Genomic DNA, 144,179 nt, shown 5'->3' with positions numbered 1-144,179 from the left:
TTCTAGGGTTCATTTTAAATGTATTGTTTCTTGATCTAAGTTGTACCTTTCAAGAAGCAGAAGATAATTGTGCCTTCTACTTCTTTCATAACTGTTGAACCCCGCCAGTGCTTAGCATGCAAAGGCACTCAACAGCTGGTGTGCTGAGAGTCTTACCATGGCAGGCTTGGGATGCCAACACCTTCTGGACGGTCAGTGGTAAAGTCCCTTGGATGCCTCCTGTGGTCTGGAGTAGCTAATGCATAAACACATCTATTAATGGGAAAGCCAGTGTAACAGTGGAGCCTTCTGTGTGCAGTGCCTCTGTGTGGAACCCCAAAATAAGAGTAAAGCTTACCTCCACTTGTTCTCGAATAAACTCCTACAAAGAGAAAAGGATAACAGACATGAATCTGTTGCTATGTTATAACTGCCCTTTGATAGTTTACAAAATATCCCAATTTCCTTCTTTAAAAATATGTCTCTTGACGAAAAGAGCTCCGGCAATACAGCACTTAGATACAAATAATGTATTTGTTGTAGGGCACTTTGAACATGAAATACCAAGACAACTGAAAGAACTCTTACTGAGTAGAGAATATATTTAGCCACTGAAGCTTTCTCCAGAGATAGCTCATCAACTCATGAGGATATGTAACTGGCAGCCTAATGACTTGACTAAATATCAGGGAGCTTTCTCACTACGAGGTTGTCTGTTTGCATTTATTATCTTGGCTAGAACACGTTTAATATGGCACATAAACAGAATACACAACAGTCACCCACACAACTGTGCACTCAGTGTAACACGTGCTTCAATATCAGAAACACAAGTAGTTAGTTCTCACAGGCATTTTTTTTGTGTGCAATAAGTCCCTACAGGTCAAAAAGCTTACTCTTTGAGGCATTTTGCTGGGAAATTTCTTCTCCTTTGCATATCTCTGTCCCTAGGGTAGCCTTTGCAGTAAGAATATCCCTGCAGATGTTTATGTTTATGGAAGGACTAAAGAAATTTAAAGCAGACACTATTTCATGTTACTAATTTGTTTAACCTCTGGAGGTTAAAAACTGTTTTGCGATATGGCACATTTAATAATTTCTTTATAAGAAAACACAGGATTTCTTTACTCCTAGAAATGTATAAATTAGCTTCCTGGGAATCCTCTGGTGGTCCAGTGGTTAGGACTCAGTGCTTTCACTGCTGGGGCCTGGGTTCAATCCCTGGTTGGGGAAATAGGACCCCACAAGCCAAGTGGTACAGCGAAAAAAAAAAAATTAGCTTCCCAAGATTATAACACGATAGATTCTTTTTAAACCAGACTCAGAAAATTCTCTTGCATCTCTCATTTAGACACTAGGACACCATACTTATAAATGAGCAGTTACCAAGAACTAGGAGGGTAGATATTATGTGTTTTTTAAAAGCCATGCATTTTCCCAAATAAATCTAAATGGATGTCTCATTATACCTGACCCACTAACAAAATTTAGTGTGGTTACAGATCAAATCCTAACTTCTTTGCTATTCTCTCTTTTGCTTATCTATCTGGGAGTTGTAAAATATTAGTCTGTAAGCCTGGGGAAGGGGAAATGGATCTTACTCTCTGTTCATTTCATATTTCAGGGGTTCAATTAATGCTAGATAATTTGAATAATATTTAAAAGGCACATTCATTAAGCTGGAGGGTAGAACTTTATAGAAAGATGTTTTAGTTTGATCTTTCAACTGCTAGGATCCAAGTAACTACCTCTTCTTCAAGATGCCAGAACATTTCCAGCTTCTTTCAGAATCAACAAAATCTCTCCTGATCAGCCTGACTTAACATAATCAAGATTTGCTGAAACCATAAGCCCTGTTTCAGTCTGAGGTAAACTTCTTACCAGTCGTCTTTGAAGTCACTTTAGGGAAAGTTTTTATTATAATTTTCTCGTTAAATACTTAAGGATTGAATTACAGTAAAAGATTCGAGCAGATCCTATCTCTTGGATTTAAGACAGTTTGGAAGAGAAGCCTTGGAGAAAATAAGCTGTGGAGGGAGAAAGGGGCCCCTGCTGAAAGCCGGGCAGAGGTGGTCTGATCAAAGGGCGATTCTGGGAAGGCTCAAGTCAAGGTGATCCCACAGCTGGCCCGTCAGCTGGCCTCTCAAATGTCTTCTCACGCTTAGCTGACACACCTGCTCAAGTCTCTCCTGTCCAACAAGAAACAAAAATCTTTCCTCCACGGGTGTCCTGCCCCGTACTTCCTGACACCCCTCATCTTCTGCTGTTGCCCCATCTCTTCTGTGTGTAGCCAGAGTCCTTAGGAGAGCGGCCTCCATAGCTCCCCCTCCGCTCACTCCTGCCCACCCTTAAGAACGGGTTCCTCAAGGCAGGCAGTGTCCCCTGAAGCCAAATCCAACCCTCAGGCCTTACTCTCTGGCCACTGTTGACCATTCCCTTCTTGCTGAAAACTTCTCTTGGCGGTGGCAATATTACTTTTCCCTGATTTTCCTCCTCCTTCTCTCACCAAATATTTTCAGTCATCCTTTATGGGCTCTTCTTTTTAGCACTAGCATTCCAGACTGTTGCCAAAACGTATACACCCTGAATGCTGGTGTTCCACAGGCACTTTGCTCTCTTTTTCTACTTCATATTCTCCTGGAACAATCTCGCGTCCTTTAGATGCTTTTCCAGTTTTTGATAGTATCAAAATGTAAACAGTTGACCATCACAGGAGTTGAACAATGCAGGAGTTAGGAGCACCAGCTCCCTTCACGGGAGAAAATCCTTGTATCACCTTACAGTCAGCCCTCCAGAGACGCACCTCCACATCTGGGAACTCAACCAACCGCAGATCCTGCAGTAGGGTAGGGTATATTTTTCTAAAAGAATTTGTGTATCTGTGGACCTGCACAGTTCAAACCCATGCTGTTCAAGGGCCATATCACTCTATAGTGTTAACTCCCAAACAGATACTACAGCCCAAATTATTTCCCAGGTGCTGGGTCTGGCCTGTCTATCCAGAGCACATCTTCATCTGGAGGCTCATGGTCTAACTTCTCAGCCAAGGGTACTCTCCTCCTCCATTTCCTTTTTCTGTCAAAAGCGCCATTCCTCCAGTCAACCAAGTGAGAACCCTCAGAATCATTACCTATCTTTTCTCCTCTTTCTCTTTTACATTCTCTTGATCACCAGGTCCTCTCGATGCTGCCTTCCAGGTTATGTTCCATATATGTCTCTCTTCCCCATTCCCATTGCTGCTGGCTTAAGTCAAAGCTTCATCCTGTCTTACGGGCACCAGGGCACTAGCCCCTCAGCTGCTCGCCACCTCAAATCTCCCCTATATCCACCTATCCCACAGTTCATCCACCAAATCTATCTTCTACCTTTTGTTTTCAGATGTTACTACAGTAATTCGGGTATGTGGAAAAAAATGATAGACTGAGTTGATGTGGATTTGCTTGTGTTCCAAACTGAAAGAGCTAAAGAAGCAATTAAGAAATCACAATGAATAAAAAAAGGACACCATGAAAAAAGGACAGGTGGGAGAAGGGGGCTGGAAGATAAAAGGTGGTGATTTTATGTATAGCTTAGGAAGAGAACAGAAGAGCAAATTACTGTTAAACTGAGTTACGTATGCAAGTTAAAATTCCCCTTCTAAACCAGGAGAGGGGAAAACAAGAGAAATAAAGGAGACTTTAATAGAAAACAAGAAAGAAAAGACAACAAATACAAAATAAATCATGATTGTTTTAAAAAAAATTAAGTATTTAAAGTGCAATGCTAAAGTATACTTTACTCTTCTTCACTGGCTGCCTACAGGATAAAATGCAAACTATTTAGCTGAATATGCTAAATTCCTTGATGAGTTGGCCTTGACCACCTATCTAGGCTCATCTAGGCCCACCACTATCCTGTGTATATCTTAATACAAGCCATGTGTATTGGTAGCTCCTTAAGCACAGGATCTGCTTCAAGTCTCTGATATCTGTCTAGAATGGCCTCCACTCTTCTATACTTGGCAGGCTCCCACTGTTCTACAAGACTTTTCCTAAAACAAATAAAAAAAGGCTTTTCTTCTGACAGTTTCCTTGACCTCCACTCTCCTGGGCACAGTAAATATTCTGTATTGCCATAACACTTTTGAACATGCCTCTGCTGGCCAAATTTCACTGCAGTATAATTTAAATATCCTTCCTCACCTTGAGCTAATTCATCTTTGAATCTCTGGAACCTGGCAGACAGCAGGTATTTCATAAATGCTTGTTGAATAAAAGATGAATATAGAGAATTTCTAAACAAAGGAGGAGGTTATTAGCAAGCAGCCGTTTTCTCGGCATCTGCAGCTGTGTCTTACCTCCACAATGCCCTTGGTCACAGTAGATCTTCCTCTTCGAAGTTCATTGGCTTCTCTTTCTACAAAACAGAGTGGTACTTTTCCTATGAGGACCAGTGAATCACTGGTGTCTGGAAATACAATTTCAAGGCCCAGATCTTCCAGATTTTTGTGGTAACACCTAAAGAGAACCTCAAATGTAAAACAGCTACTTCATTCACATTTCAGTCCTGGTTCCAAATACTTGATAGTTTCTCAAAAGCTGCCATGAGCTTTAAAACTTGCACTGTTTTCCTCACATTTGTGGTTGTTTGGGATTTTATTATCAAATTTCCTTTTTGAATTATAGTAACCTTTATTTTTTCCCCTCTTTTCCACTGAATCAATTTGCTTCTGTGTCTTATTCCTGAATTTTTATTCTCCGCTGAGGGATTGCTAACTACTCCTTGCTGGCACTTAAAGAAGTTTGGCACAAATAAAAGGGCTGAGAATGTTTTGAATCAGCACTAAAGCAGGAGGTAATTAACAGCCCCAGGAACTGAGAAGTTCTGATTAACGGGATGTAAACAAATGGATCTGCCTCTAATATAAATTATGCCCCAGAGAAAAAGATTTATTGGCAGTCTCATATTCCCCATATTAAATAAATTTAGAGACAATTCTCTCCTTTTCATTTCCAATAATCTATGCCGCTCCAAAGTAGGAAAATACCCTACCTTATGACTCATTATATGATCTGCCCCTTCCTTGGGGCCTGGGGTTTCACTTTCTTCCCAGTATGATTATGGTGATGAAAACTAAGAATCTAGACTGCACCAAGGCAAAGCAGAATAGAAGCAATTACTGCAGTAACTTCACTTTGAGAAACAGCACAACATAAATACTGGCTGTTCCAAGGAATGGTAAGAGTACTCTAAGCCAACTTCTGGAAAGAATTATCAGGGAAACTGTATCCTTTACTCAACAGCTGTGATATAGTGGAAAGAACAGCATTTGGAGTCAGACAACCTGCCTCTGAGTGCCTGCTCCATCACTTAATATTTGCTATGACCTTGAACAAGTCATGTAAACCTCATCTGAGAAAAGGAACAATAGTCACGTCTATACCTCACAGGATTATTGTGAGGGTGCACCTCAGCTACATCACATCCTCAGGGTGGTACTAACCGTAAGAGTCTCCTTTGTTCCTCTGTCACTGTTATCTCTAGTGGAGGACTTACGATGGAAGACAGTAATTTTTTTCGACCAAAGCCTTGTGGCTGTTGTTTCTCATAGGAATCTATTGGGAGAAAGATGAATAGGTTAAGAGCAAGAAGCTGAAGTCTTCCAGATTCAGATAAAAATGAAGATACAGTCATGGGATTATTATAGTGCTTAGCAGCATGTTCAATGATCGGTTTTAGGCTCTGAATTTCCATTATTAAAGTCAAACTAGTAAATATCTAGTTTGTCTACTCATTTTAGCACTATTTTCTTAAATAAGAAATATAAGACTTAAATCTTACATTCAAATGAACAATGCAAGTGATCCGGTAGGCAGTCAACAAATGTGGTTTCAATAACAGAGGCTGACTAATATTGGGGAAGATCCCCTGGAGGAGGACATGGCAACCCACTCTAGTATTCTTGCCTGGAGAATCTTGTGGTTAAAGGAGCCTGGCAAGCTACAGCACATAGGGTTGAAAAGACTTGGACACGACTGAGCAACTAAGCACAGCACAGCACACACAACCCAAGGCTCAAGGCGCCTCCTTTCCTCCAGGAGGACTGCCCAGACCCTGATGAGAATTACTACTATTCTCAAATGGTCCAGGGCCTATAGCAAGTGAGTTTTTCTAACACTGCTTTTACTGTATCTTTCCCAACTCTTAGGTCTTCATTTTCTAAGGAAAAGTGAAAAGTGACATCATTGCCATTCTAGTCCATGAAATACCTCCCGAGTCTTCACCCATTTGGTTTTTTTATTACTTGACCACAGGAGTAACAATTTCCTGGGTATTTTACATCATCTTGGGGACACACAGCCTCATGATGAGAAAAATGGGTAGCAAAAATTACAAAGCACATATTGACTTTGGAAGAATACGTAACAAATTAGTGATGCAGGTTGCCTCTGGGGAGAGAAACTAGGTGCGATGAAGGACAAGGGTAGAAAAGAAACCTTATTTTATTCCCTTTGTGTACCTTTCAGACTGGAACCTGTTCAATTATACTACCTATTCAAAAACAAATTAAATTTTAAAATAGAAACAAAATATATTGGGCCTTCTGAGCTGCTGCTGGTCTCTGCGTAATGAACTGTGAAGATAAACCACAATCACATTGGCATGTGGAGGGGCATATCTTTGTGCTGAATGCCGTAATAAAGTAGCCTAATTTTCAGGGCTGATGGTTAAGTATATGGCAAATATGCCTTTGACCATGTAAGTAAGATCTGCAGGTTTGATTTAATAAAGTGAACTACTACATTCTCTTAATTGTAAAAGCCACTCCAACAGGCTTCAGCTTCATTTTTTTATAGCTTTTTTTTTTCTTTTTTTTTAAACGTACAATTCATCTTTTTCACCACAGTCACCATTAGGCAAACTCTTTCAGGTCCATTAATTCTGCTGGGGAGTCTCGAATCTTTCCTGGGCCTCAGCAGATCCTTACCAATGATCAGCTGCTCCAGTCGGACGCGCTCGTGGGCAGCGTGCTGGTCCACCAAGACTAGCAGGTTTCCACCTAGAAGACCAGCAAGCACCACTGGGTTTCAAATTCTCAGGTCAGGATTAAAATAATCATGTTGTGTTGAGGGAGGAAAGGTTAATTCAAACTATTTAACAACGTGAGCATAAGAGAAGCATACAAACTATGTAGTAACAACTGCTGCTTTTATTTCCTAACAAGTATTGTGGGAAAAACTAAAACAAATGTATCTCTGATGAGAAACTCTTTGGTTCTTTAGTATTTCATTTCTAAAATATGTGTGAATTTAATGTTTAAACACTGACTTTGCTCTTTTAATTCAAATTTGATACAATGAAAGATCATTAAACTACATATTTTTTAATCAGCTGACCTTGATTTGCAAGCTACTCCAGAACCTATGAAGAGTGTAATTCTACTACATTTTAGATCAGAGTCAGCAATTTCTTTTCTGTGAAAGGCTAGACAATAAATATTTTAGGCTTTTGGGACACGTGGTTTCTGACACAACTATTCAAATATTCATTCTGAACCAAAGCGGCCACAGACGATCTGTGAATGTTGTAGCTGTGATGCAATAAATGTTATAGACCCTGAAATATTAACCTCATAGAATTTTTTTAAATTTATTTATTTTAATTGGAGGATAATTACTTTACAATATTGTGATGGCCTCTGCCATACATCAACATGAATTGGCCATAGAATTAAAATTGGCCAACTAGTTAAAAATGTAGTACCCCTGAAACTAATGTTAACACCGTAAATTAACTACATGTCAATTAAAAAAGAAACAAAAAACCATTCTTATCACCCTGGATGTTACAGAAACAACGGTCTGGATCTGGCCCCCAGGTCACAGTGTGCCTTGCTTTAGACTCAGGCTTCACAAACTTTGAAGAGTAGACAAGTCACCTGGGGATCTTACTAAGAGGCAGATTCTGATTCAGTAGGTTAGGAATGGGACATGAGATTGGGCAAGTCTAGCAAACTCCCATGTGATGTCATTTACTGACCTTGATTTTTAAGTAACTAGGCTTTACACTCTCAAGTGCAACAGAGGAAACAGATTGTCCTGACCCCAAATCCAAACCTACAGGGAAATCCTTTTCTCACTGACAGGAGGACTGATCTCGATGACATTAGTACATCATTTTACCTCGTAATTTTATTACTTTTAGCCAAAGGGCTGACACTTATTGTTCCTGATTATACTGAAATAAGAGTTCTCCTCTTGAATTTGATCAAACGAGATAATGCCTGTTTTTCCTGTTTCTACTAATAAGATAAAAAAAAAACAAAACTGTTTCTATGACACCATGAAATTCATGGCATAAGAGCTTCAGACTTAAAAAAAAAAAGATTATGTAATTTTTCTGACAGCATTTTCCACCACATAACAGGCCCCCAAATGCTGAATTTTAAGCTCCTTTGAGGATAGGAGGAATTGCAGCTGGTTGTGATGAATACTGAACATCCTGTATTGGGCAAAACAATGGAATAAATAATAAATTATGAGGGAGTAACCTCAAACTCAAAACTACAACCAGTGTAAATTACCAAAAGTCAAGAACTCTAAGAAATCAATCTGGAGGGCAGACTTACAGTCTACCAAATGTTCATGACATTCTCCACTCCTTGAATGGAGCAAAATATACGAAAAGTAATTTACTCGTGTCAGAGCTATGGTTTTGATATTTAAACATAATAGAAGCTTCGTAAGGACAGGATTTTTGTGTTATATTCCCAGCATGTACAACAGCACCAAGCACATCACAGGCACTCAATAACTATTTATAGAATAAATGAGTGAATCCTTATTCTTTAGAGTATCATAATTATAGGCAAAAACATGCAATAAAAATGCCATTATATGGCATTAATTTCACTATAATTTACAACAATTCTATGTCCATTACAAAGATTAGTGAAAATATTAAAATAAACTTAAGACAATTATAGGAATAGGTTGCTTTTGGTATTCATGAGCAATAAAAACTCATTTTGACTTAAAAAATTTTTTTAAATCTAATACATACTCCCTGATGGAAGCCAATCAACATAGTAACAACCTGGAATTGCAAGAGACATTTAAATATCTGGAGATTTGGTGGCTATACCCATCTCAGATGCCACTGTAAAGATTTTGGTATTAAACAACAAAGAATTTCAGGTAATCAAATATTTAGAAAAAAATCTATTTACTTTCTAGAAATAGTAAGACTACTAGATTTTGACATTTACTAATTCTACATTTATGATAATTATGATAATTTTTGGTTACTTTACCCCTATGATCTATGATGATATTTATCAAATAAATTTATACTGTAACAAAAGAGAACATTTTGAAAAGCAAAGAGAATGAACCACTTTCAAACTTCAGAAGCTCTCTCCTGCAGGCCTACCTATCAGATGCTAACTCCTGCAGGGGTGCTCAGGACTCTCAGGCCTTTTCCAGAACCTGACAGGATCTAGCATTCCTTGTAAATAGCTCAAAGTGCTCCCAGTTAAAAAAAAAAAAAAAAAAAGCTTTCACTCTCCCTAGTCTCTCTTCCATGTCACAGATTTCGGAGTCTCTGCTAGAGGTGTAATATCCAACCACATTTCTGATACATTCTTGAACATTTCAAAGGTATTTCAGACCAAACTCACGATTTTCACCCTCCTTGCCTGCTTCTTCTTCAGCCTGGTCCTGTAGCGTCATCCAGCTACAGAGGTCAGAAAACCAGGAGTCTTCTTTGATATCCCTTCCCTATGTCCAATCCATCACCGAGTCTACTGACTCATCTCCTAAATATCTTTCTCTCCAGGCTACCTCCCCATCATTTCTTAGATACTGCAACGTCCTCCTAACACTCTCTCTGCAGCTACCAGGTCTCCGCCTCCATACCTGCTCCACACTCCACACTATAGCCAGAGCAGTGTTTTCAAAATGCAAATGTGGGGACTTCCCTGGTGGCCCAGTGGTTAAGAATCCACCTGCCAATACAGGGGACAGGGGTTCGATCCCTGGTCGGGGAATAAGATCCCACATGCCATGGGGCAACTAACCCTGCGAGTCCCAACAAGAAAAGTCTGTTCATGGCAATGAAAACCCAGCACAGCTGGGAAAAAAAAAAAAAAAGCGAATGTGATGTGACACACGCCACTGTGAAAACAAACAATAAAAAATAAAGCAAAAAGCCTTCAATTGTTTCCTATTGGAACTGGGATGGAGACAGCACCTGTAAATGGCCTTTAAGATCTGGCTGTGACCTACATATCTAGCCCCTCTCCTTGCTCTCACACAAGGAAGGGCCTGCCTTCCTCTCACTGAAGGAGAGGGAAGCACGAATTGCATGTTATTCCCTCTGCCCAGAATACTTCTCCCTCCCTTCCTTCCCTAGTTAACTTATACTTCAGATCTCTCTTTACCAACAGAACCTTCTCTGACCTCCTCACTAAATCAAATCTCCTAATACAGGTTCTCACAGCATCTTGTTTCTCTCCTCCATAACACTAGAGTTAAAATGTTAATGTGTGTTTAACTATCTGTTCCTCTTGCACGTAGATTGTGTCCCACCATTGTACCTCTAGCAGAGTCCCTCACATGCAGTAGGTACTCAATCAATATCTGTTGAATGAGTTAATGTTTTTATTTACAAATTATTGTTTTATTAAAGCAGGTCACCAAGAGATTATATGTTAACTCTTCATAAACCTAACAGAGTTCATCATATAAACTTTCTATTATTATAAAGCAATCGTATTAAAACATTATTAAAAATTTAGAGAATATAAAATATTTTAAAGAGTAAAAGATGAAATTTCCCCTTTGCCCATTTCTATTCTCACTCCCAAGGTAACCATTCTTAATAATTTAACATGTATCATATATATACACACACACACACATCTATGTGTATGTACATAAAACTACAGGTACTTTAAAACTATTGTTTCATGATATATTTTCATAATTTAGATTGGTTTTCCCTAATCTGGCCAAATCACTGAAACTATCATGTATAAAAAATAACCTTAAAAGGAGACTGTCAGAAGACCAGCTGGTCACTAAGACTAACCCCATTCTTACCTGCCTCACCATTCTCTTCAGTCTTAGTGCTCATTAAACAGGCAATAAACTTGTTATCCACTTGCTGGAGAACCTGCCATACATTCAAGTAAGTGGAACAGTACTAAATATAAGTTAACAATGGCTTATCTACATAGAGAGAGACAAAATCGCACTTAAAGTTGTTTGCATTATAACATTCATATCTAAGACTGAGGAGAGGTGCGGATGAACCTGCAGGAGTTCAAGGTTCATCATTAGGAAGGATAAAGAATAGACATGTAGAGCAACTAGAAGACAAAAGGAAAGACTACAAGGGAACAGACTGAAGCAACTCATAGGGTTGTGTTAATAAAACTTCAGAGTAGACTTGAAATGTTCCCAACAGAAGGACTCTTAATAACAGGTAATGTGACCAGGGAATTATTAATATGACCAGAGACTGCTAACAAATAGAGCTGAAAAAAAATTTGCAAAATGTATGCAAAAAATGTATACAAAAAGTGGAAACCATTTTTGTAGGAGCTGGTACATTAAGGCAGTAAGTTAACAGCCACTGGTGGCTGCAGACCTTGGTAGCTCCCCTCTACCTAGATTGGTCTCAGCTTCTAATTCGTTTCCCTACTGAAAATAAGAAGATGAGGACAGCCTGAGTGGTGTAGAGAGAGGGCAAACTAGAAAAAGGGTCCCTTGTGTTAACTTCTCAATCTGGGATCTCCTAAGCCATGTCATTTGTAGCCTCATACAATAGAGGGCCATTTTAAAAGGGGCATCATTGCACATTTAAGGACAATGTCTCTACATTACTTAAGTAAGTGTTAGTTGCTCAGTTGTGTCCAACTTTGCAACCTATGGATTGTAGCCCACCAGGCTCCTCTGTCCATGGAATTCTCCAGGCATGAATATTGGAGTGGGTTGCTATTCCCTTCTCCAGGGAATCCTCCAAACCCAGGGATGAAACCCAGGTCTCCTGCATTGCAGGCAGATTATTTACTGTCTGAGCCACCAGAAAGCCCAAAGTTATGTCAACCACATTACTTAGTTGACTTATAAATTATTGTCAGTATAGAAAGTCAATATATAATCCTTGAAACTGTGTGCCTGAATCCATAATTCATCACTCCAAACTTGCTCACCCCACTAAGGATACTTTTTTTTTTTTGTAATTGATGGCATCACCGACTCAAGGGACATGAGTTTCGGCAAACTGTATGACACAGAAAAGGACAGGGAAGCCTGGCATGCTGTAGTCCATGGGGTTGCAGAGTCGAACATGACTTAGCAACTGAACAATAGCAATTATAATTAGCCCTTTGCTTTTTCTTCTGATGATAAAAGTTTCAGTAAGATTAAAAAGAACACATGTGCCTTGATCAGGGTGGTCTACAGCATTAAGTAAATCCAATTTCACATGAGTTAGCCTAGCTTAGGCTATATATATATATAATATATATATATAAATGAGATTTCAAAGGCAACATTTTACCTGCATTGAGTGAATCATTTCTTTGGTGAAACGATAAGGATACAAGATGTTGTGAATTTTAACTGCTAGGCTCTCAGCTTGGCCACTGCTTACGTCAACAGCAACCTAGAAAAACCCAGAACAAATGTCATTTACGTTGTAATCTTTTATGTCTGCAGAACTGTTTTACCAAAGATCTCAAAGTGCTTTAATAACATTCATTTTCACAGAACCTATTAGAGGTGGGTTGAATTCAGGGAACTTAAAAAATTCAAAGGGCTCTATGAATTTTTACTCTTGAATAATAATTTTTGTTTATATACAAAATTACTGACAAAAACCCAATTCTTTCAGAATAACAATTTGCCTGTGCTTCATAAGCATGTCCTTAAAGACATCTTAACCGATGAATTAGTAACAAATGCTCATCCACTCTCCACCCTCATTGCAACACACAGAGCGCCTGTGTGATCACCCACTGAGGAGGATGCACGCTCAGGTCCAGTGATGAAGATCCAGGTCCAGAGCAGAAGAGTCACTGCTTTGTCTAATGACAACAGTTTTTATTACCATCACCCTAAATACCTGGCCAAAGCTGCAAGTCAGGGTTTCTGAGAGCGGTAAACACATTCACTATTCACACACTGATGACACAGGTCTAAAGTATCATCCAAAGTGACCAAGCTTTCAAACTGCTATGAATTCTGATTCTTCCTCTCTACGTTAAATATTAATTTCCAAATACATTATTTGGAAACATGCTCACTTTCCCTTCATAATTACAAATCAATAGTCATTCATGCCCACCCCCAATTTAAATGAAATTCAAATTTTAAAATAACATGCAAAGAATAAATGCTGCAGACCTACCTCTGGATAACGGGCAAATATTGGATTGTCCCATTCTGAGAACAAAGACTGAAGCGATTCAGGACCAAAGGCATCGTCCCCAGTAGCTAGAGCAAAAGGGGACAAGTAAAGTTGGCATCAACAGCCTCAGGGAAGAGGGTGCATGGTGTCTCACGCTTGGTGCGGTGCGGCCTCAAGACCAAAGATCAGACACCGTGTTCCCATATTCTGCACATGTGAAGTGTTGGCTGTATCTCTAAATTGTTTTTATCTGTTATTTCTTACACTAGGGTTGACAACTGTTCTTCTGGCATTATAGCTTTTTCTATAAACTATTTTCAAGAGATATTTCAGAATATAAGTCCACAAGAAACTGGTTCAAATTAGTAGCCCCACTTTTTTATGTAAAAATATACCTTATCTATTTTCAGAAACAACGAAAAGTAAAATGATAAATGCAGGGGTTTTTTTTGAAGATAAGAATTTTGCTTATATAAAACTACTGCAATATGGAGTCAACACCAATCTTTAAAAATAAGAAACATTTTTCTCAATCACAAGACACCACAGACTGTGCCTAATCAACCAGCATTGACCTCGTCTGGAAAAGTAATTTCTGATCTAAATGCATGCACTGAATTAACTTAGTTCTGCTGTGAAACAGGACCACAGGGAATTCCTGGTTCCAGGAAGGCACAGCTGGCACTGATCAAGCTCAACAACACAGCCCTGCTTTGTTTTCCTTGAGCTGGGTGGCACAGTATGTACTAGGTGTTCTGGCAATCTCTGCTAATGCCCCTACCTCTGTTATTCTGTCTCATCACAGTCCTCTCTTCCCGAGCTCTAGGAAGGAAAGGAAGAACAAGGTCGCTTCTAAAGGGATGACACCTGTACTGAGATCCTAAATATAAAAAAGAAAAAAACTAGACATTTGAACTCAAAATATACACTATTAAAATAATAGTTTCATAAAATCTCTTTCTGTACAAAATGAATTAAGACATAAGGCAGACTAGTAAACACTAGATTGAGTCAGCAGTTTTTTTAATGAAATTATTCTGCTAATTTAGGAATCTGCCCTAGTGCTTAGTCCTATTACCCATCTATACCAGACAGAATGAAGACCTAGAAAAGATCCCCAACGGACATACTCTTTTTCGCAATACGTGTCTACTGTAACATTTACCTCATCCTAGTAATACGTTTGGATGGTTGTCCTCCCTAATAGTCTGTGGACCACTGAAAGCAAAGCCAGTCAATATGCAATGCAGCAGCTCCAAGCATGGTGTGGATCACAAATGAGTGAATAAATAAAGAGATGAATGAATGAAAAGTTTTCAGTTTAAATTCCAATGTAAGATGTCACCCAAATTCTGCCCTCCTCTCTGAGAATGATCAGTTTGAGTTTTAGAGACAATGTTGAATTTGATAGTTTCAAACAGGAGTAAAACATGATGAAACTATTATTTCAAAAAGACAAATCTGTTGGACAAAAAAATGGAAAGAGATTAACTAAGAATAATAACAGTGTGAGGTGAAATAAAGTTGTGTCATTGTCAATAGAAAGGACAGAGTTGAAGACATTTTAAAGAAAAATAACTACCAGGGCTGGAGACCTGACAACCACTCCTTAAAATTACCTTTGTAGAGCCTTTCTTCTGTGCAGTTAAATCTACCTCTTAACAGTTCATCTCATGTAACCTTTTACATGAGGTTCAACCATGTCCTAAATGTCCTGCTACACACCAGCCATTCACAGAATGGTAGATTGAGCAACTTCACTTTCGCTTTTCACTCTCATGCATTGGAGAAGGAAACGGCAACCCACTCCAGTGTTCTTGCCTGGAGAATCCCAGGGACGGGGGAGCCTGGTGGGCTGCCGTCTATGGGGTCGCACAGAGTCGGACACGACTGAAGCGACTTAGCAGCAGCAGCAGCAGCATCAGCCAACCCTCACCCACCTCTGTATGGAGGGTGCTTAGAAGCCATTTTTCTTCCAACTAGCTCCTAGATCCCAAATACTTAGTTTTTCATTATGAATCTCTGACTTAACATGACTCTCAAAGGTTCACTACATGACATGCTAATCCAGAAATTAAGTAGGTTGAAGCATTTTAGACATGTAGATTTATTTAACAGGAACAGATGTTCATGTTCAATATGGTCAGCCAAGATTCCCCCCTTTTGTTTTAGAAACAACCATCTCAGTTTAATAATATCCAGTTATTTTTTGTCACCATATCAGAAGCAATTGTATTTCAGAAAGATGAGGTGCCAGGGCCTTAGATTTACCTTTGATTAGCATCCAGTATAAATCAGGACACAAAACTACATACGCTGAAAAACACGAGTCTTTAAGAGCCACGTGATAGTCTCAGGAGCAGTATTAAGAAAAGGGTTTTTTTCTATTTAATTCTTTGAAAGTTACTACAATGATTACTTTTTTTCACAAGGGAAAATAACTGGAAACCACTGAAAAATAAAAGTCTTATTTAACCTTAAATGAATCAGAGCCTCCTGCTAGAGATATTTATCCTAGGGAGAAATGATAAGTTAATTTGGAACTACCTTCATACAATTTACATTCTTTTGCAACATTCAAGACTTAATACAGATGAACATTTAATGTTTGCCCTTCTGATGCAAAACCAAGATTACTGCCAGATGGAAATCAGTTTTACCATCTCCCAACATCTGGCTCTCAACATGCTGCCAAAACAATGTCACTTTTAATGTTGACTGAGACCTGGGAATTCAGAGTCCTAGCCTAGGCTCTGATGTGGCCTTGTGGTCTGATCTAAAAGCCACATTATTGTTTTCCTGAATAACGGCCACTTATACAGACCAAGATTATTAGCATATACATTATAATAAAGTACATTTGAAAAGTATGATTATAAAAATACACACTTAACCTACCTTCCAAAAAATTTATGGTCAAGTCCTTTTTTAAAAAAAAAACTTTATAAATATATGACTGTACTGAGCCATAGATTTTACTGGGAAATCTAGGATGACTACAAGAATCATTCTAGTCCTTTACCTGGGAGAGGTGCAGAGAACAACTTCCAGAAAAATACCACACTGGCATTGCAGGTGCTTTTAAAGACAAACTTCTTAGAGTTGCGTGTTTGGGAGAGAGGGCAAAGTGGGAAGGGAAACACTGTGAAGTGAAAGTCACTCAGTCGTGTCCAACTCTTTGAGACCCCATGGACTGTGCATGGAATTCTCTGGCCAGAATATTGGAGCGGGTAACCTTTCCCTTCTCCAGGAGATCTTCCCAACCCAGGGATCAAACCCAGGTCTCCTGCATTGCAGGCAGATTCTTTACCAGCTGAGCCACAAGGGAAGCCCAGGAATACCGAGTGGGTAGCCTATCCCTTCTCCAGAGGATCTTTCGAACCCAGGAATCGAACTGGGGTCTCCTGCATTGCAGGCAGATTCTTTACCAGCTGAGCTACCAGGGAAGTCCCCAGGGAAACACTGTAGCTCTTCTCAACTATCAATAGCACCATTTTCATTAAACACTGTCTCATCCTCTTGTACACACATACACCCATAGATAAATATACTTGCAGTTCCATTCTATATCATTCTTTCATTGTAATTTTATGTTTAAATAATATTGAACCTAGAGAGTTTTCATATATAATAAAACACATTTTATAATTAAACTTAAAAATGTTCTATCTGCTGATAAAATCTCTTTGAATAATATCTTACTCCTCAGCCATTATTTCCACCTTCAAAAGCATTCATGCCAGTGAATGCCATATACTTACCGTTCTCCAGTAGCACATCCACAGCCATAGTTGTCAGGTCTTTAGTACAAGCAGCCCGAACATCCTCAGTAGGAGCAGTGAATGTGCTAAGTCCTGTTAGTTTGTTGATGTAAACCATTCTTCCCAGAGTTACATCAAAATGCTGCTGCCAATCCAAAGAACATATGTTGGACCCTTCATTTTCAGAACAAGTTCTTGCTATGGCTATGGATTCCTCACTCTGAAAACAAGTTCCATTTTGGTCAGCTGTGGAATCTTCCACGCGACTCATTAACATTCTACTCATAGAGAAAGGACTTCCAATCTGTTGTTTTGAAGCTATAAGAACATCTGAATCCTTACTGATAACTGTAGCATGGTCATAGGGCAGAACCAAAGGATTTCCTGGTATCTTCTCAGTGGTATTGTTGTTAGAATATGTTTCACTGTCTTTACTGAAGAGATTACTTTGTGTGACAGAGTCTGACATTGGGATGTTGTCACTTTCTGTTTTTTTATGCTCATTTTTAAATAACTTACAAGAATCTAGGGTTAACCCACTGGACAAGTCACCATCTTTCCTACTGGAATCTAATTGTGGCAATTCATTAAAATGACTTACATCCATCCTTTGAGTCTCTCTTTCGGAATCCTTCAATCTGGATAATTTAGAAGCTAGTGATTCAGGTGACTTCTCAACATCCAAAAATTTACTGTTAAAATGAGGTAACTCCTGTAGAGTTACAGTGCTTTCTGTTAAGCAAAGCATCTGTTGTTCCAAACAATGATCTTCCTTGGAGAATGGAAACTTTTCTGAAGAAAACATGTGATTTACTGGTTGACAACTACTATTGGAATCATTATATTTCATAGTAGTGATTTCACAGATGTCAGAGTTGTCTAAGTGGTTTTTGTCTTTCCATGGAATGTCAGCTTCAACTTGAGGACTGAGATTGGTAGTGATTTCTAAAGTATTATTTTCCTCCACTTCAGTATTGAGAGGATTTTTAACCTTCCCATATTGCCTCTTAAACTTCTCTAAAGATCCTAGTTGTGAACTTAAGCTTAGCTTCTTATGAGGTATGGGTTTGGCAGGACCAATCAACTTGTCGGTTTTCTTACTACCATCTGAAACATGTCTACCCCAAGAGAAAGAGGATGTGTCGAGTAATAAGCCACCTGTGTGTGATTTTTTACTACTTTCCTGAAAAATAGCAAAATTTTTATAAGCTGCTGTATGTTTGTTCTCTAGCTCATAACTTCGATCTGTGCTGCACAGACTTTTGTTGGGCAGTTGAGCAAATTCTTTACTTAAAGTGCTGGTTAAATCTTTGCTGTTTAGAATCTCAACTGAATGGTGTGTTCTATTTCTAAATGTTTCTTTGGCACTCACAGGACCAGGTTGAGCATAACTTTTAAATAAATGTTCTGTTTCAGTTGATTTAGTTTGCTCACTCTGTACCACATGAGTTATGAAGCCAGTGGAACATAATTTAACTTGTCCATAACAAAAAACATTTATTCTTCCACAAGCACTAGGTTTTTTTCTTTTCTCTTCCTCTCTCTGAGCACTAGGTTCTCCTGATAATGCCGTCTCAAAAGACAGAGGTTGGTATTTCATTTCAGTAGCATCTTTATATCTCTCTGGTTGATTCTGAATTCTGTTATTTTCCAGGATGTTGGCAGCCATGCTATTAACAGTAGTACTTACTTTTTGTATTTCTAGATCTTCTCCACTCCCCTCAAAGTGATATAATGTCTGAAAAGGGCTTCCACACATTTCTGAACTGGTTCCACAAGGATTTTCTGAAGAGTTATGTTCCAAGCAAGATTTTTTATGTTTCTTATTTTCTCCTGATTCTGATGCTCCAGCTGTCTCTTGTTCTAAGTTCCTTGACTGTGAGCAAGCACTGTCTTCATTTTGCAAAGATGACTCTGCCATTTTACAATGGGCTGGCCCATCGGATTTGTAAGTGTACAAAAATGAATCATTTGTCTTTTTTCTGATAGCTTCCGAATCCCTAGAATTTTGTGTGCTTATGTTTTCTACAGGAGCTTTTCTTTTCACAGCTTTTGATTGCAAATTGAACATCTCATAGGAATCCAAAATATTGTTACATGCTTCTTGGAAACTGACCTGGCCACACTTCTCATCAGAGGACACTTGCTTCTGAAGACTGGCACTAAATAAATTAAAATCATTATCTTCACTAAATTCCTTAATGTCTTCACTTGATAATTCCACAAATAATTTTTCTTTCTTTAAAAACATTTTTACTCCTTCCTGAATGCAAACCAAAAGAGTATCCCAGTTCTGAAACTCAATCAGGGTTTTTGCTGGCTCCAGGCACACGTCATACTCACAGAACTGGCACTGCACATTGATTACATAGATCCCATGAAGTTCCGGGTTAGACCTAGGCCGAGGACTTGAATTCATTTGCCTACTGGCAGAACCACTCTTTGGTTTGCATATAATACTTTCTTTCCTTAATAAAAAGTCAATGAGCTTATGCAACTTTGTCCTTAAAACTAACCTCTTGTTCACAAACAAAAACTGCATATTCTTATTATAATGTGCTTCAGAGCTGATAAAGCCAGTAAGCTCAAACTCCTTATATTTAAAATTTATTTCTCTTAACTTTTGGGACTTACCCAGTCCATAAATTTGACAAAATCGGGAACATATGTCTTTCGTTTTAGGGAGTTGAAGAACCATGGAACCAGAAACATCATTTCTCAAAGAGAAAGAAATGGAAGGGTGCATGAGTGACAGAGCTTCTATCCTCTGCCTAACCTTCTCAAACTCCAGTCTAGGATCCATGCATTTCCTCCTAACAGGTAATTGATAAAACAGATTATATACAGTGACTGTAGTCCCGGTACTTGGTCGAGTTAAGGCAGCTTCACAAGCTTTCAGGGCTTTCCCATTCTGAAACAGTTTCACAAATGTTTTCATCGACTTGTTTTTCTTGGATGAAATTTCCACAGCACTGGCCATATCTGCTATACTGGCCAATGCCTCCCCCCGGAAACCATAAAACCTTGGGTTCTCCAAGTCTTGTACGGAGTTGCATTTACTGGTGAAATAACGATTTCCCACCTTGTCTACATCATCACTCGCCATCCCAAATCCATTGTCTATCACTTGAACTTGGAAGGTTTCCAGGTTCACCCTGACAGCCACACATTTTGCTTTGGCATCAATACTGTTGAGGGCAAGCTCCTCAACACATTGGCCTAAGGAGCATACAGCCAAACCAGAACGCAATTTAGCTTGTACTTCAGCTGACAAGCGTTTGATCATGGCAGGTAGAAAGCTGGTGAGAATGCCAGGCAGCGGTTCCCTTTTCTGACTGGAAATAATTGCCTACAGGAGGAAAACAAAACACACACACACACACAATTAAAGCTTCAGAGTTACACGGCATCAACCATTTCTCTCAAGCATTATAAAGAAATATTTGAGATAAATGAAATCTCTTATTAACAAAACAAAAATTATACTTCTGATCTCTAGGAAGATCAAACAGCTCAGATTTGGCACAGCAGATTTAATATCCAAAACAGCATTCATAATTTCATAATTTTTACTGCTCCTAAATCCCAAATGCCCTAAGTGAAATCATCATCACACTTGAAGTTGACCCCTAAAGTGTTCAAACTGCCAATCACTTCACCAAAAACAGATGCCTAATTTCCACTAAGAAACATTAGCTAGAAATCATTCATGAAAAAAATGTCCAAGCTAGTTTCATAACATTTATCCATTGCACAATAACCATGACTTTTAGAAAAAAATTACAATGAAGTGTTAAAGACACTGTACTAATTAGGGTGAAGGAAGAGGAGGAAATGAAATCAAATTATATCAAAGAGCGATAATTATTATAATAATTACCATTGGTTAAATATAGTTATCTCAGGGGAAAGAGACTAATAATGGGGAAGGGTACGGCAGGAAAATTCCTTTGCCTTTTAAGCCTTTATCATTTGATTTTTAAATCTTGTACATGTATTACTAAGTTTTCAGAAGGCCCTTACCTATTACTACTTATGATTTATTATTCTGTATTAATACTCTTTTGGTCTTTACAGATGGCTCCAAACTACCTTAGCAATAATAATGATGGCAAGGGGATCTTTAAACGAGACTTTTTCTTGCAGCTAAAAATGACAGTTCAATGAAAGGTCCCCTCCCTTCATAGCTGAGAGCAGCATGGGCTGGACCGTCTCACGAGTGGTAAGGCTTGTTTATCAAACTTGGGGAAAATCAGAGCTGTAATTGCAGATCTGATGGTTTCTAAGATAATGTACTTTGCAGCCGGCAAAAAATGAGAGGTCAAGGTTTGGTATCTATTCCTACTGGTACCCAAAACTCAACGATTTCCGATTTCCTGATTACGGGGCTTTCGGGGATCCTGTGACAAGTGGGACGGTTTGATCCGGGTTCAGAGCTGAGAAAGCTTGCAGGAAGAGCAGGGTCGAGTCCGCCAAGCACCCCACCCCACCCGCCGCGGCCGCAAGAGTCAAGCTCCACCCCCGCGCCCTCCCAGCTGGCAACCGGAAACCCAGGCCCGGCCCGCCCAGGTTCGGGCGCCCGGCCGAAGGTAGGCCGGAAGACGTCCTAGGCCCCTCGCGCGGCGGGTCCGTAAGGCTGGCCCGCAGCGGTCGCCAAGGCGCTTCGAGTGGTAGACGAGCTCCCAGAATCGTCCTCTGGGCGCGTGCTTTTCACCCCAAGTCACCTGGAATCGTACCTCCCCAACCCCCTGATACCAACCGCCTCGGCCGCTGGGCACGCGCTCTTTGGCTGGTGAGGCTCGTACACGTGAGGCTCGTGCACGCGCGAGCCCGCGAGCATGCGCTTCTGAGGCGCCGCGCGGAGGACGCAGTCCAGTCCGTGACACCCCGATGCGCATGCGCTCCAGGTGTCGCCGGCTTGGAAACCTGTGTCCCCAGGTCTCTTCTTACTGGTACCCCGAAGTTTCCAGTCTTTATCCCGTTTTATCATGGCGTGAAAAGCTGTTTCTAGCAATTTTTACTCGTTTTTCCCTTTTCTCATTTCTGTTGTGTGCGTACTACCATTTAATTCAACAGAGGCTTCCTAGGTGCTGCAGTAGTAAACAATTCGCTTGCCAATTCAGGAGATGAAGGTTTGATCCCTGGGTAGGGAAGAGCCCCTGGAGGAGGACATGGCAACCTACTCCAGTATCCTTGCCTAGAAAATCCCATAGACAGAGAAGCCTGAGGGGCTGCAGTCCATGGGGTTGCAAAGAGGCATGACTAACCACGGTATTTTATTTGCTTATCTGTCTGCTCACTAGAATGTGGATATTTATCTATTTTTATTTGCTGCTGTATCCCCATGGCAAGAACAGTGCCTGGCTTATGTTAGGCACTCAAATATTAATCGAGAGCTTTCCTTCTTAAAGATTATAGTTATTTCCAAGCTGGAAAAGATGAAGAATCTATATAGCTCTATTCATAATTTATAGGTGAAAACAAGAAGACTCTCTTCACTGACTTTTTTTGGTATTTTTCTAATGGAATGAGAGTGGACCCCTAAGGGCATTGTGAGATTAGTTCAGTTCAGTCGGGTCCAGCTCTTTGCGACCCCATGAACCACAGCACGCCAGGCCTCCCTGTCCATCACCAACTCCCGGAGTTCACTCAGATTCCCGTTCATCAAGTCAGTGATGCCATCCAGCCATCTCATCCTCTGTCGTCCCCTTCTCCTCCTGCCCCCAATCCCTCCCAGCATCAGAGAATTTTCCAGTGAGTCAACTCTTCGCATGAGGTGGCCAAAATTACTGGAGTTTCAGCTTTAGCATCATTCCTTCCAAAGAAATCCCTGGGCTGATCTCCTTCAGAATGGACTGGTTGGATCTGCTTGCAGTCCAAGGGACTCTCAAGAGTCTTCTCCAACACCACAGTTCAAACGCATCAATTCTTCGGCGCTCAGCTTCTTTCACAGTCCAACTATCACATCCATACATGACTACTGGAAAAACCATAGCTTTGACTAGACGGACCTTAGTCGGCAAAGTAATGTCTCTGCTTTTGAATATGCTATCTAGTTTGGTCATAACTTTTCTTCCAAGGAGTAAGCGTCTTTTAATTTCATGGCTGCAGTACCATTTGCAGTGATTTTGGAGCCCCCAAAAATAAAGTCTGACACTGTTTCCACTGTTTCCCCATCAATTTGCCAAGAAGTGATGGGACCGGATGCCATGACCTTCGTTTTCTGAATGTTGAGCTTTAAGCCAACTTTTTCACTCTTCTCTTTCACTTTCATCAAGAGGCTCTTTAGTTCTTTACTTTCTGTGATAAGGGTGGTGTCACCTGCATATCTGAGATTATTGATATTTCTCCCAGAAATCTTGATTCCAGTTTGTGCTTCCTCCAGCCCAGCGTTTCTCATGATGTACTCAGCATATACATCATGGAGAAAAGGAAAGATATACTCATTTGAACACAGAGTTTCAAAGAATAGCAAGGAGAAATAAGAAAGCCTTCATCTTTAAGAAAGCCTTTCCTGCTTAAATAAGCAGGGGGACAATATACAGCCTTGACGTACTCCTTTTCCTATTTGGAACTAGTCTCTTGTTCCAGGTCCAGTTCTAACTGTTGCTTCCTGACCTGCATATAGGTTTCTCAAGAGGCAGGTCAGGTGGTCTGGTATTCCCATCTCTTTCAGAATTTTCCACAGTTTATTGTGATCCACACAGTCAAAGGCTTTGGCATAATCAGTAAAGCAGAAATAGATCTTTTTCTGGAACTCTCTTGCTTTTTCTATGATCCAGCGGATGTTGGCAATTTGATCTCTGGTTTCTTTGCCTTTTCTAAATTCAGCTTGAACATCTGGAAGTTCACTATTCATGTATTGCTGAAGCCTGGCTTGGAGAATTTTGAGCATTACTTTACTAGCATGTGAGATGAGTACAATTGTACTGTAGTTTAAGCATTCTTTGGCATTGCCTTCCTTTGGGTTTGGAATGAAAACTGACCTTTTCTAGTCCTGTGGCCACTGCTGAGTTTTCCAAATTTGCTGGCATATTGAGTGCAGCACTTTCACAGCATCATCTTTTAGGAGTTGAAATAGCTCAACTGGAATTCCATCATCTCCACTAGCTTTGTTTGTAGTGATGCTTCCTAAGGCCCACTTGACTTCATATTCCTGGGTGTCTGGCTTTAGGTGAGTGATCACACCATCGTGATTATCTGGGTCGTGAAGATTTTTTTTGTATAGTTCTTCTGTGTATTCTTGCCACCTCTTCTTAATATCTTCTGCTTTTGCTAGGTCCATACCATTTCTGTCCTTTATTGAGCCCATCTTTCCATGAAAAGTTCCCTTGGTATCTGCAATTTTCTTGAAGAGATCTCTAGTCTTTCCCATTCTTTTGTTTTCCTCTATTTCTTTGCATTGATCACTGAGGAAGGCTTTCTTATCTCTCCTTGCTATTCTTTGAAACTCTGCATTCAAATGAATATATCTTTCCTTTTCTCCTTTGCTTTTTGCTTCTCTTCTTTTCACAGCTATTTGTAAGGCCTCCTCAGACAGCCATTTTGCTTTTTTGCGTTTCTTTTTCTTGGGGATGGTCTTGAACGCTGTCTCCTGTACAGTATCACGAACCTCTGTAAATAGTTCTTCAGGCACTCTGTCTATCAGATCTAGTCCCTTAAATCTATTTGTCCCTTCGCTGTATAATTGTAAGGGATTTGATTTAGGTCATACCTGAATGGACCAACCTAGATAGCATATTCAAAAGCAGAGATAATACTTTGCCAACAAAGGTCCATCTAGTCAAGGCTATGGTTTTTCCAGTGGTCATGTATGGATGTGAGAGTTGGACTGTGAAGAAAGGTGAGTGCCAAAGAATTGATGCTTTTGAACTGTGGTGAAGAAGTTCAAATTGATGCTTTTGAACTTCTGTGGAGAAGACTCTTGAGAGTCCCTTGGACTGCAAGGAGATCCAACCAGTCCATTCTAAAGGAGATCAGTCCTGGATGTTCTTTGGAAGGACTGATGCTAAAGCTGAAATTCCAATACTTTGGCCACCTCATGTGAAGAATTGACTCATTGGAAAGACTCTGATGCTGGGAGGGATTGGGGGCAGGAGGAGAAGGGGACAACAGAGGATGAGATGGCCGGATGGCATCACTGACTTGACAGACCTGAGTTTGAGTGAACTCTGGGAGTTGGTGTGGACAGGAAGGCCTGGCGTGCTGTGATTCATGGGGTTGCAAAGAGTCAGACACGACTGAGCGACTGAATTGAACTGAACTGAATGGTCTAGTAGTTTTCCCCACTTTCTTCAATTCAAGTCTGAATTTGACATTAAGGAGTTCATGATCTGAGCCACAGTCAGCTCCTGGTCTTGTTTTTGCTGACTGTATAGAGCTTCTCCATCTTTGGCTGCAAAGAATATAATCAATCTGATTTTGGTGTTGGCCATCTGGTGATGTCCATGTGTAGAGTCTTCTTTTATGTTGTTGGGAGGGTGTTTGCTATGACCAGTGCGTTCTCTTGGCAAAACTCCATTGGCCTTTGCCCTGCTTCATTCTGTTTTCCAAGGCCAAATTGCCTGTTACTCCAGGTGTTTCTTGACTTCCTACTTTTGCATTCCAGTCCCCTATAATGAAAAGGACATCTTTCATTCATGGGGTGTTAGTTCTAAAAGGTCTTGTAGGTCTTCACAGAACCATTCAACTGCAGTTTCTTCAGCATTACTGGTCATTTACACAGCATTACTGTGTGATTAAGTGTTTTGGAAATTGATGACCAACCTTCAGTTGTTTCTTAGTCTTGTTTTCATTGGGTATTTTTATTTTAAAAAATTTGTATTTATTTTTTGCTGTACTTGCTTTCTCTAGTTGCAGTGAGTTGGGGGTACTCTCTAGTTTGAGGTGCACAGGCTTCTCATTGTGGTGGCTTCTCTTGGGGTGGAGCACAGGCTCTAGAGTGAGGGCTCAGTGGTTGGGCTGTGAGAGGTGAGATCTTCCTGGAGCAGGGATCAAACCTGTGTCCCCTGCACTAGCAAGTGGACTTCCAACCTCTGGCTCACCAGGGAAGTCCAAAACCTTTTATTTTTAAAGATTGGAATTTATGACCAACATGTCAAACCCAGTAAGCATTTGATATATACTTTTTTAATGGCTGACAAAACCAAATCAGGAGATAGATAATCTAAGTCTGATGAAGGAAAATGCTTACTGCTTGAATTAGTTCATTCCAATCCCGAAGAAAGGCAATGCCAAAGAATGCTCAAACTACCGCACAATTGCACTCATCCCACACATTAGTAATGTTCAAAATTCTCCAAGCCAGGCTTCAGCAATACGTGAACCGTGAACTTCCAGATGTTCAAGCTGGTTTTAGAAAAGGCAGAGGAACCAGAGATCTGGATCATGGAAAAAGCAAGAGGTTCCAGAAAAACATCTATTTCTGCTTTATTGACTATGCCAAAGCCTTTGACTGTGTGGATCACAATAAACTGTGGAAAATTCTGAAAGAGATGGGCATACCAGACCACCTGACCTGCCTCTTGAGAAACCTATATGCAGGTCAGGAAGCAACAGTTAGAACTGGACATGGAACAACAGACTGGTTCCAAATAGGAAAAGGAGTACGTCAAGGCTGTCTATTGTCACCCTGCTTATTTAACTTCTATGCAGAGTACATCATGAGAAACGCTGGGCTGGAAGAAGCACAAGCTGGAATCAAGATTGCTGGGAGAAATATCAAGAACCTCAGATATGCAGATGACACCACCCTTATAGCAGAAAGTAAAGAGGAACTAAAAAGCCTCTTGATGAAAGTGAAAGTGGAGAGTGAGAAAGTTGGCTTAAAGCTCAACATTCAGAAAATGAAGATCATGGCATCTGGTTCCATCGCTTCATGGGAAATAGATGGGGAAACATTGGAAACAGGTATCAGGCTTTATTTTGGGGGGCTCCAAAATCACTGCAGATGGTGACTGCAGCCATGAAATTAAAAGACACTTACTCCTTGGAAGAAAAGTTATGACCAATCTAGATAGCATATTCAAAAGCAGAGACATTACTTTGCCAACAAGGTCCGTCTAGTCAAGGCTATGGTTTTTCCAGTAGTCATGTATGGATGAGAGAGTTGGACTGTGAAGAAAGCTGAGCGCCGAAGAATTGATGCTTTTGAACTGTGGTGTTGGAGAAGACTCTTGAGAGTCCCTTGGACTGCAAGGAGATCCAACCAGTCCATTCTGAAGGAGATCAGCCTTGGGATTTCTTTGGAAGGAATGATGCTGAAGATGAAACTCTAGTAACTTTGGCCACCTCATGTGAAGAGTTGACTCATTGGAAAAGACTCTGATGCTGGGAGGGACTGGGGGCAGGAGAAGAAGGGGACGACAGAAGATGAGATGGCTTGATGGCATCACTGACTCGATGGACGTAAACTCCGGGAGTTGGTGATGGACGGGGAGGCCTGGCGTGCTGTGATTCATGGGGTCGCAAAGAGTCGGACACGACTGAGCGAATGAACTGAACTGAACTGAATTAGTTTGCTAAGGCTGCCATAACAAAATACCAGACTAGACAGCTTAAACAATAGAAATGTATCTTGTCCCAGTTCTGGAGGCTAGAAATCTGAAAGTCAAAGTGTTGAAATGATGAATGATGATAAGTCCTCTTTCCTTGACTGGTAAATTGCTATCTTCTTCCTCTATCTTCACAAGTTCTTTCCTCTGTGCACACACACACCTGTGTCTAAATTTCCTCTTCTTATAAGGACACTAGGGTGTATTGGATTAGGGCCAACACTAATGACCCCATTTAACCTTAATTACCTCTATTATGTCCCTCTCTCAAATGTAGTTGCGTACTGAGGTACTGAGAGGACTTCTACATGTGAATTTGGCAGGGGTGAGGGGGTAACATAATTTAACACATAGCATCAGTTTATGTGAATTCCTTACCTGGAGGACAGAAATGACAGTAGAAACTCCAGAAAACGTAAAATAATTAGTCCAAGATATCATTTGTGTATGTGCTGTGCTCAGTCATGTCTCTTTGTGACTCCATGAACTGTAATAACCCACCAGGCTCCTCTGTCCTTGAGATTCTCCAGGCAAGAATACTGGAGAGGGTTGCCTTTTCCCCCTCCAGGGGATCTTCCCAACCTAGGGTTTCCTGCATTGGTAGGTGGGTTCTTTACTATCGAGCCAACAGGGAAACCCAGATATCATTTGAACAGTTAACAAATGGAACTTTAGGATTTTTGTTCTTTTTAAAAATATTTATTTTTATTTATTTATTTGGCTGCACAAGGTCTTAGTTGTGGCATGTGGGATCTAGTTCCCCAACCAGGGATCAAACCCAGGGCCCCAGCATTGAGAGCTCACAGTCTTAGCCACTGGACACCAGGGGAGTCCCAGGATTTTTGTTCTTATGAGGTACAATTTCCTGAAGAAAATTTCATGGAAACTATTAAAAAGAAATGATGAAAAGTAACTGCTTTTTCTTTCAGACTTCCTTAAGTTACCTCCAAATTCTCTTCCCAAAGATGTTCACAGAGTAAATGCCTCTTATTTTGCCCAAAATGAAGTTCATCAAAAAGAAAATAAGTTATCTTACACAGAAAGTTCTGTTTTTATTGGTTAGAATTGCATATAGTTGTAATTCTTTCATCACACATATAATACACAGTAACCATCAAGTAACGATGCTAAAATAACTTATTGACAAATTCTAATATTGAACACAGAATAGTTCTATCTCTATTAACAATAAAAAACAAAACCGCTAAGTATCTTGGAAAATTTAAATGCAGACCATTATTTCACAATTTGGAAGTCTGCGTAGTCCAGCTTTACGATGACCTTCTCATTGTGGAAGCTTGCTCTGTCGATGTGTGACTTGGGACTTCCTTTTGTCTCAAGCCATTCCTGCATATGACGTACTTTGGAGGTAGGCCCTTGCAATCGTCCTTGCACTGTGCCCTGGTCAGTGTTCTGGACCCAGCCTACTAATCCAAGCTTTTTACCCTCAGCCTAAGGGAAAGAAAAAGACAAGAAAGAGAAATCCAGTGAGACTGAACAAAACAAAGCGAGACGACAATCTCTTGCCAGAACCTTGGCCTACAATCAAGCCACTGAAACTAATTTGATATTGTCCAGCACAGTCAAAACAGAACTACAGCAAGGAGAATCTCACTGCTGATCTTAACATGAAGTGTTGACCACTTGACTCCATTTCTTTCTTCTACCCTATAAAACCCAGGCACCAGAATTTTTCACTGTTTAGTCAATTTGATTAAGTACTTAAAGATTTAAGACCAAATCAGATGTTTTCAAAATGATTCTCTAAGGCTGATTGTTGTTAGGATACTGGACTATATCTTGTTCATTTTCCTTCTCCTAATCAAGAATCTAATGAATATATTAAATAGAAAAAAGCATAAAGTTATCTGATCCTTCTGTTTCTCTTTAGCCAAGACCATACCTAAACAAACCCAGATGATTAAGTATCCATTATATCTTTAAAGATCATTAGGGAGTATTTCACAATTTCCTGGGCAAATCATTCCATTGTTTTCACTGTAGAGAAACTGTCTAATCCAAGGTCTTTACCTTGCATTCAAAGCCCACTTTCTCTCATCCTCTGACAGAAGGAAAAAGTTGCTGGTGATCAGCCTCTGAACACCTACATTTCATAAGACCACGTTAACTATTGTTTTCACTTGACTTTCTTCTGTCTAAATAATCACAAGGCCTTTAATGCTGAATAAGCTTAGGAAAAACATCTAATCATTGTAACCACTCTTTTCTTAGACATTTTACTGTTCTTTCCTATAAAGCATTAACTGTGAAATAACTGAAAATTGGGGGAAAGTAGTAATGTTTCAGAGGCAATTTTATTTTTGTAAAATTTCCAACTAAGGATTTATAAAAGTTATTGCTTGTTACATTCTATCTAAATAGAAGGAGTTGGATTACAAAAGAAAATGGGAGTTAACATGACTGCATGTCCAAATGCTGGACTAGTGATCTAGTAAATATGGGAAATTGCTGGAGTTGGCCAAAGAAAATGTTATGCAGAGCAAAAGTATGTTTGATGAGGAACTGAAGTATTCATCAAATCAGTTATGTTCAAAGCAAAGACATGTTTGCATAATGAACAAAAGAGACTTTGGTCAAATAACAGTTTAAAGGATAGGGAGGAAATTAAGGAATGAAGAAAAATAAGAGATATCTACAGCATGATTAAGGGTTGCAGACTGAAGCATTAAAAAAGAATACAGAAAATGGATTTGAATAAGACTCCATATCCCACTGACTTTGTGCAACAACTGCACCCTCTCCTACTTCATATTAACCCAGGAGAGTGGGCCGTGTCTAGTTCATAGTTACCTTATATGGTAACTTGCTATAAGAATGATTGTGTTGAGGCTTTGAGCAGGTTATAATAGTTCAATACATTTTTAACTGCAGCGTGATTTATCTGAACTCCTGAGAGTAAACAAAACACTCCCAACTTTGACAGGTGTTGAGAATGGAGATTTCCTATGGGTTTTATCTGGGCACTGGATTCTGTTATTTTTAAATGGTAACACAATATTGCTGAGTCATGTTCAGCTTTGACTATATATCTAAACAAGCAAGTAGCGTTCTCTCCTAAGAAAATTCCAAAAAGCTGATTCTCCCTCATAACCATATTTCCTCTTGAACAGTCATCTGGAAACATTTTAAGGATTATAATCACCAATTCTAGTCTCAATCTAAAAAAAGGTTATCCTCAAACCAATAACCTAGACCTTCCACATTAAGAAACTAGAAAGAGAGGAGCAAACTGAACTCAAATCAAGCAAAAAAGGGAAATAATAAAGATTACAGCAGGAGTTAATAAATAAAACAGAGACAAAGAAAGTTCTCTGGTGGTACAGTGGTTAAGAATCTGCCTTGCAATGCGGGTTTGATCCTTGGTAGGGGAACTAATTTCCTACATGCCCCAGAGCGACTAAAACACATGACCTCCCAAACCCCAACTAGGGAGTCGTTGCTCAACAACAAAAGATCTGCAGGACTCAACGAAGATCCTGTTAGCCACAACTAAAAGACCCACCACAGCCAAATAAATATTTGAAAATTGTTTTTCTGTATTATCTCTTTTTACACTGAGGGTTGGGAGGTGCTATAACGATGGGCTCTCCTGCCATCTGCTCCTTTTCCCTCAACAACTTTAATTAATCTTCATTAATTTTTAATCCATTTATTAAGCCACAGGAACTTACCCTACATGAAAGTGAAAGTTGCTCAGTTGCGTCTGACTCTTTGTGACTCCATGGACTATATAGTCCATGGAATTCTCCAGGACTGGAGAATTCTCCAGGCCAGAATACTGGAGTGGGTAGCCTTTCCCTTCTCCAGGGGATCTTCCTAACCCAGGGATCAAACCCAGGTCTCCCGCATTGCAGGTGGATTCTTTACCAGCTGAGACACAAGGGAAGCCCAAAAATGCTCAACTGAGTAGCCTATCTCTTTTCCAGGGGATCTTCCCGACCCAAGAATCGAACCGGGGTTTCCTGCATTGCAGGTGGATTGTTTACCAACTGAGCTATCAGGGAAGCCTACCCTACATAACTGGAGGCAAAGCTATCTGGAACATAGCTCTTGCTATGACTTTCAGTAATTCTTTTCTTCCAACAGGCACTTCATATATGAGCAGGGAACAGGGGGAACTAATTTGCAAATCATTGGAAAAAGAGGTAGTGGCACTTAACATTCACATTTCAAAGATTCAGGTTTGAACTTTAAAGTGGCTTTGGCAAGTTCTGCAGTCTTAACTCATTATCTTTGGGGTTGGAGATACACTGGGAAGGCAATAGCCTGATATTCCCCTATAGAAGACAGAAGGCAAACTAAGATTTCATCTTTGTCATTAGGGAAGATTGATGAAAGTGAAAGAGGAGAGTGAGAAAGTTGGCTTAAAGCTCAACATTCAGAAAACGAAGATCATGGCATCTGGTCCCATCACTTCATGGGAAATAGATGGGGAAACAGTGGAAACAGTGTCAGACTTTATTTTGGGGGGCTCCAAAATCAATGCAGATGGTGATTGCAGCCATGAAATTAAAAGACGCTTACTCCTTGGAAGGAAAGTTATGACCAATCTAGATAGCATATTCAAAAGCAGAGACATTACTTTGCCAACAAAGGTCCGTCTAGTCAAGGCTATGGTTTTTCCAGTGGTCATGTATGGATGAGAGAGTTGGACTGTGAAGAAAGCTGAGTGCAGAAGAATTGATGCTTTTGAACTGTGGTGTTGGAGAAGACTCTTGAGAGTCCCTTGGACTGCAAGGAGATGCAACCAGTCCATTCTAAAGGAGATCAGTCCTGGGTGTTCTTTGGAAGGACGGATGCTAAAGCTGAAACGCCAATACTTTGGCCACCTCATGTGAAGAGTTGACTCATTGGAAAAGACTCTGATGCTGGGAGGGATTGGGGGCAGGAGGAGAAGGTGACAACAGAGGATGAGATGGCTGGATGGCATCACTGACTTGATGAACGGGAATCTGAGTGAACTCCGGGAGTTGGTGATGGACAGGGAGGCCTGGCATGCTGTGATTCATGGGGTCGCAAAGAGTCAGACATGACTGAGTGACTGAACGGAACTGAACTGAACTGAACTGAACTGAGTGAAGTTAAGGCAGAGGCTGTCAATAGTCTGTTCATCCCCTCAATTACTGATATGTCATAGTAATACCAGGCTCCATGTTCAGTGTTACTATTACTTACCCTGGAATGAATAAAGTATTTTCATTAGAAAAGCTTCACCTGGAAAAAGTGTTGTTGCTTAGTCCCCAAGTCGTGTCTGACTCTTTGTGACACCTTGGACTGTAGCCCTCCAGGCTCCTCTGTCCATGGCATTTCCCTGACAAGAATATTGGAGTGGGTTGCCATTTCCTTCTCCAAGGGATCCCCAAGGGATCTTTCTGACCTAGAGATAGATAGAACCCACGTCTCTTGCATTGGCAGGAGATTCTTTACCACTGAACCACCTGGGAAGGCCTCCCCTGGAAAAGGTACTTGTTCTTTAAAACCTAAAATGAGCAAAATTAAGGAATTAAGTAGGGGAATGGGAGAGGGTTCAAGAGAATAAAAGGTCTGAAGAAAATGCAACAGCTACAGATGAAGTAGTTACATAAATTACATAGTTATTTAAATGTCATCTCTTTGATCAGTGTTAACTTTCCTGTAAGAATTGTGATTTGTTTTGATGATGCCCCAATAGGGAGAACTGGGAAAGCCCTTTCTCTTTGTAAAAGAGAAGCTCATCCATATGTGTGTTGGTACTCAATACCACTGTTAGACCAATAATAACAGCAGACAAAGCTTCCAGTAGGGATTCCCAGGTGACTCAGTGGTAAAAGAATCCACCTGCCAATGCAAGAGACCTGGGTGGAGAAGATCCCCTGGAGGAGGAAATGCCAACCCACTCTAGTATTCTGGCTGGGAAAATCCCATGGACGGAAGAGCCTGGCGGGCTATATAGTCCATGGAGCTGCAGATTCGGACACGACTGAGCATGCACACACACACACAGAAAAGCTTCCATTTGCGTTGTGGTTTACCCATTGCAAAACATTTTCATACCTATTCTTCCACAAACCACCTCTTTGCCATTCAGCTACCAAAGAGCCAGCTTCTCCAAAGCATATTTTTCGGGAATATGTCTCTTGTTTCCATGCTGATAACGTAGGTAGGGCCACATACCTGAGTGTACTTGCGGAAAAACACTCCTTGCACCTTTCCAAAAATTTCATAATCCACTGATATCAGGGTATCCCCTTCTGCCATGCTCATGCTCAAACCTGTCAGAGACCAGGATAGCAGAAAAGTAAAGGACTCATTATCCTATTCCAGGGCCCCCAATCATTAGGCAGAAAGGGTCATCACACCTATAACCCCTACATCCTTAACCACTGCGACCTCTCCCTGACCTTAAGGTGCCCGTACTTTGGATACGTGTAAGGGCGGGTGTCTGAAGTAACAGGAAGACACCTGCAAGGGAGCTTCGGGTCGCGATTGCCCACAGAGGCCTCTTTTGGGGCAATTACCTGCATATCCAATTACCTCCCTACACCCATCCCCGGTCCCGCTCCCTCTCCATCCTTCCCTCTTCCCACAGACCTGCCTTCCACGCGGCCAGTACCTCCTCCTAGTAAATTTTATGCCTAATCGAACTCACAGGCACGCCCCGGGTCCCTGTCCCAGGCTCAACCTCCTTGTCGTCCTCCCAAGCGTTAGGGACTACCCGGCAGACCACCAGGCCAACAGTCACCCCTCAGCCGCGTAACCGCCGCGCCCGGAAGCTTAGAAGGCGGCTCCTCCTTCGCCGCCTCTCCTGTCCATCACCTGCACCGGCCAATCACGCACGGCGCGCTCGGCCCAGAGCCCGCCTAGAGGGTGGGATTTCGGGAGGCGCGTGTCTAGGAGCGCCCGAGCCCCGGGCTTGGGGAGCATCTGTCCAGGGTCTCGGCCATGAGTCTACAGACCGAGTTCTCATCCTACCTTGGTCACTAAGCGCGCCTCACTTTTTTTTTTTTTTTAAGTTTCTCCTGGGGAGAAGGACGAAGACGAAGAAACATTTGAGATAAATCCAATCATTCTGTAAATAATTACTGAGAGCCTCTGTGCCAGGCACAGTTCTAGGTCCTTGACACGCGTTAACGAAAAGAAAGGATCCCTGGATTGGAGGAGCTTAAATTCTGGAGACAGAGACAGACGGCAAACACTAAACATCATAAACAAAACAAAAAAATCATAAAATTTTTCTGCCCTTTTCCTCAGTTCTCCTCCAATTCTGGGTCATGCCTAACTTTGGAATTGGTAGCAGTAGCGACGAGTATAGGAGGTCGCACACAAGGTTATTTCTCCCACTGTGATTCTGGAAGCTGCCCACCAGAGTCTACCCTACTAAGTCAGTCTACCTTACTAAGAAAACTCTAAACAATGCTTATCTAAAGCAACCAATCACAAACACAAACAAAATAACCCAGGGCTCCAGAATCACAACTGAATCAGTCAACCTAAGCCAAGTGACCCAGAGAAGGCAATGGCAACCCACTCCAGTACCCTTGCCTGGAGAATCCCATGGACGGAGGAGCCTGCTGGGCTACAGTCCATGGGGCCGCTAAGAGTCAGACAGGACTGAGCGACTTCACTTTCACTTTTCACTTTCATGCATTGGAGAAGGAACTGGCAACCCACTCCAGTGTTCTTGCCTGGAGAGTCCCAGGGCTGCTGTCTATAGGGTTGCACAGAGTTGGACACGACTGACACAACTTAGCAGCAGCAGCAAGCCAAGTGACCAAGTTGCATGAATTTCTTTAGGGAGAAGGGAACTGTCTAGGGGAGTTGTGGGTGTTGATTGTTAAAAGTAGGGTCATCTCGTGTGTATCAGTCACTCAGTCATGTCTGACTCTTTGTGACCCCATGGATGGTAGCCCACCAGGATCCTCTGCCCATGGAATTCTCCAGGCAAGAATACTGGAGTAGGTTGTCATTTCCTTCTCCAGGGGATCTTCCCCACCCAGGGTCGAACCCAGGACTCCTGCATTGGAGGCAGACTTTTTACTGTCTGAGCCACAAGGGAAGCCCAAAGGTCACCTTGCAGGCATTTATATCCAGATATCCTATGATTAAGAATGCATATGGGGCTTCCTTGGTGGGACAGTGGATAAGACTGTGCCTGCCAGCGCAGGGGACTTGGGTTTGATCCCTGGTCCAGGAAGATCTCACGTGCCTCAGAGCAACCAACTCCATGTGCCATAACTACTGAGTCCATGCTCTACAGCCTGAGAGCCACAACTACTGAGCCTACGTGCTGTAACTGCTGAAGGTCAAGTGCCTAGAGCCTGTGCTCTGCGACAAGGGAGGCCACTTCAATGAGAAGCCCTTGCACTGCAACAGACAGTAGCCCTCACTTGCCACAACTAGAGAAAGCCTGAGCACAGCAATGAAGACCTAGCGCAGTCAAAAACAAACAAACAAACAAAAATTATATATATATGTAAAGAATGTGAATGAAGGTAAACTGTGGTGCTTACTGTTGCCCTTTGGAGTGCTGTGTACCTTACATCCCTCCATTTAAGACTCCATATGTATGCCAGGTTGGCACACTTGGCAAGGTGAGATGGATTTGCCGGCCATGGAGATTCATTATTCCATTAGTTCCCCACTACAAAGTGAGGGTCCAGATCCTGGAGAGTCATATGACCTCAGTGCTGGTATGGGGGTGGCAGTGAGTTTGGAAACTGGATTGAATTGTCATGCTAGGCAATATTTGAAAATAATGCTGAACAGAGTAACTGGCTGATGTTATTTCTTTAAAATTTATTTTAAAGAAACCTAGTTTCTCTGTAGCATCAAACTATTCAGTACCTACATGTATACACACTGTAGGATATACAAAGATGGATGGTATATAATCTTTGTCCTTAAAGAGCTTTTTTATTTCACATAAGGGACAAATATGCATGCAAATGATGACAATGCAATGCACAACATGCAAATTCAGTTCCATGAACATCCATTGAGAGTTCATCACGAGCCAGCCCTGTGACAAAAAAATATTATGAGAGCACAAAGGAGCAGAGCGATTCCTTCTGGCTGGCAAGACTGGGAAAGCGTTCTTGGAGGAAACGGCATATTACCCAAGGTTACACAACCACAAAGAGTAAGTGATGGAGCTGGGATTTAGTTCCAAGCAGTCTGAGTACAGAGCCTACTCTGTACTGAATGCTATGTTCTACTACTTTCCAGCACATGGAGTTGGAGGAAGGCCACTGAGGTAAGAGAGTATGAGTAGTCAGATGTGGCTGGACCCTGAGTGTATATTACTGAGTATATACTACTGATATACTACTGGGTATATATCAACCCTGGCTGTACATTAGGACTTTGGGGGAAAGTTTACACAAGATTGATACCCAGGCCTTAACCTCCAGAAAAACTGCTTTCCAGGTAGCCCTAAAACACAGCTAGGATTGACTCTGGGGAGGCAAGGCATGTTTCAGCTTTATCCTGTAGGTAAAGAAGAAGCAATTGGGTAGGAGAATGACAGGTTCAGATGCATTTAGGATTTAGGATAGGGACTTTCCCGGGGGTCCACTGGTTAACCTTTCAATGCACATTCAATCCCCAGTCAGGAAACTAAAACACACATAATAACTAGAGAAGCTCCTACACACCACAATGAAGACTCAGAACAGCCAAAAGAAGCAGATGTATAGCAGTTAGGAGAGTGGTGCCGTCCCAGTGAGAAGTGAAGAAGAAACTCACCTAGGGTAGGAGAAATGAAAAGGAAGGGACATATATGAGACACTGCAGAATAAATTCAACAGAGCCTGCTGACCCATTAGAAGGGGTGACAAATAGGGGGGAGTGGAAGAAGACTGAGGTTTCAGCATGAGAGGGAACACTGGAGAAGTGGCTTGGGAAATAGGGAGGTAATCACAACTGTGTTTTCTGTCTTATTGACTTTGAGATACCTGAGGAACATTCATGTGCATGTGCTACGTGGGCATTTGGAAACTTGAGTCTGTTACTAAGGGGGAGAACTAAGCTAGATGCCAGTGAAACATAGGTGAGAACTGAAATTCCAGCATTTGGTTGAAATCATTAAGGAAGAGAATGTCTGAAACTGCATTTATATGAGAAATAAGCGGGCTTTGGAGAACAACTACATTTGGGAGGCAAGTGAGGAAAAGACATAAATGCAAGAATATGAAAGAAGATGGAACAAGGACATGAAAAAAGAAACCAAGAAGGCACAGAGAAGCAAGTGAGAAGAGAGTTCCAACGGAGAGAAAAAATCAATAATGTCAAAGAGTAGGTTGAAGAAATAGCAGCTTTTGTCTTTAGGGTCATTGGAAGGTCACTGGTAGACTGGCCAGTTCAGAGCAGAGACGGGGAAACCAGACCACAATGGACCGGACAATGAGGGAGAGTCAAAGAAGTGAGGGCAGCTAATGTAAAGCTTTCTATTAAGAAATCTTGCGGAGAAGAGGAGAAAGGACTGGGACCCTAAGGTGAGAGGTGAGGTCAAGGGAAAGGAAGTTTTTTTTTTTTTTTTTTTTGTAAGGCAAAGCTAAGCATATTTTAAAACCAGAGTGTGTGGATGGATACAACTTGAAGTTAGCAAGATGGATGGGTATGGTGAGTCAATTCCTGGAAGGTACTGAAAGGGACTAAGTCAAGAGAACTCAAGGAAAGACAAAGATTTTTTTTCCTCAGAAACAAGATGGAAAGGAGTCAAGATGGAAGGAGGCACCCTGGGAAATTCTGCTAGGCTAGAGGGGAGCTTTGGGAGTTGATGACAGGCAAGCCCCATGCTGAGATAACTGGGACCTTGAAAAGAGTGACAAACCTCTGGAAATGCATACACAGAGAGGGCACTTGAGAGACAAGTAGAAGGGAAAACAGGGCATGAAAAGACTGCTTTGGAGCACCGCCAAGGAATTTCTTTATAACATGTAAAAGCTGCAATATGACATGTTGAAGTAGTAACACCGACCACTGCTGTCTATATTATTTTCCATGGGCATGAATCTTTTTAAGTAGTTACAAGGGAAAAAGAGTAAGCTGCCTGTTTCAAACAGCTTGCACAAATGAACTGAAGTATGAAGACAAATAAACTCTCTTCTGATGTTAACAAGTTATGGGATATCTTTAGGGTTGAAACCAGGTTATACTGAGTATTTTGGATCTGGTGGTTAACTTCATTATCATTACACTTGTCTGAGTCATTCTTGGGCCCTAAGAAGACAGGGCCAGAGTTACCACATGAAAGGAAAACATTATATCAAAATAATGAGATTGGCTACAAAAACCTCCCCGGGAAGAGACTGCGTAGCAAAAGCTAGCGGAGTTGCTAAAATCTGACGCAAGCTCCAAACTATGTGCGAGGAAAAGCATGGACAGAGTCGACAGCCGTACCTGGGGCCGGTACCAAGCAGCCGAGCGTGCCGAGAAAGGCGACCAGCATGCCCACTCCGGCTAAGAGGAGGGCCGACACCGGAATCTTGCGGCAGAATGACCCGAGGGCGCATCTAGGCGCTCCTTTTTTTGCCAGAGAAGGGCACACCCCAGGATCGGAGAGCATCGCTGTGAGAAAAGTACACGCTCTTTGATGGAGCCCCAGAAGAGCCTCTCCCACCCCCTACCCACGTTCCCCAAGGGCAGGGCTGGACTGAGCTGCAGAGTTGGCGGGACACCGAGTCTAGTGACCCTGCTGGACCTCGCCCGCGGCCCCGGCGGCCCCGGGTGCGCGGACTGCGCTTGCGCACGCCCCGCGGAATTCGCGGCGGGGCGGGGGTGGGCGCTCGCACGTGCCCCCGTCTCCAGGCAACGGGAATAACAGCTGCCCTCTGAGAGCGCCTGCGCGGCCGGCGGCTGCTGCAGGGCGTGTGGTGAGGAAGCCTGAGTCCTGTGGCTTCCCCTAAGCGGGAGCCGCCTCCAAAAGAGCCTCAGGTACGCGGAAGGGCGGGAAGGCATGGGGTCAGCGCATCGATCTCCCAAGGCTCGACGGACTGAAGAGCCGAGGCCTTGTCTCCGAAGCGGAGTCACAAGTCGGGGACGTCCCGGGTGACCCTCCAGGACAGAACGCAACTTCCGCGTTCCGATCTAAACCCGCGGTGGCCGGATCGAGTGGTCCTTGCGTGAGGGTTTGGCAGCCAGGCACCTGCTGCATGCCCTGAGCCGGCTCTGTGCTCTTTAGGATCAAGCACGGTTCCAGCAGGAGGGAAGCCCCGAGAGTTTTTGTGCCGGTCACTTACCAATGGGCTGCAGTTTTCTCGCCTATAAAATGATGGGGCTGGACTCACAGTCCAACGGCCCCTAAATTCCAGTCCTGTAACTCTGGGCGAATCCCCAGCGAGGGGAAGCTGCTTGTCCTGTGTCACAGGCCTAAAAACTGACTTTCAATCCAATAGCTCTTTCCATCTGCTGTGGAGTGTATTATTGTGTATGAGGAAGCGTCACTGTGTATGGCAGAGGCTGGTAGTGATATAAAGGAAAGGTAGGTGGCAAGAACACCTGTATCACACTCCTTTTTCTATCCTCAGAACCTAATAAGCACCCACAGAACACAGTAAGCATTCGCCAAATGCTTATTGAATGAAAGCTCTGGTGGACCCAGCGCCAGCGTCCTTAAAAAGTCTAAGGGGACTTGTGGGTAGGCAGGTGTAGAAACAGTTATACTTTAACAGTGGAGGTAAACCTCAGACAAACTCCTCACATGTGTCTGGTTTAAATCTCCCCTAGGCTTCAGTCCAGGCTCTGAATGGCTGGTCTCCAGTTGGCATTGCCTCTGCCTATGGGCGTTATGCTCCCACATAATAAAAGGGATGCTCCAGAGCTCCGTTCAGCTAAGCAAGACCCCTATGGAAAAGGTGACTCTTCCCAGCAGTCCTCTACAGGGCACCCGAGGAACAATTTCCAGCAGAAGCTTTTGAGTAACCAAGAACTGATGCTGGATAATCTCTACACTCACCCCAAGTGGAACACCTGCACAAAAGCCCAGAGCTGTTCGTATCCCCACTGTGCTGGAATGAGCCAGCAGGATTCAAGGAGCAATCCCCAGGGCCAAGCCAAGGGTTTGTTTTACACATCAGACCCTCAGTCCCGGTATCCCAAAACAAATGACCAAGAATTCATCCCCTTGACAAAGAAGCGAGTGGGGGTTGACCGAGCATACCCTCTGAAACCTGTGTTTCATCGGAAGTCCCATAGTACAGGTGAGGCTGGCACTGATGGAGACCGGAACGCCTCTCCAAGAATCCCTGAGCCAAGAAAGTATTCGTACAGTAGCTTTGGTTCGAGGAACTGGGTGAATTCATCGATGGTTGGTCCAGTTGCTGCCACTCAGGAGGAAAGGGTCATGGCAAATGCCAACAGGACGGAGTGGATGCAAATCCAAAGACTAGAAGCTGCAGGGGAGAGCTTAGGGGAGGAAATCCGCAGAAAAGAGACTCTTCTGAGGGAAAAGCTGAAGAAGACGGAGGAGGAACTCAGAAGGATCCAGAAGGGAAAAGAACAGGCTGAGGAAAATGAAAAAAGAGAGCTTCAGAGAATGGTGCTCTCCCAGAGGAGAGTTAAAGATAATAGCATCACCGCATACAAACCTATCTTCTCTCCAGCACTCAGGTCTGAGGAGGTCTTCAACAGAGACACAGGAGAAGATGAAACTTGGGGACAATCTCGAGAGAATTCTAGTCCATTCCAGTTCTCTAATTATAGAATTCAGAAGCTCAAAAGGGAAAGACTGGTGGCAAGCAATAACAAAATCCGAGACCGAGTCTCAAGGCCATTGAAGGAGAAGTTTTCTCAAGTTACAGAAGCACCGCTCAGCACTTTGCAGAGATACACCCGTAATTCTAGCTCATCCAGGGCACCAGACTCCTTAGGCTCCAGCTGTTCCACTGAAGAGCCAGAACTGGGCGAGTGCAGCCACTGTAGCCGAAAGTTTCTCTTGCTCAGGCTGGAGAGACACTCCAGCATCTGCCGCAGGATGCAGGGTTCCAAGAGGAAAGTGTTTGACTCCTCCAGGGCCCGGGCCAAGGGCACAGAACTAGAGCAGTACTTGAACTGGAAGGGTCCAGCTTCAGTCAAGGTAACAAGGGCCTTATGGATTTGCCATTGAGTGGGGATCACTTTTAAGAACCTGTTATGTCCTCATCCGTTTTCTTTAGAAAGATTTCATGTGTCTTACAGGGAGAACGAATTCACATTTGATTGATTGATTACTACTGTGTGCCAGTCACAGTGATGGGAGGTTTTCATATGTTCCTCACTACAGCCCTGTGAAGATTTCATTATCTTATCAGTTCAGTAATCAAGTCTCAGGTTAAGCTGCTTAAGATCACAAACAGCTTTAAATGGCAGCATATAAATCTGGGTCAGAATGACTCCAAAATCTAGACTTTAAAAATATGTCGTTTTGATTGTATAAGTAATAAACACTTACTGTAGAAAATTTAAGAGAATGAAAAAATATATATATCATGAAGCATTTCACTACCCTGACAAAATTCCTCATTCTTTATAATATATTCTACCATCACCCCAAATTAGGACTTGTTACCACTCCTGGAACTCTAATTTTTCCAGTTTGGCTAATTTTGATATACCTTCTTAGTAAATAGATGAAACACACGATTAAGTTTGGAATTCTTTTTCTCCCCATTTAGAGCGTAAATAACTTAAAGGTGGAGGACTTTATTTTTTTAATAATTTTTATTGGAGTATAGTTGATTTACAATGTTGTGTTAGTTTCAGGTGTACAGCAAAGTGAATCAGTCATATATAGGTATAGATATCTCTATATCTATACATATATAACTCTTTTTTAGATTCTTTCCCCATATAGGTCATTGCAGAGTATTGAGTTCCCTGTGCTATACAGCAGGTCCTTATTAGTTATCTATTTTATATATAGTAGTCTGTATATCTCAATCTCAATCTTCCAATTTATACCCCCCCCAACTCCTTCTTGGCAACCACAAGTTTGTTCCCTACATCTGTGACTCTTATTTCTGTTCTGCAAACAAGCACATTTGTACCATTAAAAAATTTTTTTTCCACATATAAGTGGTATCATATGATATGTGACTTTCTCTTCGTTCAGTATGACAGTCTCTAGGTCCATCCATATTGCTACAGATGGCATTATTTTATTCTTTTTTTATGGCTGAGCAATATTCCATTGTGTATATGGACCGCATCTTTATCCACCCCTCTGTTGCTGGACATTTAGGTTGCTTCCATGTCTTGGCTATTCTAAGTAGTACTGCTGTGAACATCGGGGTGTGTGTATCTTTTTGAATTATGATTTTCTTCAGATATATGCCTAGGAGTGATTTTTTTTCTGGGATAGAGGACTTTATTTTTGGTGAACATTCCTAGCTGCAGAAAAACTAGGTTGTAAAAAGTGACTTCAAGACAGTTCCATATGTTTGGGAGAACTTCATAAGCACATTTGGACAGTCAGATCGGGAGAAGATTGTCTGGTTATACCTTGTCAAGGTTATACCACCGGGATTGTAAATAAGTGTTTCTCAAAGTATGGCATGCTTACAAACACTTTTTATTTTAGTAATTTTAATGTGTATTAGGAAAGTAAACCATAATAAGCCCTTGATTTCTAGGAATATTGACTTTAAAGAAAAATAGTAAGGAGGATAAGGTGAAAGTGGTATGCAAATAACCAAAATGTGGGAAAGCCTAGACCACATGATCTCAAAGCCCTGTCTTTAAACTATGAAAGCATTATTTTATTTTCATTTCCTTCCAACCCTCCCCACTGCTGCGCTAGCATTTCTTGTCCATTAGCACTTCATAGTTTATGTGTGTATTTGTGGGGCCTTTAAAAACTCACATTTATGTGATGGCTGTTAAGAGATGTTTTTTGCAGTTAGAGTTATTTCTTTTAGTATGGGAAATGACTACAAGAAAGTGGTTTCTGTGTTTATCGATGATCTCCCTGAAATCCTGTTGCCAATGAGAAGTCAACATTTTGCTCTTGCAGATAATGATATGATCACAGATTCCTGTTCTTTCCTGTTTTCTTTCTGGTCAACCCAATAACCCACTGGGGAGTTCTCTGTCCCACTACAGTGGTTCATTTCTGGCCAGAGCCAAAAAGAATCTTGTATATCTTAAATTCCCAAATACCATAGCAATGAAGCAAAACAATTGGATTTCTGAGATCAGATGCCCTGGCTTTGTGGAAACTTGTTTGAGGAAACATGTTGCGTTGAGGATAGGAAGGCAGAAAGTATCTGGATTGAGATGCACTACCCTCCTCGGACTGTCCTGAGTCTTACTCCAAAGCTTTGTGCCTTTGCAAGCTGAATGGTTTGTGTCTGTCATTCCTTCTGTGTACTCAGAAGAATGGGTGATTTTTCTTCTCTCCTTTAATATTCACATAATTTCTGATAGACTCATACTTCTGGTCTCTCTACTGTACATCGTGCATTTGAGTGTAAGAGGCTACATCTTTGTGTTTTGTGATTCATAGGTGTTAATTGAATGAACTTCAATACAATGAAGAGTTAAAGTGTAAGTATCATATGGTTGAGGAACTTTTACCATCTCTAACACTGATTCTCTTACCTTGTCTCTTTCAGTAAGATTCTTGATGGATCCTTCCTTTCCCTTTGATAACATCTCTTCCTATATTCATCACCAATAGCTACTTGCCTTTTTTCCCCTTGTTTTTAATATTATTTTCATCAAATGGTTGAATAAATTTAAAAAATCATGTATTACTAAGTGACCTGTAGTGCAGATCAAGAGTCTTCTGCCTCATCCCTCTCTTGCCTTTCAGCTATCCCCCCCAGGCAGTTCTGATAGATGACTCTTCTGGTATGTATATTTCTAAATAATATACTTATTTTCTTGATTTATCAGTTTGGCACAAGATCTGTTCACCTCCACTTATGGACACTGTGGGTTCATATCCCCTCTCCTCCCACTTCTGTCCTTCCATTGTCGTGAAATCCCAATTTTGGGTTAAACCAGTAGTCAGCTATTTATGTGATAATAATCACATAAATTTTGTTCACTGCTCAGGGAACAGAATCTGCCCCTGCCCACATGTACCCAGAGTTAATAATTGACTCATGTTTTAATTTGCTTGGTTTCCTACATACCGATCTCAAATGTTTTTCCCTCCCTAAATGATCCTCCCAGGTCAGACACCTGGTAATGTTTTTGTAACTGCCAAAACACTACTCATAGTCTATCCGTTTGACTTTTTTATTCTGAAACCTCCCTCCCATTGTTTTCTTCCTGCTCCAGTTCAGACTGGCCCTCCTCGAGGCCTGGTGCAGACCTGTTGTCTGGGACCTTTTCTTTGCTTCTCTTCTGTTCCTAGCATCTTGAGTCTTCCTTTTTCTTGCTTGACTCCTTGCTTTGGAGAAGCTTATTAAAAAAGGTGAATGGAGGCATGTTTTTTTGTCATGGGATGAATGAAAATATCTATCTTACAGTCTTATTTTTGACTGATGAATTGGCCAGATAGAGAATTCTAGATGGAAAATTATTTTGTTAGAACTTTTATGATAGTTTCCCACTAGCTTTCAGCATCTAGTGTTACTGTTGAGAAATCTGATGCTGTTTTGTTTCTTTCTCCATTATATGAAATCTATATATTTTTTCTGTTTATTAAAGCTTATAGGATTCTCTCTTTAATCTGCAATTCTACAGTGATTGTGTTGGGTAGTGCATAGGCCATTTCAATCTCAAGGGTAGGGACCTTTATTTCTAGGAATCTTTAGTGTCTTATTTGTTTAATAATTTCCACCTTGTCCTGTTTCTTGGAACTCCTATTGGTTGGTGTTGGATTTTCTGGATTGGCTTTCTAATTTTCTGATGTTTTCTACTTTCCATCTTAATTCTTTTTTCCCATTCTGAGTAATTTTTCTGACATTATTTACAACAGTTCTGCTTTTTAGCTACCACAGCATTAATTTATAATAGTTACTTCTGGTTTTCTCATTACTTTTTCATAATATATATATATATTCTCATTTCATAGACAAAATCTGTTCTAATACTTGTTGATATTATGATTTTTAAATAAACTTTACTTGGAGGATAACTGCTTTGCAGTGTTGTGGTTCCTGCCACGCATAGGCGTGAGTCAGCCATGGCCTGCCTCTTGCACCGTGCCTACACCCCCCGGCTCACCCAACCTGTGCCAGGTTGTCAGGGAGCGCCTGGCTGAGCTCACGGCACCCTACAGCAGCTCCCACTGGCTGTCTACAGATGGGTCAGTGCTGCGCTCTCATTTGTCCCACCCTCTCCTTCCCCTGCTGTGCCCACAAGTCTGTTCACTGTGTCTGTGTCTCTGCTGCTGTCCTACAGATAGGTTCATCAGTACCATTTTTCTAGATTCCATATATATGTGTTAATATGCAATATTTGTTTTTCTGAGTTACTTCATTCTGTATAACAGGCTCTGGGTTCATCTACCTCACTATAACTGAGTCAAAATTTGTTCCTTTTTATGGCAGAGAAATATTCCATTGTATATATGTACCACAATTTCTTTATCCATTCATCTGTTGATGGACATCTAGGTTGCTTCTTGGCCTAGATGTCCTGGCCATTGTAAATAGTGCTGCAATGAACACTAGGATACATGTCTTTTAGAAATGTGGTTTTCTCAGGGTATATGCCCAGTAGTGGGGTTATTGGGTCATATGGTACTTTTATTCCTAGTTTTTAAAGAAATCTCCATACTGTTCTCCATAGTGGCTGTATCAATTTACATTCCCACCAACAGTATAAGAGGATTCCCTTTTCTGCAAACCTCCTGTAGCATTTATTGTTTGTAGATTTTTTTGATGGCCATTCTGGCTTTCCAGGTAGCTCAGTGGTAAAGAATATGCCTGCCAATGCAGGAGACATGCATTCAGTCTGTGGGTGGGAAAGATCCCCTGGAGGAGGAAATGGCAATCCACTTCAGTATTCTTTCCTGGAAAATCCCATGGACAGAGGAGCCTGGCAGGCTACAGTTAATGGGGTTGCAGAGTTGGATATGACTGAACACAGAGCAGAGATAGAGCATTCTGACCAGTGTGAAGTGATACATTGTAGTTTTGATTTGCATTTGTCTAGTAAGAAGCAATGTTGAGCAAATTTTCATGTGTTTATTAGCCATCTGTTATATCTTCTTTGGAGAAATGTCTGTTTAGGTCTTCTACCCATTTTTGATTGAGTTGTTTATTTTTCTAATATTAAGCTGCCTGAGCTGCTTGTATATTTTGGAGATTAATCCTTTGTCAGTTGCTTCATTTATAACTATTTTTTTCCATTCTGAGGGATTATCTTTTCATCTTGTTTATAGTTTCCTTTGCTGTGCAAAAGCTTTTAAGTTTAACTAGATCTCCTTTGTTTATTTCCAGTACTCTAGGTGGGTCATAGAGGATCTTGCTGTGATTTATGTCACTGTATTCTGCTTATTTTTTCTCTGAGTTCTAGTTTCTGGTCTACGTTTAGATCTTTAATTCGTTTTGAGTTTATCTTTGTGTATGGTGGTAGGAAGTATTCTAATTTCATTCTGTTACATGTAGCTGTCTTATTTTCCCAGCACCACTTACTGACAAGACTGTCTTTTCTCCATTGTATATTCTTGCATCCTTTGTCAAAAATAAGGTGCCCACAGGTGCATGGGTTTATATCTGGGCTTTCTATCTTGTCCCATTGGTCTAAATTTCTGTTTTTCTGCCAGTACCATACTGGCTTGATGACTGTAGCTTTGTAGTGTAGTCTGAAGTCAGGAAAGTTTAAAGTCAGAGCTTTACTTAAATATCTAGTGATCCTTGTCTGTCCATTCATATTTAAGCTTAAGTGGGGCTTGTTGACTGAGGGCTTTCATATTAGGGTTATCAAACAGTGAGCCTTTTAAGTCGGGTTGCTCAGAGTCATCATTTCAACTTCTCTCAACTGCCTGATGCATCCAGAGAACTCTTGTCTCCTAGGAGGGTGCCAGTGTGCCTGGTACTCTGGAGGATGGTGGGGGACACAATACATCATGTACAACTTGCCCTTCATCCCATTTCAGCTCCTAGATTAACCCTGTTCTCCATTATGCCTGGATATCCTGAGTCTGAAACCTGTCTGGTTCAGTTTCTCCAGAGAGGGTGTTGGAAGTACTGGACACTCGGACATGCAAGGTGGAGAGGAGCCATCAGAGCTGACCTGTTCCCAGCCCTGTGCCTCCCCTCTCCACTACCTGTATTTCCAAGCATTAAGCCTCTCAGGGAAAACCGGCTTGCCTCTCAGTGATATCCGCCTTTGCAGGCCCTTAGGTTTAAGTGTCTCCACTCTGGCAAGTCAGTTATCATTGTTGCTCCTTTCCTGTTCTCTTTGACCTTGTGTATTAACACCCTTTTAACTTCCTTACTATCATTCTAATGGAGACTCAGGAAGGGGATGACCTAGACACCAAGTTAAATGATCAGTCTTTCTTCAACTTACAGGCTGAACCTCCTCAGAAGAGCAACTGGAGACAGAAGCATGAATCCTTCATCCGTACTCTCCGTCAGGCTCGAGAGTTCCAGCAGGTGATTGCCAAAGGTGGAAACCCCTCAGACCTGCCTCCCATCCTGCCTGTAGAAAATCCAGACTATATTCAATGCCCTCACTGTAGCCGCCACTTTGCTCCCAAGGTGGCAGAGCGGCACATCCCCAAGTGTAAGACCATCAAGAACCGTCCTCCGCCTCCAAGAAAGCACTATAGTTGAGCAGACAACAGTGGAAACCTCCTTGATGGTCCAGAAGGCTTCTGCTTCTCTTGAGCAATAAGTAGGAACAGAGTCATTTGATGCAGAGCAGAAAGAACTAACACTTTTACATATCCCAGATCTGCCTGCAGAGCTGAGATCAGTGAAGAAAGAAAGACCCATTGCTAAGCAGCAAGATGCAAAAGGATGCCTCAGCTTCCCACTACATCACCACCTCCGGCTGATGTGCCTGATGTAATTGCTCTGAGAACTGATGGGTGAAGAAACTTAAGAGCAGTGAGCAGGCTGCATTAAAGCTCTCTTCTCGCAAGCCTGATTATGGTTTGTGCTAGTTAAGGGCCTGCATTTGTTGTGCCTTCTTGCCGCTGCCTCTGCACGTACGTCTGTGGTTCCGGTTAACTCTTCTCATTCTTGTAAGAAGTTGGCTCACTGGTGTCACAGGATCATGCATGGTATCTCTTATAAAAAATACACTTCTGCTGTAAGGCAAATGACCTCCCTGGTACATGATCCCGGCAGAAAGTCAATCCAAGCATGTAAGGTTGGGGCACCAGTATGTCCTAAACCCTCCCCATGTGGTACTGTGTCATAAAGGGAACCTCATCTTTATCTACTTTACAGGGTAGGGGTGGGAGAAAGCACACTATGTTTCTGTAGTTGTTCTTTTCTAATGGATTTCATATGTCAAAAAAAAAAAAGGCAGGAAGCAACTTTAATTTCAGCTGTTGCTAGCACTCTGCTTTCAAATCAGTTTGGTTTGATGACTTTTAAAATGACGCAGCAAAATGTACCCTCCAAGCAAGCTGGGACATTTCAGTGTCACATGTCTGTACTGATTATATCACAGTAAACTTCTCTTCTGGAAAGTAAACTTTGAAGGAAAGAATGCCAGATCTAAAATTTTCTCAGCAGAATCGTGCCTACTGCAAGTAACTTTCATAATTAGGCACTGAAAAAATAGGTTTGGGGAATTTAAAATTAAATCATAAAAATGAGTGAGTCCTAGACTTGTCAATGGAGAAAGAAATGGCACCCCACTCCAGTATTCTTGCCTGGAAAATCCCATGGACAGAGGAGCCCGGTAGACTAGAGTCCATGGGGTCGCAGAGTTGGACACGACTGAGCAACTTCACTTTCAGACTTGTCAAACAGAAGTGATAAGACAGTGTCTGATGGGGGAAATATCAGTTCAGGTAGAATCAGGTGAGCACAACAGATCTGAAATACTAGTTAAGATTACTGTCCTGAGAGCATTACTCAAATTGTTAGCTTAAGATACTGGAGAAAAGTCAACGAAGCTGACCCGGGCAAAGGGGACTGTGCAGACCACAGAACCATATTTACCAACTTCAGATGGCCACTCACTCTTGCTCCATTTCCTCTGCAGCTTCTACCAAGTGGCTGGGCCAACAGATCAGACCAATTTGATATGCCCGTCTTTAAGGCTTTAGCTGTGAAGCTGCTGGACACTAGGCTGAAAACAAAATCATATATATTTTAAAAACCAGCATATATTGCTTTATGCTTTTCCTGTTACAAAGAAAAAGAGGTATAACATAATGGCGCCTCTGGTTGGTCATTTAAAGAAACCTCACAAAGAAACATCAGATATGTAACCCAATATATACAGTTCCCCAGCAAGTTTAACGAGGTACCCACTTTTAAGTTTCACACTTGATAGTAAAAGCAATAGATGATGAGAATGAGTGGTAGCCAAGGTCACGAAGTGGTAGCCCGTGGACTGCTTTGCTTCACAGGTATGTTTTGACTGACATAGCATTAAAAGTATAATCTGACATTTTAAAATGGTGATATGGAGCATCTTTTGAAAAACTGGAAGTTCTGGAAACCCTGGGCCTGCAGCTGTACTCAGCACTGAGTGGGGTTCGGAACCAGTTGCTCCCTCCAGACGGGGTGGAGCACAGAGAACACCACCCGCCTGGCATGCTTCACTTATTTGCCTTGTCTGTCTGGTCAGAACCCCTGGATGATGTTATAAGGTCACAAGCCAGGGGCCTCCAGGGAGAACAAATGTGTGTGTGGGGAGTGCTTTCTTATGCTGCTAGAGAAATAAACAATAGTCAATGCCCTAGTGTTCCCTTCGATCTCAACATGTTTAGGCCTTGAGTACAACAGGAATATCCATTAGCCTTTTAAATTTAGCTTGATTGGATCTTTGGGAAGAAGTAAGAACCCTTTTTCTAAGTCTCTTCCTGGATAGCAGAGGATGACAGAGGATAAATAAATGCTGCTTGTTAATGTCTCTGTGTTATACTACTGTATCCAAGAACCTTTAGTAAGTAGACGCTATAAATTTTTAAAGTTCAAAAGGTTAAGGAATGGGAAAAAAATCTCAACAGTAAGACTCACTTCCTTGAAAAGTATATGCAGACATGCTGAGAGTATTAGCAGCAGTCTGTTGAATGCAGCACAGCACCTTTGGCCAACATTTGCTGTAGGTCATCCATTTGTCACTTTTCACAGCTACACAGGAGGTAGCAGAGAAATGATATAGTGTTTCCCTCCTTAATGTTCATGATTCTGTGAGATTTAATGATCAGCATGAACCACTAAATTATACCCATGGTTAATCACTGCAGCGATAAAAGATTTTTTGCTTTGTGGCTGGAAGGAACATGTTTTGCCGTCCTGACTACAGCCACTCTGCCCTGACACTACCGTGAATAATACTACTTTGGAGGCCCAGGGATGCTCATTTGAAATAATTTATTTACAATACATCCTTGCACCAGAGTTGTTCTATTATGAATGTTTCCAAATATATGGCAAAATCGAATGAAATGTGAGTTTAGGTCTGTTCTTGCTTTTAACCTTAGTGAAATGTTCAGCCAAGAGAAGTTACAACTTGGCTGTGTTATGTCAGGGAGACCAAATACAGTTCAGCCTTTTTGAGGGAAAACAGTTTTATAAACATAAACTGGCAGTATCACTTGAAAAAGCCCACTGTGACTGAGGAGATAAGTACAAGACATCACCCTTTCTCTTTTAATGGCTCATGTTTTTTTCCTTCGGCACTTTGAGCACTATATTTTAGAAGTTTGAGGGTCGGGGGAAGAAAGTTGTAGCAGCAAAAATGATTCTATTAGCAAGAAAAAACAAAGTGGAAAGAAGCAAAGATTATTTCTTTGCAAATGCCCCTTGCATTTATTTATTTATATAAAGACTCACTGAATCAAAGATTCACAAAGGCCTGGAGTCTGTGTGTATCTGATCCCCAGTGACTAAGGTCATGTGCAGGCTCACTGAGGCATAGCACTGATTGAGAGTTGAAATGTTTATTTAAAACAGAAATGCCAAACCACTCCACCCTCAACCTTTCAAACATCTGGCTAACAATAAGCTAATTCTTCAGCAACAATGTCAGAGCAAAGGAGTAACTCAGGTTATACTATAAGGCAAAAGCAATACTACTGGAAAACTTAAAACACCTAGCACTACATAAAGAAGAAAAGTAGGACACAATTTAAAATTAGCTATAGAAAACCAGTCAAAGGCATTTCTGCTGCCTCACCTTTCACTTTTTTATCTGATGTGTGGTTGCCACCTATGAACTGGTTTCTGTTTGCATAGCTTTTTGGTGGGAAAAATCATAGGGCTGTCCCAGGCACAATTTGGGAAAGTGCAAATTGTCTCTAAGGCACAGAACTTAGATTCTCAGCCAGATTAACAGCAAACCAAGACTTCCCAAGGGAACATGCTAGAGCAAACGACCCCAGCGTCCCACTGCTGGAGAGTGACTTCCTCTCCGGAGCCAGGGCTCTCACCCTCCCTTCAGTGCTCCTTCACCCCACGGTCTCAGCAACGTGCCCATGTCCCTCGGTTCCATGGCACAAGCAATACTCATGATTAACACCCAAACTGACCCTGCCTCTCAGGCCTGCTGAGATGGTGAGCATAAGGGATACAGGAACATGAAAGGCCAGTCAGTCCTTTTTAAAAAAAAATCAAAGTTGCATTTACATGATGAACCAAAACCCATTGTTAGGGTTTGTTGCAAACCCCCCAAGTCCCCAGAACTTGTAACTTTAATCCAGGGTTGGCCCCTTCCCTTATTTTAAGAAAAGGCTTCGGTGATTACATTAGTACCATTGTACTAGGCTTCCCAGAATTGAGAAAACAATGGGAATATCAAACCAAAGAAGATCCCATTGAGTAGAGTTGCCCATCCCCAGCTGTGGGGTTTTCCTGGAGCAGCAGCCTTCACACCACCAATTTTAGGGAAATGGCAAAATTTCCATTGCACAGGTCCTTCCAAAATACTAAATAGATACCAAACATTTACTTGTTGGTTGGGGAAAATGAAACAGATCATTTCAGCTCTTTCTAAGGAGGTAGGATGTGACAGTCATCAAGGCAGCTCATGTAAAGGTGAGCTGGAAACACAAAGCTCACCTCCCTTAAGTAAAACCATCAAACGTTTCTAGGACACTTGCTCTCTTTGGAAGAGCTGGCTTGCTGCTGTCTACAAGGACACGAAGACACAGGGATTGGCTCTCAGCCAAATTCCTCTCCAAATTGGCAGGATCCTCCTGTTCTGTCAGGCTTCAGGGACTACCAGGTTTGGGTGCTGGCTCTGGGCCACTCAAGTAGGAAAGATGATACAGATTCACTGATATGGCTTCATAAAACACCAAAAGGGGAAAAATACTGACTAGACATACAGAAAGGGAGTGGCTGGGGCTGCTGATGTCAAGATTAGAACCCTAAGAGCCACGAAGGCAGAGGCACAAGTAGCCTTCTCAGGGGAGAAGACTCAAGTCACTCTAGGTCCTCTCGAAGATGCCAAGCAGAGGCAGCTAAGGAGGCTCTCCCCTCATGGTTTCCCCCAAAGTCCATTCCCTCTGCCCCATGGACTCAATTCTCTATGAGACGCCTCATCTCTCAAAAGGCTTTTCCAAAGCTAGGAAATCCCACCCTGACACTCCTGCTGTGTGACGAGGAGGGACCTGCCCTTCTTTCTCTGCTCCTCACTGAAAAAGTTCCACTCAACTCTCAGAGGAAAAGCAACCTAAGCCCATTGTTCCTCCTAAGGCATTCAGCTGCACAAAGTAATTCAACTTTCTGAAAACAAGCTGGAGATTGGCTCCACCAGACATACTTTCCTGGACTAAGGCTCCTGAGAGGGCTTAGAACACTTCACCACTCTCCAGATGACCCTGGACGGGCTGCACCTGGTTGCAGCCCTCTCCAGCTTTACACTTTAACCTCCTCCACCCAGAGGTGCAATGCCTGGCACTGAATTCCCAAGGCAGCTTCCAATTAACGGTGAAAGTGATAAGTGGGATATAAGCTGCTAGCAGCAAAATGAACGTGAGCATCGTGTCTCCTCTTCAAAGGTGGGATCACCAGATGAGGTACAGAGCTGCTGTTGCTATGGCAGTCACTGAGGACAAAGCCAGGGCCATGGGGCCCTCCGTTCTCCAACACAAAACCACTCCTAGATCCTAATAGGCAGTGCTACTCTCCAAGTGTACACGGAAAGTGCTTCAGAACCTCCGCCTCGCGCTCCTTGTCTGCAAGTGAACGAAGCCAGGAAAGCGCGCTCTGCGTTCAGTAAGTGTGCTGTGAAGGTCTTTGGATCCCAGTTTCCTGGAGGCTAGACAGGCTCAGGAGACTAGAGGCTGGGTCTACAGGAGTCTGTTCCCAGGAGACACCAGGAATCTGAATCTAAGTCAGGCTTTGGATCCATTTCCGTCTCATCCTTTGCTGTCTGAGTTCCTTTGGAATGCATCCCCACCTGTCCAGATAAAACACAGTTCCAGGTTAACTGCCACTTGGTTACGGCAGTTCAGGACTACATTTTCAATGCCAACCCCTAAGAATGCATAGCCACGGTTTTGTGAACCCATACTACTACCTGAGTAACAGGACTTTATGTAAGGTCCACTCCTGTACACTTGTTGCAGGTAGGGTGATCAAGTGTTGCAATTTGCCTAGGGCTGCAAGGTTTTCTGGGCTGCAGAATTTTTGGTTTTAAAACTCTTTAACAGCCCTAGGCAAAATAGTCCTCCTGCCTGCTACTGCTGCCAATCACTCCATGCTTACCTCAAGTGTGTATATTACTTTCCAAAATACCTTCACAGACATTATTTCATTTCATCCTCAAAACAACCATACAGGGTAGGCGGTATTATTTTCTTCTTTCAGGTGAAAACAAGGGCTCAGAGAAACAAACTGATTTGTGCAAACGTGTAAAGCTGGTAAAGGAAAAAGCCAGTGGTTCACAGTATTTCCCTATCCTAGTTCACTCTATACAGAGCAATACTATGACCCTTTAAAAATGATGCAAGCAGCAACACCAGTGAAGTATTTTTTACCAAAAATGCTTAGCTTGAATCTAATCAAGCCTTAAGTCTAGCTTATAGTTTACAGAAATGACAAGGGACAAAAGAACAAGTGAAGCAACATCTCGAGAAGATAAAACAAAGCCAGAATTTAGGACATTCTGTTACACGACTGACCCTGCTTCTTCTATAAACCAATGCTATGAAAACTATTTTTAAAAGCAGGTAGGAGTGGTAATGCAGGGAACTGTTCTATATAAAAGAAATAAGAAACATAATGTAAAAGGAGATTCTTAACTGGTTGCTGGTCTGATAAAAAGTTGTAAATAACATTTTTTTTTTGTGGGAAACCTTGGAAAATTTGAGTGTCAACTGAGTACTAGTGAGAATTAAGAATCCTAGTGTTATTTTTGTTAAGTGTGATAATAATACTATGGTTCTCCAGAAGAATGAATGTCTATTTTTGGATGTATGTAATAAAGTATTTAGGGCAGCTATGTCATGACTTTCATAATTTATTTGAAAATGGTTTAGCTCAAGAAAAAAAATATATACACACATACACACAATCCTATTTCAAATACACACGGATAAATACCAACACATATTTAAACATATACACTTTTGAAACAATCACAGCAACATATTAACGACTGTTGAATACAGATGGTGGATATACGGGAGTCCACTGAACTGCAATGTTTAAGATTTTTCATAAGTAAAAGAAAAAGGTAACAAAAAAACAATGGAAGTTATGTGATGAGATGATTCAATCCAGGTGCCTAAAGACAGACCGAGCTTCTGGGGTTAATTACAAAAACTACACCATCACAAAATAAGTACTTGCAAAGAAGTAAGTCCATTTCAGTGACTGGTATTCTGTTTCTGTGATTCTTCAAAACAAAATTAGAAACTGAATTATTCTTTTAATGTTCTCACCTGCTGCCCTCCTTCTAATTTCTTGTTCAGCTTCTGTAGTTGGGTAAAAATCTGAAGGTTTTCTTGTTGTAACTTCTGTTGTTCAGCCAGACACTTCAACACCAGACCCTGCAATCTCTCAACCTCCACCTGCAGAGTACTGCACGCACAGGTAGGAGCCAAGGGTGTTGCCTTCCCAGCACATGTTCCTGCAGGATTCAGCCGAGGTGGCTAGAGAGACAGGAGAAAAGGGGTCACAGGAGCTTCTGCCTGGATGCTACAGCTCCCTAATCCAATGTCCCTTCTATGTGCTACCAGATTTTACTTTTAAAGTAACAAGAAAAACACACATACACATGAAGTCAATGTAAGAGAAACAGAAAACTTCTGGGATTACTGTAGAGGCTGGCTCTAATGTCACAGAGCAAGGGAGCTCTCAGTGCCTCAGTTGCATTATGGTAAGGTAAAAGAAAAATCATCTATTTTGGAGGACTCTGTGAAATAATTTAAAGTCATTAATATCTTCCCAATATAAAGTTGTGGGAGAATACACAATTTGGTTTGGAACAAGTATGATCACAGTGAGGACACCATAATTCAAAGGGTCAATATTCATGAAATATAGTGGATCACACTTTAGAAGAGATTTAAGAGGTGTTCCATAAACTGTATCACTAAAACAATTCAAGACTGCTAACTGACAGAGGAATAAAAATGTTTACCTTGAAGTTTCAAAGGCCTTATTTCCTCTTCTGGGAAGCTTTTCAATTATGCTAGCCTGGATTTTTCTCCCGTCTTCTACTATACTTTTTAAAAAGGATTAACAAATGATAGCCATAGGCCAAATCCAGCCTACGGCCTGTTTTTGTAAAATAAAGTTTTATTGGAACATAAACATGCACATTCATTAGGCATTATTTTTGGCTGCTTTTGTGCTACAATGTCAGTGTTGAGTGGTTACAAGAGAATGTATGGTCTGCAGAGCCTAAAATAATTACTATGCAGTCCTTTAGAAAAAGTTTGATGATCCCCAGTTTACAGTTTTATTGAGATATTTACCACAATTTGATTTCTACCAAAGTTGAGAGTAAATGCATCGCTCTCCCAATAGACTACAAGTATTATTTCTTACATATACTTAAAACTCCAACCTACCCTCACAATGTTAGGAAAAACTGGTCTTGAATTTTGGAATTTCAATTTTGGTACTTCTAAGGCAGAGAGAAAAACATCGACTACTGCTTTATTGACTACACCAAAGGCTTTTACTGTGTGGATCACAACAAACTGTGGAAAATTCTTAAAAAGATGCGAGTACCAGACCACCTGACCTGCCTCCTGAGAAACCTGCAAGCAGGTCAAGAAAGCAACAGTTAGAACTGGACATGGAACAACAGACTGGTTCCAAATCGGGAAAGGAGCATTTCAAGGCTGTATATTGTCACCCTGCTTATTTAACTTATATGCAGAGTACATCACAAGAAATGCTGGGCTGGAAGAAGCACAAGCTGGAATCAAAACTGCTGGGAAAAATATCAATAACCTCAGATAAGCAGATGATAAGACCCTTATGGCAGAAAGCGAAAAAGAACTAAAGAGCCTCTTGATGCAAGTGAAAGAGGAGAGTGAAAAAGTTGGCTTAAAACTCAACATTCAAAAAACTAAGATCATGGCATCCAGTCCCATCACTTCATGGCAAACAGACGGGGAAACAATGGAAACAGTGAGAGACTTTATTTTGGGGGGCTCCCAAATCACTGCAGATGGTGACTGCAGCCATGAAATTAAAAGACGCTTACTCCTTGGAAGGAAAGTTATGACCAACCTAGACAGCATATTAAAAAGCAAAGACATTACTTTGCCAACAAAGATCTGTCTAGTCAAGGCCATGGTTTTTCCAGTAGTCATGTACGGGTGATAGAGTTAGACTATAAAGAAAGCTGAGCACCAAACAATCGATGCTTTTGAACCGTGGTGTTGGAGAAGACTCTTGAGAGTCCCTTGGACTGCAAGGAGATCTGACCAGTCCATCCTAAAGAAAATCAGTCCTGAATTTTCATTGGAAGGACTGATGTTGAAGCTGAAATATTTTGGCCAATACTTTGGCCACCTGATGCGAAGAACTGACTCATTTGAAAAGACTCTGATGCTGGGAGAGATTGAAGGCAGGAGGAGAAGGGGACAACAGAGGATGAGATGGTTGGATGGCATCACCGACTCTACGGACATGAGTTTAAGCAAGCTCCAGGAGCTGGTGATGGACAGGGAAGCCTGGCGTGCTGTAGTCCATGGGGCTGCAAAGAGTCGGACACAACTGAGCAACTGAAATGAACTGAAGTGAACTGAAGGCAGAAAGAAAAGACAGACAATCATCTGGTATAGAAAGGTGTGGGCCTGTCAGAAATACGAAAGGGTAAATACTTTCCACAGAAGTCAGCTTAGCCTTGCGTAGAGGCTTTAAGCACTACTGAACAGGAGGTGTGAGTTGATGCTGGGCAGCTGGGAAACAATGAAGCTAGAGGGAGAGACAGGGAGGCCAGGAGAATGGGGCAGAGCTTACAGCCACTGTTTATCTAGTCTTGATTTAAAGGTAAAAGCTCAGTTACCCAGGCTCCTGCTGGGGGCTTGTGTTCCAAAGGCGCTTCGGAAGCCATCTTGAGTCCTTGTAGCTCGTCATACGGCAGAGTATCTTTCTCAGATTCTGAAAAAGCTGCACTTAGGGGAGATGGGCTGTCAGGCATAGGGATGAATTCTGCATTTTCCAGCTCCTACGTATGAGAGAATCTCATCAGTTCCATCTGAGCCTTTCACTTTCGTCCAAATTCCTTCCCTGCTATAGCTTTCCCGCCAACGTGTCATCGGCACCCTCTAGCGGAGCAGGACAGTTGTGGTTACAACACAGCTTGCCCTGTCAGTCCATGTACTGGCAGTCCTTCCTTTGAGGAGCAGATAGGGAAGGGAATTCAAACTCAATTTCAAGAACACTTTTTGATACCCAGTGTGATGCCTCAACACACTCAGTCAACAAAGGCCATTCAAGTTGGGAAGCTCCAAGGTGATGGCCGTGAGGCTAACTCCAGGCTGCTAAAGGCTGAAGCTTTAGATGGAACTGGGCGCTGCTTCTTTCATTCACATTCCTAAGTAGCTATCAAGTTTAATATTGTTACAGAGGGAGCCTTACATCTAGAGGTTCCCTCTTTTTTGTTGGGGGGGGGGCGCGTGATTTAAAATTTCTCTTAACTATAATTTTAAGATTTTCTTTTTTAACGTGAACCATTTGTAAAGTCTTTTTATTGAACTTGTTATGTTTCATGTTTTGTTTTTTCTGGCCACTAGGCATGGAGAAGGCAATGGCACCCCACTCCAGTGCTCTTGCCTGGAAAATCCCATGGACGGAAGAGCCTGGTAGGCTGCAGTCCACGGGGTCGCTAAGAGTCGGGCACGACTGAGAGACTTCACTTTCACTTTTCCCTTTCATGCACTGGAGAAGGAAATGGCAACCCGCTCCAGTACTCTTACCTGGAAAATCCCAGGGACAGAGGAACCTAGTGGGCTGCCATATGGGGTCGCACAGAGTCAGACACGACTGAAGCGACTTAGCAGCAGCAGCAGGCATGTGGGATCTTAACTCCCAAATCAGGGATGGAACTTGCATCCCCTGTTTTGGAAGGCAAAGTCTCAACCACTGGACTGCTAGGGAGGTCCCTAACTATAAATATTGACTGTAGAAAATGTGCAAATATTGATAGGCAAAGGGACATGATAAAAATCACCCGTAATTCCATCACTCACAGGTAACCACCGTTAAGGCATTTTTCTACTGTAAGGCATTCCAACTACCTTGATATTCTATGAACCACAGTACAAAATCTATAAGCTTAATCTTCGCACACATGCATTACAAACACTTCTTTCAAGGAAGGTTAAGTTAATTTCCATTCACTTAAGTAATATAGGTATGAGACCACCTTATCTTTTCTTGTCAGAAAGAAAAAGGATTAGAGATTTGATGATTTCAGCTCAGGCAGAAATCAGAAACCTAGATGCCTGCTGCAAAGCACTTGAGCAGCACATGGGAAACAGAGATCCTTCTAGTCCCTACAGAGTTCCTGTCACCAAAGGAACTACCTTTCGAAGCCAGCCAGGACAGGAGCTGCTGGCCCCACTGCTGATCCGCATGGCCTCAGTGGGACTGACGAGACCTTCCATGCCTCGGTCTGCTTCCATTGTTCCTCGGAAGCCTCCACTTGGATCAGGAGTTTCAGATTCCTGCTGACTGTCATCTTCTCTTTCGCCACCGCTGCCACCTCCTGGGCTAGAGCTCTGAACCACTGACAGATACACAGCACAGAAATATAGAGCTTTGCTATGCAACAGTATTTACCAGCTGACAGCCCCACCAACCCCTGGAGAGTTTCTGAGAGTTGCGTGAAGTGGAACAGCAACAGTGTAAGTCAGATACCTGGGCCTAAATTTCTAGTTCTTTACACAAGGTATTGTGCATCAGGATCTTTATGACAGTATTCACTTCTACTTTCCAAACTTGCTTGTACTTATGTTCAGCAGATTATCAATGTTCTACTAGATTACTGAATAATCACCCCAACCACTGCATCCAAACCTTAAATATTCAGACTCCAACATCCTCCATAGAGGTTCATCTTATATATTGAATACAAAAGATTTTTCACATTTGAGCCAAACATCTCTTAAAGTTGCCAGATAAACTCACCATTAATTCCCTTTCTAGGAAAACAATTGAATAGAGAAGTCCTCAACCATTAAATTCATCAAATTCTTTAATGACTATCTGTAAGAATTTAAAAAAATATGAGGGCTTCCCAGGTGGCTGAGTAGTAAAGAATGCGTCAGGAAGATCCCCTCTGAAGGAAATGGCAGCCCATTCTAGTATTCTTGCCTGGGAAATCCCAAGGATAGAGGAGCCTGGTGGGATATAGTCCCTGGGATTGCAAAAGAGCTGGACACAACTTAGCAACTAAGCACAATAACAACAAAAACAAAAAATGTGATGGCTGATTCTTTAATGTCACGCAGCAGATTCCAAGTTACCTTTAATGAAGTTGAGCTGATGCACAGTCAGGAAATGAAACTGAATTTTCAAATGGGCCAAAGAAAAATATAACTAAGAAATTTGCCAAAAAACAACAACAAAAAGAATTGCATGGTATCTTCTACAGTTAAATGTAAAGGATTATTTATTCATGGCCACCAGCTAACTTGGTTTGAGGACTGCACTGTGCCACACTGTGCTCGTATTGAAGCAGCACAACTGTAGATGCCAAAATAATCTCTGAAGCTTGCTTTTTTGTCTTAAATGGCTTTAAAAAAATTACATTACAAAAAATAAGTTATATTACCATTGACATATACATAAGGCTATTTATAACGTGTAAGTTTTGAAGCCTAACAAAATAAACATACATGAATCTACTATGTGAAAGTACAATTACTTTCCAATATGCTAGCAATTAGCCATATTTTGTTATTTAAATTTAAACAGGATTAAAAATTCAGTTCTTCAGTCACAAGAGCCACTTTTTAAGCGCTTGGCAGCCACATGCAATTGGCGGCTATTACACCGGACAGCACAGATACAGAACATTCTGACTGTTGCAGAGAGAGTTATAGGACAGGACTGAACAAGGATATTGACCTTGTGAATTCCCTTCCTTCTCTGGCATCCTACTTAGATATAACAATCTGATTAATTTTGTATTTTTCATTTCTTCTTGATGAAAAAAAAAAAAAAACCTTTATCACACACTTATGTATCTTTATACAATATATTATTTATTCTGCTTGAACTTTATAGATGTTGTTCATTTGAACACATATAATATTTCACTGGATGGCTGTAACACATTCAATCAACAATACTTACTAATTATAATACCATTTGCAAGGCACGCTTCTAAGCAATGTGGATAAAATTATTGAAGAGAAAAGACAAAAATCCCTGCTCTTACAGAGTTTACATCTTCCAGATAACGGACATGTGCTTTTAATCTTATGTTTTTCCTTTAAATACTGTTCCAGTAAAATAAAGCTGTAATAGAACAGCTGTGTTTAGCAAAAAGATACTTTATCATTTGTAACAGATATTAATATGGACAAACAGACGCTGAGCAATGAGTTACTAAAGAAAACTAATAATTGGTATGATGCGTGTTTGTGTCAACTAGAGTTTAACAAGTCTGGATTAGATTTTCAGCTGTCTTTTTGGAGGATTAATCTGCTTTCATTCTGGGTCTTTATCTGTTTTGATTCTACAAAATATCCAGTTTTGAGACATCAAGGACTATAGATAGGTACTCTAGCAAATGGAAAACCAAAAGGAACACAGATTCAGTTTCCTAGCAAGGCCCTAAAAAAGGGAACCATGAAGAAAGCAGCCAAAGGAAAAGTATTAGAGACCTTTGGGCTGACTTTCCTGACCACACTGAAAGTAAAGCCAACTTTTAATTCTGAGGGCCTGTTTTGAAGGACTATTTCTATAGATTAGAATACCCCTGGAACACCATAGAAGTAAAGGTTGGCCAGAACACATGGCCCCCGGCATTCTAAGGAAAGAACAGTACAGAAGTCACATTGCAGTGTTGGGCTAGCCGCGTAATTACTCCCACATGTGTGGTGGCAAAGATGTACTCTCCCCCTGACCACAAAACGAAAGTCATCATCTACTGTGAAATCTACCAAAATATGCTCTTCCCTCTTGATCACTGTGCTCCTAATTTCCCAAAGATATTTCCTATTTCCTTTTCTTGGGGGAGACTGCATGGAATTCAACCCAAAGACTCGCACCTGAGAAAAACCACTGGTACCTGAGATACTGCTACTTACCAGTTCCGATGGATAAGCCACTGCTATTGGAACGGATGGTCTTAGAATTCAATACTTTCTCTGAGGAAAAATATTCAGTAGGTAAGCATTGTTTACAGCTAGAGGCAGGAAAAGTGACAAGACTTGGATAGGGACTTAATCTAGGCAATAACTGCTATCTCTCACACCAGACAACTAATTACTATTTTAGACATAAATATTAGAAGCCAAGCACCACTAGCAGCTCTAACTATAATCACTATGTGAAGTAGCAACTCTCTACCTTAACTATTCTTTGGAATTAGCTGGGAAGCTTTAGAAAGTAGTAATGCCTAGGTCCCAATCCAGAGGTTCCGATCTAATTGGTCAGGACAATGGGATTTCTAAAAACTCCTCAAGGGATTCTAATGTGCAGCCAAAGTTGAAAACCACTGACCTTTGAACTTGCAGACCTTTACACAGGCCTTTATAATTTAGTTCATAACAAAGGAATCTTTATGCAGAAAATAGTTATGATTTAGTTTCTTTTTAAAGGTGTACTAAGTGTTTCTCACAAAAGCATGATTACAGATAAACTAATTAGTAGACGACCAGAAGTAACAAATTCTATGTTAAGGGGGCAGAGCCCAAAGTTTTCATGAGATAGCAAGTGACAAAACTGAGGAAATAACAATGTTCTGTTCCTCCCATCTGATCACTGTTAGATTACAGAAGTAGCTTCTTTTCTTTAGGACACTTTGTTTGCAAGAGTGTGACCCTCAGTAACTTAGGTGTGGGTCAATCCTCTGTCAAAGCCATCCTAACCAACACGTGGAACCCTTACCAACAATGAGAATGGTGTGCCAGCCTCGGCAAGACAGGTCTGGGACATGATGCAAAGATCCAAAGATGGGCCGAGGCCATGAAGTGCAGATATCTGAGCCGTGGGGTCTCTCTGTGGGGGTCATTGCCAAGCGACCATTACCACCATTGCCCCAGGCAAAAATGTGATTATCTGTAAGAAATAAATAAATAGCAGAAAGTTGAACAGAACACTGGCTTCCCAACTCTTTTGGATTCCCCACCTTTATGCTCTAGAGCTAAAAAGATTTTTTGCCCCTGTTTATTCCCTTGTATAAAGCCTAAATAATTTCTGATGCCACCCAGGTAAGAATGACCATCACTCCTACACACTGCCATCCATTCATCCACTCATTCAACACTTTTGGTCATCCATTCAAGTATTTATTGGGCATCTACTTCATGACAAGCACTGCTTGAGGTGCTGGGAAGACAGCAGTGAACAAAACAAAGTTGCTGCCCTTGTAGAACTGACCTTCTAGTGGGGAGAGACTGATTAATTACTTTAGGTAGTATTAAGTGCTTTGAAGGAAGATCAACAATAAGGAAAAGTGGAAATAAACTGTAACAGTGGAGTATCATTTCTTTAGATAGTGTAGTCAGAGAAGTGCTTGCTGATACTTGAGCAGACCTACTGAAGTGAGAGGGAACCAGGTCTATCCAGGGGAAGAGCTTTCCAGGCAGAGAAAACAGCTGAGTACAAAGCTCCATGTAGGTAAGGTGAGTATCACAAACACAGAGCAAGAGGTCCTCTGCAGGTGGAGCAAAGTACAGGAGTGGACGGTGGCTACAGAAGAGGTCAGGAGGTGACTGAGGTCTGGGTCATGTGGGCCACTGCAACGACTTTAGTTTTTACTGTTTGAGATAGGAGACCAGTAAAGATACTTAACAGTAGGTATTTAAAAGTATCCCCCAGGTTACCATGAGGAGAACGGACTGCAGGGGCCCAAGGGTGGAAGTAGAGAGATCAGTTGTAGTCATGAACTGACGTAGTAGTGAAGTGGTTGGATATATTCAAAGATAATCTATAGAATTTGCTAATGGATGGAATGTGAGGTGTAGGACAGAGGTGTTATTTTCCGAAACAGGAAGGCTGCAGGAAGAACGAATTTGAACAAAAAATCAGAAATTTGTTTTGGAACACAGTAAGTTTGTTTGGGATGCTCATTACGTCTTATACAAATCAGGACACTTTTTAATGAAAAGGGGGTGCTATTAACAATTAAGCTCAGACAATAGGCATGAATCAGGACCAATCTGGGAAGACTAGGCTATAAAGCCACCTTATCTTTAGACATTCTGTTGAATTAGTGGGTCTGGGAGTCAGGGATGGTAATATAAGGCTATTAGTGTACAAGGGAGGATTTACGGTAATAACCTCACTCAGAAAATGAAGGGAGGGAAGGATTGAGCCCTGGACACTTTAAGCTTTAGAGCCGGACACTGCAATTAACAGCAGAGAACCTACCTGACTGCACTAATCTGTTTATATGTATATCTCCCCTACTCTACTAGACTATGAATTCCCTGAGGAGAGCAGCTTTCTAAGACTTTTTTTTTTAATTTAAGTATAGTTGATTTATAATATTTTATTAGATTCAGATGTACAACATAGTGACTCAATAGTTTTATAGATTATATTCCACTTAAATTTACTATAAAATAACAGCTATATGTTCTTATGCTATGCAATATATCCTTGGTGCTTATGTTTTTTTTTTTTTGGTGCTTATGTTTTATACATAGCAGTTTGCATTTCTTAATCTCATGCCCCTAATTGCTCTTCTCTACTTCTTCCTCCCCGCTGGTAACTACTAGTTTGTTCTCACTCTCTCTGTGAGTTTGCTTGTGTTATGTTATACTCATCCATTTGTTTTATTTTTGAATTCCACATGTAAATGCTAATATAGAGTGTTTGTCTTCCTTTCACTTATTCCACTAAACTTAACACCCTCTGGGTCCATATACGTTGTTGTAAATGGCAGTGTTTCATTCTTTTTAATGGCTGAGTAATATCCCATTCATTGTATAGGTATATCATATCTTCTTTATCCAGTGGTCTTTTGGAGGACATTATGTTGGTTCCATGTCTTGGCTATTGTAAATAGTGTTGCTATGAACACTGGGGTGCATGTATATTTTTGAATTACTCTTTTCCTTTTATTTGGAGATAAGTCCAGGCATGGAATTGCTGGATCACAGTTCTATTTTTACTGAAACTCACTTCCATATTCCCAGGGTCTAAAAGAGGATCTGGAGCATAGTAGGCACACAGTTGATGTCTGCCATGTGAGTGACGTGATCAAGTACAGTTCAGAGAAGCAGAGGAACATACATCAATAGGTAATATGCCCAGTCACAGAATCTAATTCTAAACTCATCATTCTGAAGTTTAACTTGAAAAGTACACAGATGTTTACACTGAAGAAACGTTCCCTCTCTCAGGCCCTGTCAGAAAGTGCTACTGAATTTGCTACAGTATTTTTAATTCTCAATGACATCCTGATTCTGTTTCTAACATTTCCTGTTATCTAGCATGAACTAACCAGTCTGTTCCCTAAAACCCGCTGTTTTGAGACAAACAACTATGAAGGCTGGTTCACTTCCTTAAGTACGGTAACAGATCATTTGTCTGACACTATTGCTGGATCTCTCCTGTATAAACACCAGGCACAGACTGAAAGAAAACAAAGACATCTCTGAGCATGAGCAATAACAACAACAAAAAAAGAGTCAACAGATAAGAAAATGAAACGTGTTTTGCTGTTCACCATTTACCAAAAAGAAGTGGCTACAAAAATCAAGGTGATATAGGAAGAGAGAAAAAAAGAAAGCAGAAGAAAGAGGAAAGGGAGTAAAGGGTAGCAGAAGTAACAGCAAGAAGATGCTGAGGAGAAGAAATAGCTGAAAGGAAAGAGAAGAAAATCCCATTAGACCAATTCAGAAAGTTGAGACACACGGTATACAGCTTTTCAAGTTTTAGCAATCCCTTATGACCAACCTAGATAGATAGCATGTTGAAAAGCAGAGATATTACTTTGCCAACAAAGGTCTGTCTAGTCAAGGCTATGGTTTTTCCTGTGGTCATGTATGGATATGAGAGTTGGACTGTGAAGAAAGCTGAGTGCTGAAGAATTGATGCTTTTGAACTGTGGTGTTGGAGAAGACTCTTGAGAGTCCCTTGGACTGCAAGGAGATCCAACCAGTCCATTCTAAAGGAGATCAGCCCTGGGATTTCTTTGGAAGGAATGATGCTAACGCTGAAACTCCAATACTTTGGCCACCTCATGTGAACAGTTGACTCATTGGAAAAGACTCTGATGCTGGGAGGGATTGGGGGCAGGAGGAGAAGGGGACAACAGAGGATGAGATGGCTGGATGGCATCACTGACTCGATGGACGTGAGTCTGAGTGAACTCCAGGAGTTGGTGATAGACAGGGAGGCCTGGCATGCTGCTATACATGGGGTCGCAGAAAGTCAGACACGACTGAGCGACTGAACTGAACTGAACTGAAGGACATCACTGCAGTGCAGTGACCCCAACCTAGGAGCAAGGTCAAATCATGATGTTCTCCTCTCTAGCCAGGTGGCACCAGTGATAAAGAATCTGCCTGCCAATGCAGGAGACACAAGAGATAGGTTCGACTCCTGGGTCAGGAAGATCCCCGGAGTCAGGAAATGGCAACCCACTCTAGTATTCTTGCCTGGAGAATACCATGGACAGAGGAGCCTGGTGGGCTACAGTCTGGTGGGTCACAAAGAGTTGGACAAGACTGAGCACACACGTACGCACACACATTCATCTCTCTAGCTACTCAGCCAACAGTTATTGGAACCAACATGGTGCTGGGCAAGGTATAAGTATTTGATAATTCTTAAAACATTGTGCCAAAAAAGTAAAAGTAAAAAAAGTAGGAATTTAAGAGTACTAACTTGCCATTTCCTAGAAATCTAACCTTTTTACAACAATCACTATGTTGGACAGATGAATAGTTAATAAGGTTACATAAAAACAGGACCACCAATTTAACACAAATAAAAAAGTAAACATATAACCCAGCTATACATGACCAGTCCACCTCTTTCACACCCTCAAATTAAAATAGACCCATCTGTCCAGCAAGTTTGAAATAATGTGAACAGACTCACCATCAGTAGCAGCAATGGTAAACTCATCACCACAGGAGACTCTGATCACTTGTTTTCCACCTAAGGGTCCCCCCAGCAGGTTGATTCCTAGACGCTTCTTATAATTTCCAACGCCCAGCTGTCCACACTTGTTGCAGCCAAAGGTCAGCAGCCGGCCTCGCTCTGAGAGAGAAGCAAAATTAAATAACCAGGTACAAATGGTCATGAAACAGAGAAAAGGCAGACAGTGCAGAGTCCCGCGGACCAGCTTCTGGTTACTGAGAGTACACAAGTATAAACTGCCACATAACTTCGGACCTAGGGCAGTTAGGGGAACTATGACCAATTAGAGAGAGGGAATGACTCAATATTATATGTTCTTTTAAAAAAAATAATCGTATTTATTTATTTTTGGCTGGCTGGATCTTCACTGCTGCAATGGCGTTTTCTCTGGCTGTGGCGAGTGGGAGCTACTCTCTCATTGCAGTGTGCGGGCTTCTCATTGCCGTGGCTTCTCTTGTGCAGCACAGGCTCTAGGGCATGCAGGCTTCAACACCTACACCTACACACAACACCTGCAGCACAGTAGTTGCAGATCCCAGGCTCTAGAGCACACGCTCAGTAGCTGTGGTGCACAGGCTTAGCTGCTCCGTGGCATGTGGGATCTTCCTCAACCAGGTATGGAACCTGGGTCTCCTGCATTGGCAGGCAGATTCTTTACCACTGAGCCACCAGGGAAGCCCTATATACTCCACTTTAAAGGTGGGAAATGGGTACTATTTAACTTAGAAAACTTATAGATGGTGCTAATTAGAGACATTATTTGCCAGAAATTATAGGTATGACATTTTCCTTAAGAAATGTATTGATTATACATTTGTAATGATTACCAATAAAACATTTACTTGAATGCCCAAGTCGTTAACAAGATAACACTTGATGATGGGGGGAAATAAGGAGAATACATTTAGTTAAGAAGAGCTACTACTTGATAGAATAAAATAACCTGAAATTCTAAGGCCTGTGCACACAGTTGTAAATCAACTCACCATCAATAGCAGCAGTGTGAGTCTTGCCTGGGGCGATTGTACGAATCTTATAAAAGGACAACTGTTTGGCCAAGGTAAAGGAGGTGGTGTAGGGAACTTCGTGGTATGCCTGGAACAAGATAAGCAAAGACTCATGAGGTAAAAAATAGAGGGAAAATAGGCTGAAAATATTGTCAGGGTGACCAAAAGGACTTTCAAGCAAATCATGTTATTAAGAAGGTACCAGGTAACTTTTCATCTCCAACAGAATAAAAAAAGAAATAAGTTCAATATGTAATCAGAGAATTTAGTATGAGATTGGACTTTCTGACAACGGAATTTTAAATTCCTAAATTAGGGTATGCAAAACATGAACTCTCCATCCCAGAAGGCATCTATATAAGGACAGAATCATTGACATTTGTCTTAGTTATACACTGTGCATAGCTAACAAAAACAGGGCAAGGAATTAAAGAATCTTGAAGACTCTCTAACCTACTAAGCTATCAGTTTACTGTGACCTAATTTTACCGACAAAGTTCTCAACCTGTTAAAACCCACATCCCCTTAGATTAGCATAAAAATAAATCTTGTCATGTAAGTTTAAAATTTCACAATATAATGCAATAACAAAACCCAAATCAAGTAATGTTAATTCTGAATATATCTTTTCAAACTACACAGACACCCTCCCAAGACTTGCTCCAAATGTGTACTCCCCCATTTCACAATCACTACTTTAAAACAGAGATTGCTTAAAATTAATTCCATTTTTTTCCATTGAGTCAGCAAACTTGTCTATTAATACGAATCTTTAGAAAAGGATGAAAACTCATACTACCACAAAGAGAGGACTAGGGCTTAATATTAGAGGTGTATTTTACGACATGCTCGAAGGAGGTAATAGTAATTACATTTAATAAGCCTATATAGGATCAGTGATTTGAGAGTAATCTTAAAAACTCTTCTGGGAGGTGATACATGGAAAAATGTTTCTTTTCATAATGTTAATTTTCTTGTGTTTATATTTCAGGGACAAGGTAGAATCTGAATTCCATCACTTGATTGTTTATAATCAACTAATTTATTGAGGTATAATGTACTATATAATACTATACAGCTTGATATATTTTTCTATAGGTATATAAACATAAAAACTACCCAGATCAAGATCCAGACCATTGCCACCATCCTAAGCTCTCTCCTGTCTTTCCTGTTAATGCCTATACCCCTCCTCCCAGAAGTAACAGAAGTGGTTACTTCTGTAACCACTATTTTGACTTCTGCCATAAGTTAATTTTGCCTTTAAACTTCAAACAATGGGCATCAGTGGGCTTTCTAGGTGGCACTAGTGGTAAAGAACCTGCCTGCCAATGCAGGAGATGTCAGAGATGTGGGTTTGATCCCTGAATTGGGAAGACACCCTGGGGGAGGGCATGGCAATCCATTCTAGTATTCTTGCGTGAAGAAGCTCATGGACAGAGGAACCTGGTGGGCTACAGTCCATGGGGTCGCAAAGAGTCAGACACGATTAAAGAGACTTAGCACACACAAATTTCAAATAATGGGTAGCATATAGTATGTATTCTTTTGTGGCTGGCTACCTTTGCTGGACTTAGTATCTGTGGAGATCCTCACTTTATTCTTAAGTGGTCACAAACCAATAATGGCATTTCCAAAGAAATTTCCACCTAGAGAGGTTCTGATAGTCTATTTAGGACACCAAATGGGATACTCACTTCATGGTTGATGATTCCAGACATGCACTGATTCAGACCCAGTTTGTTGAACTCATTGAGTCCACAGGCTAACACTTTGCCTGACTGGGTCAGCAGAAAAGTCCCATCGCAGCCACATTGAACCGCGACAATAATTAAGGCCTTGGGAACATCCACCTGCAAGAAAAAAACAAATTAGAAAAAAAAAATCTACCCAACATAACTTGTATTAGGAAAAAAATCCTCAAATTCTTTCAAAACTGTAATGTCCTGCATTTAGCAGAATGACTACAGGGAGTTCTATTCTCTTCAGATTTGCCCAGCAGCTTGGAGGCTACTGTTTTCAATAAGGAGCTTAAGTTTTATAATAAAGAGGCAACTGCAGGTCAGCTAAATAGATAGCTCCTGTCAAATTTTAGCAATAGGTACTTAGTTACTACTTAGGAACACTTCTCAGAAAACACTGGGGAAGGAGAAGCTTCAATCTATTACTGATTTAGTCCTCTGAGATACAATATCCCATGATGGTTACAGAAGAACTCAGACCTGTGGAGTCCCAGTCATACAATAAGTGAGGTGACCAAGGATTGAGGCAGCAGCCAAGATGTCTGAAGGCTCATATCCCTCTGCAGTTAACTAGACAGGGCTGGAGAATGGTGGGGGACATGATGGGTGTACCTGTGAATCTGAAAACTCAAACCTTCTAACAATACTAGAGCCTTTTCAGGTGAAGAGGAATAGCTATGAATTCTACTCAGTGAGAATGGTCCCACAGATATATCAGTTTATTTTTAAAATGTAAATAAACATCTTTAATAGTGAATGCTATAGCCGATTACAGTTGGCCTTCCCGTGGGTGAGCCTGTGTCCCAGGGTGGGAACGTGGCCACGCTCTCTCTCAGCTGGTTTCCCCTCCCACGCAGGCTCTGGCAGTGCCCGCTTCCACAGTGCTGAGGAATTAGGTATTATGCTTCATACACTATGACCCCAAATACAAACAACTACTTCATCTGGTGTCCAGCTGTGGAAGGAGGAAGGGAAATGGCTGTGCCAGGTGAAAGGATAGCATATTGCTTTCTAGCATCTTTCCACGCAGGGTGTGTTTAGCTTGATGTAACTTTTTCACTGTACATGCTAATTTCAGTGCTCACTAATGAGCAAGCTGTGACTCCAGAGTGTCCACAGTGGCTACATCATTTCTCAACTTTTCATGACTTAGGCAGATGACAAGACCACAGAGTGCTAAATTAGGAATCCTGGATTGTCAATCTCCCAGATAGGGAATATTTCAGAAAGAAAACACCCTGATATGAGGCGGCAGGGAAGGAGGACTTATTACTGAAGGCTGTGTGACCTAGACAGGCTCTAAGAAGAAGCTGCCTCTGATTTTACCTTTTGTGGTGTATAGTAATCCTCTTCTGAATCCAAACCCAGGCGTCCTGAGACAGACATGAGAAAGAAAATCATTAATGTGAGGGCTCCTGTCCCAATGAAAATGTTCCATAAGATTCTCTTTTACTAAATTAACACTTAAATAGAGGCTGCATGACATGTTTAGAGGTGCACAAGCTTGAAGTCAGGCTGTGCCCCTGCGAATAAGTGTAGAGTCAAGGCAACACCTACCATATTCACCACAGCCCCAAGAGTAGACTTCTTTGTTTCGTGTCAAAACCACCACATGATTATCTCCACAGGAGACCTGCTCCACTGGATTGCTCAGGAAGAAGTCCAGCTGCATGGGTTCTAAGACTTCAGCACCAGCAACCTTGTCCACCCCCATGCAGCCATAATAGTCAGATCCAAAGGCATAGAGCTGACCTTCATCTGTGAGAGGAAGGAAAGCAGAATCCACCAAATGAATTACTTGTTTTGTCTAATGAGAAAGCTGGACAGGACTGGAACGAGGACAACCTCAGACACGGAGCTCATATGAGATGACTGCAGCAGAGAAATCTGACAGACTGTCTATGAAGCCTAGAGTTCTTTGTATTTAGAGGGTCATGCATACTGTTATGTAACAGTTTTTTAAAAAATGGTGGGATGATTGTGTTAAAAAGGCTTAAAATTTTAAGCCTATTTTACATCTCTACTTTACAGAAAAAAAAGGAAGCACAAAGCAATCATAAAGTGAATAACGGTAAGACCAAAACTAAATTTTAGCTCCTGATTCCTGATTTAGTATTATCTACACCTGACTAGGTAGTGAGGTTATTCCTTCTCAGCCCCCTCAAAATGGGACAGACAATATATTTCTCCTAGTCCCACCTCTTTTGTTACCCACCTGCTTTCTCCTTGCTTATCACTCCTGTAATGCTATATCAAGTTGGGCATGTTGCTATTAAAGTGTATATTTGCTCACTGTCTTTGGTTCTTTGGAATCTTATCTTTTGTGTAAAATCCCAGCTAAAATTGCATAGAATTAAGTACATCACTCCACCTGAAATGCACCTGGGTGCGTTCTGCTGCTGGCTTACCTGTTACACAGACAGTGAAATCATCACCACATGACACCTGACGGATAGCTTTGCCTTGCAACTTTTCTACGTGCTTTGGCTGTCGGTAGGAGGCTTTGTCGCCATGGCCCAGCTGACCATGGAGTTTAGTACCCCCTTGCATGTTCTGTGAAATAAACAGGACTTGTTAAGTTTTAAACTTTTCATGCGAAAGCAAATCTTTAACATCACTTCTTATCAAGAAAAACAGTAGGAAAAAGAATCAGCTGATAATTAAGAAACGAAAACAAAACAAAAAGGTAAGGGCATCAAATCTTTTAATGACAGATAGTAAAAATCCCCTGCCAACAGATAAAGATTTTTTAAATATCTTATCAGGACTTAAAAGGAAACATTCCCAATTCTGTCTTTTTCCTCCAAGTCTAAGGTAAACTAATTATGGGTGATAATGAAAACAATGTCTTTATATAGTTTAGCTTGATTTTTTCTATAGGAGGACAGGCTCTTGGAAATCCTTACAAAAGTTTTTACAAATTTTGGTCACAAAGGGGCTTCCCTGGTGGCTCAGCTAGTAAAGAATCTGCCTGCAATGTAGGAGACCTGGGTTCGATCCCTGGGTTGGGAAAATTCTCTGGAGAAGGGAAAAATTACCCACTCCAGTATTCTGGCCTAGAGAATTTCATGCACTGTATAGTCCATGGGGTCGCAGAGTTGGACACAACAGCGTCTTTCACTCCCTGAAATATGCAAGTCATGAGGAATTTGGCTACATCAAAGAGGCTGCTAGAAGGCACTGACAATAGTCCTAAATGACTTCCCAGCAGTTTTAGAGAGGCGCGACATTCTTCCCATTTAATAGCTCAACTGTAAGGCCTTCTATAAATGTTTTTTAAGGCACTAATTTCACTCTACCTCTAGAAGTACCCCCAGAAGCTAGTCTTCAAGTGAGAGGATTTTTGGAAATAATAGCAAGCTAAAACTCTGTAACAGAGGTCAAATCACTCATTCTTTCTCTCAACCAATAGCTGAGTGTCTACTCTGTCACACGCTGGGGATAAAGCCTGTCCTCTTGGAGAACTTACCTGAAACTACTGGAAAAAATGAGCTCCCTCCAGAAGGAGGAAGAGTGGGAAGAACTGAGGTTCTAAGACAGGTTGGGTAATGAAAAAGCAGCATGAAGTGAGCCTAAGAAGGCACAGCTGAAGAGACAGGAGGGAAGCCAAGAGAACATGCTCCCGTGGAAGCCAAGAGAGGACAAGGCTTCCTGCAAGAAGGAAAAGTGACCAATATGTTAATACTAGAGGTCAAGCAAGGACTCAAGGGCACCTATCTGTTTTGTTTTCATAATTTAGAGGTCATTTTGTCAAGAGTAGTTTCAGTTGACTGGCAGGTGAATGAGGAATGAGTGGGAGATAAGAAAAGAGACAGCAAAAATATGTAGTATGTTCAAGGTGAGAGAGAAGGTAGAATCTAGAGGGGAACAAAGGAAAATTCTACTCAAGATATACCATCTTCAATCACTGATGGAGGTCTTAGAATTTTCCTGACATGGTACACTACTTCATTTATTTACAAAGCTACTTCACAGATATAAGTTGCTCTTAAATGCATGGTAATAGAACAGAGTAAACAAGTGACTTTCTGAAGTCACCCATCTGTAAATGAGAATCCAGTCTCCTGAGTCCGAGCCTTTTAATTCTTTCTCTCCTTCTCTTGCTCTCTCTTTCATTCATTCATTCAAAAAACACTTAAAAGTGCTCTAACATGTACCAGGCACTTGGGATACATCAGTGAACTAAACAGAAAAAATCCCTTCTCTCAAAAGAGCTTATATTCCATCATCTTATGCTGCCACTTCTGTAGCACATACTCAACCAACAAAATTCTTATATATCCTGGGCCCAGTGAGGTGCACATCATTGTTCTAAAGTATGTAGCTTTCACTTACCACCCAAGTGTATAGCTCCTTCTCCACTGTGACCACAGCAAAGTGGGTATTCCCTGCACACACCTGCCGGGCACTACAGCCACTCTTGATGACATCCAGTTTCTGGGGAGTGGACTTCCCACCACCCCAGACATAGACTTCACTTGTTCGGGATGTTACCACAGCAATGGGTGCTTCAGTCACAGTGCTTGACCTGCCAACAACCCCCAGAACAAAGGCACATTTAACATAAAAATTATATCAAAGAAAAATGCTTTCAGCCTGTTCCCTGAGTAGAACTGCCAATTATGGTATGAGAAAGTATGTTCTTTCTCGACAACTTACTCCAACCCTCTATCATGGCAGGCTTTGCAATTCTTGCCTCAGGGCTTCATCACAGCTCAGCCAGATCAGATACTAGTCTGATCCATAACACCTACACTTTTCAACTTTTCAACATTCACCACGATAATGAGGTCCACTTTGGTAAGAGGGTGAAATTACAGCTTTCTTTTCCTCTGAAATGACTATTTGATATTTAAATGGATGCTGGGCTTCTGAAAGGATGCCAAAGGCTTCTTACTGGGATCAAACAATGTCCAGACCCAAGAAAGAAAGACCCCCTGGTGGTAATTTAAGATATATTACTTTTTTCAAGAGTCTCCTGAGCATTACCTTGGTCTCTTTGTAGGTGCATTAAGCAGTGTGACTTTTTCCTCCATCTCTCTACCAAAAGAAAAGCAAAGATATATGAGAGAAATAATAGGCTCTATATTGCACCAGTGTCTCTTTAAAACCTTTCACAGACTTAATCTTCTGTAAACCATATGCCTCATACAATGTTATAATACTTTTAGCAAAGTACTTCGATACAACTCAAACAGTTACACAGGCCTAGCATTAGACAATTCATTAACCACGATGAGGCCAGCAGTCTGGGATCATTTGTTTTCTATCTCTGAGGAATGTTCTAGGCTGCACCAGAGAGCCTTGAGAACTTCTTTCTGATGCACATTTTAGGAACCTGCTAACATCTCCATCTAGTCTGTCCAGTGACTCCCTAAACTCTACATTTCTAAAGGTCAGCTCATTGTCTTTCTCCCGATACAGATTTTCTTCCTTACTCTCCTGATTCTTTAACCGGCACCTTCAATCCTCCCAGTGAATTAGGCTTAAAACTTCAGCGATTTTGGATTCAGCTGTCTTCTTTTCTTCAATATTCAAATTCTACAGATTCTACTTGTACAATGCCCTTTATCCTCACCTGTCCTTCCCAGTCTCACCACTTTAGCTCTGGGCAACTTTACTTCCCAACTAGGCCGTTCAGTTCAGTTCAGTATGTCCAACTCTTTGCAACCGCATGGACTATAGCACACTAGGCTTCCCTGTCCATCAGCAACTTCCGGAGCTTGCTTAAACTCATGTCCACTGAGTCTGTGAGGCCATCCAACCATCTTACCCTCTGTTATCCCTTTCTCCTCCTGCCTTCAATCTTTCAACCTTTCAATCCTTCAACCCCAGCATCAGGGTCTTTTCCAATGAGTCAGTTCCTTGCATCAGGTGGCCAAAGTATTGGAGCTTCAGCTTCAGCATCAGTCCTTCTAATGGATATTCAGGACTGATTTCCTTTAAGACTGACTTGATCTCCTTGCAATCCAAGGGACTCTCAAGAATCTTCTCCAACACCACAGTTCAAAAGCAGCAATTCTTTAGTGCTCAGCTTTCTTTATGGTCCAATTCTCACAGCCACACAACTAGGATATGGTCCAACTCTCACATCCATACAACTGTCCAACTAGACTGTCAGTTCAGTTCAGTTCAGTTCAGTCGCTCAGTCGTGTCCGACTCTTTGCGATCCCATGATTCGCAGCACGCCAGGCCTCCCTGTTCATCACCATCTCCCAGAGTTCACTCAGACTCACGTCCATCGAGTCCGTGATGCCATCCGCCATCTCATCCTCAGTCGTCCCTTTCTCCTCCTGCCCCCAATCCCTCCCAGCATCAGAGTCTTTTCCAGGGAGTCAACTCTTCGCATGAGGTATCCAAAGTACTGGAGTTTCAGTGTTAGCATCATTCCTTCCAAAGAAATCCCAGGGTTGATCTCCTTCAGAATGGACTGGTTGCATCTCCTTGCAGTCCAAGGGACTCTCAAGAGTCTTCTCCAACACCACAGTTCAAAAGCATCAATTCTTTGGCGCTCAGCTTTCTTCACAGTCCAACTCTCTCATCCATACATGACGACTGGACAAACCAAAGCGTTGACTAGATGGACCTTAGTCAGCAAAGTAATGTCTCTGCTTTTGAATATACTATCTAGGTTGGTCATAACTTTTCTTCCAAGAAGTAAGCGTCTTTTACTTTCATGGCTGCAATCACCATCTGCAGTGATTTTGGAGCCCAAAAATATAAAGTCTGACACTGTTTCCACTGTTTCCCATCTATTTCCCATGAAGTGATGGGACCGGATGCCATGATTTTCATTTTCTGAATGTTGAGCTTTAGGCCAACTTTTTCGCTCTCCTCTTTCACTTTCATCAAGAGGTTTTTTAGCTCCTCTTCACTTTCTGCCATAAGGGTGATGTCATCTGCATATCTGAGGTTATTGATATTTCTCCCGGCAATCTTGATTCCAGCTTGTGTTTCTTCCAGTCCAGGGTTTCTCATGATGTACTCTGCAGAGAAGTTAAATAAGCAGGGTGACAATATACAGCCTTGACGTACTCCTTTTCCTATTTGGAACCAGTCTGTTGTTCCAGGTCCAGTTCTAACTGTTGCTTCTTGACCTGCATACAGGTTTCTCAAGAAGCAGGTTAGGTGGTCTGGTATTCCCATCTCTTTCAGAATTTCCCAGTTTATTGTGATCCACACAGTCAAAGGCTTTGGCATAGTCAATCGAGCAGAAATAGATGTTTTTCTGGAACTCTCTTGCTTTTTCCATGATCCAGCGATGTTGGCAATTTGATCTCTGGTTCCTCTGCCTTTTCTAAAACCAGCTTGAACATTAGGGAGTTCACGGTTCACGTATTGCTGAAGCCTGGCTTGGAGAATTTTGAGCATTACTTTACTAGCATGTGAGATGAGTGCAATTGTGCGGTAGTTTGAGCATTCTTTGGCATTGCCTTTCTTTGGAATTGGCATGAAAACTGACCTTTTCCAGTCTTGTGGCCACTGCTGAGTTTTCCAAATTTACTGCCATATTGAGTGCAGCACTTTCACAGCATCATCTTTCAGGATTTGAAAGAGCTCAACTGGAATTCCATCACCTCCACTATCTTTGTTCGTAGTGATGTTTTCTAAGGCCCACTTGACTTCACTTTCCAAGATGTCTGGCTCTAGATTAGTGATCACATCATCATGATTATCTGGGTCATGAAGATCTTTTTTGTACAGTTCTTCCATGTATTCTTGCCACCTCTTCTTAATATCTTCTGCTTCTGTTAGGTCCATACCATTTCTGTCCTTTATCAAGCCCATCTTTGCATGAAATGTTCCCTTGGTATCTCTAATTTTCTTGAAGAGATCTCTAGTCTTTCCCATTCTGTTGTTTTCCTCTATTTCTTTGCACCGATCGCTGAAGAAGGCTTTTTTTTTATCTCTTCTTGCTATTCTTTGGAACTCTGCATTTAGATGCTTATATCTTTCCTTTTCTCCTTTGCTTTTCGCCTCTCTTCTTTTCACAGCTATTTGTAAGGCCTCCCCAGACAGCCATTTTGCTTTTTTACATAGCTCGTTGGTAAACTAGGCTGTAGTAGCACCTAATTGGTCTCACCAAAGTTTCAACCCACTTTATTCAGTCCTGGACTGACTTAACACTGATATTAGTATTGCTAAATAACTTTTCCTAAGGTTCCATCTCTCATCACATGAATTGCCCTCTCAAATATCCAACACTTCCATACAATTCCCTGAATACAGCACAAATTCCTTCATCTGGCATTCAAGATCTCTACCTACTTTTAAAGGGTTCCTTCCTTTAGTTCCCATGTTTCAGCTCAGGGTTCCCATTCTGCCTAAACCAATTATACCTGAAGACCTGGGGCGGTGCTTAAGCACCAGTAATTTTTGAAAGTTCTAGTGGTGTTGCTATTGAGAATGCCAGGTCTAAAACCTCTAGTGCAGTCAAATAGGACTTAGTACTTCCTGAATATTTTCACAATTCTCTGTGTCTGTGCTTTATCTGGAAAGCTCTGTCTTATGTTCTTCCATCAAAGAACAAAGTTCTAAGGAAGTACTCTCTGTAAATCTCCAATTATCTCAATAAAAATGGCAATTAAAAATTATCAATGGAAATATTTAAATAAGAGATTTAAACAGTGATTATACTGTTAGAAAATAAGCCAGATAAAGAATTTAAATATGCCTATCCAGCCCTAAAGGGTGACTGCCTGAATATGAATAGAACATAAATAAAAGGTTACAGTGTTGCATCTGGAGTGTTATATGTAATTCTAGGCACTAAAACTCTGGCTAGAGATCAACTGGAAAACCAGAAAAGATCAATTTAACACAACAGAATAAAGGTACTGACCAAAGAACAGAGATTATGGAATTAGCTATACACTTAATGCATCCAAGGGCAAGACTTGAATTTGAATGTTGGGAAGATTCACAAAGAACTGGCAGAAGAAGGAATTAGTAAGGCAAAAATAGCGTAAGAGGATGAAACAGAGACTAGGACATTTAAGAAGCATAAAGAAAGTCTTTTCTTTTGAGCTAGGGTTTGAAGCCTCCTACAAAAGGTGAGGGATAAAGGGCCTTCCTTCTACCTCTAGAGACCTCTAATACTGAATAAATCTCAGAAAATAACCCGTCAGGAATCAGTCAAATTCGACTATGGGACATGGGCAAAAGGTATCTGAAGAGGACCCCTACAATTACAACCTATCATCGAAACAAGTGCACTAAAAAGCTATGGCCCAGTCCAATCCTACACTCCTATCCAACAACTGTTGAGCATCTTGTGCCAGGCCTGGAGCTGAGCCCTTTATATGCATTGCCTCCTTCAATCCTCAGCCTACTTCACTTCATAGCGAAAACTAAGGGTCAGAGATGTTAAATAACTTGACAAAGACAGTGACAGAACTCAGATACAAACGTAAGGATAACTGAGTCCACAGCCCTCCTCTCTTAATTACTACACTCTCATGCCCAAACTCTAGAGTAGAACTCACAGAAGATGGGGGGTCTAGGGCCTCATCAGGATCGATTCAGAACAAACTAGCAGGGGCAAGGGAGGTCGAAGTCGAGCGATGAAAACGGAGATGCTGGAAGAAAACAGCACCAGAGTGGCCAGGTCAGGAAACATCACCCTCTCTCTGCGGTACTCTGGTCAGGCCTATACAGTTAGTTGACCATCTACAGAAAGACAATGAAGCGACTTCTTTGTTTTTTACCTTCTGCGTTTCCTGAGAAGGGGTCTATCCAGAAGTTCATCTGCAGTGGGTCTCTGCTCAGGATCCTAAAAAGTACCAATGAGTTAGTTTTAACTTAAAGGAAATGGGCGAAATGGGATCTAAAGAGGCATTTTACTTTTTCTTAGAAGGCTGTAGGTTTGCTATTCAGAGACCACTATATATCACCCTTTTTATTTCAAAAACCTATTATGTCACATTCTATGCTTCATGCTCATTATCATCAGCACTTACATGTGAGAATGAGAATGTACCTTCTTCACGGATTTTAACTGTTAGGGTAGTGGTTCTCAAATTTCAATATACATAAAACATAAGAATCTCCTGGAGTACCTGTTACAAATAAAGATTTCTGGGCTTTATTCACAGAAATTCTGATCCAGAAGGCCTGGGGTAGGGCCCAGGAATCTTCATTTCCTTCTTGTAAGACTTGCCCGCCCCCTGGCGATTCTCATGCCCGTGGTTCCTGGACTACCTCTGAGTAATACTGACCTAGAGCTACACTGCAAGGCAACTGTGACATTTAGAACTATATACATTCTGTACATGAGGAATTCTAAATTACCTCTTATACAGTTTATAAAAATTAATCTTGATTATAAAAAATGGAGCACAATTTCACAAACTAATAAAGGAAGAATCTGTTGGCTGAAGCACACAGCTCACATGAATTGCCAATGCTTATTCATCTGAATGGACTTCCTTGGTGGCTCAGATGGTAAAAAAATCTCCCTGCAACGCAAGAGACCTGGGTTTGGTCCTTGGGTTCGGAAGATCCTCTGGAAAAGGGAATGGCTACCCACTCCAGTATTCTGGCCTGGAGAAGTCCATGGACAGAAGAGCCTGGCGGGCTACAGTTCATGTGGTCGCAAACAGGCAGACACGACTGACACTTTCACTTTTCATTCACCTGAATACAGCCACAAATACATCCTACCCTGGGGACGTGGATGTGGTTTTGTGCAAGTTCCTCTGTGCCATACTCCAGACACTAAGGTTGGAAGGGAAAACAGTGAACTGAAATCAGTATGCAAATCACACTTACCTGGTCAAGGCATGCATGGACCATTTGGATCAGTTCCAAAGAGTACTGGCTAGAATCAACTTCCATGGCCCGGATGCCTTGTACAATCTTCACACACAAGTTGAGTGGATTCTATGAGAAAATGATTATTGTATTGTCCTTGGTTATATAAAGATGGCATTACAATCTACCAGTAGGGGCTTTGAGATGTCTGTGCTGATCATATAAAGAAATGGTAATAGCTGTAAATTAGGTCTGACTTCTTTTTACAACTATTAGTATACTTCACTAAGAAATGGCTGGAGATGTACTACTATGATCAGAGAGAATGAAACCAATTGGCCAACACGGAGGTATGACTACGTGACCAACAGAATAATATTCAGAGTATATTATAATCTGACCCCTCAAATGACTCCCAAGAAAAAGGAAAGCAAAGTTAGCAATGCTTCTTGGCTCTAAGTATCTCCTTTGCCAACTAATTTGCCTCCTGATTTATATATCCTAATAATGGTCAGGTGATACTCTGCTGCAAAAGACAAGGCAATGAATAAATTGATAGTGATAAGAAATTATTATAACAATGCCACCACCACCTTTACTGAGAGATCACTATGTAACATAAGTTGCACGTATGTTTTTTAACTCTTGTAAACACCACACAAGGTTATCATCACCAATTCAGAGATGTAAAGTAACCTGCCCAAGACTACACAAACAGTAAAAAAAAAAAAAAAAAAAAAGGAGGCATAATTCCAATCAAAGTCTGTTTGACTCCAAAACTCATTTTCCTTCCACTATATTATTTAAGAAAATAAACTTCAGGGCTTAGAGAAATAAACGGGTCTCATAAAAGGCCAAAGAACTTTGCATTATCTTACATTTGCATCTTCATATACATTAGAAGAGCAGCTCTATAAGGGGAATATGTATCTTTTCTCTTGTTACTGACAAAATAGAGAATCAAAGAGATGAGGTGATTTGCCTAAGTTCTCCCATCTGGTTTGTAGAGGATACTGGATGTGAATCCACTTGTGCTACTCCAATTGCGGTCCATGAACGAGCACCAGAATCGTCTGGGAGTCTGTCAGAAGTGTAGAGTATCAGGACTACGTCTAGACACACTAAAATAGAGTCTGCATTTTAACAAGATGCCCAGGTGATTTCCTATGTATATTAAAGCTTGAGAAGCACTACTTAATACCAGGCTTTACTTTAAGAAGAAAAGAGACTTAAAGGTATTTGTTGTTTATAACACAGTAAGTTTCTAGTAAAACTAAGAGTCAGTGTGTAAGCTTTCACAAGAGACCAAAACACTTTAATGAGTATTATATAATTTGCCTTAGCTTTTATAAAACGATGTAGCTGAAGTATAAGAAGTGAAACAGCTTATCCAAACCGCTGCATCACACAGTTGATCCCAGAGTCAGTTTTAAAATTATAGTCAGTGGATTCAAGGCATGCTCAAACTACTTGATTATGATTTTTTTCAATGGGGAATTCAAGTTGGAAACAAATCTAGTCTGTAGTACTTTACAATACACTACTAAGCCAGTGCCTGAACATTGGTTATTATTTTGCCTACAGTTGATTTCTGTTCAAGAAGTCAGAAGCTCAGGGATAGATTCTCTCAACCAAATTGTACCATTTGCAAGGACAATGTAGGGATAGTACATCAACTTACTGTAGCATCAAATGTTCTCTTCAGTGTAAGTAATTCAAAAATGACACAGCCTACTGCCCAGATATCAGACTTGAAATTGTATTTTACTCCTTGGCAGAGCTCTGGAGACATATAATATGGCGTTCCCACAAGCTAAACAACAAAGAAATCAATCAAAAATTAACTCCTTTTCTGAAGTAACTATATTAATATTTTAACAACTAAATTAAATTTCCCAGGAGTTAGTGATAACTATAGAACATTCATCAGCATATCCTAAAACATTCCCATCAAACAGCATATCCCATCATCATTCTGAGCTGATGCCACTCTGGGGAGAAATCTTATTCATATCAAATGTCCTGGGCCAGTTATAAAGAGACAATCTCTGTGGTGAAGACCTGTGGTAACTTGGGAGGCAGAACAGCTCTGTGATTCCTGGATCACAGAAGATCCAGGCATTCAAGGACCACTGAAGACTTCACAGACTTGGAAAGAGCATACTTGGTAAAAGTTCACCAATGGAAAAAAAAATACAAAAACTGGTAGCGCGAGATGGTAACTGAATAAAGGGGTTTAAAAGTTCTAACTGAAACACACAGTAGTGAAACTCTGTGAACAATTCAATTTAACATTTGTAATACTAACATAGTGAACTTCTTTCAAATTCAAAAAGATCTTCTGAGTTCAAGAATGTGTTGGAAGGAAATAAATGTCCTAAATGGAGGTCATGTCTCTCCCGAGATGAGAGACAATGAGTACCCAAGAAATTCCAGTAACACTGATAGCCATCTTTAATAAGGAAAGTAAAGCAATTTTTCAGACAGCTTACATGACATTTATTTTATTGGATTATTCTTGATAAGAAAAATCCATGCAAGGGCATGACTACTTCCTCAGAAACTCAGTGTAGCAACATCATACAAGCAGACTCTGAGTCCCTGAAGCAGACTCCCAACCCTGGCTATCAGTATCCTTGGATGTTTCTAGATTGCTTGCAGAAATATCTCAATATTATTAAAAAAAAAAATCAGGACAAACTTAATTTTAGTACCTTACATTTTCAAGTTCTGACAGAGCACTGTGAAACCAGAAGAGTAATAACTGGGTTTTATAAGTCCTAAAAGGATCAGATCACTATCGTCAGAGATCAATTTATGTCTACTCTTTATCAATGGTCTTTCATAGGATCAGGTGAGAAGGGAGTCCTGTGGTGCAGACTGTGTATCATATTAAGGATGAGATTGTTTTCTGGGCATCAGCCTTTATTTGTAAAACAGGGTTTCTGAACCAGAAAAAATTCAAAGGAAACACAAGAGACGTCTAACATTTGAAGCTCAAAACATTAAATGAGAGATAAAGTAATAAGATCTACTAAAGATCCTAAGCTGGAAAAAATGGTAAAGCATTTTATTGCTTTTGGAAAAGTCTTTAGTTAGGGTTGGAAAGGGCAATGATGTTTGAGCTGTTATATGGACAATGGCTCTTAAAAAAACATCCGAGCAGGTAAATTAGTGGGTCTAGGAAGAAGACTCCTTTTCTAAGTATGACTTATAAAAGATTTGCTTTATAAGTATGAAGAACTTGCAAAAACATCGTGAAAAAGCATGCAAGATTTAGGGGGTATAGTTATATCTCAAGGTACAAGAAAGGAAAAGAAAAAAAAAAGTCAAGGGGGGATTCTCTGGTGGTCCAGTGGTTATTAGGACCTTACTTAAGGTCCCTCATGCTGTGTAGCACCACCAAATTAAAAAAAAATTAAAAAATTAAAAAATGCCCAACTGAGTTAATGATAACACATACTTACTGTCTCAGCCATGGAATACTCAGAATTCAGTTTCTTTGCTAGGCCATAATCTCCAAGTTTTATCAGGTTTGCCTTGGTCAGAAAAATATTTAATGTCTTTATATCCCTGGGGAAAAAATGCAGTATATTAAATCCATACACTAAACTGTTTTATCTCATCTACCTTCCCGCCCAAAATTAGTACAAACTAAGAGTGTGTTACCACTGCTCAGGCTGTTATGGAATCCAAAAGAGTGTTCATTATTTTCTCATACATTTCAATACTGAGAAGGGAACTTGGGGGAGTAGAGGCAGAAAATTACTTCATCCTCCAGGGATTCACAGCACAGGCACATTCCCCCAAACACTGTAGTCATTAGGAAAAGTTGAAAGGTCAGATTAAAAAAAAGTGCCCTAGGTAATTCCTATAAGGTGCACTGTCTCTTCAATTACCACTGGTGCCTTGAATTAAGTGATATCCAGGCAATTTTAACACTGAGTTTTGTCAAAGTTTCAAATCTGTTAAGGCAAGAGAAGCACATTCCAGCAGCAAAATGATTAGGCCATACAGATCACCTAAATAAAATCATCAGCTATCTTTCTGAAGATGAACTGACCATTTGTAACACAAATAAACTGTGCCTGGTTCACACTGTACCTTCCTTTATTGAAAGATGTGAAAAAATCAGAACAATATTTTTGATAATTTTCAAAAATAAAACAATATACAACTGTAGCCACTCAACAACTATCAAGAACTATATGTTAAATGGACAAACCAATAAAAAAGAAAACTAGTGTATTAATATTAATCTCTAGCAGTAGTCCATGACTCATTTAAGGGTATAATGAAGTGGCAATGTTCTTATAAAGGTTCTCTCCTATAGCTAGAAGTGAACAGAAAGCTGTTTCCCCCTGGTCAAGATCTGGTAAAACTGCATAATTAATTATAAAACAATGAATAAGCTTTTTACTTAAATTAAAAACAAATGCCAATTTTATTGCTCAGAGAAAACATTTACTGTGAATTCCAACTAGTCTAATACGACTTTTATAGTGGCCCTCTAGGCTGTACTGATGAATTAATGAACTCACCTCTAAAATAAAGAGATGACTGAGCAGTAATAAGCTATTGAGGAGACTCTTCCTAGATCACAAACAGTTTAACTTCAGGAAGTGAAGATAACGCCCCTCATTACTCACTCTTTCCTTCCTAAATCATTATCAACGGAAAAGCCTTGACTGTTTAATCAAGAAAATAATAGTGCTGATGGGAGGTACCCAAGGTGGGGGTTGGACTGATAGAAAAGAATCCATCCCATATTCTTCCACTTATTACCTATGAAGGATCCCAGCTTTATGGATACAGCTCACAGCTGAAACAATCTGAAATAGGTACCATACCACCATCTGCAGAGAAAAAATAAATTATACTTGGACTGGAAACAAACAAAAAAATACCATTTAAATAAACAAACGCACGCACACACACACGCAACAAAGAAAACTGCAACTAGAGGTTATGATTCAACATGACTTGACATTTCTTGCTTGTAGGTTGAGTAGGCAAAGAAAAGTGGTAGGGGTAAAAAAAAAAAACAGCGGATTATCATAAAATAGTTTGAACGTTGTTATAAAATATAGTATGGTGAAGCAGACTTGTGGAAAGAAATCCAGGAAGAATGCAAAGGTAGAGAAAACTGGGCATACCAGTATGCAGTAATAGAACCGGGAAAGAAAGCCCATAGAGAATCATGATGTGGAGGTAAACCGTTTAGGAAGCAGCTATAGACAGCTTCCTTGTTAGAGGTTTCCTTTCTCATGAATATCAATCAGAGCCTGGAAGGAGTATGAACAAAAGGAAAAAAACACTCTTCATTGTTGGAAGAGTAAACACAGAACTATAAAGCAAGAATCACAATACAATTCTAGCTTCCTTTCACAGAAATATGAATTACCTCTTCTTCAAACAACTTGTCTTTCTGACGAAGGATTTTATCATACAGGTTCCCTCCTGCAATTAAATAAGAAACAGGTTTGAATTGCTTAACAGAGATCAAAGCTACTAGGATTTTAACAGGTGGCACAGCAAGTAAAATATTCTGCATGAGTGTGTGCATGCTCAATCATGTCTCACTCTGAGACCCCATGGACTGTATCCCGCCAGGCTCCTCTGTTCATGGGCTTCTCGAGGCAAGAATACTGGAGTAGGTTGGATTTCCTCCTCCAGGGGATCTTCCTGACCAAGGGATCAAACCCACATCTCCTGCATTGGCAGGTGGATTCTTTACCACCAAGCCACCTTGTTCTGCTTCCTTTTAAAAGATATCCCCTCTTCCTTTCAGCTCTTCACATGGGTACAAAACTTCCCATCTGTCAAGGACTATATCTGAAATATTCTCTAAAGATTCCCCTTCCTAATAGAAGAGATTCAGTATAAAAATGGGAAGTACAACATTTTTAGAAAAGATAAAAACAAAGACCATTTCTCTAGTACCCTAATTTATGAAAGTACTTTGAAAGTCTTCAAAATCAATGACTTTCTTTTCCAAAACTCCTATTAAAGGAATCTGCAATAATTTGGTAACAACTTCCACAGTCTATTAGAAGATTTGGGTTATACCTGTGAGGTGATGTTTTACAAAAACAGGTATATATCACAATCAACTTCTTTTTCTTTCCACTTCACACTGAAAAGGTTTCCCAAAATTTAGGGTAGACTCTAGATTGCTTTCAATTATTACTCCCTTTACTAACTCACTCCTTCAGAGTAAGTCTGAATTTCCTTCTCCTCTTTATTATCAGGTGACACAGATGGCAAATGATGATGGTTCATTTTATTTCCTATCTGCAGCTATAACTTACACTGTAGTCCTAGTTAAGTTTCACAACTTCTTCATAATTTAGTAACTCAAAAGTTTCAATAAGTGTACCATCCGTTCTAGTTCCTCCTAACCACAAAGGAAGTTAAGAGGCCTCTGCTACTTCAAAAATCTCTTAATATAATTTCATACATTTAGGGTTGAAAACAATCACGATACACAAGAATCTAGCAAATAAATGACAAATCTAGGAGCTCTCTCTTAGAGATTTAAATGAAGAATATGCTTGGACCATTTTAGCATTTAGCTCAAGAATGGGCTTTGGGCATTCTCTTAGGTAATAATAAGTTAGTACAAAATCTATCAAAAATTTGCTACAAATCAAGAACTACTGTAAAATAGTACACTTGCCCGTAAAATAGAAATGTTAAAGTTGATGGGGCTTTATAGATTCATTTAATACAATAACCCTAGGAAGTAAGTACTGCCTATTAGCAAACTTACTTAAGATGAGGAGGCTGAGGCACAGAGAAGTAGTCTGTGCAAGATTACAGAGATTAAAAAGTAGTGAAGCTTAGGATATGGGTTCAGGGTCTATTTTTTAACAAATAGGCTATATGGCTTTTTTTTTAAACAAGCAAAAGGGTTCAAAGAAATCATTTTCAGTCAGCTATGGTCTTTAGACCACTTTTCAGTAGGACAGCTTTAGCTAAAATCATTATAAATAAATATCACCTACAAGATTTCACTAACAAGTGTCAAACCATGCTATGCTTCTAATGCCTGTCATTTCATAAGGGAAAAAAGCTTGAAAAATGAGTGTAAAATTCAACTGAACAAATAATTTGAAGATGGAATTATCATCACAAAGCAAAATTTGAGCATGCAGGGGGAAAATCCCTCCCCTCATTTTGTGGATCACTTCAAAACTTTTCAGGGCCTGAACTACTTCTCTTAAACTCTAGCAGTCCATTTAAAGTTCTTGTTCTTTGTCAATATGGATCTTATTTTTCTCTCCCCCTCAAGGTAAGTATAAGCAATGTCTTGCTGGAGGAAGTCCCACTGAACTCTACATTACCATTACAATATTCCAGCTCAATCAGCAGGGTGGTATTATCCATGAAGTGATTGTAGTAGGCAATAATGTTGTCATGCTGCAGCAGTGCCAGAATAACAATCTCATTCAAGGCATCACGACGTTCCTTCTCAGAGAGTCGGGTCAAATCAACTTCCTTCCACACGACCAATGAGTCATCCTATAACACAGCAACAGAGGTATCGTGCTTTCCTCGAGCCTGGCAGAGAATGAATCCACACCCGGATCTCTGAGCCTAGAAAGAAAACTTCCTAGATGGGCAGAAACTGACTCCTTTTTCTCCTTTAAATAAAACATGAAGACTTTAAAAATTCTGCATACAATTGAGCATCAAAATTTACTGCAGGTCTAGGGAAAGCATTAAAATGTTGTTTTTACTCTTAATTTACCTAATGTCAATTCCAGGTAAAAAATATGGCATGGAGGTAGATCTCAGGGTTTCTATTGAGGGACATTATGAAAGACTGCTAGTCATGATGAGGATTGTAGTATGGTTCGACTATTGGAAAACAAGAGAACTGGAGAGTGGTTATCTATGGCTGATATTTCTTGTAAAATAGACATGTTAAAATTGCCTCTAACTTTATACAGATTTCTCTAGTGGTTTTCATTTATTCTTTATAGATAAGAATAAGTCATGTCTAACAGCTCTGACTCGATGGACATGAGTTTGAGTGAACTCCGGGAATTGGTGGACAGGGAGGCCTGGTGTGCTGTGATTCATGGGGTAGCAAAGAGTTGGACACGACTGAGCGACTGAACTGAACTGAAGGGCTCTGAGTTCACTTTCCTTACACTGTCACGTTCTGTGACTCTGTTTCTCCTGCAATTTTATGTTATCACATGTTTTCTTCTATTCATGAAGACTTATCTGCAGCTCCTAATATTCACTCCATTTTATAACATCTCTAATTTACTGATGTTGTTCCCCAGCTCAGAAGCATCCCCACCTAAATAACCCTCCCTGTCCTTTAGGATTGCTGTGCTGAGCCTTTGAAACTTCAGCAAAAGATCAATGAACCTTCTACTGTGCACTCCCTTAATTTCCTTCCACTGAAATAAATGTCCATTCTTTTACACTTATATACACATACAACTTAAACGCTATTTGTTACTAACAAAACTAACATGTCTTGCCACTGAAATATATGCTTCTTGAGGGAAAAATTTGCTTCTAATTAGACCATGGTAAACTGACAAAAGTAATAAACATTTGATGTTATGGATAATGCTATGCAATTTTGGGGAAAGTGTAATCAAACTTAACTTAAAACAACCTTGGTAATCAAGTTCAATGCAATAATCATGGAAAGGCATGGACAAGCAGATGTGACCCTCCATTCCAGCCCAGGATTTGCTTCTAATTTAAGTGAGCGAGTCACTTAAATATACTACCTTAGTTTCTTCAACTATAAAAATAGGAATACCAAAGCACATCTCCTCATTCTCATGAGAACACTAACAGTAACTCATAATACATTAATCTTGCAACCACCTCTCTCCTCATCCATCTTTTAGACTTAAAAGTACTTGGAACACACAACAGACCTGCAGACAGATCACTGATAGAATCTCATCTTCAGCAACCCCACACTGATTAACTATTCTGAAAGCAGAGTTTTAAGACTTTAGTGATGAAAGTTTATGATCAATTTTGGAAGTAGACTCCCCACTCTAGGGTTTTAATCAGTGAAAGTGAAGTCGCTCCGTTGTGTCCGACTCTTTGCGACCCTGTGGACTGTAGCCCACCAAGCTCCTCCGTCCATGGGATTCTCCAGGCAAGAATACTGGAGTGGGTTGCCATTTCCTTCTCCAGGGGATCTTCCTGACCCAGGAATCAAGCCCAGATCTCCCGCATTGCAGGCAGACGCTTTAACCTCTGAGTCACCATCAAAGAATCTCTTCAAAGGATTTGTATGTGTGCAATAATGGATAGGCGGGAAGGTACCTTTACATTAAGTTCTCAAAGAAGTCCTTTATCCCTCCTGAAGTTAAGAACGAATGGTTTAAAATATACCAAAAAAAAAAAAAAAAAGTATTTCCCAGGCATAAACGCTGCTGGATCATCACTGATGAAGAAGCCCACACGCTACAATCTTACCAACGACCTTTTCGATGATCAAAATAATCTTAAATAATATTACTTTTAAGGTACGTTGCTATTTCTAACTCCAACTTACAGACGGGAAAACTAAGGCTCAGAGAAGGTTCAATACCTTGCTCAGTCCCCATGGTAAACAAAAACGACCGGTTAGAAAAACCAGTGCTGTTACGAACTCCTAGTACAGGAGCGGTGAGGACCCCAAGACAGACACCCCTGAGGGACCCGATCGCTGAGCGAGGACGAGGCGGGGGAGAGCGGGGCCGCTACCTCGGTGCGGCGGTACAGCGTGGCCTCTCCGAAGGCGCCGCGGCCCAACACACGGATGGGGATGTAGTGCAGCTCCTCCTGCTCCGCCGCGCCGCCGCCGGCTCGCGGCACCGGACCGGCGCTGGGCCCCGGGCCCGAGTCCCCGCCACCCCCGGACTCGCTCCCAAAGTCCGAATTGAGGGAGTCGCAGTGTCGCTCGTACTCGCCCAGCACCGACATGGCGGCGGCGGGGACGGGACCGGCCTGAATGTCCCCGGTGGCGCTGGCGGCGCTGCGCCTCTCCCGCTTCAGACGCCGGCCCGCGGCCCCGTCAGCCCCGCGGCCCCGTCAGCCCCGCGGCCCCGTCAGCCCTGCCACCCCGCGACGCTCCATGGCGACTCCTTCCCCCTTGGCCCGGAAGCAGTTCTGAGTGCTTCCGGCCCAGGGGGTTTCCTCCTTTGCAGGTTGTTCCTTTAAGCCCCGGGGCAAGATTTCTTTCCCTCCATGCAGGCTGGGAAAACGAAGCCTCGGGCAGGGGTTGGCGGCGCCCGGTGGAGACCGAATGGGACCAGATGGCTCCCGCAGGGGCAAGGGCGTCCTCCTCGGGTCTATAGACCCCTCCCCTGATTCCTAGCCCGGTGCCCAGACAGTTTTGAGGTCCAGAGGTCGTCCAGTCTCATCTTGGCGCCAGGCCTATCTCAAGGGCAGTCACCGGGGGAAGCAGCCCTTCCTAGCGTAGCACAGCGCTGTTTGTTTTAGAGAATTGTTACAGCAAAGATATCTTTGCGTGCGTGTTAAGTGGCAGTGGTGTCCGATTCTTTGTGACCCCATGGACTGTAGCCCGCCTGGCTCCTCTGTCCATGGATTCTCCAGGCGAGAATACTGGAGTAGGTATCTTCCCAAACCCAGGGACTGAACTATGTTTCTTAGGTCTCCCGTTTACCTCACCTCCCTTCCCTCTCCCAGCGGAAAATTCTTGCCTCCTGTCATCTGTTAGTGGGCCCAGTTATTTCTTCCAGAACTACCCTGGGTCCCTGTCTTCCATACATCTTAGAGAATATTTGAAGTCAACCCTCCTGACACTCACTCCTCCCTTTCCAGATTTCACATTCTTTTTCCAAGTGTATTTCCAAATCTCTGACCACCTGATGATCTCATGCAACATTCTTCATGCCGTAAGTGCCAGATACTGTAATCGGAGGTGGGGAATCTGCAGAGCCCTGAAGTCACTAAGAGAACTGCAATACAGTGGAAAAGCGTGTTCCATCAGTTATGTGCCTTGAGCAACTTTACATCGCTAAGGTAACTTTTTAGTCGTAAAGTTATGGGAATTATTGACCTACAGAGATAACAGCTAACATTCATTATATTTATTATGTTCCTGGCACTATGCTAAAGGTTTTCTTTCCATGTGTCATTCCATTTAATCCTCACAGTATTCCCATTCTGCAAAAGGAGCTGAGATAGGGGGTTAAGTAACCTACTGTATGTTACATAGCTATTGAGGGGAGCTGGGAGTCAAAGCCCACACAAGGCCAGGGATCTCTTTCAGAGGGCAGGATATTTGGGGGCTAAGAGAAGATCATGTGGCTGGAGATCATGGTATTTGTGGGATAGAAGCAGAAGACAAGGCCTCAAATATTTATTTATATAGAACTTGATATTTCCTGTGGGCAATGGAAAATACTAGACATTTTTAAGCAGAGGAGTACATGATCTGTGTGTCTGTGTGTCCTGATTTGCTGGGGGGGGGGGGTCCCAATTAATACTTTTCCCCACAGCGTAATTAATGAGTCTTCTTTGTTCATGTGCCCAGCACAGATAATAAATAGTAAGGTCACCTTGCATAAGACCAAAGCTATACTTTACAAAGAACTGATGACAACATGGAAGATAGACAGGAGGCCTAGAGACAGGCACTCAGGTGCTATCCGTGTGAATGGAGAGGGGGGCCAGATTTAAGAAATCCATCTGAGAAACATTTAGAACTTTGTGATCAGTTGGGATATGGTTGGTGAAGCAAATCTGAGTCCAGGAGACTTGCATCTAGGTTTTTAAGTAGGTGGATAGTGACAGCAAACATAGGAGGAAGAGAATGGGTAGAATGGGGTGAGGGGTATGGGAGCTAATGAGCTCACGTTCCTCTGACCTCTCTAGAGTTCATCAGTGTTCCTTTTAAAGTATGATATCCTACACTTTGTGTAACATTCCACATTGGGTCTGAATAGGAGGGACTTTTGTCTGTCTTGATTTGGATCCATTTTTTCTATTAGTGTACCAGACTTAATGATGGTCTGCTTATACTGTGCTTATATTTAAGCAAACCTCTTTTTCACATCTAATCTGATCCAAAGTAACACAGTTCTCCCTCCAGATCACATCACTCCTTATTTTCTTCACAATGTTTATCTTTAAAATTGATGTCTTATTTATTGTTTACTTTGACTACCTCCATTCATTAGAACATAAGCTCCTTGAGAGCCCGGATTTTGCCCTCTTGTTCACAACTATGTATCATCAGTGCCTAGAAAAGTGCTTGATATAACAAGCCTAAAATTTATTTGTTGAAAGAATATCAGGTCATTGTTATTGCATATGTACATCTCTTAAACCAAAATGCCTGACTGATAACACCCTGTTAGATTTTTTACTGGTTTCATTCCAGGGTTCTAGACTATACAGATAGTTTTCAATTTTCAATTCATTCATCCAGCAAACACTAAGTACCAACTTGTGCCAGGTGCTGGGTTACAACAGAGGACAAAATAAACATGGTTCCTCTTCTCCTGAAGCTTACAGTCCATATAAACAGACAAATAACCAGGCAATTACAATGGTGTCTAAGTGCTATTATAAGGAAAGCACAATCTTCTAGAAAGGTGTTTAGGAGGGGCATCTTTCCTTTCCAAGACAAACTAGCTGGGTTAGTGAAAGCTTCCTTAACATCCACAATGTTGTCAGTGGTGGCTAAAGCAAGCATGGAGATCATGCTGGACAGAAGCCATCCCATCTACTTCCTCCTATGAATTAGAAAGCACTTTGAGGACAGGTATTGCTTCTTTTTTATCTGGGTCTACTCCAGAGTTTAGTTCAGCACATTAAACAGATGATCAATAAATTTTTGAGTTGCATGGAAAAAACAATTGCTTATAGCTAGAAGTGCTAACTTGCATGCGGAGAAGCTGAACAGGTTTCAGCCAAAGCTTACAAATTCATTTTTGTGTGGAAACTAAAAGTTTGTATTCTATAACTTGGTTAGCCTGATATTGTGAATTATTCTGGTTATAATACATAGATAAAAGCTTAACAAATGTCCCTTTCCATCTTAGACAATACAAAACAGAAACTCAAGCTCAGCACTTCATTACATCAGATGTAAATGAAACTAAATATCTGACTTTTGAATACTCATAAGCCCAGAAATACTCAACATTTTAAAGGTATAACTGATTTTAAAATGCTTTTGGTAAAAACTGGTATTTCCATTTTATATCTTAACAAGTAAATGGTTAAATTGCCAAAGTACTTAGCAAAGTCTATAGCTTTGTTGTTTAATATGGTCGCCACTAGCAACCACTTGAATTATGGCTAGTCTGAATGAAGACATGCTGTAAAATGCACACCATATTTCAAAGACTATAAGGAAAAAAGAATGTTAGACATCTCAGTCATTTTTACATTTCTATATTGAATTTTATGTTGAAATTCTATTTTGGATCCGTAGACAGTATTACTTCCCTGGTGGCTCAGACGGTAAAGTGTCTGTCTACAATGCGGGAGACCTGGGTTCGATCCCTGGGTCGGGAAGATTCCGTAGAGAAGGAAATGGCAACCCACTCCAGTACTCTTGCCTAGAAAACCCACGGACGGAGAAGCCTGGTGTCCATGGGGTCGCAAAGAGTCGGACACGACCGAGCAACTTCACTTCACTTCACTTCAGACAGTATTACACACTATTTATAATAGCCAGGACATGAAAACAACCTAAATACTCATTAACAGATGAATGGATAAAGAAAATGTGGCACACAGATATCACAATGGAATATTACAATATACAATGGAAATTCAGCCATCAAAAGAACAAAATAACATCATCTGCAGTGACTTGCATGGACCTATATTGTCATACTAAGTGAAGTAAGTCAAAGACAAATATGCTATCGCTTATACGTGGGATCTAAAAAAAGTGGTACAAGCAAACCTATTTACAAAACAAATAGTCACAGATGCAGAAAACAAACTTATAGTTATTAAGGGGGAAAGCAGGGGAGGGATAAATTGGGAGATTGGGATTGACATATACACACTACTATGTATAAAATAGATAACTAAGAAGAACCTATCATATAGTACAGGGAACTCAGTACACCGTAGTGACCTATTTGGGAAAAGAATCTTAAAAAGGGTGGATTTATGTAAGTGTGTAACTGATTCACCTTGCTGTACAGCAAAAAACACAACACTGCAAATAAAATTTTAAAATGTCATGTTCCTTTATACTTTTTAAATGTGGTACTTGAAGGACTTGAGCAAGAACATAAGAAGGGTTGGAAGAACTCCTACAAATTAAAGGGTCTTGCCCCACTCCAGTACCTTTGCCTGGAAAATCCCATGGATGGAGGAGCCTGGTAGCCTGCGGTCCATGGGGTCACTAAGAGTTGGACACGGCTGAACGACTTCACTTTCACGCATTGGAGAAGGAAATGGCAACCCACTCCAGTGTTCTTGCTTGGAGAATCCCAGGGGCAGGGGAGCCTGGTGGGCTGCCGTCTATGGGGTCACACAGAGTCGGACACGACTAAAGCGACTTAGCAGCAGCAGCAGCAGCAGAAAAATTTATATTATTCATGGGGCTTATGCTATAGGAGATTGTAGCAGACTGAACAGATAATTTGCAGAACATGCACAACCATTTAACAAATATGATACTGCTGAGACAATTACATTTACATTTAAATTTATTTAAATTCACACAAACATTTTGCTGCCTTCACTATTTATGTTCTCTAAAGTATCAGGAAGAAATGAGACATTTTCTAAAGTATTTCAAATGTTGAGAACCACTACTTTATAAACTAGAGATTCACTGACTTATTAACTTTTTTTGAGGATTAGAGAAAGAGGCTAAATTGGAGGCTAGCTAGTCAATGTGTAAAGCACTTCACGGTGACTCTTATAAAGAAGCTTTATGGAAAATACTCAACTGCAAGTAAAAGGAAAGATGATCTTGCCTTTACCTGCTGGAGTAGCGTTTTACATAGATGTGTTGGTCCAAAAAAATAAGTCCTAGAGGTTCTAAATTAGGAGGGGTATTTTGAGAATGGAAGGAAAGGGAGAAGACTCTATAGGAATAACTTCAAAATCAGTTTCTAAAACAGAGAAGCTACAGAGAATTCCTGGCTTACAGAACCCTATTTAGTCTTTCTGAATTAAGGATATTATTTCAATATACATATTATATAGTTATACATTTACAAATTAAGTATAATGAACTTTTGCTAGATCACATAAACTTTATCCATCTGGAGTACACTACAAATATTTTTTTCTCTAATTTGTCACATATAATTTGCCATGCTTTTAATACTGAGGAATATGGAGGAATTATTGCCAATCCAGACAAAGAGATACTCATGAGTAACAGAAAAATACACCTAAAATGGTTTCTGCTAGCCTTTATTTGAGAAAATTTACATAAAAATCCCAATTCAACACTTACAAGTGCATCTGTATAAATCCCACATCCTCTTTCCATTAAACAAACAGAAAAACAGCTTATGACAGGGGCTTATGACAATGATATAACAAAGCATACTTAAAACTATCACTCTGATCAGTAATTTAGACTGTGTTGAACCACAGATCCCCAAATGGAGGAAAACAGATAACAGCCTTGTTTTTAAAGTTGATTTGCTCTTGCACTAGTCTTTTATCAAAAGCAAATAAGTTTACTTTTCAGATAAAATCAAAGTATAATATCAATGAACTTTAAACCCAAAGCACAAATGTCCAACTTGGCAGTCTTGACATGAGGAAAGGAAAGGACGTGAAAGAATTTCAGTTTCACAGTCACGTTTGGGAACAAAACATTAGCAAAATAAAATATCTTCCTCTCCTATCTTCTTCTTTGACACTCTGTCAGAAGACTACAACCAACGGAGCAGCTTTCATTGCTTCTAAAAAGGGGAAAGACACCAGTTGGAAACGAGGATCTTGTTTGGCTAATGGTACGAAACAGAATTTCACCTTTAAATGTCTGAAGATGGAGCTTAACTCACAGGTTGGGTTATTCTCGCCCCTGTTTGGATGTATGCTCTATTGTTTAGTATAAGTAATACCACAGACTTCCTCAACATCTGTTGCTCTTATGGGGTGTCCCCGATGGCTCAGATGGTAAAGAATCCGCCTGCAATGCAGGAGACCTGAGTTCGATCCCTGGGTTGGGAAGAAGCCCTGGAGAAGGGAATGGCTACCCACTCCAGTATTCTGGCTTGGAGAATTCCATACTGTATAGTCCATGGGGTCGCAAACAGTCAGACTTTCACTGAAACTAAACACTGTTGCCCTTAACGATGAGATCTGGCTGTCAGGCTCTCAGAAGCAGTACCTATTTTGCAACAGCAGATGGCAGTGTTACACAAACTGATGAAAGAACCACTTCCATGCCACAAGGGAGGAATTTGTTGAGTGTGTGCTCAGTTGCTGAGTCGTGTCTGAGTCTTTGTGACTCCATGGACTGTCTGTCGCCCACCAGGCTCAGACTTTATCCATGGGATTTCCAGGCAAGAACACTGGAGTGGGTTGCCATTTCCTTCTCCAAGGGATCTTCCTGACCAGGGATGGAACCCATGTCTCCTGCATTAGTTAAGTGTATTCCTTACCACTGAGCCATCTGGGAAGTCCAAGAATTCATACAGGGAGTCAAGAGAGGATGAAAAGCCTTTTGTGTTTACAGTAGCTGGAACATTAACAGAACAGGCTGAGATTTTAGCAACATAATTTGCCCCCCTTCCCCCTTGGTACTTTATCCAGGTCATCACAACAGTGTTCTGTTAATTCTAATATGCTGCTTCTTCACTGCAAGCTGCACAGCCCTAAGTCCTGTAATTCTTGTCATTGCAATGGGACAAGCCCTGTAAGAGTCAGTAGACTTAAAAAACGAGAGAGAGAGAGAGATTACAGAAAGGACAAACTCCCACCCACTTTACTGGGAGAAGTGGGGAAAATGTCAAGTGATATTATGTCACTAACTGTCAATGAACATAGTCATTTGTGCCCACACTTTCTCTTATTCATATTAGTATTGGCCTTTAGGCAGGCACATGTCCCAAAACGACTCTTGGCTTTGCTTTTACAACAAATATTTTCAAGTATTTACTCGGTTCATGATCCTTCTAGGTGTGTTTACTTCATATATCTTAATCTCTTCATGAACACATAAGAACAGAAATTAAGTCAGTGACTTACCATGTAAGAATACTCGGCAAATTTTACTTGTTTTTTCTTCTGTAGAAGTTATGTTAAAATTTAAGCAACCACAAAACTGACAAAGGACTTGTATCTAGGATATATAAGGAATTCTCAAACTCAATAGCATAAATCAACTATACTTCAATTAAAAAAAAAACCTCAGTAGTGAAAAGAACACACAATCTAATCATAAAACAGGCAAAAGAATAGATATTTCACTGAAGAAGATATACAGATAGCAAATAAACACATGAAAAGATGTTCAACACCATTTGCTAATAGGAAGATACAAATTAAAACCACATGCCTCTCAGAATGACTAAAAAAAACTTTTAAAAAAATAATAGCAAATACTGCTGAGGATGTTGAGAAACTGGATTGGTCAGCCATTGCTAGTGGGAACCTAAAATGACACAGTAACTCTGGATAAAGAGCAGGACGGTTTCTTACAAAAATAAATGTGTGTTTACCATACAACCCAGCAACTGCTCTTTTGGGCACTTATCCCAGAGAAATGAAATTTGTGTTCACATAAAAACCTGTACATGAATGTTCACAGCAGTTTTATTAGTAATGGCCCAAAACGGAAAACAACACTGATGTCCTTCAATAGGTGACTGGTGAAACCACGGTACATCCACACCACGAAAGACTCCTAAGCAATAAAGAGACACAAACAACTGACATATGCAACAACTTGGATAAATTTCAAGGGCATTATGCTGAGTGAAAAAAGTCAATCTCAAAAGGTTATATATATATACCATTTATATAGCATTCTTGAAATGACAAAATTAGAGAGATGAACAGCTTAGTGGCTGCCAGAGGCTGGGGCTTGGGGTTACAGAAGGAGATGACTGTGGCTATAAAAGGGAACCACAGGGATCCATGTGATGAAATGGTTCTGCATCTCGTGGTGGTCACACAAATCCATACATGTGATAAAACTGCGTGGAACTAAACACACATAAATACACAAAAAGAAAAGTTCAAGCAGCTGAGCACAAATGTTTTAATTCTCTAAAGTGAAATTTTCTTTAAGAGCTATCCACAGTTCAAAGCTCATTTCTATGAGGTGTCACAGCCATCACCCTTTTAAGAGACATAAAATTATGAAAAGGTATCACCAGAAGCTAACTAAACATTTCAGCTAAGGGTCAAGAGGAAGTTAAGGGTGTTGTCACACAGAAATCCAAAGAGGACAATCAGAAAGAAACAAGTTCAACATGGTCATTCAAATGTTGGTAAAACAAGTAGAATGGAAGCCCAAGCTGGTGAGCAAGTGGGAGAAGGAAAGAAAACATGGTTCAAACAGATCATATGAGGAAACCCAGTACAAATGCTGGCTTTGGCATTATCTAGGTAACCCCTGTTTTTTGTCATAGGTGACTCTAATAATAGTCTTGTTGCAAAACCAGTCCAAATCCTACCAGGTTAAAAAGAAGTCCCTCTTTGACTTCTTGGGTGAAGGTGGTAACCCACGTCCTCCCACATCAAAGAGATCAGTTCTGGCAAGAAAGCTCCAAGGTGCCTTGATGGTGCTGTTGGTAGGATGCCTTTTGCCAGGCATGTCCCAGCGATGTTCTGCTGGCCAAGATTCAAGGTGGGAGGAGACTGGGCTATATTACTCAATCAACTTCTTGGCTTTGAAGAAGCGACGCAGGTAGAAGACCTGCCAGGTGGCCAGACCAATGAGGCAGAACATGGAGAAGATGCTGAAGTACAGGACCCGAGTGTTCGTGGACTCTAAAAAAAAAAGAAAAAAAGAAAGCAGTGTAAATATAGTGGAGTGAGGCTCAACAGGCTAAATGGCCAGGGGAAAAGGCAATTAATTAGCTTCACTCTGCCCCTAAACCTTACAGTAGGACTTCAGATAGTTTTTTCTTTAATTTTCATTATCCTATATATAAATGTTAAAATTACAAAGATTAGTGCTATTAATTTGATACACTAAGCTGACTGATATGATCAGTTGCTTATTACAGAAAAAAATGCTATTCCCTTGAAAATCAAAGAGGGCTCATTTACCTGTAACAGCAAGAGCACTGAAGTGAGCAATCGCCCTTTCATAAAATGCCCTTTGGTAAAACTGAGAAAAGGGTACACCAGAATTTAAAGTATGGGGACCTATCTCCTTTATGGTGCTGAGAAGTAAGAGTCACTGAGAAATAAGAGTCGCCCTCCCCTCACCGTTGGTATCGCGCATTTCTTCTTCTCGCTTCTTCATGTAGGCAAAATCATTAACAATAGACTCTGAAAGGTCTTCTAGGCGTCGCAGCTCCACCTCCAAAGGTTTGAGCTTCTCAACTTTTGCAATCTGGAAAAGAAAGGAATTATAAACCCATTCCCTAAAAAAACTGCTCTGGTCAAGAACACTATGTAACAGAGGAGTCTTTTTAAAAGTTTTACCGATCTTAAAATCTGTCATCATTCTAACACATTTTAAAATTTGGGGTTCTTCCCATCCCTACTGTCTAGATGTTTCCATCTCAGACTTTTTATATACTTTAATTTTGATTAAAACCTCCTTAGAAATACTAATAATATAGTAGGCTATATTTCCCAAGATTTCTGACTTTAATAAAGCATTTTACTTGCCATTTCACTTTTGTCTAAGAAATAAGCAATATTATTAGATGTAAGTGTGAGCATCATAGTATTAGTCAAATGTGATTTTAAGAAGAAAACATACTAAATTCCCAATAGGGAATGCACAGGAATGAGAGTACAGATAACTATAGCACTAAGATAATAACTCAAACTGCAATGCCAGTTATCAAAATAAATCCCCAAGGATATCCCTGTGTGCTAAGGAATATACAGTGTGAGAAATAAACTTGCTTCTTTTTTCAACCCAGACCACTGTGAAACCTCTAAGAGCATTTAGTAACTGAAGGCACATATGACCAGAGCAAGGATTTCATTATCCTGTTTGTTTTTTCTTATCAATCTTAGATTATGATTTACTTTAAAAATGGGAATATAGTATCAGAGCTTTCCATATCTTAAAACTCATGCACCAGTTGCTCTTAATTTTCTACCACAGAGAATTCTTCAAAAAATATTTCTGCATCTGCTTCTTTATTCCCTATACATTCTCTACATAACTCCCTACTTTTTCTTCTCTTTTGTCCAATGAAACTTTCTTGTACTTTCTCTGTTAAATGTTGACAGCACTTAACATGGAGTGAATGGGAACAGTTTGAGGGTGTTCTTATGTTCTATTTACTGAAAAACAAGCCAAAGTTATTAAAAAAAAAAAAAAAGAAAACTAGAAACTGTTAAGATAGGGATATAAATTGACTTTATATTTAAGGTACCAAAAATATGGTGATGGGTTTGTAATGATCCACCTAAGTTTTCTTTCACGGGATGTACATTTTCTTATAATTATAAAGGGCTGGGTAGAGTTAATGGCATGACTGACAGCTGCAGAACAGAATAAAGCTAACTGGGTATGAGATTTACACAACAGTCAATACATTGAGCTAACACTCCTAGCTGAACACACAAATGTCAGGTTTTACCATTAATCTACAATACATATCTATTAATTGATCTCACATAGAGATGGAGAGCAAAGAACCACCCCCCCCCCCCCCGGAAAAGGATACAAGACACAGAATTAAATAAGTTGAACCCTAGCCTGTAAACATTTTCCCTCCTGGTATATGCTTTTCCCTCCTGGTATATGCTTTCCCCTCCAAAGCTTCTTGAATGTGATAGTATAAAGGCAACAGCATGATACGTCTTTATAGAGGTAAATGATTTAAGGCTCCCGAGATAGAAACTTGGGCTTCCCTGGTGGCTCAGCTTCCCACCGTTGCTCCCTGCTGCGTGAGAGACCTGGGTTTGATCCCTGGGTTGGGAAGATCCCCTGGGGGAAGGCATGGCAGTCCACGCCAGTATTCTCGCCTGGAGAATCACCATAAACAGAGAAGCCTGGAAAGGGCTCCCGTCCATGGGGTCGCAAAGAGTCGGATACAACTGGACAACTAAGCACAAGCAGACAGAAACTTACAAAAGGAACGGGAAGTGAAACTGGCTGCACCTTTCTCTGCCAGCTGAAACTAATATTCTTAAAAATCACTTTGAAGACTACTTCTAACTCCCCATCCTGTTTTTGGGTTAAGAAACAATAGCCCAAAGACCTAAGATCCAAAACAGGAGGACCTAATGAAAATAAATTTGGTACTGAGAACAGCCTTAGTAGATAGTCTCCTAAACCTGCTCCCAGTCCTTTTCCTTTCTGGTGCCTCCTTAATATTTTAGTTGCACAAGAAACACATTCCTCCTACTAAAGAATTTAAATTATTCAGAAGTAAAGAAAATAGAAACAAAAGGCCCATCTTCACAGCTCCTCAATCCCTACATCCGCCCATTCCTCCCTAAAGATAACTTTGGTTATGACTTTAGTGTATATCTTTAAAGACTTTGATAAAAGATACCACACTGTTTATGCCTTTGTGTGTATACAAATGTACAAAGGAAAATATAATTTAAAACGTATCTATAAATGTGACCATAAAGTGTATGTTGTTCTATGGCTTCCTTTTTTTCATTTAAAAAATCTTTCTAAACACTTCAGTGCTTGTAGATTTACCCCATTCTTAACTGCTGCACAGTGTTCCATACAGTGCAGGGGCCACTGTTTAATCATTCAATTTCCTAACCCCTTTTCTGGTATAGATCCTATTCTAGACTCTATAATTCTATTCATAACATATCATCCAAGTTGAATCTCATTTCCCCAATGAAATCCCAACTCAATCCTGTCTTTAATTCAGTAAATTATCTCCACACTTCTGAGTGGGATGAACATCAGTACAAAGAGCTAACAAGAAAATCTGTATCAATATCCCTACTGACTGTTCTGCTACTCTAAACATCTGATTTAATGTTCATAGAGTCTTTAAGAATGTAAAATTAAACCTGTTTCGTGGAGGCAGGCCATTATTATCCTAGTCTACTCTTCTCTTCCATGACTAGAAGGATGACGTGTGTTTTGCCAACGGTTTGATAAAAGCAAAAGCCTATTTCACAGGTTCTCCACTAGGAGGTAGCATTCCCCTTTTAGGCTGCATTTAACCATTAAATACATACCAGGGCTAAGAGAGACTTCATTTTACAAATGAGGAAACTGACGATTTCATAAAGTTACTCAGTCCTCTGAGTGCAAGACCAAGACCACCAGTACCAAAGTCTCATGACTCCCTATTCAGGGCACCAAAGCATTATATTTAGCATCAAAACTCCAAAGCTCTGCTATAAAATGTAAGCAAAAACGAATCCCTGACTTCCAAAAGCATACATATTCAGTGTATCCAAATCCCACCTATCTTTCCAGCCTTAACCATGAAGCCTCCTTTAACCACTGCTGTCCACACTGATCCCCTCTTCTCTAAAGCCCCACAACACTTAAGACTGCCACACAATTAACACTCAGACACTGTCATATCCACGTTGTTTTGCTTTTTATCCTTTTCCCCTACACTAGTTTGGATCTTGAATGCAACAGCATCAGAATGATATATACTTTGTGTCGTCCCACATGCCTAATATAAGGTACATACTTGAAGCTGACCCATTATGTCCATTCTATGCCTTCTTTATGGAGTCAACTTCCTATAGCAGATATTAAGTGCTGCTGGTCCCCTGAAGCAAGTGCTTCTTGAATGTTAAGAGCATCAACTGTCAGCATTCACTTTCACCAGGCCCACTGCCTAGGAGAAAGTTTTCTCTACCACAGTATCTATCACTCTCATCTGTAGTGGAAGGTATTGTTTGAAAAAGCTTTCCCTGCACATCTACAATACCTCCCAAATAACTGTGAAGTTACCCTTAAACTATACCCAAATCTTCCATTCCTCTAATGATGATTTGAATTCCAAAGAGTTCAGAGTTCTATGTAATCATACCAAGGGAAGGTGGTAAATCTGAAAGACTGCTTCTTGAAACATACACGTGGAACCAGCCTCTAGGGAATCACTGGATTCTTTCCCTTGGTGGAACTTTGAGAAACTCAAGACAGAAGCTTCATGAGGAGAGCCAGATTCAGGCAAATGACTGTTATCTCCATACCCGCATCCTCAGCCCCTGCAAATTTTAGAAGCATAGCAATCAAAGAGGAAACCACCCAGTCTTAACACAATCAAGACAATGAAGATAGACTTACACCCAAAGCCAAGTCTACTTTTGCACGAGGGCACATGGATCACAGGCTTCTTCAACGAAGGTCAGAAGGTCAACAACATGCCAAAATAAGTCCAGAAAAGACTGCCAATCTTAGGACTAAATGAATGAAATTTAGAAAGATCCTATTCACTCTGTCATAGCCATGTGGCAGCTTCTAGGTGGGGTAGAAGGGAGCTAAAATCTACTGAACTGATCACCTATGTGTCAAGTAGCTTACCCATGTTATTTCATTTAAGCTATGTCAAGAAAGGGCTTTTGGATCTAGTATGTAGAACCAGAGTTCCTCCTTCATGAGGGCATTCAGAGAAACAGCTTTTGAAAAGGCTTCAGCTGATGCTTCAAAAAGTGCAACTGTGTTTTTGGTGTATCTGTTGGTAGCAAATGGCATACTAATAGAACATTTAGGCAAAAAATGATTTGAGTTGTGCTGAAAATACAGACATCTAAGCAAGAAGGGACATACACAGCCCAGTGAGTTAGAGGATATGTCAGACAGCTCCTTCCTGGAGGGATAACTGCCTTTATTCCCACAACTGTAAGATTAGATAATAAGTCCCTGCAAACAGCTGTTCTAGCTCACAGACCACAAACTAAACAGAAATGGCTTGATTCACATACTGATTCTACCAAAATGGGACCCTCTCAGGGGCAAAAGATAGTGGTGAGAGATCCTTAAAATCTATTGGAGGGAATTAAAAATGTTTTATTTCTGAGGAAATATGCATTCTTTCTATTTAAAGATTTCAAACTACAAAACTACATTTCTTTACAAAATGTCAACCATTCTGCCTTCAAATAATGTCACCTTACATTTGTCAAATGTAATTTGACAATGTAATTACAAATTACATTTGTTTACATAGCAATTCACTCGAGTTAATTCACTAAACCTCCATAACAATTTGGCAGGTAGTGTGGTTCTCTGTCCAGGTGTTTAGACAATGATTGCTACTTAATTGTACAGGACCATGTGGGATTTCATGAAGTCCACAACTGTGAGGCAGAGAGATGTTCGATGTGAAAAAACATTAAAAGAAACATGCCACCTTCCTGAATTCAAACACTGATGCCAAAGGGCCCCACTCCTCTGGAGATAAAGCCTTGCCCTCGCCCCCAGGGCCTGAAGTTAAATGCCTCAAAACCTCTACATATGCCCAGTGCTCTCTGCTAATAAACTACACAGCAAGCGCTTCTATCATCCATGTTCCTGTCCCAGGCACTGGACGAGCGACAACTAAACAGCCATTTCTGAGCAAGGTTCAAGGGAGCCAGCCTAGCTCTGGCCTGAGAAATGGGCCGGTCTTTGGCCTGTGTCATACATGTCATCCTCTGTCTCAGTTTGATCTGCCTTTTGATTGAGGGGTGGGGGAGTGGGGAGGTAGGTCACCGAAGAAAGTAGTGGGAGGAGTTTCTTGGTTAAGAAAGAGAATTTTGAGCTGTGTTGTAACCATGTGCGTAAAGAAAGGCTTAGGACGTGCTAGGCTGCTGAAGCAGGAAGCAGCAAAGGAAGCACCGTGGTTTCCTTTCTGCTAGGGATTCCCCTCTTGGGTTAAGTAAAAGGTCAGGAAAGATAAAGGCCCTTTCCTAGTGTCAACAAAGTCCAAGGAGGATGGAAATTCCAGGTGTCGGGGTATGGGGGTTCTAAAATGCCATACGGTGGATGTACACATCACTGTATATGTAAACTCAGAATAACACTGTCTGCTTTAGAGAAGCAGCAGCTATGTCTAGCATCTAATCTGAGGGTGAGAATATAACAGCAGTATTCAAAAACTGGAAATTCTTTTACCTATTCTTCAACATCATAATAATACATTTTTCTTAGTGTTTTATGTCATACAACAGTGCTTTAACTTATTAAATACAATTAGGATTCCTCTGACTCATAAAAGTTTAAAAGGATTTTTCAATTTACTCTTAAGTTCATTGAACAAAAAAGCTCTTGGCTTTATTTCTTTTAATTAAACTAGCCTGAAGACAGAAACAAGCCAACCAAAGTCTCTATCAGGAATTGCCTTCCATTCACAACTGCATCACTTGCTCCGATATACTGCCTACAAATAATTCAGTCTAGTTTTGTTCAACTGAACATATGAACTAAGAAAAAAGAGGAGAGACCTGGAGAGCCACAATTACTGTACTACTACTTCCTGTTGCAGAGCCAGCCACTGGCTTCCAATCCTCTTCCATTTTAGGATATTTCCCTTCCAAATTCTGACCAAAGATAGAATAACCTCTCCTGTTCCACCATTCCTAGAAAATTCTCTTAAATCACTTAAAGCAACTTTCCTTTGTTTATTCAATTTACATTCTTCAAAATCCATTTATACTTCCTGTAGCCCATCTCTTCTATATGCCTTTAGGTACTTTCATAAAAAGACTGACCTCGGTAAAAACACTCTTATCTTTCTGTAAAGATCAATCCTCCAGTCTTAAATAGGTCTTGTGGTTTTCACAGGTAGTCTTCATTTAAAGAAGCTGTGCTGCCCCCAGAGCCTCTCACAATAGATTAAAAGAGCCCAGTCCCCCTCCCCTAATTCTAAGCACACTTCCAGCTCCCTACCACCCAAATAAACGCCTATTTTTACTACAATACATGCTGTCAGCAAAACTCCAAGTCTCTTGTAGTTTTCTTCTTCCATCTTGCTCTCTTTTTGAAAAATTTGAAATTATTTTAATTAAAAGCTACTTTTGATTATTGTGTTTTTTCAAAGACAACACAATTGTTCAAGTCTAAACAGCACTGAATCTAAATATACACATAGCTGTCAGTCTGGGAATAAAAACCATAGGAATAAAAAAAAAATCACTTTTCTTAACCTTGAACATCAACATTAATGAATTCTAGCTTTTAGAAATTCTAAATATATATCTGGTTTCTGTCTCAAAAGCACTGCTGGCATGTGCTTGAGTGTTTTATCATACCAACATTTCTATGGGACGGTTGGTCCAGTCATTTGGCTGACAGCACAGCCAGAATTATTGTTCAAGGCTGTTAACACAACTTTTTTATATCAAGCTGGCTGTCACATGACTGCTGAGAAAACCACAGCCTTCTGGGCAAAGCACAGCCTGCTGGCCTGACTAGGTCACAGAAACCTCACAGAATGGCAAGCTACTGCCTCCACTGGCTGTTAAGCAGGACGTACCTCTTCGTAATTTTTCGCTTCCACTCCATGCTTCATGTCTAGGATCACGAGTTGGTCAGGTATCCGCCCTGTTCCTGAGAAAGAAATCAAAGGGTTCATTGTGAGGAATATTTAAAATTCCGGGAAATCACCCACCCGCCCTCCCTCTCCCTAACCCCTACCCTCTCAATAGAGGGAAACAGTCGCAACTCCTCCCCCTACTCAGCTGCAGAAAATTCCTGGCTCTGGTTAAAAATCACAAGCATTCCAGACAAAGCCTCTATGTGTGTGGGGTGCCGGAAAGCGACAAGAACATGCTGCTGGCAAACATCTCTGAGGGAGCAGGACACACAATCCTGCAGCTGGCAGAACAGGAACAGAATGGGAGAGGAGAGCACACACGGGCTCACTGGTTAGGAAACCCACTGTGGGGCACAGACCAGCAGGCAGTGGGCACCCACGCAGGCTGCTCAGGCACAGTTCCACATCTGAAAAAAGTCAACCTGCCAAATTCTGAGAGAAGGATTACTAGGTGTATGCTGAGCTTGGATTACTTAACACAAATATGAGTACTGAAAAGTACACAGGATTTGTCTACTAGTCCACTTATTTCAAAGGTTTTGGTCAATGTAAGGCCATTTCAATAGGTAAATAAAATGGTACAGGACTATCCCCACAAAGCCCCTAGAGGAGCCCAAGAAGAAACTTAATAGTAAGAATACAATTCTCAGGAATACTTCTTACAAACAGAAAAGTCCATTTGGGATATAGTAAGACCAACAGAGCAATGTTCCCATGAGAAATGGTAATCTGATCAAAAAGAATTCTACTCTTATCAAGTAGGAGAAAGGGAAAGATTGCAAAGGGCCCCAGAACACTGCTCAGTACTCATCCTGTAAAATTCACCTGATTACTTATAAAAGTAACAACTACCTGCATGAAATCAGGAGTTCTGGGAAACAGTGCCACTTAACCATTGTGGTTTCTGAGACCATAAGCCATAGAGAACGGTACTGTACCCTGAGAAACACTGGAGGTTTTCTGAAACATCAATTCAAAAAACAACTCACTGAGAACTCCCAAGGTGCTAGGACTGTGGTGGTGACTGCAATCTGTGCCTTCAAATAATCTGATGGGCATTTAAGACACAAATATGCATAATAGCACAGTGAAATACAAAGGAGTCTAAAACTTTAAGGAAAAAACCAAACCAAAAATGGTTCAGATAATCCTGGCTATTGAGCAAAGGTTAGAAAAGGGAAGAGATTAGCTGTGGACAGACATCAACACCTGAATGCAGATAAAGAAAGTATCTAGGCAGAAGGGAACACATGGGCAAAGACGCAGCTATTGAAAGGAATGGAGGACTTCCCTGGTGGGTACAGTGGATAAGAAACCGCCCGCCACAACTAAAAAGTAGTCCCCACTTGCCTCAACTAGAGAAAGCCTGCGAGCAGCAACAAAGACTCAGCACAACCAAAAACAAATAACCAGGAAGGAAGAAAAGAGTGTAGCACGTTTAAAAGACAGTAGAGATGTTCTTTTGGATAAACTGGACATATCAAGTTGAAAGCAATAAAGTAAGACTGAATAGGTAGGATCAAGAAACTAAGCCCTGGTGGTCCAGAGGCTAAGGCTCTGCACTCCCAACAGGTGACCCTGGTTTAATCCCTGGTCAGGGAACTAGATCCCGCACGCCACCACTAAGAGTTCACATGCCACCACTAGAAAGTCTACATGCCGCAACAAACACTGAAGATTCTAAAACTAAGGCCCGGTCAAATCAATAAACAAATACTAGGGAAAAAAAAGAAACTAAGCCAAATCACATAGCCCTTCTGAGCATTAAACCAATTAGGGTTCTAAGAACAAAAGAAAGCAAAACAAAAAAGGGACCCTCATAGAGGTCTCTTAACCCAAATCCAGGTCTTTTGCTTCTTTTTCCTCATTTAAAAGTGAAATCCAAGCAGCTTATAGCTCCATCTGCTCCAAATGATCAAGATACTCTCCTAACAGACTTCTCCCACAATCTCTCTGTCACAGCACAGCTTTAGCATTATTCAAACACAAGAGAAACCACAAAACCACAGACCATCGGAGTCAGACCATACAGTTTCTTGCACAGAATAGCCAGCCTATCCCCTTAGCTGACATCATGGCTCTAAAGGGTCTCCTTTGTAAAAAGACCTGTTAGTAATCTCTCTTTGTACTTGCCTGGCAAATGGACCATCTTTTAAAAGGTGCTCCAAAGACCACGGGGTATCAGGTCTTCATATCAGAATAAACAAATGGATAAACACAAATAAAACTAGAAATTCAGTGTTGACTATGTGTGTGTATACACGTTTATATATATATATATATGTACACAGTTTAAAACTAGTTCCTAGGCATTTACATGCACCGCATCAGCATATAAGAAATTTAAAAGATCTTTGCTTTCAAAGAACTCAAAATTGGGAGTGTAAAATATACACATAAGACATTTAAACAACACAAGGTTGTGTGTGTGAGATACATGTATCTCCAGTAGTAAGTGATACGCTATTCGGAAGAAGCCACAGTTACCACCTTGCTATTTCTGAGACATGCTCAGCATCTCAAGGTGTTTGCTTTTACCCAAAGCCCTCATGACCATCTGACTTATATTTGCCTATTATCTACTTGCTCCAATGAAAATGTAAGCTCCATTGAGAGCAGAGACTTCTATTGTATTCATTGCTATCTCCCCAACACCTAGAACAGCAATGGATAAATCAGTTAATTGAGATATTAAGCAGACTAGAACAGCTGAGGGATGTATTAAAAAAGATGTATTCTAAAGGTTCAGGTCAGTTCAGTTCAGTCGCTCAGTCATGTCCGACTCTTTGCGACCCCATGAATCACAGCATGCCAGGCCTCCCTGTCCATCACCAACTCCCGGAGTTCACTCAAACTTTTGTCTATTGAGTCGGTGATGCCATCCAGCCATCTCATCCTCTGTCGTCCCCTTCTTCTCCTGCCCCCAATCGCTCCCAGCATCAGGGTCTTTTCCAATGAGTCAACTCTTCACATGAGGTGGCCAAAGTACTGGAGTTTCAGCTTTAGCATCAGTCCTTCCAATGAACACCCAGGACTGATCTCCTTTAGCATGGACTGGCTGGATCTCCTTGCAGTCCAAGGGACTCTCAAGAGTCTTCTCCAACACCACACTTCAAAAGCATCAATTCTTCGGCGCTCAGCTTTCTTCACAGTCCAACTCTCATATCCATACATGACCACTGGAAAAACCATAGCCTTGACTAGATGGATCTTTGTTGGCAAAGTAATGTCTCTGTTTTTCAATATGCTATCTAGGTTGGTCATAACTTTCCTTCCAAGGAGTACGCGTCTTTTAATTTCATGGCTGCAATCACCATCTGTAGTGATTTTGGAGCCCCCCAAAATAAAGTCTGACACTGTTTCCACTGTTTCCCCATCTAAAGGTAAACATGTTAATATAGATGAGAACATTCCAGCAAATTAATAAATGTGACAAGTTTAGAGGGAAAAATGAACCAGAGTGGCTGAACCCTGACGGGCAGAGGGTGATAAGGCTGGATGGAACAAGAGTATAAAGGCTATTAAAAGCAATGGTGCCTAAAATCTCGTCTAGCTTGAAATTTTCATGATTATGGGGTTCATTCTACAGAACAGGAACATTACTGCCACTACAAAGCAGCAAAAGCTTTCAAAGAAGGACTGATATAATGAAAGTTTTAGGAGATAAATCTGGTAGCAGTATCTGGATATATGAAAAGCAGGGATACTAGTTAGAAGGCTACTGACATAATCCACAATTTTATAGTTGAGAGTTCAGAGTTGTGTGGTGGCAGATATAGGAGGTATTTCAAGGAGATCCAACCAGTCCATTCTGAAGGAGATCAGCCCTGGGATTTCTTTGGAAGGAATGATGCTAAAGCTGAAGCTCCAGTACCTTGGCCACCTCATGCGAAGAACTGACTCACTGGAAAAGACTCTGATGCTGGGAGGGATTGGGGGCAGGAGGAGAAGGGGACGGCTGAGGATGAGATGGCTGGATGGCATCACGGACTCGATGGACGTGAGTCTGAGTGAACTCCGGGAGTTGGTGATGGACAGGGAGGCCTGGCGTGCTGCGATTCATGGGGTCGCAAAGAGCTGGACACGACTGAGCAACTGAACTGAACTGAACTGAACTGAACAGCATAACTTGATGACAGACCAGAAAAGACGTAAGCATGTAATTTCAAAACTGTGAGCCCAGATAACTGGATGGACAGTGGTAATACTGATGAATAAAGGGAGCTAGTCTGAAAGAGGTGGTCATGAATACAGTCTCAGATGTCTGAGTTTTGAGGTAAGAACAGTACAACCATCTAGAATACTACTGAGACATGGAACTGGCAGGGAGAAGGGTATCAATCATGAAATCATTATTATAGTTTTTTAATGTTCCATTCTATTGTTCCATTTACTTTGGGAGAACTCCTTTAGCTTTCAGACTAAACTGACCCATTTGAGGTCAAGGGGTCAGTTTTTGGTTAACTGTTAAAAGCTGCTAGTTCTTTTGCTATTCCTGGGAATCCACTGGTGCTGCTGGTGAAGGTGCTTGCTTTTCTTCTAGGATCATTATGTTCTGAACACTGTAAAATGTAAAATTTCCAGAAGTCCTTTTGCTACCCGACGGAGAAAGCCTGAGAATAAAGTCAAATGGAGGCAAAAAGCACTAAAAATGAGGTAAAATGCCCATGATGCTGTTAAAACCCCAAGATACTGTCGTGCCTGAAGCCAGCACCACACTGTTGACTCCCCTGTTCACAGTCACACAGTCTTTCTTTAAGCCAGTTTGAGTCTCGTTCCTTTTGTCCTGCAGCCCCAAAGGGCCCCAAGTAATACAACAGGTATAAATGCATACAGTTTTTAGAGTCTGGTGTCCTTGAAGCTGAAGAACAGGGAGTGAAGAAGCATCTGCTTTTTCACCAACCACCATGAGCAGAAGCCATCAGATAATCAATCAGCCAGAAGTTTCTAAGGGCTCTTGGCCTTGATATGCACAGAACAAGCCACAGCAAGACACCAGGACTGGGAAACAGCAAGTGCCCTGGAGATCAAAAGTGTTTCTGACGAGATGTGATTTGTCAGACAGACCCTACTTCTAACCTCTAAGAAAACATGTCACTAGCATATAAATGCACTATTTTCTAGCATCTATACAAAATTTAACTCTGTTATTCAAGCCAAGTACAGCATTCAAGAAATGCCTACTCCTGTACATGCAGAACTCTACCCACTCGCCGACTTTGACTTATATGTGTATGCACCCCAGCAAATGTTTTCATTTCCTCTTCCTGCCAGGAGAGGCCAGGAGAGAAAAAGTTCATGCTCTAACTTACTTGGAAGATGCTGCTTAATTCAGGGAAAACACTCTGATTTACTTACCCTTGCTCTCAAAACACACTTCAAACATGTCATAATCTTCAGTGGTAAAGGCAAACTTCCCCTTGGTTGCATCCTCCTTGGAGTACAGAATATGGCCAGCAGAATCTGTGATCTAAAAGTAAAAAGTAAGTAAGAACAGGTAGCAAATAGTACTTGGGAAGAGAACTTATAGAAAGTGGAGAAATGGAAGAAAACACTGTCTATAAGACAGTCTATTATGATGATATGGTCCAAACACTCCCAAAGACAAGAATTAGATTAGAAGGTGAAACCCAAATACAGTAAATTTCGAGTATTCTAACAGTTGATACAGTTGGTATAAATGACTTTATTACAAAAGCTCACTTTATAGATTGCAGGCCAGTATCATTTCCTAGAGAGAGACATGTCACAAAAATACAAGTGAACAATTACCAAAAGAATATACTACAAAAGGAGAAAGATGTATGAGGACACATTTCTTGTATAACACAAATCTTGATGTGGTGCCAGTAGAGAGTGGAAATGGGGCCCCTGATACAAGGAGAGACAGAAAAGGCTTGCTGGAGGACAAGTCTGGGAGAGCTACTCCTGCAAATTTCATGTTAATTATGCCAAGGACTACAGGAGGTGTGGGAAGATGGGCCTGCGGATAAGAAGTCACTCCTAAAAAAAGACATCTTTGCTTTCCACAAATAACAATCCCTGTCTTCTAAGTTGTTGGCTCTTCTAAGTTTTCCAAACTTAAACTGCCCCATTCCTAGAGAAAGGCCTGTAACAGAAGCAGCCGCATATATTGCTAAGTGAATGGTTGCAAATAAAGCAAGCGTTTGACACAATATTATGACAGACTGGGTCTCAGGCTTCTTTTCTAGAACACATGACTGTCTGGGCAGAAGGCATATTTCATTACCTAAGACAGGAAGCTACTTGCGATGTGGAACACAAAAGGAGTGGATTCCTTATAATAAACTGGATGTTCTAATACTATCTGTAAATCAAGATTCAATTATTAGGTGAGATTTTAAATACTAAAATTGAGTAGCATACATATAAACATATTTAATTAAATCATTTTAATAATATTAGTTATTTTTGAGTAGTGAGATTTCTCTATGCTTTTTTTTAAAAAAATGAGAGTAATGTGATTCAACTTGCAATTTAGAAAGATAAATCTGCTAACACTGTGAAGAGACTCAAGAGGGAAGAATACCAAAGAAGATGGGTTAGGACAGTAACCCAGTCATTCAGGTTAGAAATGATAAAGGCTGTGGGTATAGAGAGACAGGGGCCAGATTTGAGAAATTTTAAAAACAGAGAGCCCACAGAACAAGACCAAAAACATATGCCCACAAGGATTAAGCAAGCAGCATAAACTGAATTTAATGGGTCAGAATAAGCCCATAAGGTGGCAAACAGCAAGCTCGTAAAGGATTCCCTCTTAAACAATAAAAGAACATTTTTAAAATTTACTGTGAAGTTCTTAATTAAACAAAGGTAATATCAAGCCATAAAATCTGTCCATATGACATCAAGGAATAGGAAGTTAATAAAGGTCTGTTTCTAGACAACACCTTCTGAAGAAAAAAGGCATGGCAAAGTTCACAACTTATAAAGTAGGAAAATGTTAATTGTACATGCACAGTAGCTGATGTCAAGAATATGTGAATACTCACATCATCAAATAAGTGAGAATACAGGTCCACTGGGAACACAGACTCATTTAAAACTGAATTTTCTTGGACCATTCTAGGTAGTGGTCGAGAAAACAGGTTCTGGGCAGGTCCTGCTCCAGAAGCCTGACCCTCTTCCTTTGCCACACATTCAAGATAATACCCTGCCTGCTTCAAAAGGATCAAGTAACTTAGGCCCAACCACCAGGCAAATAAAGCAATTAAGAATTTAAGGAACAGCGTCCACCTGGAAGAAGAAACAAATAGGTACTATCAAACAGAATGAAGGCACTAACAATTAGAACTAAGCAAATGGCATCTGCACAATAAATTTGGCTCTCAGTTTTCCGGAAGCCAAGATTAAGAAAGAAATAAGTTGGGTTACACATCATTTGTTTACCGATGAAAGCTCACAAATTTATCTTCAGAGATTAATTTTCCTGGAACTAAATGAGAAGAACAATTTATCAGGAAGGTCCTTGTGAAAGGACTGTGACCAATATTAGACTCTCCACTTTCAAACATGGCCTGGCTAAAGATACAAATATTAACACAACTGAGACGGATCCTTTTAGTGACGCGCCATAACATCCACCTGATGTAATGCAGAGGCAGGACCTGAAGGAACTGGGTGAAAGCTCCTGAGCCATGGCCTCCACCCTTTAGCACCTAGGTCCTCTGGCTGTCGTGTGTGCGTGTGTGCGTGCGTGCGTGTGTGTGTGTTTAAATGTCAGGAAAAGATATCTTAAAATACTACTACACATCCAGATCTTGGGCTCTAATTACCATTCTTCAATAAAAGGCCCCCTTGGAGAAACAACTGAATCCAGGACTGGGGCAAGAAGGACACAAGATGAGCCTGGGGCATCTGGTAGTGCCAGAAAGTAGAGAAGCGCTCAAGAACAAACCAAGACAAAAAACGACAACGGGGTATGTCAAAGGGACACATGGACCAAACGAAAGGACACGCAACAGCCAAAGCTGAGACAATCTGAGCAACAGAATAAAGTAGCGCTGGGCTGTAATGCAGAGTATAAAATAAACAGCCATGAAGCCATACTGATATAAATGATCAAACAAGCAGGGGAAAAGAGAAAAATCTCCCGTGAAGAACACTCTCAAATAATTTATGCCGAGACAACATCCTCAAGGAGGTCGTGCATAACTCCCCACTCAAGTGTGGGCCGTACACAGTGACTTCCTTCCAAAGAGTGCAGTACAGAAGGGGAGTAACTTGAGACGCCTACAGACACGACCTCTGCCATATGATCAAGGTCCATACAACAGTGATAATTCATGTTGACAGTATGCTCCCGTATGTTCCATATGATATGATGAAAATGACACTTTACTTTTGTGTTCTTCCTTCCCCAAACCCATAATTCCACGTTTCATCACAGGGAAAACATCAGATGAACTCTAACAGAGGGGTCTCTTGTAACATACTTGACTAGCATGCCTCAAAACTCAAATGGCTTTAGAAACAAGGAAAATCTGAGAACTGTCATAATCTAGAGGAGCCCAAAGAAATATAACTGAACGTTACAGCTCAAGGATGGGACCCTGGACAGGAAAACAAAACATCAGGTTAAAAACTAAGGAAATCTGAATCAAGTACAGACTTCAGTTAATAATGACATACCAATACTTGTTCATTCCTGTGACAAATGTACCATACAACAGGGGGAACTGGGTGTGGGGTACCTGGGAACTCCATTATCTTCACTGTTTTTCTGGAAATCTAAAACTGTTCTAAGATAAAAAGTTTATTTTAAAAATACTATTCAGAAGGATGAAGTTAAACACATACATACACATATACCTCCAGAGTCTTAAGAAATTTATAATCAAAGTCAAGCAAGCAAACAAACATTTTCATTTACTTATGTTGTGTCTTAGTTGCTCAGTCGTGTCTGACTCTTTGCAACCCCACGAACGGTACCCGCCAGGCTCCTTTGCCCATGGAACTCTTCAGGCAAGAATACTGGAGTGGGTTGCCATTCCCTTCTTCAGGTATCTTCCCGACCTAGAGATCGAACCCGGATCTCCTGCCTTGCAGGCAGATTTGCCACTGTCTGAGCCACCAGGATGTATTTAAACACAAACAGGTAATTCAGACAGGTCTATACCTACTCTTGTAAAGTGACATATTGTCTGTGGGGAAGGTGGCAAGGCTGTGACTTTCTACTGACACAGTTCACACACTGCTTTCATTTGCTGAATTGGCTCCACACTCCAGCAGTCCAGCTCCATACACCACTCAGCACATAGCAGCAGAGGTCAACCAACTTGAAGCTTGAGTGTAATTGGTGAAATTTTGAAAATGTAATTTCCTTCATACAGGCTCCTACCCTGCACTGTCTTCCTTAGGTTTATGATCAGTCTGTGGTATAATACTGAGTATACAAAGTGTGCATGTTATTTTAAGGATAAACATCAATCTTGTAGCTTCTGAACAACTAAGGAATTCAGAAACAACCAAGTCCCTATACACTGAACAAAATGAACTAAATGTATAGAACCAAATGAACCCTATTCAGTTCAGTTCAGTCGCTCAGTCATGTCTGACTCTTTGCGACCCCATGAATTGCAGCACACCAGGCCTCCCTGTCCATCACCAACTCCCGGAGTTCACTCAGACTCAGTCCATCGAGTCAGTGATGCCATCCAGCCATCTCATCCTGGGTCGTCCCCTTCTCCTCCTGCCCCCAATCCCTCCCAGCATCAGAGTCTTTTCCAATGAGTCAATTCTTCACGTGAGGTGGCCAAAGTACTGGAGTTTCAGCTTCAGCATCATTCCCTCCAAAGAAATCCCAGGGCTGATCTTCAGAATGGACTGGTTGGATCTCCTTGCAGTCCAAGGGACTCTCAAGAGTCTTCTCCAACACCACAGTTCAAAAGCATCAATTCTTCAGCGCTCAGCTTTCTTCACAGTCCAACTCTCTCATCCATACATGACCACTGGAAAAACCATAGCCTTGACTAGACGGACCTTTGTTGGCAAAGTAATGTCTGTGCTCTTCAATATGCTGTCTAGGTTGGTCATAACTTCTCTTCCAAGGAGTAAGCGTCTTTTAATGAACCCTATAGAATGAACCAAATGAACCCTATACAATGTATAGAGAAGCTCTATACATTGCATAAAAATGAACCAAAACAGAAACACCTACCCTTCTCTCCCTCTGAGAGACAGTAGAGCACAGTAGTTAGACTGAAGGTTCCAGAGTCAAACTTCAAGTCAGTGTTCAAGTCACAGTTGTGCCACTTACTAGCTGTAAAGCCTTGGGTATGTTCCTTGACCTCTCTGTGCCTCATATGTAAAATAAGAACAAGAGTTAAGTGCTTCATGAGGTTATTGTGAGAATTAAAACCTTAGGTAACTAACCATGCTTCCAACCTAAAAGTGCTAATGGATGGCAAACTAGATCAAGTAGTCTACATTGACTAAACCCAGGGATGACTAGGGCCGACATGGCTGTTACATGAAAAAGGAAAAGACAGGTAAACTCAAAGGAAGCTGCAGAAAGATTTAGAAACTGAAGGGACACAGAGTACCTGACAAAGCAGGTACTTGGTTTGTTAATGCAACACTTTAACAAAACATGTTAAAGGGATTCAAGGGATTAGATCTGATAGAGCGCCAGAAGAACTATGACCAGAGGTTCGCGACACTGTACCGGAGGCAGTGATCAAGACCAACCCCAAGAAAAAAGAAATGCAAAAAGGCAAAATGGTTGTCTGAGGAGGCCTTACAAATAGCTGAAAAAAGACGAGAAGCTAAAGGCAAAGGAGAAAAGGAAAGATACACCCATCTGTATGCAGAGTTCCAAAGAATAGCAAGGAGAGATGAGAAAGCCTTCCTCAGTGATCAATGCAAAGAAATGGAGGAAAACAGAAGAATGGGAAAGACTAGAGATCTCTTCAAGAAAATTAGAGATACCAAGGGAACATTTCATGCAAAGATGGGCTCAATAAAGGACAGAAATGGTATGGATCTAACAGAAGCATAAGATACTAAGAAGAGGTGGCAAGAATACAGAAAAGAACTATACAAAAAGGATCTTCATGACCCAGATAACCACGATGCTGTGATCACTCACCTATAGCCAGACATCCTGGAATGCAAGGCAAGTGGGCCTTAGCATCACTACGAACAAAGTTAGTGGAGGTGATGGAATTCCAGTTGAGCTATTTCAAATCCTAAAAGATGATGCTATGAAAGTGCTGCACTCAATATGTCAGCAAATTTGGAAAACTCAGCAGTGGTTACAGGACTGGAAAAGGTCAGTTTTCATTCCAATCCCAAAGAAAGGCAATGCCACAGAATGTTCAAACTACTCCACAATCGCACTCATCTCAAATGCTAGCAAAGTAATGCTCAAAATTCTCCAAGCCAGGCTTCAACAGTACATGAACCATGAATTTCCAGATGTTCAAGTTGGATTTATAAAAGGCACAGGAACAAGAGATCAAATTGCCAACATCCACTAGATCACAGAAAAAGCAAGAAAGTTCCAGAAAAACATCTACTTCTGCTTTACTGACTACACCGAGGCCTCTGTGTGGATCACAACAAACTGTGGAAAGTTTTTCAAGAGATGGGAATACCAGACCACCTTACCTGCCTCCTGAGAAATCGGTATGCAGGTCAAGAAGCAACTGTTAGAACCAGACATGGAACAAGGGACTGGTTCCAAATTGGAAAAGGAGTATGTCAAAGCTGCCTACTGTCACCCTGCTTATTTAACTTACATGCAGAGTACATCATGCAAAATGCCAGGCTGGATGAAGCACAAGCTGGAATCAAGATTGCCAGGAGAAATATCAGTAACCTCAGATATGCAGATGACACCACCCTTATGGCAGAAAGTGAAGAACTAAAGAGCCTCTTGATGAAAGTGAAAGAGGAGAGTGAAAAAGTCGGCTTAAAACTCAACAGTCAAAAAACTAAGATCATGGCATCTGGTCCCATCACTTCATGGCAAATAGATGGAGAAACAATGGAAACAATGACAGACTTTATTTTCCTGGGTTCCAAAATCAATGCAGGTGGTGACTGCAGCCAAAAAATGAAAAGACACTTGCTCCTTGGAAGAAAAGCTATGACCAACCTAGACAGCATGTTAAAAAGCAGAGATGTCAGTTTGCTGACAAAGGTTCTTCTAGTCAAAGCTATGGTTTTTCCAGTAGTCATGTATGGATGTGAGAGCCGGACTATAAAGAAAGCTGAGAGCCAAAGAATTGATGTTTTTGAACTGTGGTGTTGGAGAAGACTCTTGAGAATCCCGTGGACTGCAAGGAAATCAAACCAGTCCATCCTAAAGATGATCAGCTTGAATTTTCATTGGAAGGACTGATGCTGAAGCCAAAACTCCAATACTTTGGCCAGCTGATGACTCATTGGAAAAAACCCAGATGCTGGCAAAGACTGAGGGCAGGAGGAGAAGGGGACAACAGAGGATGAGATGGTTGGATGGTATCACCAACTCAATGGACATGAGTTTGAGCAAACTCCGGGAGTTGGTGATGGACAGGGAAGCCTGGTGTGATAAAGTCCATGGGGTGGCAAAAAGTCAGATACAACTGAGCAAATGAACTGAACAAAGCAGGTATTCAATGAATCATTTTAGCTGCTACCAGCCCCAGTAAGAAGTATCAGACAACTTCAGCAATTCCTGCATGTGTTTTACTGATAAGTAATAAACACGAAGGACTCAACAACATTAAGTTTGGGGGAGGAGAAGAGAGGACCGTGGATGCATATATAATGACCAGAGGTTGCAAGTCTATATGTTTCATTTTGTAAGAGTTCACGCTGCATCTAAAGCTGTAGGGTATATTACTCTAATGGGAGAGAACACCAAATCACCGAAGATGCTGCAGTTTTACACTAGAAAAGTAGTATCAGAAACACTTCCAAGAGGCTATATACAAACAATATGGATGACTCTGATAGCCTAGCAGCTGTATTTAATGATCATAAAACAAATTTACTCTGATCTTTCAAACAAGATTAAGTATGAAGTCTACCAACAGCATCCCTGAAATCAAACGACATCTAGATTTTACCCAGAACAAAGTCAAACTTAGAAGGCCATAAGCAGCATCTGCTGCTGCTGCTAAGTCGCTTCAGTTGTGTCCGACTCTGTGCGACCCCATAGACGGCAGGAACAATGCTAAATCCTTTCATATTTCCAACACAATTCAGCAATGGCATAGCATAGCACAGAAGTGACGTTTAAAGAGGCTTCTGGAGTACTGAAAACTAGACATGGAAAATTTCCAGGCAGTGGTATGATAATGGATAGATGCTCTCTTCCTGATTCCATCAGCATTTACTGTATTAACTCAACACAGGCAATACGTCATGGGGGGGGGGTGGGAGTGAGGGGGAGTGCAGGGTAGGCAGGGGAGAAAGAGAGGGAGGAAGAGAAGGGGAATGAGAAGGAAAGACCAGTTGCTGCCCTAACAATACTGCTGCGGGGGTGAAGCCAGATCAAATGTTTTTTTTCATACTGTTCCAAAGTTATTTACGGTAAAAACCTCCAGTGTGACCCTTTCAGGCACAAATAAAGCCTTGTTCTTTCTTAACAACTAGTCCCTTGATTTCCCACAAGTTGTGTCGAACAATGAGGTTGGGAGCACAGGATAAAGCAGATGACATCAACCTCCCTCAAGTCGGGGGCTTGTTTGGGAGCCCAAATTCTGGTCTGTGGCCAGCTGGCTGATTTCACAGAAGGCTCCACTGTCCAGGCTGCGAGGCTGCATATGCATATGGGGGCCACAGCTCAGTATCAACCACCAGCCACCAACTCACACAAGAAACAGTAAAGAAGCCACTGCAGCCCACTAGATTACCTTTAGAAGTCAGCTCCCCTTTCCTAGAAGCATGAGAAGTCATCATAAAGATATGATACAGCAATTTCAAATTCTAAGCAGTCCCCTTCTCTAGATCACTTGAAAAGAGAGAAGGCTGTGGACAAATGTCGAACGAGAGAGGTTTAAATCAAGTAATGTTGTTTAACTTTTATGGAGATGGAAACACACAATCAGGTTTTAATTTAAATCTAGAAATTAGTATATAATACAAAAAATAAACTAGATTTTAATATCATTACATTTTCATGTACCAATGAGCCTTCTGTACCAAACCATCTATTTACTGATCTGTTTCTAATCCACTGGATAACAATCACATCAAATGTAAATTTGAGAAAGATGTAGTGTTCTAATTTATGAGAAAAAGATCAGCCCTCAGCATAGACAACAGTAATCATGAGCTGAAGCCTAACTACTCCAAATAAAATCAATTAAATGTGTAGTGCACGAGTGCGCACACATGTGCGCACACACAGACACACACACACACACACACACACACACACACACACACACACACACAATCTTTTCATACAGCTTTCAGTGTGAAAAAAATTACAGGCCAATGGTTTCCCAATGGCCAAGGTTCTTCTTGATCATTTTTAGGCTTACACTGTGATAGGCCTATGACTTAAGGCTGAATTTTCCAAATGATCTTGTTTGGCTTTCTCATCTGTAAGCTAGCTGGGAAACACTGGGACCATATCTGAGTGTAATAGCCAAATAAAAAATAATTTCATTTGGCAAAATGAATTATTAATAGCAACAGCACTCTTGAAGAATGACAATGAGAAAAAAGTTAGACCAACTGGATTATTTGGAAGAAGCTAAAAATGTATAAGTGACCTAAATTATTACCATTAGGCTTTTCTTTCTCTTCTGGTGATGTTTATGATATCTCCTCACAACTGCTTTCTCTTTTTTCTGTAATGTATTTCCAAAGTATAAATCACCCTTAGGCAATAACTCATCTCATCCCCTAAAATTAATTCATCCTCCAATTTTCACTATTAACACGGATTCCAAAGAACAACCGATACCGGAATCTGGATCATTTAGTCTTTATGAAAATGTGGTTTGTAACTCACAGATTCTGAGTCCCTACAACAGGGTTTTATTATGGACCTGAAGTAACGAGGAAACTTCTATATTCACTATGCATGATGAGTTGGTACTTCTTGCTTCAATTCTGTGCAACAATCTTGAAATCTGAAATTATTTAGCCTGATTTAGGCTCATTTTATGAAATGAGTAGGGAAGGGATAACCTCAATTGGAAATCTCAACAGAAAATACATCCCAGTATGGGCCTGAAGGAGAAATCTTTGCAACATAGTCCCACCCATCATCATTTCAATCCACTTCTCTCTCTGTTCAGAAAGGCCTTGGCTGGGGCTTCCCTGGTAGCTCAGTGGTAAAGACTCTGTCTGCCAACAGAGGAGACAGGTTTGATGCCTGATCTGGGAAGATTCCCACATGCTACCAAGCAACTTAAGCCCGTGGGCCACAACTACTGAGCCTGTGCTCTAGAGCCTGGGAGCCGCAACTACTGAAGCCTGTGCGTCCTGGAGTGGGTGAAGCCACTGCAAACCAGAAGCCTGCTCACTGTGACCAGAGAGTAGCCTCCACCCCCAGGACTGGAGAAAAGCCAATGCACAGCAATGAAGACCCAGAACAATCGAAAACCAATTAATTAAAGTATTTTATAAAAAAAGAAAGACCTTGGCTGGCCACTCAAATACATTTTACCCTATTAACCACTCCTTACCACCTATTGCTTGATTTTTCATTATAATCCTTATTACTACCTGAGATTTGTCTGTATCTTTTTAAACTTATATTTTGTCTTTGTTCTCACTAGAGGTCAAGGACCTTGTCTGCTATTCATGCCTATAACCCCAGCTATGTCTGGCATTTGTACTAAGTATTAAATAAATATTTACTGAATGAATGGGAAAATCACAAAACCTCAGAATTACTCTCATTAAAATGCTCTTTATCTGTCACTGCAATGACACAGGGAAAGGAAGTCAGATAAGCAATTCAATTTTCATTTACTAGAGAGAAAAGCAAAGTACTAATATCTATGGCCCACTGCAATAAGCCCTGCACAATAAAGAGCTCATCTCCATTAGCCCTTCTAATAATTCTACGAACACTATCATCCCCATCTTACACATAAGAGACTCAAAGAGAAAGGTTAAGTAATTCCCCTAAGACCATACCCCCTTTAAATGGTGGAGCTGATGGGATCTGAATCCAAATCTGTTTGACTCCAGACCCAAGCTCAATAAGACTAAAATATTTAACTCAGTTGTACAATAATGCCTACAGAGTAGGCATGACATTACTTTCTATTACTGGGGAAGCACACAGGAGAAGTGTACAGGCAAAGACTGGTCCCCATTAAGAGAACATTGTGCTCAAAGAACTGCAAGGTATTCAGAATGGCTACAGTGAGGAGTAGGAGGAGACAAGTGAAGAGGAAAAGATTAGATTTGAGATTAGGACAGTGCTAATTCATTTATTCATTCATTCCTTAGGCTGAAGTCCTACTATGTACCATCCACTGTATTCAGTTCAGTTCAGTTGCTCAGTCGTGTCCGACTCTCTGCGACCCCATGAATTGCAGCACGCCAAGCCTCCCTGTCCATCACCAACTCCCGGAGTTCACTCAGACTCACGTTCAGCGAGTCAGTGATGCCATCCAGCCATCTCATCCTCTGTCGTCCCCTTCTCCTCCTGCCCCCAATCCCTCCCAGCATCAGAGTCTTTTCCAATGAGTCAACTCTTCACATGAGGTGGCCAAAGTATTGGAGTTGCAGCTTCAGCATCAGTCCTTCCAATGAACACCCAGGACTGATCTCCTTTAGCATGGACTGGCTGGATCTCCTTGCAGTCCAAGGGACTCTCAAGAGTCTTCTCCAACACCACAGTTCAAAAGCATCAATTCTTCAGCGCTCAGCTTTCTTCACAGTCCAACTCTCACATCCATACATGACCACTGGAAAAACCATAGCCTTGACTAGATGGACCTTTGTTGGCAAAGTAATGTCTCTGCTTTTTAATATGCTGTCTAGGTTGGTCATAACTTGCCTTCCAAGGAGTAAGCGTCTTTCAATTTCATGACTGCAATCACCATCTGCAGTGATTTGGGAGCCCCCCCCAAAATAAAGTCTGACACTGTTTCCCCATCTATTTGCCACGAAGTGATGGGACCAGGTGCCATGTTCTTAGTTTTCTGAATGTTGAGCTTTAAGCCAAGTTTTTCACTCTCCTCTTTCACTTTCATCAAGAGGCTTTTTAGTTCCTCTTCACTTTCTGCCATGTGTTATCTGCATATCTGAGGTTATTGATGTTTCTCCTGGCAATCTTGGTTCCAGCTTGTGCTTCTTCCAGTCCAGCGTTTCTCATGATGTACTCTGCATATAAGTTAAATAAGCAGGGTGACAATATACAGCCTTGACGTACTCCTTTTCCTATTTGGAACCAGTCTGTTGTTCCATGTCCAGTTCTAACTGCTGCTTCTTGACCTGCATATAGGTTTCTCAAGAGGCAGGTCAGGTGCTCTGGTATTCCCGTCTCTTTCAGAATTTTCCACAATGTATTGTGATCCACACAGTCAAAGGCTTTGGCATAGTCAATCAAGCTGAAATAGATGTTTTTCTGGAACTCTCTTGCTTTTTCCATGATCCAGCGGATGTTGGCAATTTGATCTCTGGTTCCTCTGCCTTTTCTAAAACCAGCTTGAACATCTGGAAGTTCATGGTTCACGTACTGCTGAAGCCTGGCTTGGAGAATTTTGAGCATTACTTTACTAGCATGTGAGATGAGTGCAATTGTGCGGTAGTTTGAGCATTCTTTGGCATTGCCTTTGGGACTGGAATGAAAACTGACCTTTTCCAGTCCTGTGGCCACTGCTGAGTATTCCAAATTTGTTGGCATACTGAGTGCAGCACTTTCACAGCAGCATCTTTCAGGATTTGAAATAGCTCAACTGGAATTCCATCACCTCCACTAGCTTTGTTCATAGTGATGCTTTCTATGGCCCACTTGACTTCACATTCCAGGATGTCTGTATTAGACCCAGGCATTTCAATGATGATTCAGACACAGGCTCTGCTCAAGCTTAAAGTGTACCTGAGGAGATGGGTAAATACCGAACTACAAAGCAGAGTGATATATGGTAACACTCATGTATTCATTGGACATTAAGGTGCTCCTTGACAGGATGATGAATGAGAGAGGTTTATCAAGACACTACATTCACAAAGATCCTTCTAAGGGAGACTGCCTCAATCAGGGCAATAGCTAAATGCCAAGCCCAGGTGACCAACTTTTGCAGAAAGTATTCATTTCTCCAAACCATGGCTGCTTAAACCAGGGGTGGATATATGACCAAAAGGAAGATAATTAACAGGCTGTTTGGAGACCTAGAATATGGCCTAGGATATAAAAAGAAGCTGAACCACTCAGATCCTTGCACACTGGAGTTGCACCTCAGAAGGTAAAATGATGCATAGAGAGAATTCTTGAGGCAGAGTCTGGGCAGTGAGTGGTCAAACTTTAAGAGAAAGCAGACCTAAGTGGACAGAGGCTATGAAAAAGGTTGCAAATTGTGCTAAGGAGTGTGATCAAGCTCACATATAGGTTCTGCAGAATATATTAACAATATATTAAACTTTTAAAAATGATACCTGACTTATGGTCTCTAAAATTCCATGCCTCACAAAAAGGAACCACAACTTCTTGGAGGAACAGCTGCATCCAGGTCAGGGGTTCGACATACAAAAGATGAGCCAAGGGTACCACCTAGCTATTCCACAAAAGAGGGAAGCCATCAAAGTCCAACAGGACTGGGTCAAAGGATATAGGAGCCAAAGGGACAAGTACACATAAAGAATGACTGCAACTGACTAAAACAATCACTCCAAAAATGGAAGTAAACAACAATAAAAAATGATCTCAGTATAATACTTGGAATGAACTCTGCACTGTGCCCAAGTTTCCTTCCTGAATTATAAATTTTAGAGTAACCAAATGGCTTTAAGTGATGAATTTCTTAGGAGTAATTCCAGCTAGTAAGTATGAAATGAACAATTAGAAAATCTTCATTTCACAATCTTAATGAAACAATATATCCACATAAATCATCAATAGCTTCACAAGTTAATCAGCTTTACATTAGAGGCTCCAGGCTGTTACCAACTTTGTAGGCAGGATAATGTTCCCAACCCCCAAGAGATATCCATATCCTTATTTCCAGAACTTGTGAATATGTGATTCCATGTGGCAAAAAGGGATTTGCAGATGTGGATTAAATTAAGGGTCCTTATAAGGGAAAGAAGGAAGTAGGAGAGTCAGAGGAGATGAGATGATAGAAGCTGAGGAGAGGTTCAGGTAGGAGAAAGGAAGAGAAAGTTTTCGAGATACTATGCTTCTGGCTTTGAAGATGGAGGAAGGGGTCACCAGTCAAAGAGTGCAGGTGGCGGATTCATGTCCATGTATGGCAAAACCAATACAGTATTGTAAAGTAAAATAAAGTAAAAATAAAATTAAAAAAAAAAAAGAGTGCAGGTGGCCTCTAGAAGTTGGAAATGGCAAGTAAATGGATTCTCCCCTAGAGCCTGCAGAAGGAACACAGTCCTGTTGACACCTTGATTTTAGGATTTCTGACCTCTAGAACTGGAAGATAAATGTGAGCCGTGAGCCACCAGTGAAAGTCGCTCAGCTGTGTCTGATTCTTTGTGACCCCATGGACTATACAGTCCATGGAATTCTCCAGGCCAGAATACTGGAAGTGGGTAGCCTTTCCCTTCTGGGGATCTTCCCAACCCAGGGATCAAACCCAGGTCTCCCACATTGCAGGCGGATTCTTTATCAACTGAGCTATAAGGAAAGCCCAAGAATACTGGAGTGGGTAGCCTATCCCTTTCTCCAGTGGATCTTCCTGACCCAGGAATAGAACTGGGGTCTCCTGCATTGTAGGTGGATTCTTTACCAGCTGAACTACCAGTGAGCCACTAAGTTCATGATAATTTGTTATAGCAGCAATTGGATTTTAATACACATGACTGAATCCACTGATCTACCTTAGCAGCACCAAGGGGCACAAAAGTACTGTGTGCAGTGCCGTGATGTCCCATCAAGTACACAATACCACTCATGAAGCAACCTCACATAAACCCGAATCTAGTTACCTATTTGTAGTTGATTACTTTTACAAGAACACGGGGGATAGACTCGTCAAATGACACCTCAAGGAAGCAGAGACAAATCTATAATGTAGGACATGATTTAAGGACTACTGACTCCAACAATATAATTTCAAGCATATAAAAAAAAGGGAGCTGGGGAAGAGAGAGTGAAACTGTTGTAGATTAAAGAGACTTGAGAGATACAACAAATTAATTTTAAATAGCTATTTTGAGACAAGTGGAGAAATTTGAGTTTGAAGTGGGTAGGTGGCTCAGTGGTGAAGAATCCGCCTGCCAATGCAGGAGATGTGGGTTTGATCCCCGGCTTGGGAAGATTCCCTGGAGGAAGAAATGGCAACCTACTCCAGAATTCTCGCCTGGGAAAGCCCATGGACGTAGAAGCCTAGAGGGTTACATTACATGGGGTCACAAGAGTCAGATACAACTTAGGGACTAAACATCAATTATTAGACAGCATTAAGGAATTATTGTTAACTTTGCAAGGCGTGAAAATAGCCACATAACATTGTGATTAAGTTCGTATTTTTAAAGAGATTCATCCTGAAGTATGAAAGTCTGAAACACCATATTTAGACTTTAGTTTAAAACGATTCAGCATAAAATGAGAAGGGAGAAGCAGTTAAGATGAAATAAGTGTGACTGATTCCAATAATCTGGGTAACGTATACACACAGTGGACAGACTGTACTCTTCTTTATAAAAAATAAACAAATGCCAAGACCAACTTGAATTAGTTGGTGATGTTTTAAAATCAAGAGCTTTCGCTTAAAAATCTGGATTTCTAACTTCATTTAAAAAACCAGATGTGGCAACAGGTCCACATCAAGAGATGAATACTGACTATTCCAAACTGACAGTTTCCACTACTCCCAGTTATCCCCCATTTATCAATCACAGCTGCTGTTTTTCTTATAGCTGGCCCAATTCATTCATTTTTGTTACCTACTTGGCATCCAGGAGAAGGACCTCAGAAGTAGTCTGAGTAAGCTGGCCAGTAGCAAGAGAACAGAGCAGACAGAGGATGAGATGGTTGGATGGCATCACCGACTCAATGGATATGAGTCTGAGAAACTCTAGGGGATGGTGAAGGACGCCAGGGAGGCCTGGTGTGCTGCAGTTCATGGGGTTGCAGAGTCGGGCTCGACTTAGAAATAAACCACCACAAAGCAAGAGAACAGAGCAGACATGGGGAGAGCAAGTGTGTGATGGTAAAATGCTAGCGTTTAGATACAGATTCCTGCTTCCGAGGTCCCTTCGGCTGCCTTGGATATAAATGTAATTCCTGTAAGAACGTGCTATATTATATGCTTCCTGTATTAAGTGCTTACTAGAAGCAAGGCAGTATGCTTGACATTCAGGAAAAAATGAACATGAATATAATTACTGCCCTAACAATACTAAGAGTCTAATGAGGAAGACAAGATATAAATACAAGTAGTTACACTGTAAGATGAAAATAAACTGAGTTTAGGGTACTGTTCAGGGTGGCTCATTTATAAAATGCAAAGGGGAGTGATGACAAAGTACATAAAGCTTCAGGAACAGATCATGAAGAGTGCTACAGAGTATGCTAGAAAATTTAAACTTTACCAGGTAAAGAACAGTTAAGGTTTTAAATCATAAGTACAAATCAGAGAGGTAACACTAGAGATGAGAGTAAACTCTCCTTCACTGCTCAAATTCTTTGATTCTATGCACTGTACCCCTTGAAGAGCCAGAAGCAGGACCCCCAAAATACTGTATCTAAGCCTATAAAGTTATGCCATCATTCCTTTCTTGGCCAGAGAGAAGTTTGGGGCCTGAAGAGAATAACAAAAGTCTGGGTCATGGTGCAACAGTGGTGAAAACAGTTTATATCTCTCAAAGTTTAAATAATCTGCATCTGTTAACCACTGTGCATACTCAGTCGCTTTAGTCATGCCTAACTCTTTGTTGACTGTAGGCCCCACCAGGCTCCTCTGTCTGTGGGATTCACCATGCAAGAATACTGCAGTGAGTTGCCATGCCCTTCTCCAGGAAATCTTCCTGACCCAGGGATCCAACCCTCATTTCCAGAGTCTCCTGCACTGCAGGTGGATTCTTTACCCTTTGAACCACCAAGGAGGCCATCTGTTACCACTACTGGGTTCCAATACCTTAAAAATAAACTATGGTTTTATTACACCCAAAGCTCTAATATAGTGTAAAAATGTTTTTTCCTGTCTGGGTTCAAGACCCCTCCTTTTAAAAACAAAAACCAGGTGCTTATAGTGAATGAATAAAATTACCTAAAATACAATCAAATATTGACAGATATCAAACACATTAACGCTTCAAATATCAGGTCTGGTCATCCCAAATCAATATGGGACCAAACTGGCACTTCAGTAATACTTGTCACCATCCAAGAGTATCATTGTAATTTACAGAAAACTTGGCCAAGCCCGGACTCTGGGGAACCAGAAAGGAAAGGACTAGAGACTGAGACCGTTTTGTCACCAAAAATCGACTTTAATCAATCACAGGAATGACAAATAAAAGATACGTTGAGAATAAGACTGCAGCAGTTTTCTGTCACCTTACTTAACTCCCAACCTAAGAATCCACTTCAGCTCTGACACCAGCTCTAGTACCTTTCTGAGCCTCAGTATTATCATGTGTAAAATGAGTCTAAACAATACTTACTTCATAGGGTAGTGTACGAACTAAATGCTAATATGTGTACAGCAGCACGGGACCTGAACACAGCTGATGCTCAAGAAATAACAGCTTTTTTATTATTCACAGTAAATTCGAGTGATTCCATTATTTTCCTGCAGGTATCAATGTCTTATGATGCTGATCCCCACAAATAATCAGCCTCCAAAGACTTGTTTGAAGACCCCTAGTTACCAGTTTAAGGTACCTAAAACCAAAACAGGGACAGGACCACAAGGACCCAAAATCAAGGCCGCGGCCGCTCAGCGGTCACCACATCCGCCAAGGCCCTGGCGGGCCCTCTAAAAGGTTCCCGGCTTCGGTGCGCGGTTCCCAGTCCCGCCCCACGACCGCCAACGAGCGGAGTGAGGGGGCGGTCTCGACGGCGCGCCCTTCGCGCTCCGCGCGGCCAGGCCGGCCCTCCAGACCTCCGCCCGCCCGATTCCCCGATCCTCGGCCACCTCGCCGGCGCCTGCGGTCTCCCCTCCCCGCCCCGCCCCGCGCCGCACCTTAAGATGGGTGCGCAGGCCGCCGGCGCCCCCAGACTGGTCGGTGATCTCGTACGCGCCCGTCACCAGCAGGTCCTTGTGGATCTCCTCGCGGAGGCACTTGCGGGAGTTAACGGGCAGGTGGAAGGAGATGGCGAGGACCGAGCTGGGGCCGAGCAGAAGTAACAGCAGCAACGCGAACGGGCAAGGGCCACGCTGAGCCTGTGGGCCTGAGGAACCAGACATGGTGCCGGAGACTGTTCGCCGCCCTGGGCCTCGATCGCGCCGGAACCGAGAGGGCCCACGGAACTCACCTCTGACCTTCCCAAAGTCGCCGGCGCCATTTTGGAGACTGGCAAATAGATTTGGGGGGGGGGAGAATGTATTAGTACACCTTTATAAAGTGAAGAAGGGATATGATACTACGTCATGCCCACATATTAAAGTGGTTAAATGAGATTTTTCTAGAAGTTTCCAGGAAAAGTTTCATTTTTATTAAGCTTAGTGCCTGCTCAGTCGGCCATAGCAAGTACGGGCAGCTCAGGAAGTAACTTTCTTTTAACTTCCGGAAGTAGAGCCCGCGAGGTTTAAGGTCGGTGATACCATAGCAACCAAGCCCCAATAGGAAACAGCCACACTGCCTGTCGCTGGGCCCACCCACCGACCACCCCGCACCGGCTGTGGGGCGGTCCTAGCACCCTGGTGACACTTGGGACGTAGAGCACCTAAGAGGAAGACTTCGAGAAGCTGAGGAAAGATTCTAATTTGGCTATTAGGCGAGTGGGGGCCAGAACTTCAGAGACTTAGAAGTCACCTGGTGAATGTGAGCTGAAGGTGTCCAGTTCGTGCGCCTGAGTGGGGGTTATTTGGGCTGTAGTAACTAATTTCTGAATGTGACTCTTATTTAGCAAATATTGAGCTCCTACTCTGTCAGGTAGTATTCAAACTAAATTTGGATTAATATTTAAATTGAATGAACACTGTAGATGGACCTCATGTGGTTTACCAGATAAGAGTTGTACATGGAGGGCAAGTATTGGTGTATTTTAAACGTTTAAAATACCGTCTTACTAGTCATAGCAAGAAAATTTACATAGTAATCATTCATGCTTTCCTGTAATAAATATTTGTTGACTCCCTACTGTGTGCCAGACTCTATACCATTCGTACATACTGACGTGTTTATTGATTTACCCATTATGGGGATTCAAGGCTGAAAAAAATAGGAAGATGAAAAAAAAGAGTAGTTTGAAATGATCTTACTTTGATTCATGTTTATTGAGCATCTACAGAAATACCCAGAGGGTGGACTGTCTGCACTTACCAAATTAAATAACTGTTCCGTATTTATAACTTCTTTCAGTCTACCTAGTTTTTCTGGAACTGAAGTCTCACAAACAAAACAAGAACAAACATAAAGGAGCTGTAAAGCGTTTTCAGTTCAGTTCACTCAGTCGTGTCCAACTCGTTGCGATCCCACGAACCGCAGCTCGTCAGGCCTCCCTGTCCATCACCAACTGCGGGAGTCCACCCAAACCCATGTCCATTGAGTCAATAATGCCATCCAGCCCTCTCATCCTCTGTCGTCCCCTTCTCCTCCTGCCCTCGATCTTTCCCAGCATCAGGGTCTTTTCAAATGAGTCAACTCTTCGTAAAGCATTTTAAAATTTGACAGAAGGCATATAATAATTATTTTATGAGGTGTCTACTTAGGAACACTTCAGTTTGATTATTTTCTCTCTCTTCAAAGAGATATGATTGCTAATCTACTCATTGGTGATTTAGTCGCTAAGTTGTGTCTGACTTTTGTGACCCCATGGAATGTAGCCCACCAGGCTACATTCTGTGGGATTCTCCAGACAGGAATACTGGAGTGGGTTGCCATGCCCTCCTCAAGGGGATCTTCCCAACCCAGGGATCGAACCCAGGTGTCCTGCATTGCCAACTCTTTAACGGCTGAGCCCCAGGGACGCTCTCTTCGTGTGTGTATCCGAAGTCGCTTCAGTCATGTCCGACTCTTTGTGACCCTGTGGCCTATAACCCACCAGGCTCCTCTGTCCGTGGGATTTCCCAGTACATCCTGATAATTTGCATTGGCCTTTTCCTTGCCAGTACATGGAATCAGTACCAAGTCATTATCTAATTCATTGTTTACTCACAGTCCTGAGGCTCTGCTGATCATCAGCAAGAGATTTGCAAACCATAAAAAAAACCCTATGTGTATGTTTTCTTTAGATTTCTTACATTTAAATAATAGCTTATATGTTTTAAAATATTTTCACACATATTAATTATCTTGGTTGGCACTTTCAAAAGCCAGTGTGACATAGGCTGAGCAAATCTTTTGGTTTTATAGATGAGGAAACTGATGTTCTGAGACCCCAAAGAATTCTTGCACCCAAAGTCCCGTAGTTTAAAAGTGACAAAGTCAGTCTGAACTATCTTTGGAAAGGTGCTATTAATATTTATATTTTACAGGTGAAGAAATTGAGACAGAGAAATTGAGTTACTTTCCTCAGTCATAGCTCTTAAGTCCTTTCCTGTCTCACTTATCCTGGCCCCCAGCTCTTTCCTGCCCCCTGCCCCCTCTACTCCCCCTTCCCTCCTTTATATTTTCTCCTTAGTACTCATCACTATCTAATGCTGCATATTTTACTTATTTATCATTAATAGTTTAATGATAAATCTGCCTTAATATTAATCTGTCTCCTTAATTAGGATATCTATTTTGTTAGGCACAGGGATTTTTTTCTATTTTGTTCACTACTTTATTTTCTGAATCTCAAATAGTGCCTGGCACTTAGAAGGCACAATAAATAATGATTCAATGAATGCAAGATTAATTCCTTAGCTCCTAGCAGGAGGTCTAACAGCAAATCTATTCCATTATTCCTTAGCTGTTTTCACACAAATTTATTTAATCCATAATGTATTCAAAGCGTAGGATACCACTTCAGTTTCAGCCACAACATGTTTTTTTTTTTTCAATTGAAACAGGTGTTCCTGTTTCCATACAAGATTACAGGGAAAAAAAAAAAAAAAAACCAAAAAACTCCCCTCTCTGCTATGTAACTAGAGGGCAGAGTAGATACTCCAGGGAACGAGAACGTTTCAACTGTGCCTCTGTGCTAAATAAGGATTTCCCTGGTGGCTCAGATGGTAAGGAATCTTCCTGCAATTCAGGAGACATAAAAGATGTCAGTTCGATCCCTGGGTTGGGATGATCCCCTGGAGAAGGGAATGACAAATGAGGTACCATTTCACATCCCTTTGGGGAAAAGGCCTCATTCTGAATTGGAGAGCAAATGGAAAGTGTCCCATAACTAAAGAAAATGTGTTTTTTTTTTCACCCCCTGGCCTCACAGTGCTCTGCTATCCCATCATCCTGAAAATTCCCCAGCCAGCTTCACCTAAGATTCCTGAAAACCCCACTCCCCCACCCCAGCCTCTGGAGGTGAAGAGATGTCACCAGGATGCGCCCTCCACCCAGTCTGTCTTTAAGCCACAGAATTCACAAACTTTCGTTTGTATGAGAGGGAGTTTGTTTAACACACACCTCACTCCAGACAGTGAATCAGAAGCGCTTATTAAACATCTGCATTTGTAATAAGCTTGCTGGGCAGTTCTGTGGTTGGGAGTCTCTGGACGAGCTATGGCCCCTTGATGCCTCCTTCAAGGAGCCTAATCCTCTGGTGTGGCTTGAGGCTCCCCGGCTCCCACGCAGAGGCAGTCAAGGATGCCTACCTCCAGTATCCCTGCCCATTTGCGTGTACAGTCCCACTCACAAAGCTGTATTTGAATAGCTAAAACAAGATGGGTTCTGTGAAGAGACAAGAGAGCCTTTTGGAAAGCAGTTTGTCATGTGTCATACTCTTTGACCCAGAGAGTGACTCCAAGGATCTTTTCTGTGGGTCCTCTAAGTTCTAGAGTCCCTGGGGAGCTGATCCTGGAAACTCTATGCTGCCCTGTGGGTGATCTCATCCCATCCAGGACTTGAAATGCATCCATAGAAGATAACTCCCAGGTGTGAATCTCCAGCACTGCCCTCTCCCCTAAACTCCAGAGTCTGTATCAGGCTCCTGACTTGACATCTCCACTTGGATGACTAATAGGCAATTCGCACTTAACTCTTGATTTGCCCTCTCCCCCTACTCCCAAATCTGCTTCTTTCCCCATCTCAGTAAATGACACCACTTTCTACTTCTTCACTGAGGCCATCCTTGTTTCCTCTTTCTCTTACCTCCCAACCCACACAGAGCCAGTTCATCAGCAAGTCCTACGAGTTCTGTGTCCTAAATATATGCCTATCAGTTTCCACTTCTTTCTGAGCTAGGGATCGGCCAAGAACTGCCCAGCTAGGCAGGCCAAATCCGTCTGGCAGCCTCCTGCTTTTATATTGCCCGGGAGCTAAGAATGGTTTCCACACTTGCAGAGGTTGTTACAAATGAAGGAGAAGGGTCAGGAGAGAGAGGGGGAGAGGCAGAATGTGTGCAAGAGAGCTTATGTGGCTCACAAAACCTATTTACTATCTGACCCTTTACAGGAAAGTTTTCTTCTCTCACCAAGATAAGACTACAGCCTCTCTCCTGTTATTTCTGCTTCCATTCTTGCGCCACTATAGCCACACTCCTTAATACACCTTGTGATTTTCCTGAAAAGATGCAAATCAGATCGATCAGAATAAAGCCCAAATACTTTAGCACATCCCACTGATTGCCACTGCGATCAGTCTCCTGCCTACCTCCCTAATCTCACCTGACTTGATGATCACTTCCTCCTACCACCCACCCGGTCACTCCCCTACAGTCACCTGGCCTTCTAAACAGTCGAAGCTTCTACCTGCATCAGGGCCTTGGCACTGAACACCTACCTGGAACCCTCTTCTCCACACCTTGTCCCATGGGCCCTGGACGCTGCAGGCTCCTCCTGCTGTTCAGGTCCCAATTCCAATATTACCTCCCAGGGAGCTCACCTGACATAAGCAACCCTGTCCTCAGGTTACTTTTTATCATGTGATCTGGTTTTATTATCTATATAGGATTCATGTGCATGCTAAGTGACTCCAGTCATGTCCAACTCTTTGCGACCCTATTGGACTCTAGCCCGCCAGGCTCCTCTGTCCATGGAGTTCTTGAGGCAAGAATACTGGAGTCAGTTGCCATGCCCTCCCTCTACCAGGGGATCATCTGGACCCATGGATGGAACCTGAATCTCTTACATCCCCGGCATTGGCAGTCAGGTTCTTTACCATGAGCACCACCTGAGAAGCCCTTGCCATTATTTGACAGTATCTTGTTCTTTCATTTTTGTTTGTTAATTATCACCCAACCCAACTGGAACTTAAGCTCTAAGAGAGCAATCTTTGGTTTGTGCCTGATGTATGTCTGAGGCCAGGCACAGTATTCTGTGCACACTGGGTGGTCAGACATTTGCTGAATGAAATACTACAACATAACATAAAGCACTTAGCACACCAGCATAGACCAGTTGCTCCATAAATGCTAGTTCCTCTATCTAGTATTTTAATTGCCATTTTTATATGGAGAAGCTGAGGTCTAACGTTGTTTTAGTGACTTGCTTCAAGCCATACGATGAGTCAGTGTTAGAGCTGAGAATAGAAATGAGAGCAGACCAGTTTTCAGACATAACTGTCATTACATTTGATAAAACGATATATATTATTTAGTCCCCACTCTACTAAGAAGTTTTCGATTCTTCTGGGTTCTTTTTCTACTCTCACTTATATTCAAAATACAACTTTTGTGGGTTTAAGTAAATGTAAGTCTTTCAGGACATTCTTAAAGATGTTGATAGTTGATGTGAAACTTGTAGAATCAATTAACATCTCCCCTGAATTCATTTTGCTTAAAAAACAAGATTTATCTTCTCTCCAGATTCTCATGATGCTGAATTTTTATCTCCCTAGTAGGAAGCATGACCTCCTCCCTAACCCTCCATCACAATTAATGCCCTTCATTAGTGTTGTCTCTAGAACATTGTCAAGGTAAGGTAACCTGCATGGCATGTGGAATCTTAGTTCCCAGACCTGGGATCAAACCCGTGTCCCCTGCAGTGGAAGCAGAGTCTAAACTCCTGGACCATGAGGAAAGTCTCAGGAAGAACTTTAAAAATGTGGCAAGCACAAGATAATAATGTATGTTCCCAAAGAAGTTTCAGAAAATATAAGAACCATCGCATGAACCATCACCACTATCCACGTACCTTGAGAGCAAACCAAAGCTGACAAGGGCAGGAGTGGAAGGGAGGTGTCACTTCTGTCCCATCGGCACTGTTTGCTTATGGAGAACACCAGCCCCAGAGCCCAGGGCAGAGAGGTGAAGTCCTGGAGGCCAGGAAGGCAGAATCCCAAGGCAAGAATGAGATGAAAAGAAATCCACCTGGCCAGCTGGAGTGGAGGAACCAAGGTGCAAAAAAAAAAAAAAAAAAAAAAAAGGAGTTGCGAAGATGAGACTCTAGGGGAGAAGGATATAGGGTCAGGGAGCTAAGATGGAACTGCAGGGGCACCATGCTTACCTTATGTCTGTAGCCAATCAAGCTTCTGAGAAGAAACAAAAAATGTATTGAGAAGGAAAGACAGAAATGGGGAAATTGCTCAGTGCTTTTTGAAGCAGCTCCAGAGTTGAGGCACTGCAAAGGAAGATTCATAGCTAAATGGCATCTACCCTCATGTCCCTGGAAACAGCTGTGCCTGCAGCCTGCACACATGCAGGTCCTAAGAGCTCTCAAGATCACTTCAAAAAGCCCTCTGAGACTTAAAAAGCTTGATGACCGAGAGCAAAGGACTACACTGGTTTTGGCCTTCACTCCTGGTTCTGAAAAGGTTTTGTTTTCTCTCCAACGCACTGTTCTTGATAGGCCACTAAGCGGTCAGCATCTGGTGTCTGCCATCACCAGCTATCTCTGGAATCTACCAGAAGTTATTCTCCTCCCCCAAAAGCTCTATCTTGTGAGTGATACAGACCATACAGATGGGAAAAGACCAGCAGCTGCAGACACCTTGATAATGCCCACTTGACTTTCTCTTTATTATTTACTTGATTCAGCTCTGTACACTGAAAGCACCTGGCAGATTTTTAAAGACTGCCAATGCCTAGAACCCACCTGGGACCTAATGCAGTCCCAAGTCTGCAGAATATCTGGCTCTTGTCTAGGGGAATAGCGTATGTCAATTGTTCCCAAACTTTGCTACACACTGGACCCATCTGGAGATCTTTAATAAACACTGATGCCTGTCTCTTCCCCCGACACCACTTCCCCCAGATATTCAGATGCAAATGGTACGGGTGCAGGCTAGGCATTTAGACGTTTTAAAACTTCCCAACATGGCACCTAGAATTGCAAATTAATGCTGCACCTAACCCTTGGCCATTCCTATTTCCATCCCTGACCTTTCCACACCTTCCAAGGAAAACACTACATAAATATTTCTCAGTCCGATTTCCATCCCTGTTTCTCCTGCCTGAGCACTGCTGCCCTTTCTCCTGGGACACGACACGAAATTGGACCTCTGGTAAGGGCAGTCTCTGGAACCTTGTCCCAACCTGGGGGACAAGGTTCATTCCTGGGCCAGCCATGTTCTGCCAGCTCAAGTGTCAGCAAAGGGGGAATGGAAAGCCAGGACTTTAGATGAAGAGGAAGTTCTCTTGCAGGCACATGAGGGAGGATTTTTTTTTTCTCTTTCTTGCAGAAAGTCACTGTGGCACGTGGGCAAAGGAAGTATTAATAACCTTGCTAAAGAGATACTTCTCCAAGATTTGGTGTTTCACAGACCACAGCCAGTGCTGTCAGTTCTACAGATGGCCAACTTCTGCATTTCAGATAGTGGCTTCCGAAGATAGCTCAGCTTGCATCCCTAAAGCAGAAGACCCAGCTGTGGGGAAGGGAACCATCAGAGCCTCTAAGCCAGAGGTCAGCGCCACTACCCACATGAGGGTCAGGGGCAAGCAAAATCATTAGAAGTGACTCTTTCAGAGTGAAGTTAAAGTAACAACAGCCAGGCTTGCAATAACCAGGGCTTTGTGGCAAACCCACAGTGAGAGCCTTGGACTGGACTTCCCTCAGGAGATGTGTCCTTTAGACAGGGGTCCTGGCTCTGCCCTGCCACCCACTCATTGGGCGGCTTTGGGCTAGAAATTACGCCATCTAGGTGTTGACTTCCTCCTTTGTAAAATGTGAAGCCAGAGACTGAGAACAGAGCCTTTCTTTGACTTTTTATAAGCTTGCATCAAAAACAGTGGAGAAATCACAGACTCACAAAGGTGATGCCACCGCATTGCTCACAGCCGGGTTCCTCTTCCCTCCTCCTGGGCCCGGTGTCCTGGCTGGGGGTTCAACAAGCACAGCTGAGCCGTCTCTGGGCCAGGACATCCACAGTTCAGCTTCTAATCGCAAAGACCTCTGATTGCAAAGACCGGCAAAGGATGGGCCGAGGATGGAAGCCTCTGTATTACTAGTCTCCAAGCTCTGCCAATAACACATTACCACAAACTTGGTGGCTTAAAACAGCAGAAGTGTATCCTGTCACAGTTTTGGAGGCCAAGAGTCTGAAATCAGGGTGTCAGCAGGGACAAGCTCCTTCTGAAGTCTCTTCCCTTGCCTCTTCCAGTTCTTGGTGGCTCCAGGCATTCCTTGGCTTATGGCACCAAAGCTCCAATCTCTGTCACTCTCTTCAGATGAACTTCTCTTCTGTGTCTCTCCTCTGTGTCTTATAAGGACACTTGTGTTTGGATTTAGGGTCCACCCAGATAATCCAGGATGATCTCATCTCAAAATCCTTAACTCAGTTACATCAGCAAAGACCCTTTTTCCAATTAAGGTCTCTTTCACAGGTACCAGGGATTAGGAGGACTTCACCATATCTTTTTGAGGACACAATTCAATCCAAAATAGCCTCCAAGTGGAGGAGGGTAGAAGGATGTGAAAAAACATAGTTGATACTTAATATCCACAGTTTGTTGTGATCCACACAGTCAAAGGCCTTGGCATAGTCAACAAAGCAGAAGTTTTTCTGGAATTCTCTTGCTTTTCAATGATCCAATATGTTGGCAATTTGATCTCTGGTTCCTGTGGCTTTTCGAAATCCAGCTTGAACATCTAGAAGTTCTCAGTTCATGTACTGTTGAAGCCTGGCTTGGAGAATTTTGAGCATTGCTTTGCTAGCATGTGAGATGAATGCAATTGTGCAGTAGTTTGAGCATTCTTTGGCATTGCCTTTCTTTGGGATTGGAATGAAAACTGACCTTTTCCAGTCCTGTGGCCACTGGTGAGTTTTCCAAATTTGCTGGCATATTGAGTGCAGCACTTTCATAGCATCACCTTTCAGGATTTGAAATAGCTCAACTGGAATTCCATCACCTCCACTAACTTTGTTTGTAGTGATGCTTCCTAAGGCCCACTTGACTTCACATTCCAGGATGTCTGGTTCTAGGTGAATGATCACACCATCATGGTTATCTGGGTCATGAACATTGTTTTTGTATAGTTCTTCTGTGTATTCTTGCCACCTCTTCTTAATATCCTTTGCTGCTGTTAGGTCCATACCATTTCTGTCCTTTATTGTGCCCATCTTTGCATGGAAAGTTCCCTTGGTATCAGTAATTTTCTTGAAGAGATCTCTAGTCTTTCCCATTCTTTTGTTTTCCTCTATTTCTTTGCATTGATCACTGAGGAAAGCTTTCTCATCTCTCCTGCTATTCTTTGGAATTCTGCATTTAGATGGGTGTATCTTTCCTTTTCTCCTTTGCCTTTAGCTTCTCTTCTTTTCTCAGCTATTTGTAAGGCCTCCTCAGACAACCATTTTGCCTTTTTGCATTTCTTTTTCTTGGGGATGGTCTTGATCACTGCCTTCTGTACAATGTCACAAACCTCCGTCCATAGTTCTTCAGGCACTCTATCAGATCTAATGCCTTGAATCTATTTGTCCCTTCCACTATATAATTGTAACTGATTTGGTTTAGGTCATACCTGAATGGTCTAATGGTTTTCCTTACTTTCTTCAATTTAAGTCTGAATATGGCAATAAGGAGTTCATGATCTGGGCCACAGTCAGCTCCTGGTCTTATTTTTGCTGACTGTATAGAGCTTCTCCATCTTTGGCTGCAAAGAATATAATCAACCTGATTTCGGTGTTGACCATCTGGTGATGTCCATGTGTAGGGTCATCTCTTGTGTTGTTGGAAGATGGTGTTTGCTATAACCAGTCCATTCTCTTGGCAGAACTCTGTTAGCCTTTGCCCTGCTTCATTTTGAACCCCAAGGCCAAACTTGACTGTTACTCCAGATGTTTCTTGACTTCCTACTTCTGCATTCCAGTCCTCTATGTGAAAAGGATATCTTTTTTGGATGTTAGTTCTTGGTCTTGTAGGTCTTCATAGAACTGTTCAACTTCTTCAGCATTACTGGTTGGGGCATAGACTTAGATTACTGTGATATTGAATGGTTTGCCTTGGAAATGATGAGAGATTATTCTATCATTTTTGAGATTGCACCCAAGTACTGCATTTCAGACTCTTTTGTTGACTGTGAGGTCTACTCCACTTCTTCTAAGGGGTTCTTGTCCACAGTAGTAGACATAATGGTCATCTGAATTAAATCCGCCCATTCCAGTCCATTTTAGTTTACTGATTCCTGAAACATCGATGTTCACTCTTGCCATCTCCTGTTTGACGACTTCCAATTTGCCTTGATTCATGGACCTAACATTCCAGGTTCCCATACAATATGGCTCTTTACAGCATCAGACTTTACTTCCATCACCAGTCACATCCACAACTGGTGTTGTTTTTCTTTGGCTCCGTCTCTTCATTCTTTTGGGAGTTAGTTCTCCACTGATCTCCAGTAGCATATTGGGCACCTACTGACTTGGGGAGTTCATCTTTCAGTGTCCTATCTTTTTGCCTTTTCACACCATTCATGGGGTTCTCAAGGCAAGAATACTGAAGTGGTTTGCCATTCCCTTCTCCAGTGGAGCACGTTTTGTCAGAACTCTCCACCATGCCCCATCTATCTTGGGTGGCCCGACATGGCCTGGCTCATAGTTTCATTGAGTTAGACAAGGCTGTGGTCTATGTGATCAGTTTGATTAGTTTTCTGTGATTGTGGTTTTCAGTCTGTCTGCCCTGTGATGGATAAGGATAAGAGGCTTATGGAAGCTTCCTGATGGGAGAGACTGACTGAGGAGGAAGCTGGGTCTTGTTCTGATGGGCAGGGCCATGCTCAGTAAATCTTTAGTCTAATTCTCTGTTGATGAGTGGGGCTGTGTTCTCTCCCTGTCCTGAGACCAAACTATGGTAGGGGTAATGGAGAGAATGGCGACCTCCTTCAGAAGGTCTGGTACACACACTATTGCGTTCAGTGCCCTTGACCCTGCAGCAGGCCACTGTTGACCCATGCCTCCGTGGACTCCTAGACACTCACAGGCAAGTCTGGATCAGTCTCTTGTGGAGTCACTGCTCCTTTCTCCTGGGTCCTGGTGCGCACAAGGTTTTGTTTGTGCCCTGCAAGAGTCTGTTTCCCTAGTCCTGTGTAAGTTCGGTGATCAAATCCCAGTGGCCTCCAAAGTCAAATTCCCTGGTGGTTCTCAATCCCTTTGCCAGATCCCAGGTTGGGAAAGCTGTTGTATAGGTCCTAGAACTTTCTTAACAGTCAGAGAATTTGTTTGGTATATTTGTTCTGCAGTTTGTGGGTCGTCTGCTCGGAGGCTCTATGGTGGGGTTAATGGTGGCCTCCTCCAAGAGGGCTTATGCCACACGCTGTGTGACCCAGGTCTGTTGCTCCAGGGTGTGGCCGCAAATTAATTAAATAAATAATTTTTTTTTAATCTTATGATAACTTGTAAGGGAAAAAAAGGTGAAAATAATATATATTTATATATATACATATAAAACGGAGGCACTTTGCTGTACACCTGAAACTGCTGCTGCTGCTAAGTCACTTCAGTTGTGTCTGACTCTGTGCGACCCCATAGATGGCAGCCCACCAGGCTCCCCCATCCCTGGGATTCTCCAGGCAAGAACACTGGAGTGGGTTGCCATTTCCTTCTCCAGTGCATGAAAGTGAAAAGGGAAAGTGAAGTCGCTCAGTCGTGTCCAACCCTCAGCGACCCCATGGACTGCAGCCCACCAGGCTCCTCCATCCAGGGGATTTTCCAGGCAAGAGTACTGGAGTGGGGTGCCATCACCTTCTCCAACACCTGAAACCAGCGTGATATAAATCAACTATTATTGTTGTTTAGTCATATCTGACTCTTTTGTGACCCCATGGACTATAGCCCGCCAGGCTCCTCTGTCTTGGGATTTACCAGGCAAGAATACTGGAGTGGGTTACCATTTCCTTCTCCAGGAGATCTTGAAACTAACATAATGTTATATGTAAGCATACCTCAGTTGAAAAAAAAAAACCCAGGTCAAATGCCACCTTGTCCAGGAGAACTTGCCTGTTTTCATCGCCCAGATGTTACCTCACTGGGCCATCTAGTAATTCCTGCACTAGGTGTTCCCCTCCCAACTCCAGACCACGAGCATCAGAATCACCCACAGAGCTGATTAAAAATACAAATTTTTAATCCTCCGTGCCTCCAGGGTCAGGCTTTCTGAGCCCTGCCCCTCAGTGTGTGCATTTTAGATCATCTCCCTGGGAGATTCTGGTGAAGCAGAGGTTTGAGAAGCCATGCTGTGTATACTCTGTGACCACCTCTCTGCTGTATCTCTAGATGCCTTACATGTATTTAAGCTGATGAGAGGCAGGATGTAAGTGTGCGGTCCTGGAGTCAGAATACTCAAGTTCTGTTACCCATGAACTGCATGACTTCAGACTGGTTACTTAATCTCTCTGTGTGTTTGCTTTCTAATGTGAATGGGAAAAATTACAGTGTCTACCTTTTAAGCTTATGGTGAGGATTAAATGAAATAAAACATTGACAACATCAAGAATAGTTTCTAGCATATAGTATGCACTCAGTAAATGTAAGTTGTCATGAAACAGAACAGGCTGGCACGGCTTTTTTTTTTTTTTTTCCCACTGTATTCCTAGATCCCTCCCTCCCAGGAACATCCCCTATCATCACCAATTAACTGCTAATATTATTGAATCTTTTTCTTTTTTGGGCACTGTGCTAAGCTCAGTACATGTGTTATCTCACATTACCCTCTCAACAATGATATAAAGCAGATGGTATTATTTCCTCCCATTTTGCAGATAAGGAAACTGAGGCCCAAGCTGGTTAAGTAACTTGCCCAGAGTGCTGCAGTCAGGGAATGGTGAGGCTGGGACGTGCAGTATCAGCTTGGGTCCCCACTCCCT

At 41.4% G+C, this 144,179-nt stretch overlaps 5 protein-coding genes across 12 annotated transcripts in view; 1 reads left to right on the top strand and 4 right to left on the bottom strand.

The window, feature by feature from the left end:
* MLH3 (mutL homolog 3) overlaps positions 1–21,963 on the bottom strand; it is a 25,543-nt gene extending 3,580 nt beyond the window's left edge. The window contains exons 1-11 of one of the 6 annotated variants that reach the window (XM_005686090.3): positions 21,895–21,961; positions 17,136–20,484; positions 14,156–14,254; positions 13,375–13,460; positions 12,526–12,630; positions 11,061–11,133; positions 6,947–7,018; positions 5,462–5,573; positions 4,316–4,475; positions 338–361; positions 157–235 (exon numbers count right to left, since the gene is read on the bottom strand). In XM_005686090.3, the coding sequence (XP_005686147.2) occupies positions 157–235; positions 338–361; positions 4,316–4,475; positions 5,462–5,573; positions 6,947–7,018; positions 11,061–11,133; positions 12,526–12,630; positions 13,375–13,460; positions 14,156–14,254; positions 17,136–20,421 (4,096 nt within the window). In that variant the 5' untranslated portion in view covers positions 20,422–20,484; positions 21,895–21,961. Of the gene's footprint in view, positions 1–156; positions 236–337; positions 362–4,315; positions 4,476–5,461; positions 5,574–6,946; positions 7,019–11,060; positions 11,134–12,525; positions 12,631–13,374; positions 13,461–14,155; positions 14,255–17,135; positions 20,485–21,871 lie in introns of those variants that run through there. The other 5 variants (XM_013967319.2, XM_013967317.2, XM_013967318.2 and 2 more) reach the window with 5 other exon arrangements.
* On the bottom strand, positions 28,712–39,377 carry ACYP1 (acylphosphatase 1). Of its 3 annotated transcripts, none has more exons than XM_005686091.3 (3): positions 39,089–39,377; positions 33,863–33,960; positions 28,712–29,140 (listed from the first exon to the last, which is right to left on the bottom strand). In XM_005686091.3, exons 1-3 carry the CDS (start codon positions 39,252–39,254, stop codon positions 28,925–28,927), a joined length of 480 nt encoding a protein of 159 aa, XP_005686148.2. In that variant the 5' UTR covers positions 39,255–39,377; the 3' UTR covers positions 28,712–28,924. The 3 variants fall into 3 exon arrangements, with proteins under 3 accessions (XP_005686148.2, XP_005686150.1, XP_005686149.1); XM_005686093.3 differs by lacking the exon at positions 39,089–39,377 and adding an exon at positions 34,280–34,486; XM_005686092.3 differs by lacking the exon at positions 39,089–39,377 and adding an exon at positions 34,338–34,486.
* Positions 39,541–50,665, top strand: ZC2HC1C (zinc finger C2HC-type containing 1C). The gene is made up of 3 exons (XM_005686094.3): positions 39,541–39,622; positions 40,415–41,762; positions 48,139–50,665. The coding sequence occupies exons 2-3, from the start codon at positions 40,434–40,436 to the stop codon at positions 48,400–48,402; spliced, it is 1,593 nt and encodes a 530-aa protein (XP_005686151.1). The 5' UTR covers positions 39,541–39,622; positions 40,415–40,433; the 3' UTR covers positions 48,403–50,665.
* On the bottom strand, positions 51,683–91,115 carry NEK9 (NIMA related kinase 9). Its single transcript, XM_005686129.3, has 22 exons — positions 90,734–91,115; positions 88,345–88,522; positions 86,403–86,458; positions 85,784–85,854; positions 84,466–84,571; positions 82,680–82,811; positions 81,017–81,127; positions 79,954–80,018; positions 75,236–75,286; positions 74,582–74,774; positions 72,655–72,799; positions 71,804–72,004; positions 71,573–71,619; positions 70,202–70,357; positions 68,484–68,592; positions 67,456–67,617; positions 63,289–63,459; positions 62,487–62,546; positions 59,754–59,956; positions 58,232–58,393; positions 55,647–55,856; positions 51,683–54,160 (listed from the first exon to the last, which is right to left on the bottom strand). Exons 1-22 carry the CDS (start codon positions 90,950–90,952, stop codon positions 54,038–54,040), a joined length of 2,931 nt encoding a protein of 976 aa, XP_005686186.3. The 5' UTR covers positions 90,953–91,115; the 3' UTR covers positions 51,683–54,037.
* On the bottom strand, positions 96,376–131,992 carry TMED10 (transmembrane p24 trafficking protein 10). Its single transcript, XM_018053959.1, has 5 exons — positions 130,881–131,992; positions 112,948–113,059; positions 107,530–107,603; positions 100,376–100,502; positions 96,376–99,931 (listed from the first exon to the last, which is right to left on the bottom strand). Exons 1-5 carry the CDS (start codon positions 131,103–131,105, stop codon positions 99,810–99,812), a joined length of 660 nt encoding a protein of 219 aa, XP_017909448.1. The 5' UTR covers positions 131,106–131,992; the 3' UTR covers positions 96,376–99,809.

The sequence above is a fragment of the Capra hircus genome, chromosome 10 (assembly GCF_001704415.2).
Source record: "Capra hircus breed San Clemente chromosome 10, ASM170441v1, whole genome shotgun sequence".
Classification (NCBI taxonomy): domain Eukaryota; kingdom Metazoa; phylum Chordata; class Mammalia; order Artiodactyla; family Bovidae; genus Capra; species Capra hircus.
Note: the sequence above shows the minus strand (reverse complement) of the source record. Positions and strands in the feature narration are given on the sequence as shown.

Bases quoted from the DNA above. Each gene is read 5' to 3' on its own strand.
- ACYP1 (XM_005686091.3), bottom strand. From the start codon at position 39,254: ATGCTCTCCGATCCTGGGGTGTGCCCTTCTCTGGCAAAAAAAGGAGCG. The intron at 33,961-39,088 runs GTACGGCTGTCG...GGTCTCTGACAG, and splicing joins CTGCTTGGTACCGGCCCCAG to GTTTGAGCATGAGCATGGCA. The intron at 29,141-33,862 runs GTATGTGGCCCT...TCTTTCCCTTAG, and splicing joins TTTTCCGCAAGTACACTCAG to GCTGAGGGTAAAAAGCTTGG.
- ZC2HC1C (XM_005686094.3), top strand. From the start codon at position 40,434: ATGGCTGGTCTCCAGTTGGCATTGCCTCTGCCTATGGGCGTTATGCTC. The intron at 41,763-48,138 runs GTAACAAGGGCC...TTCAACTTACAG, and splicing joins AGGGTCCAGCTTCAGTCAAG to GCTGAACCTCCTCAGAAGAG.
- NEK9 (XM_005686129.3), bottom strand. From the start codon at position 90,952: ATGTCGGTGCTGGGCGAGTACGAGCGACACTGCGACTCCCTCAATTCG. The intron at 72,800-74,581 runs GTAAGTGAAAGC...TTTATTTCACAG, and splicing joins AGGAGCTATACACTTGGGTG to AACATGCAAGGGGGTACTAA. The intron at 63,460-67,455 runs GTGAGTCTGTTC...TATTTCTTACAG, and splicing joins TACCATTGCTGCTACTGATG to ATAATCACATTTTTGCCTGG.
- TMED10 (XM_018053959.1), bottom strand. From the start codon at position 131,105: ATGTCTGGTTCCTCAGGCCCACAGGCTCAGCGTGGCCCTTGCCCGTTC. The intron at 107,604-112,947 runs GTAAGTAAATCA...TTTCTTTCTCAG, and splicing joins AGTGTGTTTTGAGAGCAAGG to GAACAGGGCGGATACCTGAC. The intron at 99,932-100,375 runs GTGAGGGGAGGG...TTTTTTTTTTAG, and splicing joins AGAAATGCGCGATACCAACG to AGTCCACGAACACTCGGGTC.